Consider the following 144,179-nt stretch of genomic DNA (forward strand, 5'->3'; position numbering starts at 1 on the left):
GGAAGAACTTCCTGACTGTGAGAGCCGTTCAGCAGTGGAACTCTCTGCCCCGGAGTGTGGTGGAGGCTCCTTCTTTGGAAGCTTTTAAACAGAGGCTGGATGGCCATCTGTCAGGGGTGATTTGAATGCAATATTCCTGCTTCTTGGCAGAATGGGGTTGGACTGGATGGCCCACGAGATCTCTTCCAACTCTTTGATTCTATGATTCTAACCTATTGCAATCTGGCAGCACTCAAGTTGGGTACGCAAAAGGAAATGAATAGGACTGGAAGGAGAGAGTATTCTTGAGTTTTCCTCTCCCTTTGCTTCTCCTTCAGAAGGATCTCCACGGGCGGCCGGAGCGGCCCACTTACATTATTCATATGGACGCCAGCCTAAGAGATATGGTTACATCCCAGCCTCGCCGTCAGGGACTATACTTTGACTTCTTAACTCCCGGCTGAAAGCACAGTGAGGAGAGGAACCTGGAATCCACCGGTTGAAACATCACGGATCCTGAAGGAAAGCGGGACGGGATCAAACGAGGAGAACCTGTTGTCGGACCCTGCCTTGGGGGAGGACCTCTTTGGAGAAGGCTTTTCGGTCAGTAGCGGATCAACAGAAGAGGGAAAAGTCAAGGAGACGTCACCAAACCTGCTGAGAAGGTAAATAAGAGAAGAACTCTTTGGAAAAGATTATTTCGGTGATAGCAGAGCAAGAGAAGAGGGAGAAATCAAGGAAATTTCACCAAAAACAGAAGGACTCCTTGGAGAGGAATAGCAGACCAAGAGAAGAGGGAAAAGTCAATGAGACTTCTCAAAACGACTGAGAATTTGGAGAAGAATAGCAGATCAATAGAAAAGGAAAGAGTCAAGGAAACATCACTGGACCGATTGAAAAGATAAAATAAGGACTCTTTAGGAAAGATTATTTTGGTAAGAGCAGACCAACAGAAAAGGGTAAAGTCGAGGAGACTTCACCGAATTGAATTAGAAGGTAAATAAAAGAAGGATTTGTTGTGGTCCTGAAGCTTGTGGCCAGCACAAAGGCAATTGAAGTAGTTGCAATTACCTTGTGTCTGCTATGTTGGTTTTCGAGTTTGGAAGGAACGGCATGAGGGTTTCACCCTGAAAGAAATCATTACAGGAGGGATTCTGCTCCTTCTCCTCCTCCTCATCCCTCCTTGCCAACCTCTGAACTTTGTGGCAAAGTGGCGGAGACGAAGCAAATAATGCGATTCCTGCTGCACCAAGAAAACGGTTAAGAAAGGGAAAGAGGAAGACGCCGGGGCGAAGAAGTGGAAGGTCCTCAGTGACTCGGAGGACGTGTCGGAGGCCAACATGAGCAAAAGCAATGCAGAAGAGAGCGAGATGGGCAGCGAGTTGGTGGAGGAAGAGGAAGGGGAGAGCGAGGAAGACCCAAAGAGGAAAGGGAGGGACAGGAGAGGGGCGGCCAAAGCAGGGAAGAAGGGGGCGGCCAAAGTGGAGGAGAAGCCGGTGAAAGCGGCACCTGAGAAGAAGAAAGGGGCCAAGAAGGACAATGCCAAAGCCCAGCTGAAAGGGGCCACCAAGGCCATGGCCATGGCCAAAAAGGAGGGTCCGGCGAAGCCTGCGAAGAAGCGAAGCCTGAAGAGCACCTCCAAGATGGTCATGGGCTTCAAAGGGCCCGGACAGAAGAAGACGCCCAAGAAGTCCCATTTCAAGAACGCCTCCCGCTTCTTCTGGGGCCTGAAGAAGCACAGCACCAAGCGGAAGAAGACCAAGAACAAAAACACGGGGGTGATGAAGTCCACCTCCAACCTCATGATGCGCTTCAAGGAGTTGGGAAAGAAGAAGAAGAAGAAAGAGGAGCCGGCACCTGGAGCGACCAAGAAGCCCTCGTTCATGCTGATCCGGTTGGGTGGCCGAAAAACGGAAGAACAAGCGGGAGGGTTTTTCAGGAGCATCTTCCGGAAGAGAGGCAAGCCCAAGGAGAAGTTCAAGCTCCGGGCCCAGATCGTCAGCAAAGTGGCCTCCGCCACCAACTGGTTGGCCCGGAGGTTCATGTCCGACCATTGCACTTGCGCACACAACTCAAGGGTGACCGACGAATCCTGGTTGAATCGGATTGGGGCCAAGAAGCTCCCCTTCCCTTCTGGGGATGAAGTTCTGAAGCACCGAGCAAATATGAAGAAGATTCCTGGAAGAGACACTCTCTACGGCCAAAACCAGGAAGAATTTGGTTACTGGGACAAACTGGATTCTGGCGTGCCGGCTGATAACTACGGTGACTACCGAGAGGAGAGCAGTTATGACCCACTGTCCTCCTCCCGCCGTGGTTACCTTGAAAGAAACGGGCCATATCGGAGCAGGACTATTATAGAAGACCCAGTGGACTACTATGACCAAGACCAGTATGACTACCACAAGTATAAAAACCAACAGCAATATGCCCCCTCGGCCAGTTATTCGCCCTACGAACCCTACGATGGCTTCGGAAATGAGTACGAAGGGGTCGAAGGGCCACAAGGGCCCACTTACGAAGAGACGGGTCAGGTGGAGTATCCCAACGAGGACGTCTACTCTCAGCACGAAGTCAGCTACAGCGAACAGGAGTGGCCCTCTGAGACGCAGGCTTCCTACAACCCTTATGCTTATCCGTTGGATGACATTGCAGAGACAGACGAGACTGAAGGCAACGAGGGAGGCCTAGCGGGTTACCGCTTCCCTTCTTTTCACTCTTCTCCTCCTGGACAACAAGGTGGGATAGATGATTTGACCTCTCAGCTGTCTTTGAACAGGGGGTTCCGGCTTTTTCCGAGGCCCCAAGTGAAGCTGTTCGGCGTAGACAAACTTGACGTCACGCTCCCACCTTCCCCACACTTTCCCTTTAGTCCTTGGGATCTTGAGGAGGAGGAGGAGGAGGAAGAAGTGGAGGAGGAGGAGTCTGAGCCTTTAGTTTCTCCCTTTGCCCAGTTTGACAATCAGAATCTGGACCCCCCTAGGTCTGCGGGGACCTTTTCGAAGATGTTGCCTAGCTGCTTTGTCACCAAACTGCAAAGGCCTCTCTATAGAAACCCAACTGGGAGAAATTTCGGCAGCAGAATGAATCCAAGCAACCCTGATATCTCCCCAAGGGAGTATGGAAGCCCCCTTGGCCAGTTTCTACAAAAGACCCTCTCCCAACCAAAGCCCATCCTGAAGCACCGCAGGAGTGGAGGACCAACCAGGCCTCCTACGCCTCCTCCAATGCAAAGAGGTCCTTCACTGTTCAGTGAAAGATGGCTGACAAGGCCTGCTTCTCCTCAACCACCCCCAATGAGACACTTTGAAATGCCGAGTTCAGACCCTTCTCCAAAACCCACGAGGCGGTACGGGGCTCTTCCGCCATCTCATCCCTCGGTTCGGTTACGAGATGCTCTTCACGAAGAACTGCACAATACGCTCCCGTTCCTGGGATTGCCCTCCTCCAAGAAGGGCCACCAAGGCGTTGGCACCTCATTGTGGAAATCCAACCCCATGTCTGCCATCAACAAAAGCTCCCCTCAACTTTCACAGAGACAGAACTCATCCACGTCTCTGAGATCATTGGGCTCCAACTGGCGAAATCAACCCATGAAGAAGAACCCAACAGGAGGTCCTGCCATGCAGTCATCTTCTTCACCTCAAATGACGGCATGCAACACACTCGCAAATAAACGCAACCCATCGTCCTCAAGCTTAGCCTCCGTCCAGACCCTAAAGACGGGTATTCCTTTCAGCCGCTCTTTGTTCTATGCTCCCTATAAGCCTGGCTCAGCCGAGGATGAGGACTTTCCAGGAAGGTATGGCCCATCATCTCATCCAGCCCCAAATCCCTTTCGGCCCCCGAGAAAGATGAACAATTTCCCTGTTGACCCCATGGGAAGGTTCCCACAAGCTTGGAACAGACAGAACGAGCCCCCCACCAAAGCGGTGAAGCCATTAATGCGGGACCAGTATATGAGGCAATTTGTCCCACAGTCCCCCATTTTATCCGCCCGGGACTCCCCTCACATGCCGAGCAGGCAAGGCAGCCGGAGGGTCACCATCCGCGAATCGCCAATAGATCCATCTCCATATGCTCAGCCTTACGAAGAGGCTGAAGGGTCAGCGGAGACACCATACTGGCCGCAGGAACAATGGGATTACCCTCCAGGAAATGGACTAAGAGGCCGGCGGAATTCCTTGCCCAAGAGAGGGTCTTCCGCAAGTCTAAGAAGTGTTTCCAATTTCCCTCAACAACCACCAAGTCCGGCCCCTAGTGCCCGCAAGGCCTTCCTTCAACGGATTGGCCAGCCTCTCGCCGGGATGGCGCAACCCGCTTCCTACATGGATCTGGAAGATGTCAATCCATACCAGGCTCAGTTTGGTCACTCCCCTGGACCTTCTCCAGCGCTTTCTAGAAGGTCTTTCCCCGAGGAACCGTTTGCAGAGACAGTGGGAAAAGGGGACTACGCTCTGTCACTTACTCCGAAGATGACCCGCAAATATTCCTCTGGGAATATGTCCTACGGTGCTCCTGCTGGTAATTTAGGCAGCCCGGCATCCCAGCGGAGATACTCATTTAAAGGGTCACGAGGTGGTCCATCCATGGCCTATTATTCCCCGCCTTTCCAAGATAGATATGAACAGCCTCCAAGACCGGTTCCTCCCCATTTTCCAGATGAGTTTCTAGAACACGGAATGGAGGATGGCTTGGGGAGGTACGCAGTGGTGACCCCACAGATCCACCGGATGGGTTCTTCCTTCAGGAGGTCCTCCGGCCGGCAAAACCAACCCTGGTCTGACTACCACACTGTCCACGTTCATGAGATGCCTAACGAATGGGCAACGGGGAAGCTCTACCAGCGCCCTCCGACCGGAAGCTCCAAGCGGAAGGGCTCTCGCCGAGGTGGAAGCAGCCTCTTCTGGTACTTGACACGGGGGTCGTCGGTGCACAAGCAAGACTATGGTGGAACCAACAGTAATTGGCAGTGCAAGGTAATTTTGGGTGACCTTGTGGCTTCTGTGGGTGCATTTTTACTGTGCACTTCATGCATTTTGACACCGCGTCAACTTCCACGGCTCAAGACTATGGAATCCTGGGAGTTTGGTGAAGCACCAGGACTATTCGTTGGAGATGGCTCAAGACCTTGTAAAACTGCAACTCCCAGGATCCCAGAGAATTGAGCTAAAGTAGGGTCAAAGTGCATCAAGTCTACAGTGCTGATGCTTCCAGTGTCCGCAACAGTGAGGAGCTTGTTTTGCATTTGAGTATCAGCTGTCCAAGGTGCTGAACCTTGAATAACTCAACCCTATTGAGAATGCCCTCACCTATCTACATCAGAGCTTCAGAGGATTATGGGTGTAGCAGTCCAGAAAAGGAGCCATTCCTCAGTGGTATTACTCAAGGAACAAGTTAGTTTATGTACTGTACTCTTTGGAGAGGGGGATTCTGGGTGTTGCAGTCCAGGAAAAGAACTTTTTCTCTGCTGTTTAGAGAATGCAATCGCTGTTAGTTTGATACTCATGTTAGCCAGGGTGGATGCTGGGATGCATAGTCCAGAAGAAGCTCTGACATTCATAGAACGTGTTTGCTTTGGAGGTTAGTTTTTTGGGTGTGTTGTCGAAGGCTTTCATGGCTGGAATCACTGGGTTGCTGTGTATTTTTTTTAGCTGTGTGGCCATGTTCCAGAAGCATTTTCTCCTGACGTTTCACCCACATCTATCACTGGGTTGCTGTGTATTTTTTCGGACTGTGTGGCCATGTTCCAGAAGCATTCTCTCCTGACGTTTCACCCACATCTATCACTGGGTTGCTGTGTATTTTTTCGGGCTGTGTGTCCATGTTCCAGAAGCATTCTCTCCTGATGTTTCACCCACATCTATGACAGGCATCCTCAGAGGTTGAGGGGTCTGGTGCAAACTAGGCAAGTGGGGTGTATATATCTGTGGAATAATGTTCAAGGTGGGGAAAAGAACTCTTGTCTGCTTGAAGCCAGCTAACACCTCCCAACAAAGGATTCCTCCAGGCAGCAAGCAGCCAGTCTTTGAAGCTGAAAGGTCATTCAATACTAATCAAGGCAGCCGACTGCAACATTCACAAGTCAGGATTATATATCTGTGGAAGGTCCAGTGTGGGATATATAAACCTCCCTTATTTAGTTTCCAACAGACCTCACAACCTCTGAGGATGCCTGCCATAGACATGGGCAAAACATCAGGAGAGAATGCTTCTGGAACATGACCATACAGCCCAAAAAAAAAAATCAACCCAGTTGCTTGGGTGTTGCAGTACAAAAAGAGGTGGCCTTTTGATAGTGGGATTCTGGGATTTGTAGTTGAGAAAAGGAACCTTTCCAGCTCACATACTCAGAGGCTGTAAGAGAGGGAATACAAGGAGCAGCGTGAGGATGGGAGGCACAAAGGCCCGGGATGCTAATGTTGGGATTTGATCCCTGACATGGAGCCGGGCCCAGAACAAGAGCAGAGGGTTAATTAGAGCCAAGCCGACTCCTGTTGCACGCACAGGGATGGGCCCAGCGGATCTGCATCCCTTTTATTTTTACTTTTACGATGAGTATTTGCTTACCGTTCTTTAGGCCCTTGTGTGACCGCAAGAGATGTGAGCAAAGCTCATCCCATTTCGCTTGGGGCTTTCTGATGGGGAATCTGCACTATTCGGCTCAAAAATAACACTCACTTGGGGTGATTCCACCATAAATATAGCAGAGGGCTAGAAGCAAAGTGCATAACCAGCTGAAACTTACACGGGGTGATTCAGGATGAGCTACCATTCAACAGGATGGCACAATATTGCAGAGTCACAACTTTAGGTTCAAAATATTTACTGTAAATATTTAAAAACTGTAAATAAATAATGAAGTAAAAATAAATCCATTATAGATAGGAGCTAACTAGCTTACTAAGCTCATCTTCTAAAGAAGATAAAAGGAAATAATATCAAAAGTATCCATGCAGCTACATTTTGCCTGGAAAAAGGCAAAATGTGTCCTCAGTAGAAAGAAGACAAAAGCAGAAGAGAGAGGTCAAAATGGAGAATTGGATAGAAAAGGTTTTGGGGATAACTAGCTTACTAAGCTCATATTCTAAGAAAAGTAAAAGGGAAAAGAGTAAAAATATCCATGCAGTTACATTTTGCCTGGAGAAAGGCAAAATGCAGCCTCAGTAGAAGGAAGACAAAGGCAGAAGAGAGAGGCCAAGATGAAGAATTGGATAGAAAAGGTTTTGGGGATAACTAGCTTACTAAGCTCATATTCTAAGAAAAGTAAAAGGGTAGAGAGTAAAAATATCCATGCAGTTACATTTTGCCTGGAGAAAGGCAAAATGCTTCCTCACTGGAAGGAGACAAAAGCAGAAGAGAAAGGCCAAAATGGATAATTGGATAGAAAAGGTTTTGGGAATTACTAGTTTGCTAAGCTCATATTCTAAGAAAGGGAAAAGGGTAAAGAGTAAAAATATCCATGCAGTTACATTTTGCCTGGAGAAAGGCAAAATGCGTCCTCACTGGAAGGAAGACAAAAGCAGAAGAGAAAGGCCAAAATGGAGTATTGAATAGAAAAGGTTTTGGGGATAATTAACTTACTAAGCTCATATTATAAGAAAGGTAAAAAGGGTAAAGAGTAGAAATATCAATGCCTGGAGAAAGGCAAAATGCGTCCTCAGTAGAAGAAAGACAAAAGCAGAAGAGAGAGAGGCCAAAATGGAGAATTGGATAGAAAAGGTTTTGGGGATAACTAGCTTACTAAGCTCATATTCTAAGAAAGGGAAAAGGCTAAAGAGTAAAAATATCCATGCAGTTACATTTTGCCTGGAGAAAGGCAAAATGCATCCTCAATGGAAGGAAGACAAAAGCAGAAGAGAGGCCAAAATGGAGAATGAACACATGGCCAAACCCAGGGCAATAAAAATACCGTTAAAGAGGAAGATACCTCATCAACAACATCTTCAAAGGGGGAGGAGATAGTGGCAAGCAAGAAGAGATAAGAATGCATAGGAATGAGAAGGGAGGAATGCCTCACTCTAATCCTATTCCTGGTCTAACTACTCACTGAGATCTAAAGACTTGATGACACAAGAGACTTTTGCTGTCAGGGAATGAACCCCAACACTTTCCCCCACAAGGTCCGGCCTCTGAGCATGTGTTGACTTTCTCTTTCGTCCCTTTGCAAAACACAGATGCACTCCGTCCACAACTTGCAGTCTGGGGCCCAGCAAGGAGATGACGGCGTGGAAGACATGACTCAACTGGAGTAAGTGGACGACGCATTTGGGAAGCATAACAATGTCTCACTATTAGAAAAATGGGGAACATCCCAGAGCCTAAGAGGCAACTTTCTCCCAGATTGGAACCAGAAGGATATGTGTGTGTGTGTGTGTGTGTGTGTGTACATGCATGTATATTTATATGTGTGTATGTGTATGGCAAATATGGGCAAACTTGGGCCCTCCAGGTATTTTGGACTTCAACTCCCACAATTCCTAACAGCCTCAGGCCCCTTCCTTTTCTCCCTCAGCCACTTAAGCAATTGGCCACCTTGATTAGCATTGAACGGCCTTGCAGATTCAAAGCCTGGCTGCTTCCTGCAAACACTCAAAAAACGAGTGAATTCCAGACAGGAAACAATCAGGGTGAGGGGGGGGGGAGGAAGGGGCCCGAGGCTGTTAGGAATTGTGGGAGTTGGAGTCCAAAACACCTGGAGGGCCCAAGTTTGCCCATACCTGTTCTAGAGCAATTATGACAGGTAGAAAGTGCCCTTTAAGACCTTGGATATCAACATGTGAACACCACCCATTCGTCGCATTTTCGCTATGTTTGTTTGGATCCAGGATATGCCTTACGAAGTTGATCCGAAATCCCGACCAGTACTCACTTTCTGTTTACTTTTCGTTGGTCCAAATGCTCTTCGTTGAGCCCAAATTGGCCCCAATTGGGAACACAGTGGCCAAAGTGCCAGCTTTGAATGTCGTGGTGCCTTTTTGAGTTTAGGAAAGGTCTCCTGGAAGCCCTCAAAACAACCCTGTCCTGTCTCCAAAAGGAGCTGTCAATACTCTTTCCTCTGCAACTGAAAACTGTGTTTGGGAATGGCGTTCTTGACTTTTCAAGGTGGCACTCTTACCCCCGGGATGGGGGTTCTGTTTGGGAAGTTTTTCCCAATTCTATCATTGGTGGAGTTCAGAATGCTCTTTGATTGCAGGTGAACTATAAATCCCAGCAACTACAACTCCCAAATGTCAAGGTCTGTTTTCCCCAAACTCCACCAGTGTTCACATTTGTGCATATTGAGTATCCGTGCCAATTTTGGTCCAGATCCATCACTGTTTGAGTCCATAGTGCTCTCTGGATGTAGGTGAACTACAACTCCAAAACTCAAGGTCAGTGCCCACCAAACCTTTCCAGTATTTTCTGTTGGTCGTGGGAGTTCTGTGTGCCAAGTTTGGTTCAATTCCATTGTTGGTGGAGTTCAGAATGCTCTTTGGTTGTAGGTGAACTATAAATCTCAGCAGCTACAATTCCCAAAATGACGAAATCAACCCCCAACGCCCAACCCCACCAGTATGCAAATTTGGACGTATCAGGTATTTTTGCCAAATTTGGTCCAGTGAATGGAAATACATCCTGCATATTAGATATTTACATTACGATTTGTAACAGTAGCAAAATAACAGTTATGAAGTAGCAACGAAAATAATGAAGTAGTAACGAAAATAATTTTATGTTTGGGGGTCACCACAATATGAGGAGCTCTGTTAAGGAGTCACTGTATTAGGAAGGTTGAGAAACACTGGTATAAACAAATAGAAGAAGAATAAGAATAAGTAGAAGTAGAAGTAGAAGTAGTAGAAGTAGAAGTAGTAGAAGAAGTAGTAGAAGAAGTAGACGACGAAGCAGTAGAAGAAGAAGTAGAAGAAGAAGAAGAAGTAGAAGTAGTAATAGAAGTAGTAATAGAAGTAGTAATAGAAGTAGTAATAGAAGCAGTAGTAGAAGCAGTAGTAGAAGCAGTAGAAGCAGAGATAGAGGTAGAGGTAGATGAAGTGGAAGTGGAAGTGGAAGTGGAAGTGGAAGTAGTAGAAGTAGTAGAAGTAGTAGAAATAGAAGTAGTAGAAGTAGTAGAAGTAGAAGAAGTAGTAGAAGAAGTAGTAGAAGAAGTAGTAGAAGAAGTAGACGAAGAAGTAGTAGTAGAAGAAGTAGTAGTAGAAGAAGTAGTAGTAGAAGAAGTAGTAGTAGAAGAAGTAGAAGCAGTAGAAGCAGTAGAAGCAGAGGTAGAGGTAGAGGTAGAGGAAGAGGAAGAGGAAGAGGAAGAGGAAGAGGGAGTGGGAGTGGGAGTGGGAGTGGGAGTGGGAGTGGGAGTGGGAGTAGGAGTAGGAGTAGGAGTAGGAGTAGGAGTAGAAGTAGGAGTAGAAGTAGAAGTAGAAGTAGAAGTAGAAGTAGAAGTAGAAGTCCAGGGTACCATCCAACTAGTGTTTAGTAAGCTCCTTTGCAATTCTCTTGCAGAGACAAGCAAGTGAACCCATGCATTTTTAGTTCCGTCAGTTGCTAATCAGTTCAGTAAATGCATCCTGCAGAGCAGGATTATTTGACTTTTCTTTGAGGTCTCACCATCCACTTGGAGGTGCAATTCTCTATGGCTGCACTCCAACAACATCTCAGGGAAGTTGCTTTCTGGGGGACTACAAGTCCCACAGTCCCCCCTCCAGGATTGTGGGTGTTGTCATCCCTTAGAAGCAGGCTTTGCCCAGCCTTTTTATTTCTCTCCGTTGCAGGGAACTCAAAGAAAGCATCGTTCTCCAGAACCTCAAGAAGAGATTTGAAAAGGGACTCATTTACGTAAGTGGCTTGAAGTATCATTCCACCCTTTGGCTCATTTCTCCCTCCTTAAAAACTCATGCTTCTCCCATTGTAGGATTGTGGGTTTAGCATAAAGCATCGCTCTACGCTAAGTTATACTATTCATCTCAATCCTATCTCGCAAGGTTGTTGTGATCATAAAGCAACAATAAACTGGGGAGAATCTTCTATATGGGTTACTGTGAGTTTTCCGGGCTGTCTGGCCATGTTCCAGAAGCATTCTCTTCTGATGTTTCACCTACATCTATGGCAGACATCCTCAGAGGTTGTGAGGTCTGTTGGAAACTAGTCAAGAGGGGTTTATTTATCTATGGAATCATGTCCAGGGTGGGAGAAACAATTCTTGTCTGCTTGAGGCAACTGTGAATGTTGCAAATAATTAGCATTGAATAGCCTTGCTGCCTCAAAGCCTGGCTGCTTCCTGCCTGGGGGGATCCTTTGTTGGGAGGTGTTAGCTGGCCCTGATGGTTTCTTATATATTTCCCTCTGCTCTTTGAATTTTAAAAAAATGAAATCATTGCGCCTTTATCTTATTTATATATCAAATGGAGAATGTATTGGGAATCTTACATGAGAACAACATGTTTTATACGTGGCCAAGACCGAAAAATAACATACAAAACAGCTATGTATTTAAACAGTGGGGGGAAAGGAAAGGTAGGAATTGTGGGAGTTGAAGTCCAAAACACCTGGAGGGCCCAAGTTTGCCTATGCCTGCGATAGATAGATAAGTACATACACCCACACACACACACATATATATGCACACACCCCCTACACACACACACACACAAATATATATATACACACACACACATACATTTACAAACTAAGAAGGAAAGAATGGGATTCAGAATGTCAATCCAGACGAGAATCTGCCCTTCTCTCCTTGCTCTGGTTGGTTTCCCGGTTGCTCTTTGCACATTTGGAGGTACATCCACATTGCAGAATTAATGCACTTTGATGCCACTTGCAGCCATCTAATCCAACCCCTGTGTATGCCAGAATATACAACTCTTTCAACACCCCGGTGGCGCAATGGGTTAAACTCTTGTGCCAGCAAGATGCTGACCGAAAGGTCGGCGGTTCGAATCCGGGGAGTGAGGGGAGCTCCCATATGTCAGCTCCAGCTTCTTATGTGTGAACATGGGAGAATCATAGAATCATAGAATCAAAGAGTTGGAAGAGACCTCATGGGCCATCCAGTCCAACCCCCTGCCAAAAAGCAGGAATGTTGCATTCAAATCACCCCTGACAGATGGCCATCCAGCTGTCAGGGGTGATTTGAATGCAACATTCCTGCCTCTCATATGAGAGAAGCCTCCGTCCTGGCCTTTAGAAAGAGAACAAAGACATGGTTATGGAGCCAAGCTTTTGACTAGTAAAGTAATGCAGTACAAGACGTAAATATGGAGTGTGTGTAATGTACTGTTTATGTATGCAAGGCATTGAATTTTGCCATTATTTTTTGCAATTATTAATACAAATTATTATTTTTCTCCCCTCAGGGGTGAGAAAAGTGGTATATAAATACTGTAAATAAATAAATACGATGGTAAAACATTTGGACATCCCCTGGGCAACGTCCTTGCAGATGGCCAATTCTCGCACACCAGAAGTGACTTGCAGTCTCAAGTCGCTCTTGACACACACACACAAACAAAATCACAATGCCTTTCTGGATGACATTGGACTGCAAAGCAAGCTAAGCAACTGCTGGGATTTGTAGTCCACCGATATCTGCAAAGCCGTGTGAATCGCTCCCCTGCTGCAGTGCAAGCATTCAAAATGTATATTGTTCCATTTGGATTTCTTTTCTTTCTCTTTCAGACTTACATCGGGAGCATCTTAGTCTCGATGAACCCTTACAAAATGTACAACATTTACGGGACCGAACAAGTGCTGCAATACGAAGGCAAAGCTCTTGGGGAGAACCCGCCGTAAGTCTCTCTTGCTTTGCAAACTCAACTTCGAGGCACGTCGTTTCCTTACAAAACAATCCGCATTTGTCCCCATTTTTAAATGGGGTGCTGATCCACCTCCATGTCAGCGGGGCAAAGGATCCACTCCCAGATTTCAAACTCTCTCTAAGGGGCTGAACCTTGGGTTTAACTCAATTCCGGGCGCTTTTAATGCACGTGAACCAAAACCCGGCATAGATTTGGGAGCGCCATATGATATAGGTAAAGCAGAAGCTGGTTTTTAGTACTATCAGGCCGCCCAAAATGTTGTTCAATGCGTATCGTTAAATTCTGGATGTGAAATTCTGGCTGGATTATCTATAACTGGGCCATATACTGAGCTAGTTTCCAATCTATTTGGTGCAACCCCATACAATTACACTGCAAAGTTTGCAAATTAATATTGGTGTATATTATGTCCCTTTGAATATCCCCCTTTATCAAGCCATTTATCAAAATGTTATGATGTACTTCTATTCTATATGGTTGCATTTTAATTATGATTTCATATGTGATTTTATAGGAGCTTTTATCTTGTGCCCCACAGCTAATACATACATACATACATACATACATACATACATACATACATAATGTGTTGTTGAAGGCTTTCATGGCCAGAATGACTGGGATGCTGTGAGTTTTTCCGGCTGTCTGGCCATGTTCCAGAAGCATTCTCTTCTGACATATCGCCCACATCTATGGCAGGCATCTGTTGGAGGCAAGTGTGAATGTTGCAACTGGCCACATTGAAGCTGCAAGGCCACATTAGAATTAAATGGCCTTGCAGCATCAAAACCTGGCTGCTTCCTGCCTGGGGGGAATCCTTTTTTAGGAGTTATAAGCTGGCCCTGATTGTTTCCTGTCTGGAATTCCCCTGTTTTTTTAGTGCTGCTATTTATTTACTCTCCTGATTTTACAGTTTATTTTAATACTGATAGCCAGATTTTGTTCTTTTTCGGGCTTTGAAGCTGCAAGGCCATTCAATGCTAATCAAGCTGGCCAATTGCAACATTCACACCTGCCTCCAACAGACAAGAGTTCTTTCTCCCACCCTGGACATTATTCCACAGATATGTGCGTGCGTGTGTGTGTGTGTGTGTGTATATATACACACACACACACACACACACACACCACTTGCCAAGTTTCCAACAGACCTCACAACCTCTGAGGATGCCTGCTGTAGATGTGGGCAAAATGTCAGGAGAGAATGCTTCTGGAACATGGCCATACAGCCCAGAAAACTCACAGTAAACCCAATAATAATAATTATAATAATATTTTCGTGTCAGGATCATCTTGAGAAACTGCAAGTAGCTTCTGGTGTAAGAGAACTGGCCATCTGCAAGGATGTTACCTAGAGGAGACATGGATGTTTTGATATTTTTCTATCCTTGTGGGAGGTTTGTGTCATGTCTCCGCATGGGGAGCTGGAGCTGACAGAGGGAGCTCAACCCGCTCCTCCTGGATTCGAACTGTTGGTCAGCAGTGCTGCCAGCACAAGGGTTTAACCCATTGCACCACTGGAGGCTCAATAATAATAATAATAATAATAATAGTTGTTGTTGTTTCTTTAGTTTCTGCTAAATATAAACAAATACAGTTAAAGTTAATACCTACCCACAAGTAATATTAATACAAACAAATGACTAAAATGTCATTCTTATAATTTCATATTTAATTTCCCATCTCAGTGTCTCACTCCATTTTTTACTTTCATCTAAATTAATCATAGCATATTTCAACACTTTCCCCCCGATATAATACCTTATTTCCCCCTTCACATTCTCATTTCCCCTCTAGCATAGAAAATCTATATTTGATTTTAATTTCTTCCAAAGATTTCTGTTATTAATGTATCTTTCAATATTTTCTTTAGTCACCTTTTTGCCATCACTAGTATCGCCTACAGCAAGCTGAGAGATGCCAAATTCAACCAGTGTATTATTATAAGGTGAGCCCTTTATTGTCATAGTAGCCTCCTGTTTTTACTCCCTGTTTGCAAGGAAAAGTAAAAGGTTTTCTAAAGCACAAACCAATTGTGTTTCTTCTAGCGGTGAGAGCGGCTCTGGGAAAACGGAAGCCACCAAGCTGATCCTTCGTTACCTGGCGGCAATTAATCAGAAACACACAGCAACACAACAGGTATGTTGTTCTCATGGAGAGCCCCATTTCTCATTTCTACCTCTGAGTAAGCCTTTCTATTGATATACCGCCGTCTTGTGGTTGCATCCGAGCACTGCATAGATGCATATTTATTCTTTTTTAGATCTCCTAGCTCTAAACAGGGTGGATTTTTTAATTGAACCCTCACTGGTATTTTAAGTTGGTTAATGAAGAGTATATATACTGAGTTTGGTCCAGATCCATCAAGCCATGCAGGAGATTTTGCAGAATAAACATACAAACATATATTAATCTCTCCCCTCGAGTTGGCCTTTCTAGCTATATGCTGCCCTCTTGTGATTGCATCTGAGTACTGCATGGACACATACATATATAATCAGTTTTGGGGGCCTAGCCCCAAATGAGGTGGATTTTTTACATTGAAATCCTGCCGGTATTTTAAGTTGGATTATGAAGGGTATGTATCCTAAGTTTACTCCAGATCCATCAAGCTATGCAGGAGATTTTGCAGAATAAACATACAAACATATATTAATCTCTCCCCTCGAGTTGGCCTTTCTAGCTATATGTTGCCCTCTTGTGATTGCATCAGAGTACTGCATGGACATATGCATATTGATTCGGTTTTGGGAGCCTAGCCTCAAATGAGGTGGATTTTTTACTTTTACAATTAAAAACATAGAGATTCAAAACATGCCAGATACAAAGTCAGACCTGCGTGAACATTGAAATAAAAGATGTCTTGACTGTGGGTAAAAGGAAGACTTCCCTTCTGAAACATTAACTTTCATTGTTTACTGTTTCTCAATCCTGGATGCTTCGGTTCCGGTGTCTCCCCAGATAGAGGTATGGAGTGATGGTTTTGTGATGCTGGGATTTCTGTGTGATTTCACCGAGTGGATCAAATTGCATGTCTTTCTGTTTCAGGTCATATATGGGGGACATAGGTGGACATTGTCCACTCTGCCCCATAATGACCTTTCCCTCCAGTCCCGAAGTTTGCACCATTGACCATTTTTGCAAACCCTCCCCATCTACAACTCTTCTATTTGCTGCTTTTTGAAGGCGCTCTTTAGGGCAGTGGTTCTCAACCTGAGGTCCCCAGATGTTTTTGGCCTACAATTCCCAGAAATCCTAACAGCTGGTAAACTGGCTGGGATTTCTGGGAGTTGTAGGCCAAAAACATCTGGGGACCTCAGGTTGAGAACCATTGCTTTAGGGAATGCTTTCCAAATAAGCTAGAGATGCATCTGCATTGTAGAATTAATACAGTTTGGCACTGCTTTAACTGCCATGGTTTAAAGCCGTGGAATCATGGGAGTTGTAGCTCTGCCAGGCTTTGTGCCTTCTCTGCCAAAGAGGGTTGGTGCCTCACCAAACTATAACTCCCAAGATCCCATAGCATTGACCTATGGTAGTGAAGAGACACAGGATGTTTATTCTGGGTTATGGTCTTTGGTGGAAACTACGGGTGCACCTATACCAGGCGTTGGCAAACTTCGTCCCTCCAGGTGTTTTGGACTACAACTCCCACAATTCCTAACAGCCGGTAGGCTGTTAGGAATTGTGGGAGTTGAAGTCCAAAACACCTGGAGGGACGAAGTTTGCCCAAGCCTGATCTATACTGTAGCTTTAAGGCAGTTTGATGACACATTAACTTAGTGCAGTTTGACACTCAATGCTGTGAAATCCTAGGAGTTGTAGTTTTACACAGTCTTCAGCCTTCTGTGTCAAAGAGATCATACTACAACTCCCAGGATGACTTTCGTTGCATCTATACTATGGACTGAATGCAGTTTGACACCACTTTAATTGCCAAGCGCATTGCTATGGAATCCTGGGAGTTGCAGTTTGCTTAAGCTCCAGCCCTCTTTGGCAAAAGAGTCTAAAGACCTTGCAAAATTACAACTCCCAGGATTCCATAACCTTGAGCCATGGCAGTTAAAGTGGTGTCAAACTGAATTCATTCTACAGTATAGATGCATTCTCAGAATTGATTTACAGTCTGTCCTCTCTGGTTTGCTTTCCTCGCTTTCCTCCTTTTCCCTCTGGAATGCCTTGATTTAGAAGGGACTGCTTCTCGCTTTTTCCGTGTCACGATGCATTCAAGGTATACATTTGTAATTTGTCAATTCTGAATCTCTTCCCATTCGCTCCGAGCCAGATCCTCGAAGCCACTCCTTTGCTGGAATCCTTCGGCAATGCCAAGACGGTGCGCAACGACAACTCCAGCCGGTTTGGGAAATTTGTGGAAATTTTTCTGGAGGAGTAAGTAACTCTCACTTGTTCCTTTCTCCCCTGCCTTTCAGCCTGCTTGCTTCAACGTGGAATATATATATATATATATATATATATATATATATATATATGAATTCCATTGAATAGAATTTAGTGTGCATATAATTGTTGTAGTTCAGCCAGCTCAAGATGGTTCTCCAGTTGGGAGAACAGAGGAGGTTTCGGAGCAAGGTGTTGTTTTGGAGTGTGGGAATGAAACTGCTTTGGAAGCCGACAAGCAGGGAGGGGGGGGGGATAACATTAGCTCATCTGAAGAAGTAGCTGGCTTAGAGATATTACGCTGTTTACATCCCGTATAGACTACTTCAATGTGCTCTACGTGGGGTTGCCTTTGAAGACTGTTCGGAAGCTGCAAATGGTCCAATGAGCAGCAACGAGGTTGCTAACAGGAGCGGCACTCAGGGAGCACACAACTCCTCTGCCACGCCAGCTCCACTGGCTGTCAGTTTGCTTCCAGGCACAATTCAAAGTACTGGCTTTAGCCTATAAAGCCCTAAATCAGTGGTTCTCAACCTGGGGTCCCCAGATGTTTCTGGCCTACAACTCCCAGAAATCCCAGCCAGTTTACCAGCTGTTAGGATTTCTGGGAGTTGAAGGCCAAAAACATCTGGGGACCCCAGGTTGAGAACCACTGCCCTAAATGGTTTCCGTCCAACTTACCTTTCTGAACGTATCTCTCCTTATGAGCCATCTAGGACTCTAAGATCTTCTGGGGAGGCCCTGCTCTCGCTCCTGCCTTCTTCGCAGATGCATCTGGCGGGGACAAGAGACAGAGCCTTCTCAGCGGTGGCCCCTCAACTGTGGAACGCCCTGCCTAGAGGAATAAGATTGGCTCCCTCCCTCCTGACTTTTTGAAAAAAGATGAAAATCTGGCTTTTTGAGCAGGCCTCCCCAAATATGGCATAGCTAAACGGAATTATGGAACTACTTGATAACGCAACGGAATAACAATTTGATACGGAGACGCCCACAATAATGTTTTAAGGCTTTGTATGGTTTGTATTGTTCTTATAGCATATGCTATTGTTTTAAACAGAATTTCTTGATTGTTTTTACTTGTTATAATTGTTGAGGCATCGAATTGTTGCCAATTTATGAACCGCTCCGAGTCGCCGAGTCTGGGCTGAGAGGGGTGGTATATAAACATAGCAAATAAATAAATAAGCTGTTCCTGCAGGAGAGGAAATTCAGGTGCAAGCAAAGCCATGGGAAGGAGAGACAGAAGTAGGTCAAAGGAATGTGTTCATGTTTTGAGGCCCTTAAATGAGAGCGAGAGCTATTAGGATTTCAGATAAAGCAACTTCGTTACTGGAGTGGGAAACTCCTGTCTTGTTCCTAGTTCATGCTTTATGTTCAAGGCCCAAGATTCCTAGTCAAGTTTTGCTTCTTGCTTTATGGATTTACTTATGGGTTCATGCTCTTGTTTTGTTCCTTGTTTTCTGGATTAAAGTTCAAGTTTTAACCCTTGTTTTTGGATTTACCTATTGCCTATGGGACTTGCTTTTCTGAGGTGCAACAATAATCTAGATTGCAATTCAAGCCAACCGACATTATGGCATTTGGGTGGTTTCCTGCAAATCAAAGGAGATGCTTCTCATCTTCTCCCATCACACATAAAATGGCACTTGCTAATTAATTAACGGCGTCCTTGCAGTCATGCCGGCCACGTGACCTTGGAGGTGTCTACGGACAACGCCGGCTCTTCAGCTTAGAAATGGAGATGAGCACCACACCCCAGAGTCTGACACGACTGGACTTAATGTCAGGGGAAAACCTTTACCTTTACTAATTAATGTAGTTTTAGGTATACAATAATAATAATATAATAATAATAATAATAATAATAATAATAATAATAATACTGTATTTGTACCCCGCTACCATCTCCCCAAGGGACTCGGTGCGGCTTATATGAGGCCAATGGATGTGTCTGCACTATTGAATTAACATAGTTTGATACCACTTTCACCGCCCCAGCTCCAAGCTATGGCATCCTGGGTGTTGGTAAGGTCTTGAGACTTCTCTTCCCAAGAATGGAAACTACAACTTCTAGGATGCTATAGCGATGAACAATGTAGGTTGAAGTGGTATCAAACTGCATTCATTCTTCAGTGTAGATGTACCTCTTTGCCAGATCGAGACCATTCCTCGTTGATGTTTTATGGAGGGTCCACTTCTAAAGCTTGGAAAGATGTCTCCTAAGGTTAACTCTTAGCAGGAAGACTTTAAAGCAGGCATGGGCGAACTTTGGCCCTCCAGGTGTTTTGGACTCCAACTCCCACAATTCCTAACAGCCGGTAGGCTGTTAGGAATTGTGGGAGTTGAAGTCCAAAACACCTGGAGGGCCAAAGTTCGCTCATGCCTGCTTTCAAGCAATGTTATGCTGGGAGTTTTAGTTGCTTTTAATCCCTTGGAGACTTTTCAGTCTTACGGCAATGTCCAGAAAGGGTTTTCCACGCCCCGCTTAAATCCCGCATTTACCTCCCAAATTCCCTGAATGCTGGAAAGCAATGCAAGGAGAGCCAACCCAAATTTGTTTGTCTCCCCAGCAACGGGTCCATCTGCGGTGCCATCACTTCCCAGTACCTTCTGGAGAAATCGAGGGTCGTCTTTCAGGTGAGGCGGGCACTTCGCTTGCATTTCCCTAACCATCTTTTCGTTGCGTGTCCTCGAATTGTTCCTGACATTACAGAGACTCTGTTTTCTTGTCATTTGCACTTGGAGAGGGTTTTCCTTTGCTTCCCTTGAGGCTGAGAGAGCATGACCCACCCAAGGTCTCCATTACGTTTCCATGGCAGAGCAAGATCCAAACCCTGGCTTCCCGAGTCTCTTTCAGGCAATGAGTCTGATTAAAATAATAGCAACCAATACACTATGTAGCACAATTTTTGTTCCTGGATATCTAAGGGGCAAATATGTGGGACATGGGACCCCAATTCCCCATCATGTGGGCTATTAATTTGGCGATGCCTTTCCAACCCCAGATTTGGTGCCGATGATCCTCTCTCTTCTCTTGCCTCATTTCTTAGGCCAAAAACGAACGCAACTACCATATCTTTTATGAGATGCTGGCTGGACTTCCTGCCCAGCAGAAGAGGAAATTTGGCCTCCAGGAGGCAGAAACCTACTACTATCTCAACCAGGTAGGGAGCAATGGCCACGAAGTCAAGGTGCCGTTGGGCAAGTGGAGCAAATCTCCTTAAACATATATATATATATACAAATATATAACAAGTATATATACCTGATGTTTTTTATTTGGGGGGGGGGGGTCCTGGCCCCAAAATGAGCTGGATTATAATTACTTTTAATTATAATTAGAGGGTGTATTGTTGAAGGCTTTCATGGCCTGAATACTGGGTTGTTGTAGAATTTTTCGGGCTACATGGCCATGGTCTAGAGGCATTCTCTCCTGATGTTTCGCCTGCATCTATGGCAAGCATCCTCAGTGGTAGTGAGCCATGCTTGCCATAGATGCAAGCAAAAGGGGAAGGTAACAGCGCTCTACGAAGTCATGCTGGCCACATGACCTCGGAGGTGTCTACGGACAATGCTGGCTCTTCAGCTTAGAAATGGAGATGAGCACCATCCCCCAGAATCGGACACCACTGGACTTAATGTCAGGGGAAAACCTTTACCTTTACCTATGTCTATGTATACCCCTGCCCTCCTCTTTGATCTCTTTCCCAGGGAGGAAACTGTGAGATTCCTGGCAAAATGGACCTGGAGGACTTCCACCGCCTCCTTGATGCCTTGGAGATCCTGAACTTCACTCCTCAAGACCAGGAGAGCATCTTCCGGATCCTGTCCTCCATCCTTCACCTGGGGAACGTCTACTTTGAAAAATACGAGGTGAGCGCAGACTCTGGGGGAAAGTTCATCTTTCCAGAGTCAACCTGGAGCCTATGATTCGCAGGGATTCTGGGATTTGTAGTCCAAAGAGGAATTTCATTGTGTAAATGTGCTGCAGGATTTCCTGCAAAGACAAAATTATGCCGCTTAATAAACTTTTTCCATGTTTTTGTTGTAGGAAATGACATTTCTAACCCAGGAACATGAATCGTATTACATAATGTAATGCCACTCTTGAATTTGTTGCTTTGCAGACGGACTTCCAGGAAGTGGCCTCGGTTGTTAGTGCGAGGGAGATCCGTGTTGTGGCCGAACTCTTGCAAATCTCTCCCGAAGGATTGCAACGGTCCATCACCTACAAAGTGACGGTAAGAGGAGGAGGAGTAGACCGCGGGATCCAGCCAATGGGATGCTTTTTTGTGTCAGGAGCAACTTGAAAAACTGCAAGTCACTTCTGGTGTGAGAGAATTGGCCATCTGCAAGGACGTTGCCCAGGGGACACCCAGATGTTTGAAGCTTTACCATCCTTGTGTGAGGCTTCCCTCATGTCCCCAAAAGGGAAGCTGGAGCTGACAGAGGGAGCTCATCCGCACTCTCCCTAGATTCGAACCTCCAACCTGTCAGTCTTCAGTCCTGCCGGCACAAGGGTTTAACCCATTACACCACCAGAGACATTTACATCTTTGAATATTAAAGAACGAGAGATTTGGAGAGGCAAGAAAAACTGTTTCTTCATAGCTGACCTGTGGAACTCTCCACTACAAGACGGAGGCTGCTAACTTTAAAACATTTCTTTTTTCCTTCCCTTTGCTTTCTCCATAGGAGACCATGAGGGAGAAGATTTTCACTCCGCTCACTGTCGAGAGTGCGGTCGATGCCAGGTAAAAAAGGGGACGATGGGAGTTGGGGTCCTTGGGCAACTTGGGCAACTTGGGAAACATAGGTTTCTCATGTGTCAAGGAGACTTGTGCCTTGAGATAAATGGCATCAACCTGTTCTGAATGTTCATGATTTTTTCTGCATTTTGAGATATTTTGCGCAGAAAATTCACTTGCAACAAAAACAATTGGTTCCTGGCACAAAGTGATCTGTATTGTCGAAGGCTTTCATGGCTGGAATCACTGGGTTGTTGTAGGTTTTTTCAGGCTACATAGCCATTTTCTAGAGGCATTTTCTCCTGACGTTTCGCCTGCATCTATGGCAAGCATCCTCAGAGGTTGTGAGGTCTGTTGGAACTAGGAAAAAGGGTTTATATATCTGTGGAATGACCAGGGTGGCACACAAAGAACTCTTGTCTGTTGGAGCTAGGTGTGAATGTTTCAACTGACCACCTTGGAACTAGGAAAATGGGTTTATATATCTGTGGAATGACCAGGGTTGGGCAAAGAACTCTTGTCTGTTGTAGCTAGGTGTGAATGTTTAAACTGACCACCTTGGAACTAGGAAAATGGGTTTATATATCTGTGGAATGACCAGGGTTGGGCAAAGAACTCTTGTCTGTTGTAGCTAGGTGTGAATGTTTCAGCTGACCACCTTGGAACTAGGAAAATGGGTTTATATATCTGTGGAATGACCAGGGTTGGGCAAAGAACTCTTGTCTGTTGGAGCTAGGTGTGAATGTTTAAACTGACCACCTTGGAACTAGGAAAATGGGTTTATATATCTGTGGAATGACCAGGGCGGGGCAAAGAACTCTTGTCTGTTGGAGCTAGGTGTGAATGTTTCAACTGACCACCTTGATTATCCTTTGATGGCCTGGCAGTGCCTGGGGCAATCTTTTGTTGAGAGGTGATTAGCTGTCCCTGATTGTTTCCCCTCTGTTGTTTTGCTGTTGTAATTTTAGAGTTTTTTAAATACTGGTAGCCAGAACAAAATCAGGTACATCTAATCAGCTCTCAACAAAAGATTACCCCAGGCACTGCCAGGCCATCAAAGGCTAATCAAGGTGGTCAGTTGAAACATTCACACCTAGCTCCAACAGACAAGAGTTCTTAGCCCCACCCTGGTCATTCCACAGATATATAAACCCCTTTTCCTAGTTCCAATAGACCTCACCACCTCTGAGGATGCTTGCCATAGATGCAGGCGAAACGTCAGTAGAAAATGCCTCTAGAACGTGGCTATATAGCCTGAAAAAACCTACAACAACCCACAAAGTGATATGTTCTCTATGCAAAACATACAGTACTCTTCAATGCCGAAAGTGTGCTTTGTGTACTGAGTTTGACTCGTTCCACAATGTGAGTTTTTGTGCAGAATCACCCAACATGCTAAACATTGATATGAACTTGTTGGGGATTTTCGTGATATTTTGACATTCCGGGACTTTTTGAGCAGGAAAATTCACTTTCATCCCCTTCTCCAAATTGGTCCCCAGCACAAAATACTATGTTTTCTATGCAAAATGTGCAGTGCTCTTTGATGCCGACACTGTGTTTTGTGCACAAAGTTCAACTTGTTACACAATGACATTTTTCGTTCAGAATTGACCAAAATGCAAAAAAAGTACAATAATGCAATATGATCCTTAGCGGTTTGAGCTGTGTTTTGTGCACCAAGTTCAACTTTTTACACAATGACATTTTTCGTGGGGAAGTGACCAAAATGCGAAAAATTGTGCGATAATTCAACATGATCCCTACTGATTTGGAGACAAATCGTTGGGAACAGATTCCTTCTTGCTGTTTGGAATGAGCTAAGAAAAGAGTTTCGCTTTGTAATTGTGGTGTTTTTGTGGGTTTTCCTCCCTTCCCAGAGACGCCATTGCGAAGATTTTGTATTCGCTCCTCTTCAACTGGCTGACGGACCGCATCAATAAGCTCATCTTCCCTCGGCAAGAAACCCTCTCCATCTCAGTTTTGGATATCTATGGATTTGAGGTGCGATCTTGATCCAGGGTGCATCTACATTGGAGCATAAATGCAGTTTGATACCACTTGTATTGCCATAATTTGATACTATGGGATCCTGGGATATGAAGTTTGGGAAGCTCTTGAGCCTTCTAAGACCAAGAGTACGGAGAGTTTGCAAGACTACAATTCCCAAGTTTCCATCCCATTGAGCTCTTCGTTTGCTACTCCATGTTTCTTTCCTTATTTTTGAACAGGATCTCGGTTTCAACAGCTTTGAGCAACTCTGCATCAACTACGCCAATGAATACCTCCAGTTCTTCTTCAACAGGATTGTCTTCAAGGAGGAGCAAGTAAGAACCAGATCTGTCCTGACCCCTCCAAAATGGGAAGGTCTTGGATTTTAGTTGAATCTACTTACACTTGTTTGTGGATTTTGCTTTGTTTATGTCCTCATTTTGTTTTGGTGTTGGTGCCATTTTTTCTCCGCAGCTAGGAAATTTCTACAAACCTCTCTCCTGCATCCCGAATTTCAACAGATACTGTTACTCGGTCAGTCAATGCCTTTCATGGAGGGAATCACTGGGTTGCTGTGAATTTTCCAGGCTGTCTGGCCACGTTCCAGAGCTTCTCTCCTGATGTTTATTTATTGATTGATTTATTTACCACATTTGTATACTGCCTTTCTCAGCCAGAAGCATCTCAAGGTGGTTCACAGTCGGCAGCGATTTGATGCCATAACAATTATATAAATACAGCTAAAAAAATTACAAAAACAATTAAAACATTTAAAATGTTGTATAAAAACAATATAGCCTGTAAAAACAAAATCTTCGGCATCTCTTTACTAAAATCTTTGTTCAATTGCAACATCGGTCGTTCCATATATTCATTTTCATCTAATTATGCTCCATTATTAAAAGCTTGCTAAGCTATAACATGGAGGACAACAGAGTTAAGACAGTAATGTTATCCTGGGCCAAGGACCTGGGCAGACCAATAGAATTGGACAAATGGGAATACCTATGGAACAAAGAATTCAAATTTACTTTATCGGGTTCAATCAGGGAGAATCAATACAAAATGTTTTATAGGTGTTATATCACTCCAGCAACATTGGCTAAAATGGACAAATCACAACAAGGTATTTGCTGGAGGTGCAGGAAACAGAAAGGGACATTTCTCCACATGTGGTGGGCCTGTGTGATCATACAGGAATTTTGGGATAAGGTAATTAAGGAGACAAATAAAATGTTACATAACAAGATTTTTAAAAGCCCAGGACTGTGTCTGCTAGGTCTACAGAGAGAAAACAATAATCAAAAGGAGCAAGAAATATATCAATATAGCTTTGCAGCGGCAAGATTGACCATAGTCAAAGATTGGAAAGGGGAAAAAGGTCTAACCAAAAAGGATTGGAGGGAAAGAATGCAAGAATATATGCTAATGGCCAGACTAACTTATAACAGGAGGAATAAGAGTAATGAGGACTTTCTAGAAAAATGGAAGTTGGCCGTGGCATATCTGAATAAAGAGTCAGTAATATAGAGGAGCTCCATTAGGAATTTAGGTTTACCATGAATAAGGATAGATAAATAGGCTTAAAGGTTTCATAGTGTTTCAGTGTGGGAAGCCATGGTGAAGGGTGCACAGGTGTGGGGATGAGGGTTTATTTTGTTTAGGATAGGGGTTTTGGGATGATTGTAAGGTCTGTGGTATGTGCATAAAATGCCATGTGCTGTTTTCCTGAATGTTATGGAAAAAATTTAATACAAAGCTCTGACTGAAAGCAGTGGAAAACAGGTAGAAATAGCAAGTCTATGTGTATTAAGATATGTAAATGATAATAATTTGTACTCAATGACAAAATTAACTGATTGATTGAATAAGGTAGATAGGCATGTACACGTCAAAAATATTGGTACCTGATTTTATCTGCCATGTTTTGCTTTTCTGTTATGTTTTAAACAGTTTTAACCACACAAAAAAATTTAAATTTAAAAAAAAGCTTGCTCGAAGAGCCAGGTCTTAACCTTTTTTGCAGAATGTCAGAAGGGAGGGAGTCAATGTTACATCCCTGGAAAGGGCGTTCCGATAGCCAAGGGGCCACCACTGAGAAGGCCCTGTCTCTTGTCCCCTCCAAACACATCTGCGAGGAAGGCGGGATTCAGAGCAGGGCCTCCCCAGACAATCTTAAGGTCCTAGATCAGTGATGGACAAGCTTCTGCGGTTGGTGTGTCAAAATTCGCCAAAAACCTGAGCATTACTTGGGTGGGGTGTCACTTCAAGAAAAAAAATGGCAATATTTATCGTTTAAATAAGAAAAATGTATAATCCATGCTGAGTTATAGAGTGAACAATGCTCAAATGTGCAGATGTTAAATTTGTAGAGCCTTTTACAAATTTAAGGATGGAATTAGTTTGGCTCTTATAAGGTGTACTTCTCTGTGTCTGCGTGTCATCAAAAATAGCCATGCGTGTCAGTGCTGACACGAGTGTCATAGGTTCACCATCACAGTCCTAGATGGTTCATAAGGAGAGATACATTCAGATAAGTAAGCTGGACCGGAACCGTTTAGGGCAGTGGTTCTCAATCTTCCAAGTACCGCGACCCCTTGAGAGAGTTCCTCATGTGGTGGTGACCCCCAACCATAACATTATTTTCGTTGCTACTTCATAACTGGAATTTTGCTCCTGTTATGAATCGTAATGTAAACATCTGACATGCAGGATGTATTTACATTCGCTGGACAAAATTTGCCACAAATATCCGATTCACCCAAATTTGAATACTGGTGGGGTTGGCTGGGATTGATTTTATCACTTGGGAGTTGTAGTTGCTGGGATTTATAGTTCACCTCCTACAATCAAAGACCATTCTGAACTCGACCAATGATGGAATTGAACCAATCTTGGCATACAGAACTCCCATGAACAACAGAAAATGCTGGAATGGTTTGATGGGCATTGGCCTTGAGTTTGGGAGTTGTAGTTCACCTCCATCCAGAGAGCACTGTGGACGCAAGCAAGGGTGGATCTGGACCAAACTCGGCACAAATACTCAATATAACCAAACGTGAACACTGGTGGAGTTTGAGGAAAATAAACCTTGACATTTGGGAGTTGTAGTCGCTGGGATTTGTAGTTCACCTACAATCAAAGAGCATTCTGAACCCCACCAATGATAGAATTGGGCCAAACTTTCCACAAAGAACCCCCATGACCAACAGAATAAATAAAAATGGTGTGTTTTCTAATGGTCTTTGGTGACCCCTCTGAGATCTCTTCGTGACCCCCTCCCCCAGGGGTCCCGACCCCCAGGTTGAGAAACACTGGTTTAGGGCTTCGCCCACATCTGTAGCAGGCATCCTCAGAGGTTGTGAGGTCTACAAATCAGTCTGAGGAGCAGCTTAGGGGGATACATATAATTAGCTTGTAGAATAGAAGGTTGGGAGGGGAACATGATAAATATTGGAAAGGAGGTCCCAAGGTTGTTTTCTGCTGCTCCGGTGACTGGAACCCACTGGAGCCATGGATTCAAATTACAGGGAGGAAAGATTCCGCCTAAACGTTAGGAAGAAGGGTGGTTTGAAAGTGCAATCTGCTACTGCCATGGAGTCTCCTTCTCCAGAGGTTTTTAAGCCGAATCTGGATGGGCTTGGATTGTGCCTTCCTGCCTGGCAGAAAGGGGTTGGACTGGATAGCCTTAGGGGATCCCTTTCAGTGCTAAGATTCCATGATCCAATCCCCTTGTGTTTTGCCGGCAGGAGGAATATATCCGTGAGCACCTGGAGTGGAGAGAGATCCTCTTCAACGACAACCAGCCCTGCATCGATCTCATCGCTCAGAAGCCGTATGGGATTTTGAAGATCCTGGACGACCAAAGCAGTTTCCCTCAGGTGACTCTTCTGGGCAGGCAGCTTGTTTGCACACTTCGTCCCTATCTACACTGCTACTAAAATCCATGCAGTGTGGACTCATATAATCCAGTTCAAGGCAGATAATGTGGATTATCTGTTTTGATAATCTGGATTATATGGCAGTGTAGAAGGAGCCTTATATCAGTGCAATTTGCTGGCCAACTTGCTTCTCATCATTCAATTAACTGACTTCAGACACAGTTGTTTACTATGCTGTTTTATGTTGTTGATTTTGTTATTTTATATTTTGTTATTGTGTGTTTATTATGTTGTATTATTTAGGGCTTGGCCTCATGTTAGCTGCCCCAAGTCCCCTTTGGGGAGATGGTGGTGGGTTATAAATAAAGTGTATTATTATTATTATTATTATTATTATTATTATTATTATTATTATTATTTCTGCTTCAGAGTGGTCCCTGACCAAAATGGTCCCTGGTCAAAAATAGGTTGGGAACCTTTTTGTTGATTGTAAATTGCATTGACTGCATTATTGAATTTTTCTCCCATGTCCAATTCTTGTATTAATGTCTTAAAGAAATCCCAATTCAAATTATCAAACGCTTTTTCAGCGTCTATTGATAAAACCACTGCATTAGAAGTAATTTCTGAGAGCTGTCCAACAGTGGACCTTTCTGCCTCGGAGTCCGGTGGTAACTCCTTCCTTGGAGGCTTTTCAACAGAGACTGGATGGTCATCTGTTGGGCGTGCTTTGATTGTGCTTTTCCTGCATGGCAGGGGGGTTGGACTAGATGGCCCATGTGGTCTCTTCCAACTCTGTTATTCTCCGAGTCTATGACCTGGGTCTTCTTTCCTTTCTCCCTCCTTCCAGGCAACGGACCACACTTTTCTCCAGAAGTGTCACTACCACCATGGCTCCAACATACTCTATTCCAAGCCAAAGATGCCCCTTCCAGAGTTCTCCATCCGGCACTATGCAGGAAAGGTCACCTACCAGGTGAGGACCTGGGTATTTGGGGAGGGATAGACCTCACGGAGGAGGCCTGAGGTCTGTCGCTTTGTAGAAAGTCAGATGGCATTGGCCCCTACTTTGACTTGGAAGTCAAGGAGGAGATGCTGAGAAGGTACCCTTGGATTATTTGATATTGGCAGAACATATGGGACACATCACAGTATGGATGAGGCATTGGCCAACTTTGGCCCTCCAGGTGTTTTGGACTTCAACTCTCACAATTCCTAACAGCCGTTAGGAACCGTTAGGCTGTTAGGAATTGTGGGAGTTGAAGTCCAAAACACCTGGAGGGCCAAAGTTGGCCCATACTTGCTATAGGACCTTGTTTTACCCATTCAATAAATGGCCATTGTTTAGGTATTTTTCATGGTCTTCTATAAGATATTCCTGATCCTTCCTGTTTACTATCAAGACTCAATTGTCACTTTTGGCAGAAGCCATTCATTTCAATAGGGTTACTATCATCCATGGTAAGTTCAAGAAGTTATTCCCAATGGATGTGAGGTTTTTACTGTCTATGTCCGTTTCCGTCCTTCTGATTGACTGGATCTGAGTGTTCAAAACCAATTAATACAATACAATATAGCAATTACTAGGTTGCCCCTAGATTATTTTTGTGGGGTACAACATGGCTTCCATCCTGAAAACATAATTGAATTACACATTGTCAGGTTGAGAAGCTGCAATTCCCCATCCGACCTGTAACGGGGTGGCGCTAGAGAGCAACCTTAGTCAGGTGACTCCTTTTGGTTTGCGGCAGTATGTGGAGTTACTATATTGTATTTTTTTGGTACATAACATAGGTCTGGCCTTTCTCACCCCTTCCTTCTCGGCAGGTCCATAAATTCCTGGACAAAAACTATGACCAGGTTCGCCAAGACGTCCTGGACCTTTTCGTCAACAGCAAAACCAAAGTAGGTCCACGCTTTGTTGGATTTCCAAACTACAGTGTCCTAGGATCCTGGTGCATTGAGCCGTGGCAGATAAGAATGACCTCAAACTGTATTCAATCTACAGTGTAGATACAGACAGTCCCCAAGTTACAAACATCTGACTTACAAATGACCCATAGTTAAGAACGGGGGTGAGACAACAGGAAGTGAGAGAAATCTGCTCCATGGAAGGGAAATTCGTTCCTGAAAAGGTTATCATGAGTAAACGGTATCTTCGCTAAAGTTGTATCACCAATCCTTGTTTCCGCAACAAGCCACATTTTTCAAAATCAATGATCACAGGAACAGAAAGTGGGGTGAAATCTTCTGAACAGAGTCACAGGCAGCAAAACAAATGTCAGAGGGATGTCATCTCTTCCCTATGCTATCCAAAGCTTGCATGGATAGATAGATAGATGGATGGGTGGGTGGGTGGGTGGGTGGGTGGGTGGATAGATAGATAGATAGATAGATAGATAGATAGATAGGCCGGGCTTTAGCACAGCAGGTTAATCACCAAGCTGAAACAAATCTTCCCAACCACAAGTTCGAAGCCTGGGTCAGGGTGAGCTCAAGCCCAGCTTCTGGCTATCTAGCAATTTGTAAACAAATGTGAGTAGATAAATAGAAACCGCATTTAAAGCAAGGAGGTATTTAGGCATGGTGTTTTATTGCCAACCGGAAGGTTGACAGTTCGAAGCCCTGGTCAAGGTGAGCTCCTGACCTTTAGCTTAGCTTCTTCCTACCTAGCAATTTGAAAACAAATGTGAGAAGATAAATAGGGACTGCATTGAAGTGAGGAGGTATTTAGGCATGGTGCGATCAGAAAAAGGAGGAAGCTTACAAACAAAGAAAGCTCTTTGGCAGGGAAATAGAGCAACAGCACCCCCCGGTGGCCAGAACTGAGCACAGCCTCCAAAGATGCCAAAAGATATAATCCTATCTGTTGTCTGTCTAGGAACCCCCAGTGGTGCAGTGGGTTAAACCACTGAGCTGCTGAACTTGCTTACCGAAAGGTTGCAGGTTCGAATCCATGGAGAGTCATGAGCTCCCACTGTTAGCCCCAGCTTCTGCCAACCTAGCAGTTCGAAAACATGCAAATGTGAGTAGATCAATAGGTACCACTCCAGTCGGAAGGGAACAGTGCTACATACAGTCATGCTGGCCACATGACCTTGGATTTGTCTATAGATAACGCCGGCTCTTTGGCTTAGAAATGGAGATGAGCACCAACCCACACGCACACATACATGGCTAGAGTTATACTTAAAAATGTCCCCTTTCCAACTTACATACAACTTCAACCTACAGAATATACCTTGTTTGTAACTTGGGGACTGCCTATATACACCTTTCCCCTGTTTTAAGTCACTCTTCGCTTCCAAGCAAAGCTACACAGGGTTAATCTAGGTCAAGCTTTCTTAAACTGTGGGTCGCAACCCCATTTGGGGTCATCAAATTGAATGTGGGGGATCACAAAACATTTGCATTGCTTGCCATCTTGTGGCTTTGGAGGATATGGCCTAAACAAGCTTCTCCTTTGGCTAGACCAGTGGCTCTCAAGCTGTGAGTCCCCAGAGGTTTTGGCCTTCAACTCCCAGAAAACAGCTGGTAAACTGGCTGGGATTTCTGGGAATTGTAGGCCAAAGCACCTGGGAACCCAAAGGTTGAGAACCACTGGGCTAGACTTTGAGGACATTTTCTCACCTTCCTCCTTGCTCAGCATCTGGTAAACTAGTTCCTATCTTGCAGGGCAGTTTTGTGTTAGAAGAGAGAAGAGAGATGTGAGTGTCTGGACTCCATGGGTGGGGTATCTGGCTTTCCTTTAACCTGTACTTTGCCCCTCCTTGGCTTAGATGGTGGCCAACCTGTTCTTCAGCCATGCTCAAGTGGTGGCTCAACAAAAGACCATAATGGGAAGGAACAGCACCGGAAGAAGGAAATACAAGCCCCAGACGGTGGCGGCCAAGTTCCAGCAATCGCTTTTGGACCTGGTTGATAAAATGGAGAGGTGTGTGTCCATGTTGGGATGGAAAGAATATTTGCAAAGTGTGGGGTCCAACTACATCATTTTGACAGTGTTTCTGACGAGGTGGGATAGGTGCGTGATTTATAGTTTTCTTTCCAATCTGTCATGATGCCAGGGCACTGCTGTTACTCAGGCAGAGGTGAATCAAACAATCACCCAGTTGTTTTAATAGTCCAAAACATAAAGATAGCACTCAGCCACAGAATATAAAACAAAACTGACAGCAAACACTGTTGCAGGTTCAAGATAACACCGTTGTTCCGTCTCCCAGGAGACTGGTTTGCATTGCTCTTTTAGTTGCTTGGAGTGGCTGCCCCTTGCCTTTCTCCCAGGAGCTGCTGCAGCCTTGCAAAGCCTGGAGTTTAACAGCCAAAGGCGGGAAAAGCCAGTCTGCAAACTCTTTGCAATGATTGGCCTAGGGAGCAGCTCTTTGAGCCCGCCCCTTCTCCCGGGGAAAGACTTCCATTTTGGAGTCCTCCCTACCTGTTCAGTTTTGAAGAAGGAATCTGATGTGCTGGTGGCCAGACAGGTAGTTCCGACAAACCACTGTAAAAACAATTGAGTTATAGACATTGAGAACAATTGAGAAATTAAGATGGACAAAGAAGTTTATTGAGAAGAATTGAGCTATAGTTAGATAGATTATAAGAGAGTTATAGAGTATAAAGAAAAATAGATATTGAGCTTAGAGAATTGAGTTTTATTGAGTCTTACAAAGAGAGAGACTGCATTGCCTCATCTCCAAGGCTAATCTGGAGCTTAGATAGATAGGGAAAGATTTGTTCTTTCTAAAAGACAACAACTCTGGATTAGGGTGAAGGATCCCTGGACCCCTTTGCCACTTGGGGAAAGGCTGACTCAGTAACTGGTGGAGAAGAGAAAGAAGAAATATCTATTTGGTTTATCAGTTGACTGTTCTGTTTACAACTTTGAGAAATAAATATCCTTTTTTGATGTTCAGAACTTGTAATAGACTCAGTTGCTGAGAATCTCAATCTTCTCAAGAAAACACCAGCAGTTAGCTCAGACATAGGGAACAGCACATCATAGTTTTGTTTTTTAAAGCGTGTAACGGCACAACCGTAGCCAAAAGGTCCAGTACAGTAGTCAAATGCCAATAATTCAATGAGCAACGTCCAGGGATCAAGAGTCTATTCCGTAGTCAAAAGCCAGTCCAGAGATTCAAAGTTCCAGGGTTCCAAGAGAACAGGGGACAGGTCAGGAGACCGAAAATCCACAAACCTGGGGGAAACCAGCAGCATCTACCACCAAAATAAGACAATTACTTTTCTCCCAAAGCTAGCTCCTTATATCCAAAAACATCCAGCTGCAACCTATCTCTTGCATACCTCCACCTTTAATTGCTTTCACCCATGAACTCTTACTTACAGATTACTCAACCCTTTAGAACAGTGGTTCTCAACCTGTGGGTCCCCAGATGTGTTGGTCTTCAACTCCCAGAAATCCTAACAGCTGGTAAACTGGCTGGGATTTATGGGAGTTGTAGGCCAAAACACCTAGGGACCCACAGGTTGAGAACCACTGCTTTAGAACTAAGACTTACATTAACCCTTCCATCACCAACTACTAGTTCTACCACCACCAACCACCATCAACTGCAGAACATGATACATGACACAATCACACCCTCCCTAGATACGATGGTCTATATACAAAATATACACACTGATCAGAATCTCCTGATTCCCTATCAGTCAGTGGCATATACAACAATATACTCACAACGAGCAACAGGTAAGAGACGTACGGCACAATGGCAAGACAAGAAGAATCTTGGCAAGAGAGAAAAAAAACACACTTCCTGCCCTCTTTTATGCCCACTGCTTGCTCGTTATTGGCCAGGGACAAAAGTGAATGGTGCAACCTTCATCATGAATGTCACATGTTCATGACTCAGCTTTTTCCAGTCTATCTCCTAAGTTACACAACACCACCTCCTTAATCATGCAGCAGGTGTGTGACCACATGTCCATTAGAATTGCATTTTTACACCAATTTAAAGTAATGGGGTTGCAGTCAATGCATTCCTGTCTAACACTCCATTATCTATCTAATAGTCTCCAGTTCTCTCAAGTCCCAGTTTGGGGAGGAAGGTGAGGATTCTTTAATCCCAATAAATCAACAATTTTTCTCATTTCTCCGCAGGTGTAACCCTTTCTTCGTCCGCTGCCTCAAGCCCAACGATAAAAAGGTACTGCCTTTTCACACAATTGTCTTGGCAATAACAATTCTAAATGGGGTTTGCAGCATTTGAAGTAAGCTGAGGATGAAGGAAGGCGAGGGAAGAGAATCTAGGCGTTTTTAAAGCATCTGGGGAAAGTGGGAAGGCAGAGGAGTATTTGGTTTCCGTCCCTGAAATGGTGGAAGGTGTACCAAATTGCCACCTACTGAACAGCTCTCCTTTGGTGTTTGTTTCTTATCCAGGAGCCAGGGCTTTTTGAGTCGGACGTCGTCAGCAGCCAATTGCGGCACTCGGGCATCCTGGAGACCATCCGGATCCGGAAATTGGGATTTCCAGTGCGCATTCCTTTCCAGATCTTCATTGAGAGGTATAACAATGATTCTGGAGCAGGAAAAGAAGAAGGTTGGAGGGGTCTGCATTTAAATGACAATGTGTGACCAGGCTAAGTCTGTCGTTAAGCCCAGCTTTGCCCAAACTAAATCCAATGTTAAGACTAATTTTAGCTCAAATCTAACTTTGAGCTAAATCTAATACTATCCAACTTTTTCTGACTTAAGTCCAATATTAAGCTCATATTTTCTGAACCAGATCCAATGTTAAACCCAACTTTGAGCTAAATCCAATAATAATCTCAACTTCGAGCTAAATCCAATGTTTAGACCAACTTTGTCTAAACTAAAGCTAACTTTGAGCTAAATCTAATGCTATCCAACTTCGTCTAAGTTAAGTCCAATATTAAGCTCATATTTTTCTGAACTAAATCCAATTTTAAGCCCAATGTTGAGGTAAATCCAATATTAATCTCAACTTTGAACTAAATCCAATGTCAAGACCAACTTTGCCTGAACTAAATCTAACTTTGAGCCAAATCTAATGCCATCCAGCTTTGCCTGAATTAAGTCCAATATTAAGCTCATCTTTGTCTGAACTAAGCCCAACTTTAAGCCCAACGTTGAGGTAAATTCAATATTAAGCTCAACTTTGACGTAAATCCAATGTTAAGACCAACTTTGCCTGAACTAAATCCAACTTTGAGCTAAATCTAATACTATCCAACTTTGTCTGACTTAAGTCCGATATTAAGCTCATATTTTTGAACTAAACCCAACATTAAGTCCAACGTTGAGGTACATCCAATATTAATCTCAACTTCGAGCTGAAGCCAATGTTAAGACTAACTTTGTCTAAACTGAAGCTAACTTTGAGCTAAATCTAATGCTACCCAACTTTGTCTGAGTTAAGTCCAATATTCAGCTCATCTTTTTGTGAACTAACCCCAACATTGAGTCCAACTTTGAGCTAAATCCAATATTAATCTCAACTTTGAGCTAAATCTCATGTTAAGGCCAACTTTGAGCTAAGTCCAATATTAAGACCAAATTTGTCTTAGCTAAATTCAATATTAAGCTCAGCTTTGCCCAAGTTAAATCCAATATTAAGCTCATCTTTTTCTGAACTAAATCCAACGTTAAGCCCAACTTTGAGCTAAATCCAATATTAAGCTCAACTTTGAGCTAAATCTAATGTCAAGACCAACTTTGAGATAAGTCCAATATTAAGACCAACTTTGAGCTAAGTTCAATATTAAGCTCAGCTTTGCCCAAGCTAAATCCAATATTAAGCTCAGCTTTTCCCAAGCTAAGTCCAAAGTTAAGCCCAGCTTTGCCTGAGGTAAGGATTCTAGCATTTCTGGGTCCTTCTACAGAAGTCTATGGCCAACGTCCAGCCAAAGCTTACCATAAAATGAAGATGGAGGTCCAAACTCAGACTGCCTCATGTCAGGAGACCCCCTCTGTGTCCCTCCAGGTATCGCTGTCTTGTGGACATCAAGTCCGGCATGGTCGCCGACGGGTGGAACTGTGTTGGGGTCCTGAAGAAGCTGTGTGCTGTCACCCCAGATATGTACAGCATCGGGACCACCAAGGTAGGACAGACCCATCTTCCTGGGGTTGTGGGGGCCATTCCTGGGGCTTCTGGCTGTAATGGCGGATTTCATGGGTTCTTCACCTTCCTGTTGTATATTCAGTAGTCCTCCTGCTCCTCTCATCTCGTCTCAGTCCATCCAGACCCCAAGAGCCTCAGAAGAGAACCTTCTCACCACCTTCCCTACTCTCTTTCCTCTCTTCTACCCCTTCCTTCCTTCTTCTCCCCTTTCTTTTTTTGTTCTTCTCTTCATCTGCCCTTCTCTTTTTTTCTCCTCTTTCTTTACCTTTTTATCTTCTTTTACTCTTTTTCATCTGCCTTCCCTTCTTTCTCCTCATCTTCCTTCTTCTCTGCTTCCCTCCCTTTCTCCTCTTCCTTGTCTTCCTTCACCTTATTTTCTCCTTCCCTTCCTCCTCCTTTCTTCTTGTTATTGTTCTCCATCTTTTCTCCTCCACAACCTTTGTATCTTCTCCTATTTCTCCTCCTTCTAGTTCTCCTTCACTTTTTATTTTCTTAATTTTCCCTTCCTCTTCCACCACCTTCTTCCTCTTTTCCTTCTTCTTCTCTTCCTCATCCTTCCTTCTCCTTCCCCTTTTTTGTATTCTTCTCCTTTCTTCCTCCTCTTCTTTTCCTCAATATACACGTTTGTCTCCTCCTTCTCGCTTTTCTCCTTCTTCTCCTCCCCCTCACCTTGTTGTCTACTTCTTTCTCCTCTTCTTCGTTCTCTTCTTTTTTCTCCTCCTCCTCCTCTTTCTCCTCCTTTTCTTCTTCTTTCTCCTCCTCTTCTTCTTCTCCCCTTTCACCTTTCATCCTTCTCCTCCTCTTCTCTTTTTCTTCTCCTTCAATGTCAAAAAAGCCAATGGGATCTAGTATCTAGATCCTGTATTCCACACTGTGTCCAAATCTGGGCACCACCATTTAAGGGAGATGTTGACTCTATGCTGGAATGTGTCCAGAGGAGGGTGACTCAGAAGATCAAGGATCTAGAGAACAAGCCCTATGAGGAGCGGTTTCAAGAGCTGGGCATGTTTAGCCTGAAGAAGAGAAGGCTGAGAGGAGACATGATGAGGGCCATGGATCAAGATGGGAGGGGAAGTCATAGGAAGGAGGGAATAGGCTTCCTTTCTGCTGCCCTGGAGACTAGGATGCAATGGAACAATGGCTTCAAACTACAGGAAAGAAAGGAGATTCCACCTGAACTTCAGGAAGAACTTCCTGAGTGTGAGAGCTGTTCAGCAGTGGAACTCTCTGCCCCGGAGTGTGGTGGAGGCTCCTTCTTTAGAGGCTTTTAAGCAGAGGCTGGATGGCCATCCGTCAAGGGGTTTATTTATTTATTTATCGTGTCATCAGCAACCATACTATTGTATTACAATTCTAACAGAACAAAACAAAAACACAGATTAAAAAGAAAAAGGAAAAAAAACACACAAATTTTGCAAAGTTGGTAGTTGGTTAAATGTCCTTTGACCAGTATCTGGCCACTTGGAGTGCCTCTGGTGTTGCCGCAAGAAGGTCCTCCATTGTGCATGTGGCAGGGCTCAGGTTGCATTGCAGCAGGTGGTCAGTGGTTTGTTCTTCTCCGCACTCGCATGCCGAGGATTCCACTTTGTGGCCCCATTTCTTAAGGTTGGCTCTGCATCTCGTGGTGCCAGAGCGCAGTCTGTTCAGCGCCTTCCAACTCGCCCAGTCTTCTGTGTGCCCAGGGGGGAGTCTCTCATCTGGTATCACCCATGGATTGAGGTGCTGGGTTTGGGCCTGCCACTTTTGGACTCTCGCTTGCTGGGGTGTTCCAGCGAGTGTCTCTGTAGATCTAAGAAAACTATGTCTTGATTTAAGTCGTTGACATGCTGGCTGATACCCAAACAGGGGATGAGCTGGAGATGTCTCTGCCTTGGTCCTTTCACTATTGGCTGCTACTTCCCGGTGGATGTCAGGTGGTGCAATACCGGCTAAACAGTGTAATTTCTCCAGTGGTGTGGGGCGCAGACACCCCGTGATAATGTGGCATGTCTCATTAAGAGCCACATCCACTGTTTTAGTGTGGTGAGATGTGTTCCACACTGGGCATGCATACTCAGCAGCAGAGTAGCATAGCGCAAGGGCAGATGTCTTCACTGTGTCTGGTTGTGATTCCCAGGTTGTGCCAGTCAGCTTTCGTATGATGTTGTTTCTAGCACCCACTTTTTGCTTGATGTTCAGGCAGTGCTTCTTGTAGGTCAGAGCACGGTCCAAAGTGACTCCCAGGTATTTGGGTGTGTTGCAATGCTCCAGTGGGATTCAAGGGGTGCTTTAAATGCAATAGTCCTGCTTCTGGGCAGAATGGGGTTGGACTGGATGGCCAACAAGGTCTCTTCCAACTCTAGGATTCTATGATTCTCCTCCTACTTTCTCCTTTTCCACATTCAAGAGTTGGCCGTTGCGTACAGGTCTTCTGTGGACCAAGGTAGTTGGAGGGATGTCCTTGTTCCTTCTCCCCTTCTATTCCATCCAGCTCTTCATGAAGGAGTGTGTCTACCAGGAGCTGGAGGTCAAGCGTGAGCGCATCGTCCAAATGGCCGTCGTGACGCTGCAGCGCTACATCCGGGGCTTCCTGATCAAGAAGCGCTTCTACACCCTTCGACATAGGATTATCATGCTTCAGACCCGGGCCCGGGGCTACCTGGTCAGGTGCTGAGATGACTCTTGTTCAACACCTATTATTATGAAAAATGGGTGGTGGGACAGGGTGAGACTCGGTTATCCCCACTCACCATCCCATCATCCCCGCCAACGCCATAGCAATACCCCATGTAGCAAATGCAGCATTAGCTAGAGCTTGGGAGAGTTACTATGTGGACCACAGCTCCTTCCTCCCCGCATGAAAGTTACTTTCTGGAATACAGAGCTCATCATCCATTGACAGCACAGTCATTGCTTGGGGTGGGACTCCAGCTCCCATCGTTCCCAAGGAGGACAGGGTCTGTAGTTGCCATTGTTGTGCTGAAACCGGGAATGTAGTTCCCCACTTCATCCCCATAGTTGAGAGAAAGTTATTTTGGAGGAGGAGGACAAATCCCATCATTCCTTGCCATCGCACTCATCAGTTAAGGCTGAGACTCCAACATCCATCATCCCCCAGGGTTTGTAATTGCAATCATTGTGCTGAGAAAAGGAGTTTTGACTCTGGTTGGACTACAGTTCCTACTTTTGGGGTGGAGTATTACAAATCCCATCCTCCCTTGTCATCACAGTCATCGGTTAAGGCTAGGACTCCAACACTCATTATCCCCCAGGGTTTGTAATTGCAATCATTGTGCTGAGAAAAGGAGTCTTGACTCTGGTTGGACCAAAGTTCCTATTTTTGGGGGGAGAATTATAAATCCCATCATCCCTTGCCATCACAGTCATCAGTTAAGGCTGGGACTCCAACACCCATCATCCCCCAGGGTTTGTAATTGCAATCATTGTGCTGAGAAAAGGAGTCTTGCCTCTGGTTGGACTACAGTTCCTACCTTTGGGGGGAGGATTCCAAATCCCATCATCCTTTTCCATCACAGTTATCAGTTAAGGCTGGGACTCCAACACCCATCATCCCCCAGGGTTTGTAATTGCAATCATTGTGCTGAGAAAAGGAGTTTTGGCTCTGGTTGGACTACAGTTCCTACTTTTGGGGGGAGGATTACAAATCCCATCATCCCTTGCCATCACAGTCATCAGTTAAGGCTGGGACTCCAAAACCCATCACCTCCCAGGGTTTGTAATCTCAGTCATTATGCTGAGAAAAGGAGTCTTGACTCTGTTTGGACTATGGTTCCTATCCTCCCTTACCACCAGGGATGATGGGAGTTGCAGTCCAAATGACTTTAGATGTCCATCGCTGGCCAGTCTCAAAAGCCGAGTGTCATTTTTCTTTTCTTTTTGGTCTCTTGTGCCGTCCTTGGTCTGCTTTGGTGGGTTATGGTCTCTTGTTCTGGTTTCTCGCCCTTGGGTAGGAGAAAGTGTTGTTGAGGCTTGGGGTGACCTTTCCCACCTCCGTCCCGCCCTGCAGGCAAAGGTTTCGGAGGCTGCGCCGGACGCTCCTCAGGGTCAGGTGCCTGGTGCACATCTACGTCAACCGCCGGAGGTACCTCAAGGTGAGTCTGGCCGCTGGGGAGGCGGGGTGTCGTGGGACAAAGGGTGGACCATGGAAGGGACCCCAAGGGGCATCTAGTCCGGCCCCCTCCTGCCAGGAAAGAAGACACCATCCAATCCTTCTTGACAGATGGCCACTCATTCTCAGAATCATAGATTTAGAAGGGACCCTCAAAGGCTACTCAGTCCAATCCCTTTTGCCACGTAGGAAGGCACAGTCCCAGCCCTCCTGACAGATGGCCATTCGGTCTCAGAATCATTTGGAAGGGACCCAGTCCAACTCCTTTTGCCAGTTAGGAAGACACAATTTGATCCCTCTTGACAGCTGACCATTCAGCCTCAGAATCATAGATTTGGAAGAGAACCCCAAAGGCCATCCAGTCCAACCCCTTTTGCCAGGTAGTAAGGCACCATCTGATCCCTCTTGACAGATGGCCATTCAATCTCAGAATCATAGATTTGGAAGGGACCCATTCCAACCTCTTTTTTGCCAGGTAGGAAGGCACAATCCTGTCCCTCCTGACAGATTGCCATTCAGTCTAATAGAGTTATAAGGGGCCTCCAAGGGCCATCCAGTCCAACCCCTTTTGCCAGGTAGGAAGGCACAATCCTATCCCTCCTGAGAGAAGACTATTCAATCTCATAGAGTTGAAAGGGACCCCCAAGGGCACTTCAGTCCATCCCCTTTTGCCAGGTAGGAAGGCACCATCTGATCCCTCTTGACAAATGGCCATTCAGTCTCATAAAAATAGTTGAAAGGGACTCCCAAGAAAGGATAGCCACTCAGTCTCAAAATCATTGGAAGGGACCCCCAAAGGCCATCCAGTCCAACCCCTTTTGCCAGGTGGAAGGAACAATCCAATCCCTCCTGACAGATGGTCATTCAGTCTCAGAATCATAGATTTTGAAAGGACCCAGTGCAATCCCCTTTGCCAGGTAGGAAGGCACAATCCGATCCCTCCTGCAGATAGCTATTCAGTCTCATATAGAGTTGTAAGGGACCCCCCAAGGGCCATCCAGTCCAACCCCTTTCACCAGGTAGGAAGGCACCATCCAATCCCTCCTGACAGATGGCCATTCAGTCTCATAGAGTTGTAAGGGACTCCAATGGCCATCCAGTCCAACCCCTTTCACCAGGTAGGAAGGCACCATCCAATCCCTCTTGACAGATGGCTAGTCAGTCTCATAGAATCATATAGTTGAAAGGGACTCCCCATCTAGTCCAGCCCTCTCCTGCTAGGAAGGAAGGCACAATCCAATCCCTCTCAACAGATGGCCATTCCAGCTCAGTTGGAAGGGATTCCCAAAGGCACAATCCAATCCCTCCTGACATATGGCCATTCAGTCTCATAGAGTTGTAAGGGACCTCCAAGGGCCATCAGTCCAACCCCTTTTGCCAGGTAAGAAGACACAATCCTATCTCTCCTGGCAGGCAGGAAGGCACAAGCAAAGCCCTCCTGACAGGTGACCATCCAGACTCTGCTTAAAAACCTCCAAAGAATGAAACTCCACCAGATTCCCAGGTGGCACTCTTCTTCCTAATGTTTAGAGATTGAGTCTCTTTTCCTTCCATTTGACTCTGTTGTTCCATGGAGTCCTATTAGTCTCCAAAGTAGTAGAAGACAAGCTTGCTCCTTCCACCTCAATGGGACATCCTTCCAAATATTGAAACAGAGCACTCATCTCCCCTCCTCTCCGCCTCCTCTTCTCCAAGCTAACCATCCCCAGTTCCTTCAGCCAATCTTCAGAGAGATTCATAGTGTCAGACCTTGGTTGTCCTTCTATGGACCCCTTCTATCTTGTCCATGTCTTCTTTGAATTGTGGGACGCAGAGCTGGACATGAGGTCATTCCAGGTAAAGTCTGACCAAAGTCAAATTGAGTCTCAATCCCAGCCTTGGAAGAAGGAGGAGCGGGAAGAATCTCAGAGTGAGAGCAGTGCCTTCAGAAATCCATGCAAAGACGAAACCCAGTTAAGGCAGACCCATGCATTCAGTCGCTGGATAGTGAGTTGATCCATTAGTAGAGTATTAATAGGGTGTGTTTGCTTTGCACTCGTGTGGCATATTCTGTGCCGATGACTCAGGACTGGCACTTTATGACATCACCTGCCACCTGTGGCCTCACCCCAAAGATCTCGCAGTGACATCATTCAGGGGGGTTCATGCTGACGTCTCAGATTTGGCCCCCTGAAATCCTTACATTGTAGAATGAATGCACTTTGGCACCTCTTGAGCTCCCATGACTCCGTACAATGGAATGCTGGGCTTTGTAGTTTGGCAAAGGTCCTCCCTCCAACATCTTTGTGTCCAAAGAGTGCTGGTGCCTCGCCAAACTACAAATCCCACTTCAAACTTAAACAGAGGCATCATTAGACAGTCTCAATGGAGTGGCCATAGCATTTCCGCCTGCAAAACGGAGAGTGCAAACTAAAAGCTTTGGATGATGGGATCTATGGAGAATGATTGAGAATGAAAGGTAAAAATCAGCTTTATTGGAAGGCAAAAGAGTCCTGTGTGCTCCCTCCCTGCTTTTCTGCCATTCTTCTGGATGGCACACACTAAGGATGGGCCATTGTCTGGATCCTCTTTGAGCTCACAAAAGCCATTTGTCTGGCTCAAAGAATGGGCCCATAACCTGCCTTACCTGTCTGGTAGGTGAGGCGAAGCATCCTGCCGTGTCCGCGCCACCCCTTTGGCTTCGGGAAGGCTGCCTCCACACGCCAAGAATCCCATTTGGGGAACTTCTTCGTGGTAGTGTTTCCCTCACGGCCTCGCCGGACAGAGCTCCCTTGACTTGTTGGTTTGAGAAGAGCCTCAATTGGAAAAGATGGCGGAAAGACCAAGGGATGGGACGGAAAGGTCATGTTGGGACACCCTGCCATGACCCTCTATTACCAAATGGCCCCAAAGCCTCTAGAGTACCTTGGATCCAATCAAACACTGCAAGCAAGAAGATCGTTCAACAGGTTTATTTGATCAAATCACCCTGCCGGGTGAACAGAGGAAAGTGCCACACAAAACTGCAACGCAGCTCAGCATTCCTGCGCTGCTTTTCCTTAGCAGCCGATCCTCACTCCTGTGTCTCCCCCTCCTGTGTCTGCTTGTTCCTTTTTGAACTTTCCCCTTGTCTGAACTCTCTGCCTTGGCTGGTAATTTTCCACTACTATCTCAGCCCTAGTCCCTTCAGTATGGATAGAAGAGAAGCAAAGGGAAATATTTTGCACTCTGGAATCCAAATGGTGCGAAAATCCCTAAATTTCCAGATCTTCCCCATGCCTGACTCCGAAGAAGTCAAGCAAATTTGTGGACAAATCCATCCAGATCCTTGAAGAAATGCACCCTATCCATGGACAAAATCAGCCACATCCATGGATGCATGGATACATCCATCAGAGCCATCATCCTCATGGACAAATCCACCAGATCCATGGACAAATATGGGCGGCAGCATCAGATCCATAGACAAATGCACCATATCCATGGACAAATCAGCCATATTCGTAGATAAATCCATCCGATCTATGGGCAAATCCACCATATCCATGGACAAATATATTAATGGACAAACCACCAATATCCATGGACAAATGCACCAGATCCATGGATAAAACCATCATACCCATGGAGAGATCCAAATATCCCCATCTTCCTCCTCTTTGGATCCTTTTCCCACAGAAAATCCCTTGCATATGTCTTATCACCCTCCCATACTCTTTGGCAACTCCTGTGTCCTTTGTTCCTGACAATAAAAACATTTTTTTAATATAAAGACTTGCTTTCATGCAGGGATGTGTCCAAAGGTCTGGGAGGGGAAGACAAGAGGATGCATCCACACTGTGGAATTAATGCAGTTTGGCCCCACTTGGACTGCCATGTCTCCTAGGAATTGGTAGTTTGGTGAGGCACCAGCACTCTTTGGCTTGAGACTTTGTGAAACTATAACTCTCACAATTCCATAGCATTGAGCCAAGGCAGTTAAAGCAGTGTCAATCTGCATTGATTCGACATTGTGGACGCACCCAGAGATATGGAACGGATTTGGAGGGAAAATGGAGGCCATGGAGGGTGGATGTTGGAGGGAGAAGTGGTGTCCAGAGCTTGGGAATGTTACTTTGGTGGACTGTATCTCCCAGAATTACCTAACCAGCATGTGGCTATGTCAGAAGGAAGATTGTGGAAGCTCTATAGTCAGCATTATAGCAACGTGGGTATCTCCAAAATAAGAATTCTTTCCCTCCATGACATTGCTTGAGTGCTCCAATTTCTAGCATTGCAAACATCACTTTAGAAATGGAGTTCCAGTGCCCTGAACAAAGGGAATTAAAGTGACCTCAGGTGCATCTATACTGTAGAATTAATGCAGTTTGGCACCCCTTTATCTGCCATTGGATCTTGGGAGTTGTAGTGTGTACTCTTGGGCAGAGAAGGCTCAAGACCTTGTCAAATGACAACTCCCAGGACCCCATAGCATTGTGCCAGGACAGTTAAAGAGGAGTCAAACTGAATTAGTTCCACAGTGTAGATGCACCCTCAATGAATGGGACAAATTTTCCATGAAATGTCCAAGTGGGTTATTTAAGAGGAGTCAATCAAGCTTTACTTTTTGGAATTTTTTGCACCCAATTACTTTCAAACCCTGATTGGCAGGATCCTTGGATATAGAACCCGTGGATACTGAGAACCAGCTAGAATAATCCTAGAACACTTTTGGCAGCCGCAGATAGAGTAGATGCATTGGAACGATGCAATTTGTGTAAGTAAGTCATTTGAAACATCTGCAGATTAGAAATAATTGAAACAGGCGTTGAGCAGTTAAAGGGATATCAAACTGCATTCATTCTACAGTCTCCAGATGGTGGATTCCAGGAGTGCATCTACACTGTAGAATGAATGCAGTTTGACCCCACTTGAACTGCTGTGGCCCATAGGAGTTGTAGTTTCACAAGGTCTGGCGCCTTCTCTGGCCGAGGGTTCCAAACTACAACTCTCAGGACCCCATAGTGGTGCCAAACTGCATTCATTCCCCAATGTAGAGAAGGGTTCGACTCACTGAGTGAAGTCACACACTCTCAACTTCAGAGGAAGGCAGAGGCAGATCTCTTTGGAATAATCCCTTGCCAAGTGCAACCTTACAATGGGATCAATGGAAAGGCCCAGCCAAGCAACACGAGCTGAAGGCAAGGGTTAAAGAGTGACTCATGCGGCACCAAAAAGCAAACACCAGCAACTGGAGCCTCTGCCGGGCTTTCTGCTTGGCACAAAACATCCAGGGGACTGGTGGCAACCATGAAGAGCGTCCGTTTCCAAGTGGATGCTGCAGATGAGGTTTGCAAGGGATATCTTGAGGGTATATAGAGGATAACCCAGACCTACTGGGAGGAGGGCTTTGCTATCCCTAGTAGGGAGTTGGGTAGGTGGTGGTTCATTGGCTTCCAAGGCTTTCCTGACCCTGGGCTGTGTCTGCTGGGAGTTGTCATCCTTCCAAAAAGGGTGATGTGAGGCTCTCTTGAGGGTGCATTGTTGGTTTATGATGGCCCCAGGAATTCATAGGCTTTGGCCCCTTCCTTCCTTCCTTCCTTCCTTCCTTCCTTCCTTCCTTCCTTCCTTTCTCCCACTCATTTTCTTTCTTCCTTCCCCTCTTCCCTCTGCTTCCCCTTCCGCTTTATTCCCCCTTCCTTTCCTTCTTCCTTCCTTTTCCTTCCCTCCCCTTTTTTCTCCTTTCATCCATCCCTCCCTCCTTCCTTCCCCTTTTCCTTTAATCTCCTTTCTCCCACCCTTCCCCTTCCTTCCCATCCATCCCCTTCCTTCCTTCCCATTTCCCTTCTGTTTCCCCTTCCCTTCTTCCTTCATTCCTTTCCCTTCTTTCCTTCCCCTTCTTTCTCCCCTTCCACTTTCTTCCTTTCTCCCCTCCTCCTCCTTCCCTCCTTCCTTCCTTTCTCCCTTCCTTCTCCCCTTCCTTCCTTCCTCTTCCCTCTTCCTTTCCCCTTCTTTCTCCCACCCTTCCCCTTCCCTCCTTGCTTCCTTCCTTCCTCCCTTCTTTCCCCTTCCTTCCTTCTTTCCCTTTTTTCTCCCATCCTTCCCCTTCTCTACCTCCTTGTTTCCTTCCTTTCTCCCACCCTTCCTTTTCCTTCCTTCCTTCCTTCCTTCCTTCCTTCCCTCCCTCCCTCCCTCCCTCCCTCCCTCCCTCCCTCCTTCCTTCCTTCCTTCCTTCCTTCCTTCCTTTTTTCCTTTCCCTTCCTTCTCTCCCCTTCCCTCCTCTCACCCTTCCCCTTCCTTCTGTCCCTCCTTCCCCTTCCCTTCCTTCTTTTCCCTTTCTCTCACCCATCTCCTTCCCCCCTTTCTCCTTCGTTTCATTCCCCTCTTCCCTCCCTTCCTTTTCCCCACCCTTCCCCTTCCTTCCTCCTCCCTTCTCTCTGCTTACTTCCATCCCCTTTTCTTCTTTCCTTTCTCCTTCTCCTTCCCCTTTCCTTTCACTCCATTCCCTTCCTTTTTATTCCTTCCTTCCTTCCAGATAGAGCCTAGGGCACGTGATATTCATTGGGTGGTCTTTATGAATTTGGAAGAGGTTCATCTTTTGGGACTGCCACTCCCAGAATCCCTACCACCTTTCCCCATCCCAACCATTGGGTTTCCTTGAACAATGAGTCTGCAGAGGTGGCTCTGACCATTTCTTCCTCTGAAATGCAACCTATGACACCTGATATTGGTCAGTGGTCTCCCATCCAGGTACTGACCAGGGCTGGCCCTGCTTAGCATCTCAGATCCAACAGAACCTGGTGCCTTCAGACCATTCTATCTCGGGTGTTCTTGTTATGTGCCTTCAAGTTTACTTCTGGCAAACCTATAGGTGATGGCATCCTTTGGATGCTGAGAGAATGTGACTCACCCAATGGGTTTCCATGGCTGCTCAACCTACACCGGGTCTACAGGTTATTAAATTAAAAAAATGTTGTTGTTGTTATTCAGATAGACTGTATCTCCCCATATGGGCAGTCCCACCACCATCACAAACATAGTTTTATTTAATTTTCTTTTGATCATAATGTTGTCTTTCAAGATATCTGCTTACATTGGTTTAATGCTGCTAATGGTTTAATTCCATTTTACCATTTAGCCTGTGTAGGGCTTAAGTTGTGTGGTAACAGCAACAACAACACAACAACAATATCAACCATCAAATTGTACAAATCAGGGTTTGGTTATGATTTTAGCAATATGATGATGATGATGATGATGATGATGATGATGATGATGATGATGCCCACCACCAAATTGTCCAGGGCAAAGGTTAGAATTAGGGTTCGGGTACGATTTTAGCTGTATGATGATATTATGATGATAATGTTATGATTATGATGGTGATGGTGATGGTGATGATGAATTATGTTTACCACCAAATTGTCTGGATCAAGGGTCAAGGTCCGGGTTTGCATATTGTTTTAGCTTCATCATCATTATCATCATCATCACCATCATCATCATCTGCAAGGAAGCAGACAAAACAATGGCTCACATCCTCAGCTGCTGCAAGAAGATCACGCAGACGGACTACAAGCAGAGGCATAACACCGTTGCTCAGATGATTAATTGGAACTTGTGCCACAAATACCATCTGCCTGTGGCAAAGAACTGGTGGGATCACAAGCCTGAAAAAAATTATGGAAAATCAATACATCAAACCACTCTGGGACTTCCAATTTCAGAGTTTTGGAGCACAATACTCCTGATCCCATGATCGTGGGAAAAAAGTATGGATCATCGATGTTGCAATCCCAGGCAACAGCAGGATTAATGAGAAGCAACTGGTAAAGCTGCCACGATATGAGGATTTAAAGATCAAACTGCAAAGACTCTGGCACAAGCCAGTCAAGGTGGTCCCAATGGTGATTGGCACACTGGATGCAGTGCGTAAAGACCTTGGCCTGCACTTAAAAACAATCACGCTGACAAAAGGCCACCCTGCTTGGATTTGCACACATTATTCGCTGATACATCACACAGTCCTAGATGCTCGGGAAGTGTCCAATGTGTGATCCAATTCAAAAGCCAGCATAGTGATCTTGTTTCCTGTGTACCAGTCTTGTTGTGTATATAATAATAATAATAATAATAATAATAATAATAATAATAATGTCCACCAGCAAATTGCCCAGGGCAAGGATTACGGTTCAGGTTTGGGTATGATTTTAGCTGTATGGTGATGATGATATGATGATGATTATGATGATTATGATGAAGAATTACATTTACCACCAAATTGTCTGGAGCAAGGATCAAGGTTCGGGTTTGGATATTGTTTACCATAATAGCAACAACAATAATGTCCACCACCAAATTGTCCAGGGCAAGGGTTCAGGTATGTTTTTAGCTGTATGTTGGTGGTGGTGATGGTGGTGATGATATTATGATGATGATGATGATGATGATGATGATGATGAATTATGTTTACCACCAAATTGTCAGGAGCAGGGATCAAGGTTCGGGTTTGGATATTGTTTTAGCATAATAACAACAGCAATAACAACAACAACAATAATGTCCACTACCAAATTGTCCAGGACATGATTTTAGCTGTATGGTGATGGTGATGGTGGTGATGATGATGATGATGATGATGATGATGATATGATTATGATGAAGATGAATTACGTTTACCACCAAATTGTTAGGAGCAAGGAGCAAGGTTTGGGTTTGTATATTGTATTGTCGAAGGCTTTCATGGCCGGAATCACTGGGTTGTTGTAGGTTTTTCCGGGCTATATGGCCATGTTTGCCTCCAGAACAAATTGCCTCCAGAACATGGCCATATAGCCCGGAAAAACCTACAACAACCCAGGTTTGTATATTGTTTTAGCATAACAACAACAATGACCACCACCAAATTGTCCAGGGCAAGGGTTTGGGTTTGGGCATGGTTTTAGCTATATAATAATAACAACAACAACAACAACAACAACAACAACAACAACAACAATAAAACCCATCCTTGCTTCTCTAACTCTGGGAATCTGCTTTCAGAGGAAGGAAGAGGAGCGCCGGAAAGCCGAAGAGGAGAAGAAGAAGATGGAGCAGGTAACGCTTTTGTCTCGCACACAAATAAAGGGAGGCTTTGGCACAGCGACAGCGGGTGTTGCCCGGCTGAAGCAGATGCCAAACATAGCCTGGCATTTTCAGCTTAAGCAAATAAACATGAACATACATATTCAGGTCTCAGGAGGCAAATTCGGTTCTGAAAGCAGGTGCTCGCAACTGAACTAATTGTACACTGCACAGTTTCTGGGCACCGAAAGGAGCAAGGAAGCTGGCAGAAGGGAAACCAGTGGTTCTCAACCTTCCTAATGCCGCGACCCCTTACTACAGTTCCTCATGTTGTGGTGACCCCCAAGCATAATATTATTTTCGTTGCTACTTCATAACTGTAATTTTGCTACTGTTATGAATCGTAATGTAAATATCCGATATGCAGGATGTATTTTCCTTCACAGGACCAAATTTGGTACAAACACCCGATGCACCCAAATTTGAATACTGGTGGAGTTGGGGGGAATTGATATTGTCATTTGGGAGTTGTCGTTGCTGCGATTTATAGTTCACATTAAATCAAAGAGCATTCTGAACTCCACCAACATTGGAATTGAACCAAACTTGGCACCCAGAACACCCATGACCAACAGAAAATACTGGGAGGGTTTGGTGGGCATTGACCTTGAGTTTGGGGGTTGTAGTTCACCTACATCCAGAGAGCACTGTGGACTCAAACAATGATGGATCTGGACCAAACTTGGCACGAATACTCAATATACCCAAATGTGAACCCTGGTGAAGTTTGGGGAAAACAGACCTTGACATTTGTGGTTTCTGGGATTTATAGTTCACCTACAATCAGAGAGAATTCTGAACTCCACCAATGATGGAATTAAACCAAACTTCCCACACAGAACCTCCATGAACAACAGAAAATACTGTGTTTTCGATGGTCTTTGGGGACCCCTCTGACACCCCCTCATGACCCCCCCCCCCAGGGGTCCCGACCCAGGTTGAGAAACGCTGATCTACACAATAGAATTAATGCATTTTGAACCCAGTTTAACTCAATAATATGAAATCCTGGGAGCTGGCCTTGGAGTTCTGTCTCTCATCAAATCTGGATCAATTTGGCAAACACAGGGCACTGGATCCCTGCCTGGATGTGGTCTTTTGCAGAGCCCTCCAACCCAGGATGCATTTACGGATAGGAAAGTACCTTATTGCGACCCGTAGGCAACCCTCTCGCAGTTTCCTTGTCAAGAGTTGTCAGAGTTTCCTTGTCCAAGACGATTTGCCTTTCTCTTCCTCTGAGGTTGAGAGAGTGGAACTTGCCATGGGTTGAGAGCCACAATGCGAGGTTCAATCCACTGCGCCAAGCTTTATGAATTCCTTCCTTTTCTGTTTCCTACCTACTTTTCTTACTCCCTTTCTTCTCTTACCTTGTCTGTTTTCTACCTACCTACCTGGTCTAGAGTGTAGGACGGGGGTCGAGTAACCAACCATTGTGGTCATATCCAACCCACGGTCCTTAGTTTGGGGACCACTGATTGGAACTCCAGCTCCCAGCATCCTTAACCTCTCGGACACGTTGGTTGGGGCTTTTGGGGAAGGATATTGCCACCTAACTATTGTTTTCATCTTGTGTTTATCTCTTTCTGGCTTTCCGTTCAGGAGCTCAGCAAGCGCGAGGTGATGAGGGTTGCCAACCTGGAAATCCCTGCTGAATTGGTTGGGTTACTGAATACTGTGGCAGGTATATGGCTTTAATTATCACTTGGGGGGTTTTCTTCCCCACTTTGGGTCAAATGATCTGGATTGGACCCCAACCCTTGCAGGATCCTCCACTCAGTGCCTGAGATCCAATGAATCCATCCCATTTGGGGAGGCTTTTGTAGGATCTGGATTTGCTGATTTCACAAGGGGAACCCTGTGGGGTTGCATATATTCTAAAGCAGAGCTTTCCAAACTTCTCATGTTGGAGACATGCATACTTTTGCAACACACAAATTCAGTTTTACTGACAAACCAACTGGCTAAACCAACCCTTAGAGGACTTTGATGCAATATTTATTATATTATATTATATTTCACTGTGTAACACAATTTTTGTTCCTGGGTTGTCAATATCATTTCCTAATTGGATCTATCATAAAAACATGGGAAAAGTTTATTAAACTGCAAAAACTTTGTTTGTGCGGAGGGAGACCCTGTGGCACATTTTGCTTGAATAGGACCAGCACTTCACTTCTGTTGGGAATGAACCTCTCTGGAGGGATTTAAATGCAGACTGGATGGCCATCTTCTGGGAGGGCTTTAACTGTGTCTTCCCTAATGGCCGAATTGGTTGGGCTAGATGCCCTTTATGGATCCCTTCCAGTTCTAGTGAGGTAGAGACTGCCTGGGGTCCAGTGGAGTCTCCAAGGTTTTTGAACGGAGGCTGGATGGCCATCTGTTGCATGGGCTTTAATTGTGTCTTTCTGCCAGACAGCCTTTGTTTGTGGGGAACCTTTTTCATGCGACACGCCTGTGGATTACAGGCGACACATTCCTGTGTCCCGATGCACAGTTTGGAAAGCTCTCTGCTTCAAATGTCAATTTTGTGCCTTATTCCTATTTAATAAATGTGGACTTAAGGGGATCAAAATGAAGGTCAGGATGAGATTCTGACTCATCCAACATGCAGTGTCCAATTGGTGCATCTACGCTGCAGAATTAATGTTGTTTGAGATTACTTGAGGTGCCACGGCTCCATGGGAGTTGCAGTTTGGCAAGCCCTTGAGTCTTCCCTATCCATGAGTGCCAACTCCCAGGGCTCCTTCTGTCTCCTCTCGTAGTTCACAAGCAGGTGAACGAGGACTGCGTCGCCTCCGTCCCTCGTCCCAAACTGCAGGAGGAGTCCCAGCTCACTTTGCCCCTCGACATCAACAACTACCCCATGGCCAAATACGTGCGGATCCACTTCAAGGTAAGTGAAACTCAAAGTGCAAGGCTACCATTGACTCAGCATGGCAGAGAAGAGAGGGCCTTCTCAGGAGGTGTTCAACCGTGTCTTCTTACCTGTTTGAAGGGGGTTGGACTGGACAACTCTTGGTGACTCTTCCAACTCTTGGATACTATCATTCTATACTCTTCCAAGTTAGCAAAGGATAGATAAACTACACTGGAGACCCAATGCTATCAGCTGTTCAAGTGCCTGGCCTTGTCTCTGCTTTTGCAAAAGAACAAATTCTTGAAACACTGAGGTTCACTCTTGCGCTGTCTCTTGATCCTTCCCAGGAACCCTTCTTTGGGATGCTCACCAGGACACTGGCATCTCCTCTCACTCTCCTGGACGAGAGCCTGGCACCTGAAGCCATCAGCATCTTCAAGCTGGTAAAGAATGGCTGGGATGATGGTTTGGCACTCCCTTTTCATATGCAGAGCCTGCCTTAAGAGGATTAAGGAGGGAGCGTGTCTGAGTGTGAATGCGCTCGTGATAAAGTATGTGCACTTGTGTGTGGGAGAGGAAGGAACAGAGAAAATGTCAAAGTGTGAATGAGTTGTTTGGGGGTTTTTTTTTGTTGTGTCAGGAGCGACTTGAGAAACTGCAAGTTGCTTCTGGTGTGAGAGAATTGGCCATCTGCAAGGACATTGCCCAGGGGACGCCCGGATGTTTTGATGTTTTACCATCCTTTGTGGGAGGCTTCTCTCATGTCCCCACAATTGGGAGCTGGAGCTGACAGAGGGAGCTCATCCACGCTCTCCCCAGATTCGAACCTACGACCTGTCGGTCTTCAGTCCTGCCGGCACAAGGATTTAACCCACTGTGCCACCGGGGGCTCCTGAATGAGTGTGAAAAGTGTAAGAGAAACAAGAAATGCCTGAGTGTGAAAAGATATTTTTGTATAAGAGAAACAGAAAATGGCTGAGTGAGACCGAGTGTCAAAAAGTGCAAGAGAAACAGAGAAACTGACTGAGTGTGAATGAGTGTAAAAAGCTACTCATATGCATTGTCAAGAAATAGAAAGAAAATGTCTGAGTGTGAATGAGTGTGAAAAGATACTCGTATGCATTGTCAAGAAATAGAAAGAAAATGTCTGAGTGTGAATGCGTGTGAAACGGTACCCATATGTATTGTCAAGGAATAGAAAGAAAATGTCTGAATGTGAATGAGTGTGAAAAAGTGTGTGTATAAATGAAACAGAAAAATTACTGAGTGTGAAAATATACTTGTGCATTGAGAGAGAAATTGCAGAGTGTGAATTAGTGTGAATATGTGTAAGAGAAGCAGAGAGAAAATGGCTGTGTGAATGAGTGTAAAAGTGTTTGTATGTGTAATAAAAACAGGACAATGACTGAGCGTGAAAAGGTACTTGCGTATGTATGAGAGAAATAGAGATTAAATGGCTGAGATTGAATGAGTGCGAAAAGGCATTTGTGTGTGTAAAAGAATGTGCAAAACTGAGAGAATGTGGAGGAATGAAGATGATGGTACATCCTGTATTATGCTTTGCTTATATGCATGAATGCACATGCATGTGAAAAAAGCATGCAAATATGTGAATAGGGGAGAGAAAGCAATTCGTAATGGCATGTCTTGTGAGATGTTTTCCACATGTCCTTCATGTAAGTCTGACAACGGAAGACATGTGAGATTATGATGGTTGCAATAGCACATGGAGTGTTCACGGAAGGCTACCACTATGTGCTTCCTCCCTCTCAGGTCCTTCGCTTCATGGGCGACCCCCAACTCCATGGCATGCAGGAGAACCTGTTTGGGAACTATGTGGTGCAGAAGTGCCTCTCAATGCCCGGCCTCCGGGATGAGATCCTCTCCCAGATCACCAACCAAGTCTGGCGCAACACCAACGTTCACAATGAAGAGCGGGGATGGCTCCTCCTGGCAGCCTGCCTCAGCGCCTTTGCACCATCCTCCAACATGGAGAAGTTCCTGCTCAAGTGAGTGATGCCCCCAAGCCACCCTCACCCCATGGAGGCAAAGTCTGCAACACAAAGGTTGGGAATGTTAATTGGGATTGGGTATTTCATAACTTGCTACTGTCTATGTAGCAGAAATACCATGAAACCCTGGTACTGAATTGAAAAGATGTGCATCTGGCACCAGCAACGTTGTTCTGATCTGCTTTGGCCACTTCTGGTGACCATTGGGCAATTCACATTCTCAATGAGGACTTGTGATGTCCATTGAATGCTTGTAATGTGCATTGAGCACTTGTAATATTGGACACATGTGTATTGGATGCTTGTGATGTGGACTAAGAATGTGTGATGTGCAGTGGACACTTGTAATGTGCATTGAGTACTTGTGATATTGCATAATTGTGCATTGGACACTTGAGATATACATTGGATGCTTCTGGTGCATCTTGAGCACTTGTGATGTGCATTGAATGCTTGTAATGTGTACTGAGCACTTCTAATACTGGACACATGTGCATTGGATGCTTGTGATGTACACTAAGCACTTGTGATGTGCAATGGACACTTGTGATGTGCATTGAGTACTTGTGATATTAGATACCTGTGCATTGGGATGTACACTGAGCATTTGCAAGGTGCATTGAATGCTTGTAATGTGCATTGAGCACTTGTAATATTGGACACATGTGTATTGGATGCCTGTGATGTGCACTAAGAACATGTGATGTGCAGTGGACAGTCGTGATGTGCACTGGACACTTGTGCTGTGCATTGAGTACTTGTGATAGTGTATAATTGTGCATTGGACATGAGATACACACTGGATGCTTCTGATGCACCTTGAGCACTTGTGATGTGCATTGAATGCTTCTATGGTGCCTTGAGCACTTGTAATATTAGACACATGCATTGGATGCCTTTGATGTGTACTAAGCACTTGTGATGTGCAGTGGATACTTGTGATCTATATTGAGTGCTTGTGATGTTGGATACCTCTGCATTGGGATGTGTGCAGAGCACTTGCAAGGTGCATTGAATGCTTGTAATGTGCACTAAGCACTTGAGATGTGCATTGAACCTTTGTAATGTGCATTGAGCCCTTGTGATATTGGACACCTGTGCATTGGCTGCTTGCGATGTGCCTTGGATATTTGTGATGTGCACTGAGCCCTTAAGATGTGCACTGGACACTTAATGATATACACTGAACACTTGTGATATAGAGCGGTTGCTTGTGATGTGCACTGAGCACTTCTGGTGCACATTCCAAAACACAACTGACACAATAAACAATTACAGTCTAATCTCCCACCTTTGGATGGTCCCAAATGCCAACTTCTTGGGACTGTCTCCAATTGGGGGGCTTTCACCTTCTCCCCTCTTTCCTGACTTCCAGGTTTGTCTCTGACTACGCCTTTGATGGTTACAAGTCCGTTTGCCAGCACAAGCTTATGCAGGGCATGGAGAAGGCCCAGGCCGGGGGCGACACTGCTCGGTCCTTCCCCCCGACTCTCCTCGAATGGACGGCTAGCCGGGACAAGGTCAATATGGCCCTGGACATTTACTGCTTCAACGGTGAGAGGCTGGTGAGGCAGAAGCATCACATAGTATCATGTCTAGAGAAGAAGGGACACTAGGCTTCACTACATCCTGCTGTATGTCTCTGTGGTCAAGTAGTGGTGGAAACACACTACCTTGATCATGAGGAGGAGGATGGGTCTGGTGATGATGATGGTTTGCCTTCACAGGAGATCACTTCTCTTGCCCCATCCACTCTTGGATCACCGGAGAAGCCCTTGCTGAGAACATCCTGAGATACAGGTAGGAGCATTTTGATTGCCCCAATGTGCCAAGGTCAGGTACCTCGCCTTCTGTGGAATCATGGGAGTTGTATTTTGGTTATGCACCAACATTCTTTGATAGTGAAGGCTCAAGATTTTGTAAATTACCATTCCCAAAGCATTGAGCCATGGCAGTTCCAAACTGCATTCATTCCATAGTATAGACGTACTCTACAGGATCCTGGATCAGAAAGGTCTAGTACGGCTCTTCTTATGTTCCTCCCATCTTTCAGTGTGTTTCCTTTGGAGATCGGGGCTTTCCTTTGGAGATCCTCTTTTGCCCATCCTAAATCAGTATGGGGTTCCCCATGAATGTCACTAAGCGGTTGTGACATTGGGAAAAGATGCCCAGGGTTGCTTCTTCATACCCTCATCTTTTTATTCGAGGTTCTCGGGTGACTCACGAGTGATGTTTCTTGGCAGGGGACTCACGGAGGGATGGAAAGGCTGGTCGGTGACCATGAAGGATGGCAACCAGTGGGCAGAATTGGCTGGCCATGACTATGTCCTAGACCTGGTGTCTGATCTGGAGCTGATTCGGGGCTTTCCAAAGCAGAAGTCCTACTTCATGATTGCCTCAGACGATCTAGAGAAGAATCCAGTTGGCAAAGCGTAAGTATTAGAGGAGTCCTCTTGGTCCTTTGAGGACTATACTGGCCATAACTATGTTCTGAACTTGGTTTCTGACCTTGAGCTGATCCGAAATAGAAGTCCCACTTCATGATTCCTTCAGGTGGTCTAGAGAAGACCCTTTTTTTCCATTCTGACATGGCTTCCCAGACTCTCAACCCAAAACGTAGACCATTATGCCATGCTTGTTCACCCTTTCCTTCCTATCGCTCTCTCTCACTTCCCTCTCAATCCTTCTTTGCTCCTCCATTTTCTCCATAGAACATTCAGACATGGTTTGGATTCAAGCGAAGAAGTCCCCCCACCTCCGCTGATAAAGGCCCCCACCATTGCGCCGACTCACCTGCCAGATTCAGAAGGATATTACAGCCATGGTAAGATGGAAAGGGCTTGACCCTTCCTTTTATTTGGCATCCATAGGTTTGACATACTTAATATTGCATTGAGTCAATTGGTCATTGTTATAAGTGTCCCTTCCTTATTTGAGAAGTTAGGGACCAGAGCCAGAAATTGTGGTACCCAACATCACCTTTCCATTTTCATTCAGTTGCATTGTAAACCAGTTGAATTTGAATTTTACTAAATGAGATGAACTTGAACTTCAACCTGATGTCAATCTGACCTGGAAGCACCCCACCATAAAATACACAATCTTTGGGGCTAATCCACTTTCCTTTGCCTTTCCAACTCTGGAAGTAGATTCAGACACTGTCAGTGAAGCCCGGAGCCAGAAGGGTTTGGATCATTACCTGGACAGCCTTTTCGACCCCGTCCTCTCCTACGGAAATGGGGTAAGCGCAAGAGCCTCTCTTCCCATTCAAAATAGTGGTTATAACAAGGCATGGAGGCCCATCCCTCATTTCCCCTAAATCTCTCTCCCTTCCTCGTGTTGTTTGGTTTGAGAATTTATAAAGAATGGTTAAACATCTCTACTCCGTGATGTCCAACCATTCACCATTCATGAAGTTGCTCCTAAAGCATTTCTATTTAAACGCTTCCTAAGAAGGTTAAATTGTTCCTTTTGCTTGGTTCTTCTTGATCTAGGAACTGGAAAGGTCATCCGTAGTTTCCCATCGAATGAAAGGCGGTGGACAGATTGGACAGGGCAATGGAGACCAGGGCAGTGGTGATGGTGAACCCCATGGGGGACCCCAAACCTTGGGTGAGGAAAGACCAGACTCATTTGTCCCCTCCCTCCCTCCCTCCCTCCCTCCCTTCCTTCTTTCCTTCCTTCTTTCCTTCCTTTCCTCCCTCCCTCCTTGTTTCCCTGCTTCTTTCCTTCCTTCTCAATCTCCTTCTTTACCTCTCTCTCTTCCCTCCTTTCTCCCTTCCTTCTTTCCTTCTTCTCAATCTCTCCTTCTTTCCCTTTCTTCCTACCACTTTTGTTCCAATCTCTGCTTCTTTTCACATCTTCCTTCAATTCTTCCTTCCTTATTATCAATTTCCTCTCTTCCCTCCTCACTTCTCTCATTTTCCTTCTCCCTCCCTTCTTTCCTTCATTTCAATCTCTCCCTTCTTTGCTCTCTCCCTTCCCTTCTTCATTCCTTCTTCTCAATTTTTCCTTCCTTTCTCTCTCTCCCTTCCTTTCTACCTCCTTTTGTCTCAGTTTCTCCTTCCTTCCTTCCTTCCTTCCTTCCTTCCTTCCTTCCTTCCTTCCTTCCTTCTCTCTCCCCCTTCTCTCTCTTGTTTTCTTCCTCCTTCCCTCCCTTCTTTTCTTTATCTTGACCTCTCACTTCTTCATTCCTTCTTCTTAATTTTTCCTTCCTTCCTTCCTTCCTTCCTTCCTTCCTTCTCTCTCACCTTTCCTTTCCCTCCTCCTTTGCTTCTTTTCAACATCTCCCTTCTCCCCTGTCTTCCTTCCCTTCTTTTTTTCTTCTTCTCAATCTCTCCCTCCTGTCCTCTCTACCTTCCCCCCTTCAACTCAGTCTCTCCTTCCTTCCTTCCTTCCTTCCTTCCTTCCTTGATCCCTCCCTCCTCCTCTCCCTTCCTCCCTTCTTTCCTCTTGCCCTCTCTCCCATCCCTCTTTCAACTCAATTTCCCCTTCTTTCCTTCCTTCCTTCCTTCCTTCCTTCCTTCCTTCCTTCCTTCTCTCCCTTCATTCTCTCCCTTCATTCTCTCTCTCCTTTCCCTCCTCCTTTGCTTCTTCTCAATCTCTCCCTTCTCCCCTGTCTTCCTTCCCTTCTTTTTTCTTTCTTCTCAATCTCTCCCTCCTGCCCTCTCTACCTTCCCTCCTTCAACTCAATCTTTCCATCCTTCCTTCCTGCCTCTCTTCCACCCTTCTTTCCTCCTGCCCTCTCTCCCATCCTTCCTTCAGCTCAATTTCTCCTTCCTTCAATCTTTCTCCCTCTTAACTCTTAAAGCAATGCTTCCCTTCCCTTCCAGGTGCGGAGGAGGCTGCTGTGCTGTTAATGAAGCAGGCTTACCGCCAGCAGGAGTCTGTTTTGGTGAGTGAGTGTTGCAGGAATCACACTCTAGGCTGGCCCGATTTCAAATCCTTGGGCTTGCAAGCACTATCCTAAGCTGTGCCTAAAAGCACAGGAGCCCAGCCTGACGACAAACACGGCCCCCTAACCTCTGCCCTCTCTTTCTCACTTAGGCTCGCCACATGTCACAGCAGCTCAGTGCCCTCCGTCAGAGACAGCAGCATGCAGCAGTGGCCCCAGTGGGGCGCAAGTCCTCTCCACAGTCCACCCCAGCATCGCCCCGCCATAGAAGCCCTCCCAGGGTGCAGGTGGGACAGCCCTTCCAGGTGAGTCGAGGTCCCAAGGTGGAGAGCTAGGCTTTGAGCAGGGGTCAGACTAGATGACCTCCAAGTTCTTTCCAGCCATTCCATGGTTTGTAGTCTGGAGCAAGAGGCAAGTGATGGGAGGGACAAGACCCCAAATGATCAAGGACATCAAGACCAGGTATGGTCCTTGCAGAACGTCCCTCTCCATGCTTTCCCCATGGCTCCATAGTTGATTCCCTGCTAAATGATCCCCTGCTCAAATTTCCTATTGTTCCCTGTTCAAATATCTCCCCAAAAAGTCCTCATGGTTTCCTGATTGGCTTTCCCATGGCCCCCTACTCACATTTCCCATGGCTCCCTGATTCCCTTCTCTGAAGCCCCCATCACTCCCTGCTTGAATTTCCCAAATATTCCCTACTTAAAGCCCCCATAGGTTCCTCTTTGCTCTCTCGTTATACCAAGTCTTACGAGTCTTGTCCGTGCAAACAAAATGAAGTCAATTTCCTGGTAAATGTGCTTATGTCCCAAGGGCCAATTATGGGTCAGCGTCCCTGGGGTGTGCATTGCCCCAGATCGTGCCCTCCTATCCCCTTACCTTTCCCTGGGACGTGGTGTGCCATCGCTGGAAGCTTTGTGCCCTTCTCTGCCTGACCCCAACATGCCCGACATTAGATACCAGCTTTTGCGTCGCTCCCTGTATACATTTCACTCATCTTGGGCACTCACTACTATTGCTGGTGTCGGTTTGTGTCTGGCTTTAGTTGTGTTTTGTCAGACCACAATTCTGTCGCAATACAATGGTCCAAGAGAGAACGAAGCAGATTATTAGCAGGGTCTTGGATCACCCAGATCTCCAGTGGGTCTTTCAGAGGTCGGGAATGAAGTCCAGGCAGAGTCTAGATGAGCTTAGATCCATTTCTAGATTTTTGTCCTAAATCTGAGATTTGTGGTATTACTTAATTTCACCCTCCAACTTGGCAGAAGGAAGCTGAGAAAAGAATGGTTGAGAGAAGTGTGACGTCTCCCAGCCTCATGCAAGACAGAACCAGCCCTCAGAGTCCTGGTAAGGATTATTAGATTATTATTATTATTATTATTACCATTATTATTATTATTATTATTATTATCATTCCACTTTCCTCTCTTATATGAGACTCAAGAGCAGACCAGGCAGGGGTAGACAAAGCTGCCCAGCTATGCCATATGTGGATCTCTGGCCAAAAACATTAATGGGTTTAAGGATCTTCTGCCATGATTTCTTCTGAAACAATACTGGGAAGGTGATGCTATTTGGTGGGGCAGAGAAATCCATCATTCGGGGAGCCATAGTTCTCCTTCAGGTCCTCTCCTCAACGCCCTGATTGCTGCCAATACTGGCTTTGTTTAGGTGCCACCTTGTATTCAAACCTTTCGGACTTAGCTATTCTTTCCAAATAAGTACAGGTATATCATTTCAAAACTCCCGGAACAATACATAATAATCATATATGAAGATGACGATGGTGTATTCCTGCAAGATCATTAACATCCAAGATAATGATTGAGATTATGCTTATTCTCAATGTCAGGCTACCAGAACCAGCCCTCAGAGTCCTGATCATTAACATCCAAGACGGTGATGGAGATGATCTTTATCCTCAATGTCAGGATACATACATAATCATTAACTATGAAGTTGACGATGGCATATTGCTCCAAGAATATCAATGTCCATGATGATGATCATCATCATCCTTATCCTTAACATAAGGATATATACATAATCAACATCTATGAAGGTGACGATGGTGCATTCCTACAAGACTATCAACATCTATAATGACAACAACAACGATGATGATGATTATGATTATGATGAAGATGGCAATATTGCAATTCTTTCCAAATAAGTACACATATATGGTTTCAAAACTCCCAGAAAAACACATAATAGTCATATATGAAGATGATGTCGGTGTGTTCCTGCAAGATCATCAACATCCAAAGCAATGATGGAGATGATCTTTATCCTCAATGTCAGGATACATACATAATCATCAACTATGAAGTTGCCGATTGCATATTGCTCCAAGAGCATCAACATTCATAATGATGCTGATGCTGATGCTGATGCTGCTTATGATGATGATCATCATCAACAACAACAACAACAACATCCTTATCCTTAACATAAGGATACATACATAATCAACATCTATGAAGGTGATGATGGTCCATTCCTCTAATCATCATCATCATCATCAACAACAACATTATCCTTATCCCTAACATAAGGATACATACATAATCAACATCTATGAAGGTGATGATGGTCCATTCCTCTAAGACTATGAACATCCATAATGACGACAACAATGATGATGGTGGTGGTATTGCTATTCTTTCCAAATAAGTACAGCTATATGGTTTCAAAAATCCAAGAACAACACATAATAATCATATATGAAGATGATGTTGGTGTGTTCCTACAAGATCATCAACAGTCAAAACAATGATGGAGAGGTTCCTTATCCTTAATGTCGGGATACATACATTATCATCAACTATGAAGTTGATGATGGCGTATTGCTCCAAGAGCACCAACATCCATGATGACAGTGATGATGATGATGATGATGATGATGATGATGATGTTATCCTCAATGTAAGGATACATATATAACCCACATCTATGAAGATGATAGTGTTTTCTTCCAAAACCATCATCCCTAATGATAACAACAGTGACAATGATGATCCTCATCCTCAGCATAAGGTTCCATAAATAATCGTCAACCCTGAAGATGATGATGGTGTACCAAGAGCATCATCACCACCATCATTATTTTGAAATGATGCATGCAAGAACAACAGAAGGAAAGGTTTACCTCCTTATTGAGTTCTCTGATGCATTTATCTTTTGGAAGTCTTTTTTTGGGGTGAAGGAAACTGGCAAAGTCATTTAAGCAGACAGAGCAACTTTCTGTGATGATGATGATCCATAGCTTCAACATCATCACATATTTAAACCAAGTTTTAATTAATACACAACCCAACTAGTATAGAAGAGAAGGGGGGAAGTGGACTGTGTGTTAATTTTTAAAAATTGGTTTAATTATATGATTATGTTGAGGATAAAGGTCATCATCATGGATGTTGATGGTCTTCTAGCAATACATCATAGTCATCTTCATACATGATGATTATGTATTGTTCTGACACTACTTTACTACTGGAATCATATAGTTTGGTAAGGCACCAACACTCTTTGGCAGAGAAGGCTCAAGACCTTGAAAGCTACAACTCCCAGGACCCCATGAAAGTTAAAATGGTATCAAACTACATTAACTTTACAGTGTAGATGCACACTCACTCTCCCTTTCATGTCCACTCCATTCAGATCTTGCTTCCAGGCTGCGGGCTGGAGAACTGGTCCGCCATTCCAAGCTGAACTCGGAACACATCCCGGAGCCGACACAGAACATCCGCAACATCATTAAACAATACCAGCAACCGATGCGAGTCCCCGAACCCATCAGGTTGAGTCTGGAAATTCCTAATTTCCCAAATTCCTACATGTTCTTCCACCTTTAGACCCAAAATGTCCTTTGAAACCAAATGAGATGAGATGTTGGTTCCTAGAATAAGTTCTGGCTGGGTGGAGTCTGGGCATTTGAGTGTGCATAGGATATATGATAAATTTGGGAGATGCTTGTGAGTGGGATACACCTGATTGTCTTTTGCAGGAAGGAAGGAGGCAAAGTCTTTGTGAAGAAGATGGATCCTCACGAAGAAGCATTGAAGATCTTGAAAGGGCAGTTGGCCACCACGGAAGCTCCTGTGCGGCCTCCACCGGTAAAGTTGTTTGGATTGGAAGTCCTGTGCCTCAAATGGGTTGCCCCATTTCCTATCATAGGGATTATTTCCAGATCTGGGGGCAGACTTTGAGTATGTCTACACCATAGAATGAATGCAGTTGACCCCTCTTGAACTTCTGTGACTCAAAGCTATGGTTAGCTTGGGGAGGCATAACTCCGTTTGCCAGAGGAGGCTTAAAACATATCACCTTTAAAGTTCAGACTAAAACCCAGAGCAGATCCACTAATAAGGAAGAAACCGATGAATGCCACTTCTCGATGTACTTTTTAAGATTCCTGTTGAATGGGATCTCAATGTGCAAATATGAATCCATAACTCTCGGATTGGCTTCTTCGCAGACTCTTTGGGAAACTGTGCCAAAGGAGGTGGTGGCCATGGTGAAACCTGTGCCGACTGCCAAGGCGGTGGTGCCCCCCGCCATCCGCTCATCTCCTCCTGCCATCACCAGATCTTTCCAAGCAGCCCCGCCAGGTAACAAAACATACTGCTTTCCAGATTGGAGTCCTTCCATTTTCTCCAAAGGCGGAGTTTTATAGAGATGGGATCACAATTCCCCCAAATCCCCATCATCGGCATGCAAGATGAGGATTCTGGGTGCTGTTGTGCATGATGTCAGATCCTTTCTTATCTTTGTTAATACTAAAGGATTATCATAGGGTTATCTTCCAGAATAGTCACTGACCAATCACTTCTGATCTATGGCCATCCTAAGGAGAATCTATCCTAAGGTTATCCTCCAGACCAATCACTGACTGGTCCTTTTCTGACCTATGGCCATCCTAAGATGGACCTATCATGGATTCTTCTACAGACCAGTCACTGATAACTCCTTTCTGACCTAAGAAGAATCTATCCTAAAGTTATCCTCCAGACCAATCACTGACCATTCTTTCTGACCTATGGCCATCCTAAGATGGACCTATCATGGATTCTTCTCCAGACCGGACACTGATCCCTCCTTTCTGACCTATGGCCATCCTAAGATAGAACTATAATGGGTTCTTCTCCAGACCAGACACTGACCCCTTGTTTCTGACCTATGGCCATCCTAAGGTGAATCCGTCCTAAGGGTATCCTCCAGACCAATCACTGACCACTACCTTCTGACCTATGGCCATCCAAAGTAAATCTATCCTAAGGTTATCCTCCAGACCAATCACTGATGGGTCCTTTCCGACCTATGGCCATCCTAAGATGGACCTATCATGGATTCTTCTCCAGACCGGACACTGATTCCTCGTTTCTGACCTATGGCCATCCTAAGGCGAATCTATCCTAAGGGTATCCTCCAAACCATTTACTGACTACTCCCTTCTGACCTATGGCCATCCAAAGTAAATCTATCCTAAAGTTATCCTCCAGACCGATAACTGACGGGTCCTTTCTGACCTATAGCCATCCTAAGATGGAGCTGTCATGGGTTCTTCTCCAGACCAGTCACTGATCCCTCCTTTCTGATCTATGGCCATCCTAATGTAAATTTACCTTGGTGTTCTTCCACAGACTGGTCATTGAGCGGCCCCTCTTTCCCAGCCTTGACTTCGAGGGAATTACCGACTGAAGATGACCAAATCCAGACACGGCTTCACCGCCGGTGCAGCGAGGAATTCTACGCCTATCGCAGCGTCTCTTGGAAAATCTATCTCAGGAAAGAGGTACATTCCAGCAGATGGAAAATCCCTTGAGATTTCAGGCACTTCTTCCAATGGGAATACCTGAAGTGCCAAACTTTTCTTGAGATCCATTCTTGAGTTGGCCTTTTTGTTGTCTTTTGACTGCACCCTACATTTGGAAAACTCTTCTTTCGCTCTTTCCTTTCCATGCAGGTTTTTTATCCCAAGGAGAACATCAACAACCCTCTTCTGCTCGATCTTCTTTTCCGGCAGGTGAGTTTACCTGGAATTCCTCTACTATTTTCTTTATGTGGTACCACTTTCTCTGTAATGCATATTTTTCTTCTGGCAGATCTTCAGTGATACCCAATCAGAGGCCTGCTTGCGCATCACCCAGGATGAGAGGCTCCGCATGAAGACCCTCTTTGGTACATCCTCTTTACCAAAGAGGCAAAAAGGGGTTGGACTGAATGGCAAAAAAGGGTTGGACTGGATGACCTTTGGGGTTCCTTTCCACTCCTTAGTGGAATATGCCTTTATTTGGACGTTTATTGGAGTCTCCTCCTCCGAGAGATCTTTAATCAGTGGCTGAAAAGCCATCTGTCCGGAGGGATTAGATGGTGACTTCCTGCCTGAAAGAAGCAGGTCAGACTAGATGGCCTATGGGGATCCCTTCTAACTCTGGCTGTCTGTCGGGAGGGATTAGATGGTGTCTTCCTGTCTGGAAGAAGCAGGTCAGACTAGATGGCCTTTGGGGATCCCTTCTAACTCTGGCCATCTGAAGGGAGGGATTAGATGGTGTCTTCCTGCCTGGAAGAAGCAGATGGACTAGATGGCCTTTGGGGGTTCCTTCCAACTCTATGATTCTCTTTGCAGCGGAAAACAAGCTGGACTCCTTCAGTCCGGTGGCTGATGAAAGCGTCAAGAAGGAAATCATAAGCGTTGCCCGGGATGTTTGGGAAGTCTACTTCTCCCGTCTTTTCCCAGCCACAGTACGAAATGTTCCATATATATATATATATATATATATATATATATATATATATATAATTACTATATTTATTTATACCCTGATTATACACAGACATACCCTCTGTGACTTGGGCTTCTCTGCCATTGCCTTGCAGGGCAGCGTGGGCACCGGTGTCCAGATTCTGGCCGTCTCCGACACGGGGATCAAACTCCTGCGGCTGGTCAAAGGGACCAACTTGCTTGGAGAACAACTTCGGGTCTTGCGGGGCTACAGGTCAGTCCATTGAGTTTGTGTTTCCGATGTAGGGTTGCCAGATTCATGGATTCACCTTGCAGGAGAAGATATTCCACCTAAACATTAGGAAGAACTGGGTTGCTGTGAATTTTCTGGGCTGCATGGCCATGTTCTAGAAGCATTCTCTCCTGATGTTTCACCCACATCTATGGCAGATCCTCAGAGGTTGTGAGGTCTGTTGGAAACTAGGCAAGTGAGGTTTATATATCCGTGTAATAATGTCCAGGGTGGGAAAAAGAACTCTTGTCTGCTTGAGGCAAGTGTGACTGTTGCAATTGGCCACCTTGGTTAGCATTGAATGGCTTCAAAGCCTGGTTTGTTGCTGAACAGGGGAATCCTTTGTTGGGAGGTATTAGCTGGCCCTGATTGTTTCCTGTCTGGAATTCCCCTCTTTTCAGAGTGTTGTTCTTTATTTATTGTCTTGATTTTAGAGTTTTTAAATACTGGTAGCCAGATTTTGTTCATTTTCATGCTTTTCTCCTTTCTGTTGAAGTTGTCCACATGCTTGTGGATTTCAGTGGCTTCTCTGTGTAGACTGACATGCTCCAGCATTTCTGTGTTCTCAAATAATATGCAGTGTCCAAGTCGGTTCATCAAGTGGCTAACTTCTCTGGTAGGATCACTCTGCAGTGCCTTCATGTTCCTTGATTCGTGTCTGGGCAATGCTACTGCGTTTGGTGGTCCCTATACAGACCTGTCCACGTGGTAAATGGAGTTTGTAGCATTGGGCCAAGTATTTAAAAACTCTAAAATTAGGACAGTAAATAAAAAGCAGCGCTAAAAAACAGGGGAATTCCCAACATGGAACCATCAGGGCCAGCTAACACCTCCCAACAAAGGATTCCCCTAGGCAGCAACCAGTCAGGCTTTGAAGTTACAAGGCCATTCAATGATAATCAAGGTAGCTAATTGCAGCATTCACACCTGCCTCAAGCAGACAAGAGTTCTTTCTCCCACCCTGGACATTATTCTACAGATATATAAACCCCACTTGCCTAGTTTCCAACAGACCTCACAACCTCTGAGGATGCCTGCCATGGATGCGGTGAAACGTCAGGAGAGAATGCCTCTGGATCATGGCGGTACAGACCAGAAAACTGACAGCAATCCAGTGATTCTGGCCGTAAAAGCCTTCGACAACACATTAGGAAGAACTGCCAGATGATAAAACTGGCAGTAGAACATGCTTTCCTAGGAATCCAGTGGAGTCTCCTCCTCTTGAGATTTGTTAGGCTGAGGATGAATGGCCATCTGTCGGGAGTGCTTTGATTGTCTTTCTTCATGGCGGGATGGGGTTGGGCTGGATGGCCTTTGGGTCCCCTTCCAACTCTAGTTTTGGGTATACCATTGAGGGTTATTGACCTTTTTTCCCTTTCCTTCCCACCTCATCCTCCCACTTAACGCAATGTTGTTTTTTGACCCCAGCTATGGAGAAATCCTTTTCGTCTCCATCCCTTCCAAGAACATGTTGGAGTTCAACCTCAGCCACGAAAAGCTCATCCTCTTCTCCCCCAAAGCCTCCCAGGTCAAGGCCTTGGTTGACTATTTCATCATGGAGCTCAAGAAGGTAGGAGACAAGATGCTGGGAGTTGTAGTCATTGTTGGGTCATTGTTGGCCACCTTCTCAGCTATTTGGGGTGGTTTCTTAGATTAGGGGCCAGATTCCCCTTGAAACGATCTATCTATTGTTCTATAGTGCAAATTGAACCTCGACATGCCTTTGACTTCCTCCCCTTAGGATTCCCAGTATATGGTTGCTATCAAGAACCACATCAGCGACGACAACAATCTCTTGCGTTTCCACAAAGGAGACATCATTTGCCTTCGGCCCATGGAGGGCTTGGGCCCAGGTGAGAGCGAGCAAAGGAACTGAATGGGAATCCCTATGGTGTGTGGGGTAGGCTGGTTCCCGGGATTTGTAGTTCTTGGGCAGACTCTTATGAAACCACAACTCCCATGAGTCTGTAGCATTGGACTGTGGAACCAAGACCTTGGGAAACTACAACTCCCACAAGTTTCTATGTAGCATTGAACCATATGTAGCTTTGGACCATGATCCCTTCATGGACCATGGCAGCAACACTTTAGGAAACTGCAACTTCCTGGAGTATGTAGCATTGGACCATGGCACCAAGACCTTGGGAACCTACAACTCCCAGGGGTCTATATGTAGCATTGGACCATGGCACAAAGATGGTGAGAAACTGCAACTCCCAGGATTCTGAAGCATTAGGCCATAGCGTCAAAACTGTGGTGAACTACAACTCCTAGGAGTTTGTAGCATTGGGCCATGGCATCAAGGCTGTGGGAAACTACAACTCCCAGGTGTCTGTATGTAGCATTGACTCCTAACTCCCAGAAGTCTGTAGCATTGGGCCATGGCACCAAGACCATGGGAAATTACAATTCCCTGGAGTCTGTAGCATTGAACCATGGCACGAAGGCCATGGGAAACTACAACTCCCAGGCATCTGTATGTAGCATTGACTATGACTCCAAGGATTTTGTAGCATTGGGCCATGGCATCAAGGCCGTGGGGAACTACAACTCCCAGTAGTCTGTACCATTGGGCCATGGCACCAAGGCTGTGGGAAACCACAACTCCCAGCCATCTGTATGTAGCATTGGACCATATGTAGCATTTGATCATGGCACCAAGACCTTGGGAAACTACAACTCCCAGGACTTGGTATGTAGCATTGGACCATGACACCAAGACCTTGGGAAACTACAACTCCCAGGAGTCTGCAGCATTCAGCCATGGTGCCAAGACCTTGTGAAACTACAACTCACATGACGCCATAGCATTGAGTAGTTAATTTGGTATCAAACTTCATTCAGATGCACCCAGAATCTCCTTGCTGGGCAAACCAATGCAGGGATAACAAGGCTTTCAAATTCTCGGGTCCTGGATCCAAGGTTTCCCTTGCCCTTTGCTACAGGGCGGACACTGGCCAACTTTGGTCATCCAGGTGTTTTGGACTTCAACTCTCACAATTCCTAACAGCCTATCGGCTGTTAGGAATTGTGGGAGTTGAAGTCCAAAACACCTGGATGGCCAAAGTTGGCCCATGTCTGCTATAGGGCCTTGTTTTACCCATTTAGTGGCATTGCAACTATATCTGGGGATTGTGGTGTTCTTGATCCCTCTCCCCAATGCCCTGGTGGCTCTCCCGTCCCCACAGACCGCTACTTCGGCTGCGTGGTGAGGAAGAAAGTCCTGCTCCTGGAGGACGTCAAGAAGGGCACTCTGGATTTTGGTGGGTGCCCCTTCCACTGAGTGCCGTGGTTGATACCCCTCTTGCACACTCCCCACCCCTTTTATCTTGCGTGATGCAGTGCTTTTCTCTGCAAGGGTTAAACTAAGAGAGCATCTAGATCAGAGCTTTCCAAACTAGTGTGTCACTTGTAGTTCACAGGTGCGTCACCACGCAGTCATGTTGCAATTAAAAACCACCTAATCCTACAAATCAAATCGACATCTCCATCAAGACTAATAAAAGATATTACAAAATTGGACGATTACAATTTCACACCTAACTTTAAAAAAATAAATAAGGGACAAAACATATCAAGAGGAAAGGTATCAAATTAATTAAAATGTACAAGTTTAAAAGCCAGCCGAGCCAAAGTGTCACATCAATCCAACCCTCTTCGGCCAGGCAAGACGACACAGTCAAAGAACACCCAACAGATGGACATCCAACCGTCATCCCATTGTACAATGTATGATTGAGTCTTCCTTTCTGGAGATTTTGAAGCAAAACCATCTGGCCATCTATCAGGAGGGCTTTTATGGTGTCTTCCTGTATGGCAGAAGGGAGTTGGATTGGATGGTCCTTGGGGTCCCTTCCAACTCTATGAGTCTATCTATTTATTTATTTACGACTTTTATATGCTGCCCTTCTCATCCCAAAGGGGACTCAGAGAGGCTTATAAGATATATATACAAACAATATATTGTATTATTAGCATAGTACAATATCAGTATTATATATTACTGTATTGTAGCATACAAAGCTTATATTACATGTAATATAAAATATATAATTGTAATATTGCATTATTATTATTATTATTTGTAGTAGTAGTAATATTATATTGCATAATAATGGTGTAATGTAAAATAAACCACATGTAGTTCATATTTGATCAGTCCACACACTGCCTTGCCAGAGAAAGAAAATATGCCACTAAGGTGAACAGTAAAGAACAAGTAGTTTACTCTTCATAGTTCGGAACAACATATGTACAATGTGATCAGCTGTATCAACTCACATAATGTCCTTTTATGAGAGATTTAAAATTGTCTTTCTTTGTCCATGTAGATAAACTCCTTCAGCAGTTCATTAAGAGAGAGCACATCCCAAACTGTCTCTCTCTCCCTATTTCTCTCACTCTGCTGCTCCAAGAACCTGCATAGTTGAAGCCTGACCAAAAATGTGACAGTATCCAAAAGTCCCAGGCTTAGCCTGCTCTCCAGGCATAGCCTGACCAATCAGCTTCATGCATCTTATTTTACAGTTGACACACATATACTCACTGATTCCTTACATGCTCCAACAACAACAACAATGTAATTCTATCTTCCTATATGCCAGAAGGCGGTTGGACTGGTTGGCCCTTGGGGTCCCTTCCAACTCTATGAGTCATAATAATAATAATAATAATAATAATAATAATAATAATAATAATAATTCTATCTTCCTTTATGACAGAAGGGTGTTGGTCTGGATGTCCCTGGGCCCCCCTTCTAACCCTGGGATTCTATAATATCTCAGTCATATCTCTCTCAACTATAGCTGTCTGTCTGTCTATCTACCTATCTACACCTTTTCACTCAATCATATCATGTGAGGAATCCCATATAGCAGCTATGAAAGAATCAACTGTCGGACATAAGAAGTCTCAAGGAGCAATTTCCTTGTCCAAAAAGTAAAGATTATATGAAATTATTATATATATTTCTTATAAGAGGTTGGTTTAACCTCCGGCTTGCTAGTCAAACTCAATGACGGTGTCGTGAAATAATGCAGATCTAAAAATTGTGTCGCCAACAAGAAAAGCTTGGGAAAACTCTGGTCTAGATCATTAGCGGTTATAGTTAATCTCCATTCTGCTTTGGGCAAACCTCGTTTGGCATAACCCTAAGTCTGGTTCTGAGCAAAAATAATCAAAGAAGAATGTGGACAAGATGGAAGCCTTCTAGTTTCCAAGGTCTGGAAACTCGGAGGAGAATCCACCAGCCTCCAAGAAGGCCATCTATTTCACAGCTGAACATCCCTTAAAGTGAAGAGGTTCTTTCTAATGTTTAGGTGGAATAGGGTCTTTGGATGTTGTTTTTACGGTCAATGCATCTCTCCATCGGAATGTCTTCTGCACCATTTGTGGCTTGCCTTCCCATTAGATTGTGTCCCAATCCTCTTATTATTTTACTGACACAAAAACACAGTATGTCGCAGCAAACAAGAGATATATATGCTGGATTTTATATCACAAAATCATAAGTCAAAGACTTCCCAAGCGTTTAGGACTGTGTGATGTATTTTCGAAGGATGCATGCAGATCCAAGTAAGGTAGCCTTTTGCAGTTGACAGATCGTGATTTTGTCAATGTTTATTGTTGTTATTATGGTTACAGGATGGAAGTTTGGTGCCATCTATGGGAAATCTGGCTTTTTCCCTGCCGACTGCGTCCAGCCTGTGGCCGCTCCAGATTTCACCCATCTTCCGACTGAGAAGAAGGAAGAACCCAAGGACAAGCAAAGCAAAGTAGCCGCCTCCGCTTCGGTGGCTGTGGCCGTGGCATCAGCAGCCGTGGCACAGGAGCTTGACAAAAAAATTGAGGCAAGTCCATCAAGGAGGTCATTTTGTACCTTGAAGAAAGGAACTGTACGGTAACCATTGAGATTCGAATCCAGTTGACCCACCGTTGAGATTCTACACCAGCTAACCCATTATGCAACTATTAGGATTTTAATCCACTTGACACACCATGCAACCATTGAGATTCTAATCCAGTTGACCGACCTTGCAACCATTCAGTATGCCAATCCAATTGGTCCACCATTGAGATTTTAATCTCGTTGACCCATCATGAAACCATTGATATTCTAATCCAGTTGACCCACCATTAATTCAGTACATTACACTATGTAGCAAAATTTTAATTTTTTTCTGTTCCTGGTTTGAAAGTGTTATTTCCTGTTTAATTGTGTGGTACTTACTTGGAAAGTCGTTGTCCTACTCCAGAAACTTCATTTTTTTTTGGCTGCCACAAACTATGTTGAATTGGTTAAGACTCAATGAGGTTTTCATTGAAAAACTAGAGCAGGATGTCCCACAGAAACAAAGTTTTTGCAGTTTAATAAACTTTTTCCATGTTTTTTTGTAATAGGAATTAGGAAATGACATTTGTAACCCAGGAACAAACATTGTGTTATAAAGTGTTATAATCCACCTTGCAACCATTGATATTCCAATCCAATTGACCTGCCATGCAACCATTGATATTGTAATCCAGTTGACCCACCATGTATTCATGAATTATAATCCACCATGCAACCATTGAGATTTCAATCCAGTTGACCCACCATACCACCACTGTGATTCCAATCCAATTGACCTACTATGCAACCATTGATATTCCAATCCAATTTACCTACCATACCATCATTGTGATTCCAATCCAATTGCCCTACCATGCAACCACTGATATTCCAATTCAGTTGACCTACCATGCAACCATTGATATTCCAATCCAATTGACCTACCATGCAACCATTGATATTCCAATCCAGTTGAGCCAACATGAATTCAGTATTCATGAATTCATGAATTAAAATCTATCATACCACCATTGTGATTCCAGTCTAATTGACCTACCATGCAACCACTGATATTCCAATACAATTGACCTACCATGCAACTACTGATATTCTAATCCAGTTGACCCACCATGAATTCAGTACATTATAATCTACCATGCAACCACTGAGATTCCAGTCCAATTGACCCACCATACTACCATTGTGATTCTTATCCAGTTCCGATTAACCAACCAGGTTTCTGTAAAATGCTGAGATAATCACCCCGGGCCCCGATCTGGTATCCTTTCCAGGTGTCTCCATCCAGCAGTGAATATGCAGAAAGTGGGGAGGAAGTTGGAGGTGCCAAGCCTAGTGCCCCGCCCAGCGGCAGCCCTTTGACCATGCTGGAGTTTGCCAAGAAGTATTTCCGAGAAGGTCCCCGGGCAAAGATGTGAGTGCGTGGCGGGCGGATGGACAGACAGACAGACGCGGGGACCTGGAAAACCCCTTTCTAGGGCCTGTTGGCACCCGAGGAAGTCGTCTCCTCCTGGTCTCGGTGGTGTCTTCACTCCGTGCCCACCTCGGCCGGCCACTTAGGTAGAACACCCCCGCCATTGTTTGTGGGCACAACCCCATGCCCCCGGAGGACCCAGAGGTGAGTCGAGTGCCTGGGTCCGTGACGTGGCAAATTGGCTCTTTTGGAGAAAATAATAATAATAATAATAATAATAATAATAATAATAATACAATTACTTTCTTACCTGCCTCTTTTTGCAGGTTGACTTGATGACTCTCTCTCTAGGAATCTCTAGGTCTATCATTGCAGGGTTGCATTGGAGGACCTAGAGGTTCCTACAGAACTATTTCTCTAGGTTTGTAGGTCCTCCAGTGTGAGCCTATGGTCCAAATCTTGGGGAAGTTGGCCAAAGGGTCATGCTGGAGAACCTAGAAAGGCAGTCTTACTTTTAATTTTATGGATAAAAGCTCCATAAGTTGTGGGTTTTCAACTTTCAAGGGGTTCTGTGCCTCTAACACCTGCAAAAGTGGGCTTTTCCCAAATATATCTGCCCTTTCCTTTCAGTCTATATAAGTGAGTGGAGCAACATTATCAATCACTTCTATGGAGGGCAGAAATGGGAGCTTTTATCCATAAAATCCCACTAAGAGGAATATAATGTGTGTGCTGCAGAAATATTGCCTAATGATATGGCATTGGAGGAGATTGTATAGACAAACATTTGATCCAGTGTGGGATAGGAACAGGGCATAGAATAAGGAGAAGTATAACATCAAGGGGTTATGGCCAGAGACTCAGGTGGTTGCAATGCCACCAAATGGAAAGTTCATAGTTCAAATTCGTTTCAGGGACCCAGAGAAGCAGAAATCCAAAAGAAGCAGCGAGTCGAAGGGAGTGACAGAGTTGCTAAAATTCACCAAGGTAATGCTTTAGGCTTTCTAAAACTGGAACAATGTTCCTTTCGACTCAACGATTTAAAAGGTTGGGTTGCTGTACGTTTTTCAAGCTGTATGACCTTGTTCCAAAAGCATTCTCTCCTGACACTTCACCTGCATCTATGACAGGCATCCCCAGAAGTTGTGTGATCCAAAACCTGTGTGATCCAAAAAACTGATATGGGAAGTGCTCCTTCCTGGGTGTGCAAGCCACCTTACATACTGCTGCACTGGGTCCAAGTCTGTGACTTTCATGCAATTCTTTTTCTTCCTATCCTGGACAGAACCCCATCCAGGAATCACTCATTGAATTTACGGACAGCAGCCTGAACAAACTGGCTTCGGAAGCCTTCCAAGGTGAGAAAGAGCTTGGATCTGGGTCCGTTGCGCCTCCATTCTTTGGCAGTCGGCTTGCAGGAAAGAGCTGGCTACCTCTGTGTGCATCTACACTATAGAATGAAGGCAGTTTGACACTACTTTCATGGGTCATAGCTATGGAATCCTGGGAGTTGGAATTTGGTGAGGCACCAGCACTTTTTGGCAAAGAAAGCTCAGTCATTTGTAAAACAGCAACTCTCAGGATCCCATAGCACTGAGCCATGCAAGTGGTGTCAAACTGCATTCATTCTCCCATGTAGAATCAATGCACAAACATTCTCTTCTCTCATCCATCCTAAAGCAAAGGTTCCCTTGGTGATTCGGAATGTGTTTCTTTGCTTTCCTAGCTGTGATGAAGTTCATGGGAGACCTCCCGCTCAAAGGACAGACCGAGTTAGATGCAGTCTATGCACTTTTGAAGGTAAATCAAGGAAATCGAACACACCAAGAGTGCATTTACACTGTTGAATGAATCACTTTATATGCTTTGGCTAAATGCTGTGGAATACTGGGAGTTGTAGTTTAGCACTCTTTGGCAGAGAAGGATCAATACTATGTAGAATTACTTCTCTTGAGAGTCCATCACTTTGAACCATAGAACTGATGGCATAGAACTGCATTCATTCAATAGCGTAAATGCACCCTGAATCAACTGTTGAAGAGAACTTGGAAGTAAATCCCATTGAAGTCATTTTTTTCATTCCTGTTTTACATGAGGAGGCCTTTGGAGAGGGTAGGTGATCAAGAAGTGGGTTTTTCAAAGGCCGAAGTGGGACGTTTGTTAAAATTTCTATCCTTGCATACTTTCTCCCATGTCTTTCCCAGCTCTGTGGAGACCATGAGGTCCTCAGGGATGAAGTTTTTTGCCAGGTCATCAAACAGATTACGGACAACACCAGCTCCAAGGCGTACGTGAGTCCTGACAAATGAAAGTCTTGCAGTAGTTGAGGAAAATAAATGGTGTGGGAGGACTTGTTGGTTGTTTTTGTTGTTATTTTCCATATTGAGGTCCTTGATTCACGGTGATCATCTGAATGGGAGAACTTCAAAGCTCCTGGTCAACATCTTGAAACCCATGGCTTTTTTGGTGGAGACCTTCAACAACAACAATAACTCTTATTGTTATGTTTATTTATGCCCCACTTTTTCTCTCCACAAGGAGACTCAAAGCAATTCAAGGGCCCTGATCATCAACATCTTGCTTTCAATGGTCTCAATCATTAACATATTGCAAATTCATGGATTTCTTGATGGAGACCTTCAAAGGGCTCAATTGACATCTTGAAACTCATGGCTTTCCTGATGGAGACCTTCAAGAATTCTGATCATTTCATATTTGGCTTCCTTAATGGGAGCCTTCAAGAGTCCTGGTCACCAACGTCTTGAAACTCAAGGCTTTCCTGGTGGAGACCATCAAGAGCCTGATCATCAACATCTTGCAAACCCATAAATATCTTGATGGAGACCTTCAAGCATCTCATTCACCAACATTTTGAAACCCACGGATTTCTTGATGAAGACCTTCAAAGGTCCCAATAATAAACATTTTAAATTCATAGCTTTCTTGATGGAGACCTTAAAGAATCCTGGTCATTTCATACTTGGCTTCCTTGATAGAGTCCTTCAAGGGTCCTGGTCATGGCTTCCTTGATGGAGACCTTCAAGGATCACTAAGATCTTTAAACTCATGGCTTTCTTGATAGAGATATTTTGCTGGACTTTGATCATAAAATTATACTCCAGGATGGAGCGATTCCTAGAGATGTGTCCTTTTCAGGAATTTCCAGATCCTGCAGTGTAACTCTGTGGTCAATTCCGCTAGATATTGACCAGAGGATTATGAATTCCAGGACATAATTTTAAATAAATCCACAAGTCACATCCAGAAATATGGAGAACTGTGTCACATTATCTGAACTCTCCTCTTTGGGGGTTTTTTGTGCAGGGACAGTTGCCAGAAAGGATGGCGGCTTTTCTACATTCTCAGCGCCTACTACCGATGCTCTGAGGTACTCAAGCCTTACCTTCTATGGTTCCTTCAGGAGACCTACAATGACTCCACCATGCATTTCCAAGGTGAGACATCCTAACGTTCAATTAAAAAAACTGTGTTTTGTTGCCAGGGTCCAAACTGGAAAGGGCTCTTTAATCTCCACCTAGAGAGGAACCATAAAACCTAGAGCCCCAAAATCTAGTAGCCCTAGTATAATGGAACCCTAGTCTCATAGGATAGCATTGTTCTGGGATGGATCTCTTTCTCATTTCACTTCCTTTCTGATTTCTTTTTCATGATGTTCTCTAGGAATTGCCAAAGCCTGCGAGCAAAATCTGCATAAAACTTTCCAGTTTGGTGGCCGGAGTGAATTCCCCAGCAGCATAGAACTCAAAGCCGTGGTGGTGAGTCTGGTCTGGAAATCCATTGGAAGCTAGGGCTGTTTCATGCTATAGTTATAATTCTTTAACTGCAATGGCTGCCTCCTGTAGAATCCTGGGATTTGTAGATTGGCAAGACACTAGAGTTCTGAACACAATCTTTAGCCCATAATATACTGGGAATCTTACTTCCCTTTGTTATGGAAATTCCCCCCAAATAACAGGTATTTAAAAGACAAAATACAAACAAGTAGCTTACTCACACACAGCAGGAGGCCAAGTGTGGCTGAAGGAAACTTGAGCTTAAAAACAATGAGCAGCAGAGTCTACCTTAAAGTTTCAAAAAGTTTATTAAAAACATAAAGAACTACATTTCTAGATAGAAAAAACTAAATAAATCTAAGTAGAGATTTGGTTTAATCTCCATTTCCATCTAAGATATAGAAAAAGGAAAGACTCAGAGACTACATTCTGCATTCAGTCGTCACACTAAGACTTAGAGAGGACGCACTGAGAGGACACTGACCACAAAGTCTCGGTAACTTAACACAAAGGCATTTAACCTGAGAAATATCAGTCTGTATCATCAGTGACATGAGAAGAGGGACTAGAGCATGGGTTCTCAAACTAAAGCCCATGGGCCAGATGCAGCCCTACAAGGTCATTTACTCATCCCCTGGTCTAAACTTTAGACGTAGGGTCACTCTTAAGTCTGAAACAACTTCAAGTCACACAACAACAATCTGAATTAACTTGACTATCTGCAGAGGCGGCCCTAGGTAATTTTCAACGGTAAGCAAACAGTATTTTGGCTCCCCCCCCCCCCCCAACCAAACACTGATATATATTTTCTGTTCGTTGTGGGAGTTCTGTGTGCCATATTTGGTTAAATTCCATCATTGATGGAGTTCAGAATGCTCTTTGATTGTAGGTGAACTATACATCCCAGTAACTACAACTCGCATATGTCAAGGTCTATTTTCCCCCAAGAGCGCCTCAAGAGCGCCCCTGGGCAAAATCAACTATACTGCGAATGCTTACTTTGCGTAATGGGTTGAGCCCGCCCCTGACTATCTGATCAGCCAAAAGCAGACCTACCACTCCCACTGAAATATTGGTACATTTATGTTGGTTAAAATTGTTCAGCATTTTAAATACTGTATTGTTCATTCATGTTTTTTGCAGTACAAATAATATATCTGCTGTGTGCCTAGGAATTTGTCCATGTTTTTCTCAAAATATAGTCGCCCCCCCCCCTCCCCAACAATCTGAGGGACAGTGAACCGGCCCTCTGCTTTAAAAGTTTGAGGACCCCTGAACTAGAGAGTGAGAAAGACAGACAGAGACAACAGGCATTCACGGAGGATAATGGGAAGGTTTTCCCTAGCTTAATCCTGTTTGCTTCCTATTTATTTCCTTGATGAGGACTATAGACTTAGGTAGGATGTGGTTGAACTCCCAAAATCCTCAGTGTTGCATATTTCTCTGTTGAATTGAATTAATTTCAGCCCAGTCCAAACTTTGATCTTCTGTTCCCCTTCTTCCTTTGCAAAAGGCCGGACGTAGCTCCAAGCGACAGCTCTTCCTCTTGCCAGGAGGGATCGAGAGGCACCTCAAAATCAAAACTTGTTCGGTGAGCATTAAAAATGGGGAAAACCATGCCCACAAACAGAAAGAAACTACACTCAGAACTTGGGGACTGGACTATTGTGTTTTATGATATTGTTGAAAGGTGCGAAGAAAGATAAAAACAACACTATGTAACACAACTTTTGTTCCCGGGTTATAAATGTTGTTTCCTAATTGGTTCAATCATAAAAACATTAAACTGCAAAATCGTTGTTTTGGCAGGATATCCTGCAGCACATTTTGCTGTAGTTTTTCAATGGATATCTCATAGAGTCTCAACCAATTCAACATGGTTTGTGGCAGCCACAAAAACAAAGTTTCTGGAGTATAACTACCACTTTCAAAGTAAGGACCTCACAATTAAACAGAAAATAACATTTTCAAACCAGGAACAGAAAAAAAAAACATTTTTGTTGCATAGTGTAATCTTCCTGCTTTGAGGTAGCATTTAGTGCTTTCTCCAGATTTGCTGTGCTCAATAAGTCTAATGTATTTTTAGGCATTCAAGGATGTCAAATGCCATGGAAGCATTCAAGGTCGCCCCAAAGCTTTCAGATTCTATTAAGGAAAGGTATTATTCCAAGTTTTCTGTGGTTCAACAGTGAATCCCTTTGTTTCGTCCACTTTTCTAGGTTGCCCAGGATGTTATAGAAGAGCTGTGCTCTGAAATGGGTCTGTGCCGTCCCGAAGCCATTGATGAGTACATCATTTTTGCTGTCACCAACCGAAGTGAATCTTTCTATCTGTTATATTTTCTATCTATTTATTTATTGTGTTTGGATGCTGCCTTTCTCTAAGTTCTCTAGATTTCTAAGTTTTACTCTGAAAGACTCAATAGCTCCTTATAGGTTCAGACTAAAACCTGGAGCAGATTCACCACCATACTTTTTCAAGTCACAAATGGAGAATATGTGGATATGGAGAGTTGGACATAGGGTGAGGTTAGGCTCCCCATTTAGAAACAGATGTTGGAAACAGATGTTGCAACAATGTCCCAATGTGCCAAGTGTGCAGTGGACAAATCTAAGCTTATCCAAGTTTCTCCTCTGCAGATCAGAACGTGCGACCTTTGAACAAAAGGGAGTACATACTCGACGTGGCCACAGAGGTGGACAGCAACTCCATGTTCTGGTACCGGCGTGTCATCTGGGCCCAGCCCTTAAAATTTGACAACGAGCTCTACGTCACCATGCATTACAACCAGGTGAGGCTGTAAAGGAGCCCTCTGAGGTGCTGAATGCCCCTTGCAAAATCTGGACTAAAACTTGGGAGCATATTCAGCACCACCCCCTGGCATAAAAGTAAGGCCACTTTGATCCCATTCAAAAGGAAAGGAGAAATCCAAGATGCTGAAGGTACTTAGAAGACAGGCACCTTGTAGGCCTGGACTAAGACCTGGAGTTGATTCAACATCCCACTACCATGGAAGTGAGGCTACTTCAATCAATTCTGGGTTTTAGTCCAAACTATAATGAATGTCTTTAGAGGGCAGGCGGCTTGTGAATTCTAGATTAAGACCTGGAGCAGATTCACCATTTCACCGGCACAGAAGTAAGGCCACTTAGACCTGGTCTGGGATTTAATCCAAACTGGAAAGGAACTGGCCAAGGTTCTGCATGGGTTTAGAAGACTGCCACCTTGTGAAATCTGGACTAAGAGCAGATTCACCACCCCACTGGCAAGGAAGTGAGGCTACTTGGATCTGCTCTGGGTCTTAGTCTAAACTGTAAAAGAGCCATCAAAGGTGCTAAACTTGGCCAGAGTGGATTCACCACCCCATTGGCATGGGAGCCACCAGAGAATATTTTCTGGAGAAGAAGGGTCTGTCTTGTTATTAAGTGCAACCCCACGGTCCATGCAGGGTACATTCCTGAACTTACAATGGAAACAGGAAAACATAGGTAATCACAGATGTACAGCTTCTACAACGCCCCTCATCACCAGCCTAGCTTTGTCTCTCTCCCTGCCCAGGTCCTGCCAGATTATCTCAAGGGCCTTTTCAACACCATCCCACCGAGTGAGCAACAGTTCCAGCAAGTCTCCCGGCTGGCGGCCCTCCAGCATCGGGCCAAGGACCGCGTCTACTTGCCAACCCTGTATGTCCAAAGGCCAAACACAGGGGGTAATTCACCGCTGGGTCACCAGTGGCAATCAATGGGTGCATCTACTCCATAGAATAAATGCAGTTTGGCACCACTTTTGGAGCCTGCCTTGCCCACGGGTGCAGGGGCCACATGTAACTCCAGTGATTCCATGGCAGTTAAAGCAATGTTGTACTACATTAACCCTACAAAGTAGATACAGTGATGCTCCCTGTGTGACTTTTCTCCTTCCCCTTTCTTTCCCTGCTCCAAGACGAGAGGTCCAGGACTACATCCCACCCCAGTTCTTCCATCTGCAGAAAGCTCAAGCTTGGCTTGAAATGGTCACGCAGCACATCCAACAAGCGCAGGCCCTGAGCATGCACCAGGCTCGTGCACAGTTCCTAGGTAAGAAGTCATCTCGAAATCTTGCCAGTTACACTAACCAAGTGTGGACATTTGGGGACTGAACTTGCTTCTGTTGGAAAGAATGGGGAAGACAAATCCATATCCCAACAAGCAGACATCCAAGACCAGATATGTCCATTTTCTGCTTTAGAGTCATGTATTCCAGTAGTCTGAAAGACAGCTATGAGGACCTAGTATTCCGGTGGTTTTTTGTCTTTTTTTGTGTTCACACAGAACATATTCAGTACTTATTTAAAGTCCTCAAGCTCCTTCTCTTTAACTGTTGGAAAACAATGTTCAAATGAGTGTTCCAAAGCTTCAAAATTTCTCATTTTCTTACTTTGATTCTACGTTTTGTTTCTTATTATTTAATTTAATTTAATTATATTATTATTATTATTATTATTATTATTATTAATTATTCTCCTGGAACAGCCACAGAGCCCCTGGGAAGTGCAAGCGGGGTCCTTAGAGCTCTGCAGAGCACAAGTTGGGAACCACAGTCTACGTACATCCCATGTTCAGATTTATGGCATGACGTCAAAGCAGTCAGGACATTTAGTCCTTCTCAAAATGGTTGACCCCCCTCCTCCCAACCACTCTCTCGCACCCAGGGCTCTTGAGTGCCTTCCCGATGTTTGGCTCGTCCTTCTTCTACATCCAGAGCTGCAGCAACAACACTGTTGTCTCCCCTTGCATCCTTGCTGTTAACCAGAATGGGCTGAACTTCTTGGACAAGGAGACTCATGTAGGTCGGAAGTGTCCTAAAATGACCTGTAGCTCCTCCAAAAGGCTCTGTGGATGTGTGTTTGCCAATGGGGCATGGAAAGGACTTCCTTGAAAGAACGAAAGGTAGTGATTGATTTGCCTTTTCTTCCAGGAGCCCATTGTGACCTTCTCGTTGAAAGAGATCCAGTCAACTCGCACCCAGCGCCCTTCAGCTGGCTCTAGCTATCCATATGTCGAGATCATGTTGGGGGATCTGATGTCCCAAAGGATCACACAACTGCAGCTGGAGCAGGTAGGAAATGGCACCATGCCCCAAGAGCGGCATAGAGCTGCCATCAAAATTTCCCCTCCATCTAGTCTATTTGGGGTGGATCCAGGAACCCATTTGGGCAAAACTAACTTTTGAGTGGAGACAATTTGGTGAACGTCTTTGGATGAAGGAGGTGGGGTAACTCAACATTCCAAAGGTCTAAAGTGGGCAACCTTGGTGGCCACATTTTTGGCCCTAAGACCCTTTATTGACCATGTATAGCCCAAATGGATGTTTTCCTCCATTTCTACCTATTTCTATACACTTCAAAGAAATATTCCCATGGAACCCATCAAATGAGGCAGGATTTCCCATGGATGTTGCTCTTGGGACTCCCTCTCGACAGCATGTAGAAATGGGAAGATTTCGATGACGGGTATTGACTCCTCTTTGTGCTCATAAAAATGCTTAAAAACTGTACTTTCACTGTGTCTCCAAAAGGATGCCTGTTTTAAAAAGTGTCCTTGCAATGATTGGGCTCAGGGGGCAATCCAGTGTAATGGGGCTGAGTAAATTCTCCATCTTCTTTGAAGTCCATTATCTTACCTTTCATTTCATAAAACAACCAAGTATCCAATTGATCAATTTGTGCTTGAGCCAAAGTGGAGCCTGGCACCATCTGTTTACTGGAGGGCAAACAGAAGTATCATATAACCAGCAACTGAGTCATAAAACAACCAAGTATCCAAATAACAATTATAAAGAGGAAAAGGACTAAAATATGTTTAAGATTTGGTAGCCAATTGGTCCGCTAACTTAACCATTTGCTGGTTTGCCCTTTAACACTCACAAACTTCAATAATTTGGGATAATGAGTGGCCGAGAAAAGGTTTTAAGTCTAGAAAACCAGATCACTTAAGTCTTGGGGTGACATTGTGCTCATCTAAAGCAAAACTCCAATATGAATGGTATGTCTTAGATAGAAAATTTGAAAACTTTGTTATATTGGGCTAGCATTTTTATATGGTTGGGTCAAATAACCAAAGTGTGGGTCGGATTGCCAACATCTGAGTCAAAACTGTCCCCCGCACCCCCTATTTTACTATTTCAAAACACAACCACTAATTAAATAACAAATTACCAGATTCCTGGAAAACTGAGATAGAGATGATGCCAACAGTTATAAGGCCAATACTGAGTAATGACTGTAGAATTTTGGCAATTCTAGGAAAGAGTATTGATTTTTTAAGGTGGAATACTTTATTTGATTGGAATGATGTTGGCTGGGAATTTTTCTTGCTAGGTTACATTTTTTCTTTTTCTTTCAGCTGTCTTTGTGTTTGGTTGCAGCATGCATTTGTTGATGATACATATTTCGAATTTGTTGTAAATACCATAGCATTTAATTCTTCATTCTTTCTGTCCTCTTCTGTCCCTTTCTTCTGTCTCCTTCCACTGGCTCTGTGAAGCTTAACCTTCAGATGGTAGGTAGCTTGCAACTGGCATAATGATTCTGATAATATATCTATAGTTTTTTTTCAAGTGTTCAAATGACACCCTTTGTGTTGTTTTGTAAGCTTTTAAAAGGAGGCTGAATATTCTAATCTGTGAGTTTGAATTACAGGTGAGAAATGAATAGGTGAGTTTCTGATACCTAGAAAAATATAAAAGAATCTGATAACTTTCCTTTGGAAAACATTTTGTAGGGGTGCATCGACATTGTAGAATTAATGCAGTTTGGCACCACTTTAAATGTGGGATCCCGGGCGTTATGTATGTGTGATGTGGTGTGCTGTGTGCTGTACTGTTTCAGTATGTTTTTAACTGTGTGTTTTTTTTAATTCTGTTACTTAACTCTTTTTTTTTACACTTTTTGCAATTTTGCTAAACCTTATCATAAGATGCCTTGAAGAAATGTGGAGGCTAAACCCAACAAATCAAATCAAAATAACTGTATTTCAGTAATGTTGTGTCATAGGAATATTTGATACATTTCTATCCATAGATGATGGCAAAAAGTTTTAACTCAGTGGCCTGAACTGAATGCAATTTGTTCCAAATTTTGAGAGTGCTAAGAAACCCTCGCAGACTCTGAGATAAATGGGCCGCAATATTGACATCAGAGTGGAGTCTGCATGCAAAGTTGTGCATTGATTGTGTGCCCTTGCCTTGTTTGGCCGATTTGTGTTTCAATCAGGGACAAAAATGGAGTATGATGATGATGGTGATAAGGGCAATGTTGCACCATAGAATATGAAATGGAATGCATGAGCGGATGGGTTTCTGAGTGCGCAATGGCGCTGTTTCTACGATTTAAGATTATTTAAATTGTCAGATGTCAGTATTTAGGGAAAAGATAGATTTAAATATTTCACATCGCAATGTAGAATCTCAGCTTTGATGGAAATTGCAGTCCCAACAATATCCGGAAGGTCACACTATTGCACTTATCGTGATGGCGCTATCACAGTAGTTTCAAAGAAGTAACCTACTTGAAATGAATGAACACCATCCCTTTTCTTTCTTTCTTTCTTTCTTTCTCCCCGTCCCAGGGTCTGGAGCTATGCCGGGTAATCGCCACACACATGGAGAGCTTGCTGCACGCAAGGGAAAAGAGGCTTACACTCCCACCGAGTGAGATTACACTACTGTGATCAGATCGACTATGTCCCTCCTGAAGAACGTCCAACTCTGGGTGAAAAAATGGAGGCACACGGAAGCCACCTCCTGTTTCTCCTTTCCCTTCAATGAAACCGTATTTATCCCCTTAGAAATCCCAGGGTCTTCTCCAGTTCTCAGGAAGAAATGGAGGAATCCCAGGGCAAGAGTGCTGTCTTGGAAATGGGCCTCCTCTTCATTTGTTCAGCTTCATTATTATTTGAAAAGCATATTCTGCACAAATGTGGGGGTTGTTGACTTTAATCGCTGCCCCTTTATACCATAGTAATGTATAGCCAGGGGCCCCAACCATGGCAGTTTGCAGTTGCTCACAGTAACAGAAATCCATTTGATTTCAGGATGGACTTCTTTTGGTGGGTTCTCCTTCAATAGAGAAGTCAGATGGCCATCCCTTGGGGACCCTTTGATTGTGACCTCTTTTATCAACCAGGACTTGGAAGCAATTTCTTTGACTTTACGCATGAAACTATATCTATTCAATTGGTCCTAGAAAAATGCTGTTGATCCGTTTGGTTCCTAGTTATTCAAAATGTGAAGGAGTCAAAGAGCGAAAGTTTCCTCTGACTTCGGTTTGAAGGGGGAGAAGCAACTGACAGAGAAAACCAGTGAAATACTTTTTTTCTAGGAACAGAAGATGCAAAGGATCATCCATAAAAGCCAAATTTGGTCAGAGCTTTTTGCAAATCCAAGAAGAAATAGTGGATGCAGAAAAGATCGAAGGCTCAGATCACTATCTTAGCCTCTCTGCAGAATCTTGTCCATCATTTAAGTTGGTCAAGGATCCTTCCTTCCTTCCTTCGGCTTCATAAATCAATACAAAAGAAGAACTTTCTCAATTTAAGACAAAGTTTTTTAACTTCTCATAATACTTACCCCAAATGGACCAGGCTGCATTCTTCACCTGGACTAATCTATAAGAGAAGCTTCCTTTGGCCAGCAAGACAAACTAGATTCCAGATCCTCCAAACAACACAAGAACTGTTGTTTTCTCCTCCATCTGGAACTACGTTTCTCCTTTTCCTCCAACAGCTGGCACGCAGATGTTTCTGGAAGCTTCCAAGTGGAGCATAACAATGACTCCTCCACCGCCGTCCCTGAATTTCGGTTGTTTATATGCACAAGTCATTTGTAAAATTATTCACAAGCTTTTGTAACTCCTCGGGATCCTTTGTAGCATATCCTGGTTTTCTTTTATCATTGTCATTATTATTATTCTTATTTTTATATAAAAGCGACAAATCAATCTTCAAAACAACTGGCAACTGTGCCATTCAGGAGAGACCGATATGTAGCAATATAATTTTTGTACTAGTTTTACACTCCTGATAGCTTTTCTGGGATTTTCTTTGCTGGAAGGGGTGGGTGGGGTTGTCCTATGTATAACTATAGCTGGAAATTAAAGGTGTCTTTTTATTGTTACTTCTTTTAATTGAACTGTTTTAATAATTGTAAAAGACAATTTTCTTTTTAATGTTTGCCTTCTGTATGATTTAATTTTAGAACTTACTACCTGATATGCCCTCATTGCCTAGATTTGCATTTTCTTAGAGATACATTCTTTCCTTTCCCTTATTTTTCTCTCTTCCCTCTCTTTCTTGGTCCCTTTCTTTTCTCTTCCCTTCCCCTTTCCTTCCTTCCTTCTACTTTCTTTACCCCTTCCTTCTTTTGCCTTTTTTCTTTTTTTCTTCTCCTTTCTCCTTTCCCTCCTACACCTTCTCCCTCTCTCCTTTATTTCCTTCTACCCTTGCTTCCTTCATATACCTTCCCCTCTCTTCTTTCCTTCCTTCCTCTTTCCTTCTTTTTCTTTCCTCTCATCTTTCCCCCTTTTCTTTCTTTCTTCCTTTCCCCCCTTCTTTTCCCCTTTCTTTCCTTCCTCTGTTTCCCTCATAGGCCTTTTCCTTCTCTTCTTCCTGCCTTTCTTTCTTCTCTTGCTTTCCCTTATACACTTTTCCCATCTTTTTTCTTTCTTTTCTCTTCCTTCCTTTATTTTCTTTCTTCCCTTCCTTCATACCTTTCCCCTTTCTTTCTTTCACTTCTCTTTGCTTCTTTCATACCTTTTCATATTTTCTTTCTCTGTCTTCTCTTTTCCCTTCTCTTTTCTTCCTGTCCTCTGTTTTCCTCATAGGCATCCTCTCTCTCTTCTTCCTTCCTTCCATAGCTTTTCCCTCTTCCTTTCTTTCCTTGCCCTTCCATTATTTCCTTTCTTTTCCCTTCTTTCTTTCCCTTCCTTCATATATTTTCCCCTTTTCTTTCTTTTCCTTTTTTCCCTACTCCCCCAATTTATTTCCGCCTTTTTTTCCTCTGCCTTCCTCTTTTCCTTTCTTATTCACTTTCTCTGTTTCTTCCTGTTTTCCATTTCCCTCAAAGGCCTTCCTTGAGTCACCTGAGGGCTGAGAAAAGCGGTATATAAATAAAGTAAATAAATTCCTCTCCCTTCCCTCACTTGTTTTCCCCTCTTCTTTCTTTCCTTTCTCTTCCCCTTCCCTTCTTTCTTTCCTTCGTTCCTCTTCTTTCCTTTCCTCCCTTCATATCTTTTCCCCATTTCTTTCCTACTCTTTTTCTTTTGTTAGAGACCCTAAATTGGGTCTTTTCAGGTCCACGTCACGGGAGCACGGAAGGATGGAGACAGTCTCAATGAAAAATTTAAAAAAACCAAGGTTTTTATTTTAGTTTTTTCATGAAAACGACGGACAGCTGATAGCATGCACAGATGCTACCCTTCAAGTGACTGCCGTGCTCTTCCCTTGAAATCTGCAAACTTTATAGCCCATTTACAAACAACAAGCGTAGGGAAAACACCTTTTATGAATAATAATTCTGACCTTTTGATGGAAAGTACCCTCCTTGTACACGTGGCCTCTGCGTTTCAAAAACAACATTCTTAACCTTTTAACAAAAGCAAGTAACAGAAAACCGCAACTCCTTCATGTCTATATTTCCTGCACTCTGTTCCGTTACGAAGCTCAGCTTATTGCTCTTTTTAAGTCAGAGAAAGGGTATGTCTCTCTTTTGCTGTTTATTTCATTCAAAGCCCCTTACTTAGTATTTGCAAATTTTGCTCAAAGGCCCTTTCACTTTCTCTGTCTTCCTTCTCTTTTCCTGTCCTCCATTTCCCTCATAGGCCTTCTCCTCCTCTTCCCCTCATTTTCCCTCATACACCTTTCCCCTCTTTTCTTTTCCTTCACTCCTTTTTCTTCTTCACTTTCCTTCCCTTCTTTTTCTCTTTCTTTTCTTCCTGCCTCCCAGAGAAACGTTACCTAGCAACAGCCAATCAGCTTCACGCTCTTTGTTCCCCAGTGACATCACAGGCCCACTTCGCCTAGCAACAGCCAATCAGCTTTCTTCCTTTCCTTTTCTGGATTTTTAGGCCTTGAAGCATCGGTTTTTTGGCAGAGGCCCATCAATTCCTTTAAATTGGGCCATAAAGGCTCTGTGGGCCAAGTCTGGTCCACATCCATCAAACCACACAGGAGCTTTTGAGGCACAAACCAACATACCTACATAAGGTTTTAGGCACCTCGACTTCCTGCAGGCCCCAATGTTTTTTATAGATTTATCATGGGACTTTTAATTATTTATCAATAAATCATAAATGTTGTTGTTGTTCATTCGTTCAGTCGTCTCCGACTCTTGTGACCTCATGAACCAGCCCACGCCAGAGCTCCCTGTCGGCCGTCACCACCCCCAGCTCCTTCAAGGTCAGTCCAGTCACTTCAAGGATGCCATCTATCCATCTTGCCCTTGGTCGGCCCCTCTTCCTTTTGCCTTCCACTTTCCCCAGCATCATTGTCTTCTCTAGGCTTTGCTGTCTCCTCATGATGTGGCCAAAGTACTTCAACTTTGTCTCTAGTATCCTTCCCTCCAATGAGCAGTCGGGCTTTATTTCCTGGAGGATGGACTGGTTGGATCTTCTCGCAGTCCAAGGCACTCTCAGAACTTTCCTCCAACACCACAAGTTCAAAAGCATCGATCTTCCTTCGCTCAGCCTTCCCTAAGGTCCAGCTCTCACATCCGTAGGTGACTACAGGGAATACCATAGATCTTTGTTGCCAGTCTGATGTCTCTGCTCTTTACTATTTTATCGAGATTGGACATTGCTCTCCTCCCAAGAAGGAAGTGTCTTCTGATTTCCTGGCCACAGTCTGCATCTGCAGTCATCTTTGCACCTAGAAATACAAAGTCTGTCACGGCCTCCACGTTTTCTCCCTCTATTTCCCAGTTGTCAATCATTCCTGTTGCCATAATCTTGGTTTTTTTAATGTTTGGCTGCAACCCGGCTTTTGTGCTTTCTTCTTTCACCTTGATTAGAAGGCTCCTCAGCTTCTCCTCGCTTTCGGCCATCACTTCGCCTAGCAACAGCCAATCGGCTTTCTTCCTTTCCTTTTCTGGATTTTTAGGCCTTGAAGGGGTCAGTTTTGTGGCAGAGGCCCGTCAATTCCTTTAAATTGTGCCATAAAGGCTCTGTAGGCCAAGTCTGGTCCACATCCATCGAACCACACAGGAGCCTTTGAGGCACAAACCAACATATCTACATAAGCTTTCAGGCACCTCAACCTCCTGCAGGCCCTAATGTTTTTATAGATTTATCATGGGACTTTTAATTATTTATCAATAAATCACAAATAGGGGAAGAAATTCTCATGTATAAATCTCCTCAGGAAGGTTGGGCCCTTGAAATGCAACTTAGAACACCGCCTCGGGCGCTTATTCGCTACCCAAGCTGCCTATCTTTGAAAGCGAAACCGATTGAGAGCCAATCAGCGTGTACTATTTTCCATTTGCGCCCGCCTCAGGGAAAGTAACCAATCGACGCTGGCGAGGGGGAGGGGAGTGGAATAACGGCTGTTATTGAATTAAGCCCCGCCCTCTTCGGAACAAGCCCCGCCCTCTTCGGAACAAGCCCCGCCCTCTTCGGAACAAGCCCCGCTTCCAACGCGTAGGGGAGGGGGGGGTGGAATAACGGCTGTTATTGAATTAAGCCCCGCCCCTTTCTGAACAAGCCCCGCCCTCTTCTGAACAAGCCCCCTCCCTTCTGAACAAGCCCCGCCTCCAACGCGTAGGGGAGGGGGGGTGGAATAACGGCTGTCATTGAACTAAGCCCCGCCCTCTTTTGAACAAGCCCCGCCCCTTCCGAACAAGCCCCGCCTCCAACACGTCGTTACGAGAACAGGCCTGTTTGTACGCATGCGCAGTAAGCGTCCCGCAACGTTATATCACAAGTGAGGGGGAAAAGGCTTTACTTCCGGCTTCCTTTCGAAGGCCGCTTACATAATATCCAAAACCGGAAGTGGTCTCTTTTTTTTTCCCCTCCGTGCCGCTCTAGCCTCGCGGTCTCCATGGTGGAGGCGAGGGAGAAAAAAGGGAAGAGCTGGGGCGCGCGTGCGCAGAAGGGGCGAGGGAGGAGCCGAGGCAAGCGGCCTTTCCCTCCGCGCGTGCGCAGTGGGGCGAAGCTGGCGCTCTTGAGGCGACGGAGGAGATGCCGCTGCTGAAGTTGTTTCCAATGTCCGCCCGGCCGCTGGTGACGTAGCGAGGAGTTCGCGCGGCGGAAGGAGCCTCGGGGGCCACCGTAGCAACCGCCAAAGTCCCCCGCTTGTTTTCTTCCTTTCTCTTCGACGCCGCCGCCGCCATGGAAGGAGCCCTCGGGCCAGCGCGGAGCAGGAGGGAGCCGGGCTCGGGCGTCGCGTGCTGAGGGGTCGGCCTCCCCTTCCTTCCCTTCAGGCCTCTCTGGGAGGAAGTCTCCCCCTCCTCTCCCTGGTATTCACTCCTCACTTTCAATAGTTCCACCTCCAGTTCTGTTTTAGGGCTCACAATGACAACAACAACAATGTTTAGTGTTTATAATAATAGAAGTGGTATAGTATTTATAATAGTAATCATAGTAATGCTAAAGTGTTCATAATAATAATAATAATAAAAATAAAGTTTTAGTCATTGTAATCATAGTAATATTATAGTATTTATAATAGTAATTATAGTAATGTTAAAGTGTTCATAATAATAATAATGTTTTAGTGTTTATAAGTGTTCATAATAATAATAATGGAGTGGAATAGTATTTATAATAGTAATCATAGTAATGTTAAAGTGTTCATAATAATACTTTAGTGTTTATAATAATAATAATGGTATAGTATTTATAATAGTAATCACAGTAATGTTAAAGTGTTCATAATAATGATACTTTAGTGTTTATAATAATGGTAGTGGTATAGTATTTATAATAGTAATCATTAATGTTAAACTGTTAATAATAATAATAAAGTTTTAGTGTTTATAATAATAGTAATATATAGTATTTATAATAGTAATCGTAGTCATGTTAAAGTGTTCATAATAATAATAATAATGCTTTAGTGTTTATAATAATAGTAATGGTATAGTATGTATAATAGTAATCATAGTACTGCTAAAGTGTTCATAATAACAATAATAATAATGCTTTAGTGTTTATAATAATAGTAATGGTATGGTATTTATAATAGTAATCATAGTAATGTTAAAGTGTTCATAATAATAATGCTTTAGTATTTATAACAATAGTAATGTTATAGTGTTTATAATGGTAATCATTAATGTTAAAGTGTTCATAATAATAATAATAATAAAGTTTTATTCTTTGTAATCATAGTAATGTTAAAGTATTTATGATAGTAATCATAGTAATGTTATAGTATTTATAATAGTAACCATAGTAAAGTGTTCATAATAATAATAATAATAATAATAATGCTTTAGTATTTAAAATAATAGTAATGGTATAGCATTTATCATAGTAATCACAGTAATGCTAAAGTGTTCATAATAATAATAAAATTTTAGTCCTTGTAATTATAGTAATATTATAGTATTTGTAATAGTAATCATAGTAATACTATTGTATTTATAACAGTAATCGTAGTAAAGTGTTCATAATAATAATGCTTTAGTGTTTATAAAAATAGTAGTGGTATACCATTTATAATAGTAATCATTAATGTTAAAGTGTTCATAATAATAATAATAATAAAGTTTTAGTCTTTGTCATCATAGTAATGTTAAAGTGTTTATGATAGTAATCATAATAATGTTATAGTATTTATAATAGTAACCATAATAAAGTGTTCATTATAATAATAATAATGCTTTAGTATTTATAATAATAGTAATGGTATAGTATTTATAATAGTAATCATAGTAATTCTAAAGTGTTCATAATAATAATAATAAAGTTTTAGTGTTTATAATAATGGTAATATATAGAATTAATAATAGTAATCATAGTAATGTTAAAGTGTTCATAATAATAATGTTTCTAATAATGATAATGTTATACCATTTATAATAGTAATCATAGTAATGTTAAGGTGTTCATAATAATAATAAAGTTTTAGTCTTTGTAGTTATAGTAATATTATAATATTTATAATAGTAATCATAGTAAAGTGTTAATAATAATAATAATAATGCTTCAGTGTTTATAATATAGTAATGGTATAGTATTTATAATAGTAGTCAGTAATGTTAAAGTGTTAATAATAATAATAATAAAGTTTTAGTGTTTATAATAATGGTAATATATAGTATTAATAGTAATCATAGTAATGTTAAAATGTTCATAATAACAATAAAGTGTTAGTGTTTCTAATAATAGTAATGTTATACCATTTATAATAACAATCATAGTAATGTTAAAGTGTTCATAATAGTAATAATAATAATAATGCTTTAGTGTTTATAATAATAGTAGTTGTATAGTATTTATAATAGTAATCCTTAATGTTAAAGTGTTCATAATAATAATAATAATGCTTTATTGTTTATAATAATAGTAGTGATGTAGTATTTATAATAGTATTTTAATGTTAAAGTGTTCATAATAACAATAACAACGGTTTAGTGTTTATAATAGTAATAAATACAATAGTAATCATAGGTTAACCCCCAGGTTAATAACTAGGGCTGCATACAGGGAGCACACAACTGCCATGCTACGTCAGCTCCACTGGCTGCCTGTTTGCAACCGAGCTCAATTCAAAGTGCTGGCTTTGGCCTATAAAGCCCTAAATGGCCCCTGCCCAGTTTACCTGACTGAATGCATCTCCCTTTACAAACCACTGCGGAAACAGATCTTATGTGAGGCCCTGCTCTTGTTCCCGCCACTGTCACAGGTGCATTTGGCGGAGGCGAGAGACAGGGCCTTCTCAGTGATTGCCCCCCACCCCGGTTATGGAACTCCCTTTCTGTCAATATTAGATCAGCCCCCTCCCTCCTGTCCTTCAGAAGGATGGTGAAGACCTGGCTGTGGGACTAAGCCTTTGGGGCAGTGCAGTGAGGCAAAACGGTGTCCTGATATGGTTTTAAAGCCACTTTTAATATAAATATGATTTTAATGTTTGTATATATTTATGGTTTTATGTCTCGGCATTGAATGTTTGCCGTATATATGGTGTGCTCCGCCCTGAGTTCCCTTCGGGGTGAGAAGGGCAGAATATAAATGTTTTAAATAAATAATGTTAAAATGTTCATCATAATAGTAATGCTGTAGTGTTTATAATAATAGTAATGTTACAGTATTTATAATAGTAATCATTAATGTTAAAGTGTTCATAATAATAATGCTTTAGTGTTTATAATAATAGTAATGTTATACCATTTATAATAGTAATCATAGTAATGTCAAAGTGTTCATAATAACAATAAAGTTTTAGTGTTTATAATAATAGTAATGTTATTGTATTTATACTAGTAACCATAGTAATGTTAAAGGGTTCATAATAATAATAAAGTTTAATGTTTATAATAACGGTAATGTTATAGTATTTATAATAGTAATTATAGTAATGTTAAAATGTTCATAATTATAATCATAATGGTTTAGTGTTTATAATAATAGTAATGTTATAGTGTTTATAGTAATCATAATAATGTTAAAGTATTCATAATAATAAAGATTTAGTGTTTATAATAATGGTAATGTTATAGTATTTATAATAGTAATCATAGTAATGTTAAAGTGTTCATAGTAATAATAAAGTTTTAGTGTTTATAATAATAGTATTGTTATAGTAATTGTAATAGTAATTATAGTAATGTTAAAGTGTTTATAATAATAATAATGTTTAGGGGTTTATAATAATGGTATAGTATTTATAATAGAAATATTAAAGGGTTCATAATAATGTTTTAGTGTTCATAATAGTATTGTTATAATATAAATAATAATGTTTTAGTGTTTATAATAACACAACTAATGTTATAGTAGTAGTATTATAATGCTACTATATTATTAGTATTATAATAATAAAACCCCTGTTGTTTTATAATATAATACTAACGAGTAGTGAGTTAAACCGCTGAACTTGCTGACTAAAAGGTTGCTGGTTCGAATCTGGGGAGCTGGGTGAGCTCCCGCTGTTAGCCCCAGCTTCTGCCAACCTAGCAGTAGTCTCATTTTTCCTCCCCAAAAAAATCCTTCTTGCTACTTTTCTATAAAGAAAAAAAGAGGGGCATATTCTATCCCCAACCATTATCAATACCACAAATATTATATGTATGTTGCTTTCATGGGCCCCTTGGTGGTTCAGCAGGTTAAACCACTGAGCTGCTGAACTTGCTGACCGAAAGGTTGCTAGTTCGAATCTGGGAGGGGGGGTGAGCTCCCGCTGGTAAACTGGCTCAGATTTTTGGGAGTTGTAGGCCAAAACACCTGGGGACCCACAGGTTCCAGCCCTAAATGGTTCCAGCCCAGCTTACTGGTCCGAACATATCTCACTCTATAATTCACCTCAGAGTTTGAGATCTGGGGAGGTCCTGCTCTCGGTCCCACCACCTTTGCAGGCGTGATTGGTGGGGATGAGAGGGCCCTCTCAGTGGTGGCCCCTCGGCTATTGGACTCCCTCCCCAGTGAAATCAGAGCAACCCCCTCCCTCCTGACCTTCAGGAAGAATGTAAAAACTTGATTACAGGACCAAGCTTTTGGCAAGCAAGTTAGTGCAGTATGAGTATATGGAATTGTTGTTGTTGTTGTTATTTCTTTCAGGCTACAAGCCAGTAGGTTCAAGGCAAGGACTAGGAGGGCAGAGAGGGGTTTACTTTCCCTCACCTATCTCCAAAAATAAACCATATCTTCCTTTGGCAATTAGGTTTGGAGGCAAAGGAAAAGGATGGGAAGAGCGGAGAGGGGTCTAATTTCCCTCATAATTTTCTCCTGCTGACTTCCTACCTCCAAATAAATAAATGGGTTCCTTTCCACTACAAATCAGTAGGTTTGGAAACCTAGGAATGGGAGTCCAAAGAATGGTCTCCTGTTCCTATCCCGAGCCCCTATTGATTTGTATTCTAAAGAAAAGCAACCAGTTTATTTCTTTGGAGATGGCTGTGGCTTGTGCATTTTTCATCACCAAACTTGTTCCACTAGATTGCTATAAGTTTTCCAGGCTGTATGGCCATGTTCCAGAAGCATTTTCTCCTGATGTTTCACCCACATCTATGGCAGGCATCCCCAGAGGTTTTGACAACCTCCCAGGATGTCTACCATAGATGTGGGTGAAATATCAAGAGAGAATGCTTCTGGAATTTGGCCATACAGTCTGGAAAACTCACAGCAATCCAGTGATTCTGGCCATGAAATCATTTGACAACACATTTTCCACTAGAGTTTTTTGTCATGGTTTTATCTTTTTCCAGTGTTTCTCCCTGTTAATATTAATCCTGAAATATTTCTCCCCATTAGATGAGATCTGCTGGATTCGTGTCATACACATGCAGGAAATAAGATTGAGTTCTCTCACAGATGTAGAAGGATCAAGTTGAGCTGTCTGTTGCCTAAAATGAAGCAAGACAATTAATATTATTCTTGTGGTCTCCCAAACATCGTATTTGCTTGCTCCTACTCCAAGGACAAGAGGATATCTCTAAAGGGTGGAACATTTTACCTATCTGGAAGAGTGCCTGGTTTGTTTTGCTTCGTTGTTGGCTTTCTTCCGTTCCTTGTTTTCCTCTGGGAGATTGTTCATCTTGGATAGACAATGCCGTGAACGAGAGCTCCGTTTTCCGCTCGCCTTACAAACTGTGCACCGAGGAGTTCGGGCACTGCCGCTGTAACAGGCAACTGGGGAATCTGCCATGGCTGGGAGCAGTTACACAGACCTACGAGAAAAACTCAAGTCAATGATGCCTTACCGGGACGGATACAAGAGCAGCGGCCTCCGGGATCCTGAAGAGCCCTCTTATGGATCTGCTGACCGCAAGCGCAAGTACCACGAGGATTCCGAGTCGGAGCCCAGCGACTATGAGGAACGCCAGCGAGAGGAGGAGGAGGCCCAGAAGGTCAAGAGCGGCATTCGTCAGCTCCGCCTCTTCAGCCCCGAGGAGTGCGCCAAGATTGAAGCGCGCATCGACGAGGTGGTCTCTAGGGCCGAGAAGGGCCTGTACAAAGAGCACACGGTGGACCGGGCCCCTTTGCGCAACAAGTACTTCTTTGGGGAGGGCTACACGTACGGGTCCCAGTTGCAGAGGCGAGGCCCTGGCCAGGAGCGGCTGTACCCGCGGGGGGAGGTGGACACCATCCCGGAGTGGGTGCATGACCTCGTCATCCGCAAGTTGGTGGAGCACCGGGTGATCCCCGAGGGGTTTGTGAACAGTGCGGTCATCAACGACTACCAACCGGGGGGCTGCATAGTCTCCCATGTGGACCCTATCCACATCTTTGAGCGGCCTATTGTGTCGGTATCGTTCTTCAGTGACTCGGCGCTCTGCTTTGGCTGCAAGTTCCAGTTCAAGCCGATCAGGGTCTCCGAACCGGTCTTTTTCCTTCCTGTGAGAAGAGGAAGCGTAACTGTGCTCAGGTAAGGAGGCAACACATGAGAAGAACTTGTCCATCTCAGCCCCAGGTCAAATGGCTTTACAAGGAAATGTGGGAGAAACATGCTCATTGCATGATGACATGGGGATGGCATACCTTCTCCTATGATCCCTATTCATCCTTTCTAACCATGTTAGGTCTGGGATACAGCTTGAGTTGGAAGGAGAGTGGATTTGCAAGCCCTTCTTGAAAGCAACAGGCATTGGTTACTATTTTTTATGTATTGAAATATTTACAGATCCCTCTAGTAATGCATAATATCACTCGCAATGCCCACTGACTGGAGGAATGGGTTTCAAACTGAAACCTAGAGATCCTTAGGGTGAATTTAGAAATAATAATGATAATGATAAATCTTTATATCCTGATATCCCACTTTTCTCCCTAAATGGGACCCACCACATTTTAAAAACAATACAGTTCCAGATCCAGCATACATATAACAATAAGTTATTAAAACATATATACATTTATTTTGTCGTGTCAGGAGCGACTTGAGAAACTACAAGTCGCTTCTGGTGTGAGAGAATTGGCCATCTGCAAGGATGTTGCCCAGGGGACGCCCGGATGATTTTTGATGTTTTTATCATCCTTGTGGGAGGCTTCCGTCATATCCCCGCATGTGGAGCTGGAGCTGATAGAGGGAGCTCATCTGCCTCTCCCCGGATTCGAACCTACAACCTGTCAGTCTTCAGTCCTGCCGGCACAGGGGTTTAACCCACTGTGCCACCGGGGGCTCCATATATACAATAAGACATAAATAAAAACATTTATCAAATACAATACAGTTGTTACAGGAACCTCATCAGTACAGGTGGTAAACATAACATGACACAGTGAATGTTAACCTTCCTGTCATTCCAAAACTAAGTCTTTTCATTAAAAGCTTGTGAGAACAGTTTGTTAGCTGCTTTTTAAAAGATGTCAGGGAGGGAGCTGTTTTTACCTCCTTGGGGAGGGAGTTCCAAAGGGTAGGAGCGGCCACCAAGAAGGTCCTCTCACTCGTTGCCACCAACCGCGTTTGCGATGTATTTAGTGTTTCAGCAATGAGAATATCCATAGTCTCTGAATTTCTATAATTCATCTTCACAGTTACAAGCTACAAGAAAGGGGATTTATTCTAAGGCAGTGCACCTCAGAGTGTTAGTCCAAGATCTGGTGTTGGTCCATAAGCCACTGGTTGTCAGTTGGTGGCAAGTTTCCAGGAAAGTAAGAAATGTTTGTATCCAAAGATACAAAAGGAGCCCCCAGTGGTGCAGTGGGTTAAAGCCCTGTGCCGGCAGGACTGAAGACCAACAGGTTGCAGGTTCAAATCCGGGGAGAGGCGGATGAGCTCCCTCTATCAGCTCCAGCTCCTCATGCGGGGACATGAGGAAAGCCTCCCACAAGGATGATAAAAACATCAAATCATCCTGGCGTCCCCTGGGCAACGTCCTTGCAGACCGCCAATTCTCTCACACTAGAAGCGACTTGCAGTTTCTCAGGTCGCTCCTGACATGACAAAAAATGATACCTGTCCCTACCTCCTACATCAGATAACTTACATCATACTATTTATTTATTGTGTCAAAAGCAAATTGAGAATAGTGTTATCTATATAAATAAAAATATAATGTTCATTTGTGGGATTAACATAACTCAAAAACCGCTGGACCAATTGACACCAAATTTGGAGACAATACACCTAATAACCCAGTGAGTGACCATAACTCATAAAAGCACTGAAAGACACCGCGGAAGGGACTTAAAAAGCAAAAAAAAAAAAAAACCATTACAATGCATGCACAAAACCACATATACACAAATATATACACACACACAAAACACATATACACAGACGGCCACAGCAACGCGTGGCAGGGGACAGCTAGTAATGTATAAAAAAACACAAACAAAGTTAAAAACTTGGCATTCTGCTAAATTTCTTTTGACCAGAAGCTGGTCACTTCGAGTGCCTCTGATGTCACAGTACTATTCTGAGGCAAATCCCTAGTTTGGGCACATCCTAGCTGATACAGCTTGTATTACTTGTGAAACTTGGAATGTGAGCTACAGGGCCTTCTGTATGTGATGCGAGAAGGTTTCTGTAAGAACAGGAAGTTTCAGGGAGTATTTATAAGAGGCGGGGAGGTAATAGGAAGCTGCACTATTGACCCCAGCCAACAGGAAGAGCCTGAACTGATAAAAGACTCCGGTTAAGGCACTCGGAGGAAAAGGTCAAAGATGAACTTGCTACCTTGACTGAGAATAATCTTTGACCCCTGGGAACACCAACCTTGAGCTAGAATTAAATCTGGCCTGTAGAAAATTAATTGTGTCTTCATAAATTGGTTTGATTACGAGATATTCATGCCGTATGTGAGTGCTTTTCAAGTCCCCTATCAAATTATGGTGACCCCATGTATTCTATAGCATTTTCGTAGGGAATTGAATACTCAGAGGTGGTTTGGCCAGTTCCCGCCTCTGAAAAAACACCAGAAACAGTACCTGGAATTATTTGGCAATCCACCCATTCAGGTATTAACCAGGCCTGACCAACAATATTTTGGAAATAAATGTTTTGTGGTTTGTAATAACAGTTCTCTTTAGAGCAGGGATTTTTAAACTTTTTAAATAGAGGGTCAGGTCACAGACCCTCAAACTGTTGGAGGGCTAGATTATAATTTGGGAAAAAAGCACTGCACATATCTTATTTGTAGTACAAAAACACTTAAAAACAATACAATAATTAAAATGAAAAACAATTCTAACAAATATAAACTTATTAGCATTCCATTGGGAAGTGTGGGCCTGCTTTTTGCTGATGAGATAGGGTTGTTGTTGGTGGTGGTGGTGTGCTTTCAAGTCATTTCAGACTTAAGTTGACCCCTGGGCCTTAGTTTGAGGACCCCTGCTTTAGAGCATGTTAAGCTGGTGAAACTTTGAGAGATGAAAATGCAGTAAGGAGTTGATTCATGCTTTTTCTGTAGGATGACTAAGGTGTTGAGCTACTCAGAAATATGTACCACTGGATTTACTGTATGCCTCATCACTTCTTGGCCAAAATCAAATTTCGTGTGTTTCCCTGCTTCCAGGCTTTGTTTCCTTACCCCGACAACCTCAAATGCAATTACTTAGCAAGTAGCAATATTGATCAGGAAGTTGGTTTTGTGAAGCAGCATTTTGCTGGGTGCTCAGTGTGAAAGAGCGCCAAACATTGGCTCAGGCTAAGCGTGTGATGAAACTGTATTTATAGTTTCCTAAGCCAAAGCCAGCTCCCTGCCGGGATGAGTCAAACATGGTGAAGCGTTGTCATGGCAAAGGGAGGGCAACTGGGCTTTTTTTTTTGTCTGAGGAGTAAGTACTTCCGCCCAGTTTGAAAAGCCGTTTGTGGGGGAAACGTGATGCCCCTGCTCCCTTTTTGTAAGGCGATCTTTTGCGCAGGAGTGAGCCGGGAAGGAAAGTATTCCTCCCACACTAAGCACGCACAGCCCCGCACAGTAATCCAGGTGCAAAGCAACACCGAGTGTTGTCGCTAAACTTCCTTGGACCCATTAACTACAGAAGCCTGCTTTTGTGGGAAGAAATGTTGTCTGTGCCTAGGTGGATTCATGCTGGCTGTGGGTAATTTCCCACTCTCAGTGGACCTAATACAGGCACTCCCTGAGTTACAAACATCCGACTTACAAATAACTCATAATTAAGAACAGGGTGAGACAACAGGAAGTGAGAGAAACCTATCACTCGGAAGGGAAATCCCTTCCTGGAAGAGCTATGGGGGAAAGAGGTCTGCACTAAAGCTGTATCACCAACACGTGTTTCCACAAGCCAGATTTTTCAAGATCCAACGATCACAGGGACAGAAAGTGAGGTGAAATCTTCTGAACAGATACAGTCAGCAAAGCAAACTCCACAGGAGTGATAACCCCTGTGCTATCCAAAGCTGAAAAGACACATATTTTGGCTGGAGTTACATGTCAAAATGTACTTATTAGAAACTTACTGTCTATTGGAGTCCAAACCAACCCAAATATAAACCTAATTTTACCACAAAAAACTGGGAAAACGTAGTGACTCAAGTATAAGCCAAGGGTGGGAAATGGAGCAACTACTGGTAAATTTAAAAATAAGAATTGATACCAATAAAATTACATTAATTGAGGCATCAGTAGGTTAAATGTTTTTGAATATTTACATCGAATTGTAATTTAATATAAGACTGTCCAACTCTGATTAAACCATTCTTCTAGCCTTTTTCAATGTAAATGTGCTTACATATCCTTCCAGTAATAATAGAGTAAAATAATAAATGTAATAACAACAATAATAGAGTAAAATAATAAATATAATAGAGTAAAATAATAAATATAATAGAGTAAAATAATAAATGTAATAATAAAAACAGTAAAATAATAAATGTAATAACAATAATAGAGTAAAATAATAAATAGAATAAAATAATATATAGAGTAAAATAATAAATGTAATAAAATTATAATAGAGTAAAATAATGAAAATATAATAATAACAGTAATAATAGAGTCAAATGATAAATATAATAATAGAGTAAAATAATAAATGTAATAATAAAACAGTAAAATAATAAATGGAATAACAATAATAAAATAATAAATGGAATAATAATATATAGAGTAAAATAATAAATGGAATAATAACATAAATAGAGAAAAATAAATGGAATAATAAATAGAGTAAAATAATAAATGGAATAAAATGTAATAAAAATAAAGTAAAATAATAAATAACTTTGACTCAAGTATAAGCCAAGGGGTACATAGAAGCTATTTTGTTCGTAACTTGGGGACTGCCTGTATATAACATGCCATGGATTTGCATGTAGCTGGTGTTCTGACAACTTGTAAAACATGTTGAGCCTAAGGCTTGGTGCAACTTGTGCTGTCCATAGCAGTGCTGTGTCATATAGTTGACTTGTTCTGTGGCGTGACTTATATATCAGCAGGATTAGCACCCTGTGGAGGGTGCCTCCCACCCCTGCTGCTTTCGTGGGCTTTGCGTGCCCTCTCAATCACAGGCCATCTCTCCATGCCTGCCTGCTGGGCACAACTAACATCCTAAAATGGTGATGGAGAGAAAGAACCAGCACACAAGCCAGTCTCCAATCATTTGTTTTTATTTATATGAAGGCATTTACGTGTGACCTCTTCACACAGATGAAAACTTTAAAAATACTTTATGTTCCTTAAAAATAATTTAAACTTAAATAAAACAGTAGAGAAATTTCAAGAAACATAGTTTTTTGTGGGACATTTTTTCATGTCAGGAGCAGTTTGAGAAACTGTAAGTTGCTGCTGGTGTGAGAGAATTGGCCATCTGCAAGGACGTTGCCCAGGGGACACCCGGATGTTTTGATGTTTTACCATCCTGTGGGAGGCTTTTCTCATGTCCCCGCATGGGAAGCTAGATCTGAGACAGGAGTTCACACTGCTCCCCGGATTCGAATCACCAACCTGTCGGTCAGCAGTCCTGCCGGCACATTGTGCCACAGGGAGTTCCAAGAACCAGATTTGTTTTGGAGCAACAACATTGTAGCTGGCTGCCAGAGGCTCAGAAGAAGTGGAAATGGGTAACTTCCTTTGGCAGGGAGTTCCACAGTTGACGCAATGTATGTTGGGAAACTCCAGTTGACAGCCCTTTAAAGAGGCCTGTAGGACAACCCCATCCAACAGCGGCCAGTTGTGAGTCAGTTTGTAAAGAAAAGGTCAGGCATGCAATATGAAAGAGTACTTTTATATGATGGTAAAGAACTAAGGTGGTTTAGTGGTTTGTTGGGCCAGGACTCTGGGAGACCAGTGTTGAAATCCTCGCTCATCCATGGACACACTGGGTGACCATAAGCAAGTTGCACACACTCAACTTCAGAAACTCCTTCTGAATGCAGTTTGTCAAGAAAATTCCTTTGACAGAGTCACTTTAGGGTTGCCATACAACCCTAAGAAAGTGAGTGAACTCCACCTTTGTTGCAGAGTTCTCAAGTTGAACTAAAGGAGAGGAAAAGCAAGCTGATACGCCCAAAATTTGAATACTGGTGGGTTTGGGGGTGATTGATTTTGTCATTTGGTAATGCTGAAGTTGCTGGGATTTATAGTTCACTTTAAATCAAAGAGCCTTCTGAACTCCATCAATGATGGAATTGAATCAAACATGGCACACAGAATTCCCATGACCATACTGGGAAGGTCTGGTGGACATTGACCTTGAGTTTTTTGGAGTTGTAGTTCACCTACATCCAGAGAACACTGTGGACTCAAGCAATGATGGCTCTGGATCAAACTTGGCACAAATACTCAATATACCCAAATGGGAACACTGGTAGAGTTTGGAGAAAATAGACCTTGCCATTTGGGAGTTGTAGTTGCTGGGATTTATAGTTCATTACAATCAAAGAACATTCTGAACTCCACCAATGATGGAATTGGCTTAAACTTCAGAATCCCCATGACCATCAGAAAATACTGTGGTTTCTGATGGTCTGTGGCGACCCCTCTGACACCCCTTCACGACCCCCTCAGGTGTCCTGACCCCCTCAGGTGTCCCAACCCCCAGGTTGAGAAAGACTGCCCTAGAGATTCCTTGTCTCGTCTAGGAAGAGGAGAACCTCCTCGTGGAATTACTTTAGGCCACAGGTTGGCCCAAAGTACCTTGACATTTGTGTTCCTGGCAAGCTGGTTTCCAAGGAGAGACGACAGCACTTCAAATGCGGAGGTTATTTCAGTCAGAGTGCAGCAGATATTAAGCTCTTAAGCATTAACTCAAAAGGGCAGTTCGCCAGGGAGGGTTGGCCGATTCGTGGGAGTGAGTGGCCCAGGGCTACCAGGTGCTTCCAGAGTGGGTCGGGCCCATACTCCCCACCCAGGAGTGGGTCTGCTGGCCCCCTAGTTGGGTGTGCGTAAGCAGTTCTAATTGCAGCTGCTGTTGAAAGAGGTGGGGAGGCAGGAGGGAGATAGGAGCAGCATGTTAGTTATGGCAACATGATTCCTCATATGTCTGGGTCAGTGGTTTCGCGTGGCAGGCCTGCACTCTGCAGTTTCTTTCATAGTTCTTCTCCCTCTCTTCTTTCTTCCTTTCCTTCTTCTCTTGCTTTTGCTCATACACTTTTCCTTTCTTTATTTCTGTTCTCTTCCTTCTCTCCTCTCCCCTTCCTCCATCCCCTTTTTCTTCTCATTCACTTTCTTTCTCTTTCTTCCCTCCCTTCATGCTTCTTTCTTCCTCATTCTTTTCTTTACCCTGCCTTTCTGTTCTTTCTTATTTTCTTTACTTCTCATGTTGTTGTTCATTCGTTCAGTCGTTTCCAACTCTTCGTGACCTCCTGGATCAGCCCACACCAGAGCTCCCTGTCGGCCGTCACCACCCCCAGCTCCTTCAAGGTCAATCCAGTCACTTCAAGGATGCCATCCATCCATCATGCCCTTGGTCGGCCCCTCTTCCTTTTTCCTTCCATTTTCCCCAGCATCATTGTCTTCTCTAAGCATTCCTTTCTTCTCATGATGTGGCCAGAGTACTTCATCTGGGCCTCTACTATCTTTCCCTCCAATGAGCAGTCGGAATTATTTCCTGAAATATGGACTGGTTGGATCTTCTCGCAGTCCAAGGTACTCTCAGAACTTTCCTCCAGCACCACAGTTCAGAAGCGCCTCTCTTCCTTCGCTCAGTCTTCCCTATGGTCCAGCACTCACATCCATTGGTGACTGTGAGGAATACCATTGCTTTAACTATGCGGATCTTTGTTGCCAGTGTGATGTCTCTACTCTTCACTATTTTAGCAAGATTGGACCTTGCTCTCCTCCCAAGAAGTAAGCATCTCTTGATTTCCTGGCTGCAGTCTGCGTCTGCAGTAATCTTTGCACCTAGAAATACAAAGTCTGTCACTGCCTCCACGTTTTCTCCCTCTATTTCATACCTTCCCCCTTTTCTTTCTTCCCTCCTCCTTTCTTTCTCCCTCCCTTCTGTCATACCTTGCCCCTTTTCTTTCTTTTTCTCCCTTCTTCTCTTTCTTCTGTACTTGTGTTTTGATTACAGTAGTTCTGTCATCACTTCTTCCTGGCCCATTTAGCGCAGCTTCCTAATTCAGCCCCCTGATTCTTCCACATATGACTGCTGCACTGTTCTTGCTGATGTTTGCTCTGCGCGTGACCTGGATTGCATATCCGAAGTTTGCGTATCTCAGCAGGGAAGAGGCCCTCAGTGATGCTACAGGTGTCCTGAAGAAATGCGGGGAATGAAAAGCAGAGTCTCTTGAATGCTCCTCTCTCTGCCACTTCTTTGATAAAACCCAAAATCACTTGAAGATCTGAAGAAGGTTGAGAGAATGCTATCCTCTGGAACCAGTGTCTGTTCTCAGAACACTATGGATCTGTAAGAGATGTTCAAAGTTAGCAATTCTCAGAATATCTCTGTACAGTATGTTAAGTATGAAAACGACATAACGTAAAGGTTTCCCCTGACATTAAGTACAGTGGTGTTCGACTCTGGGAGGTGGTGCTCATCTCCATTTCTAAGCCGAAGAGCCAGAGTTGTCTGTAGACACCTCCAAGTTCATGTGGCCAGTGTGACTGCATGGAGCTCCGTTACTTTCCCGCAGAAGCAGTACCTATTGATCTATTCACATTTGCATGTTTTCAAACTGCTAGGTTGGCAGAAGCAGGAGCTCACCCCACCCCTTGGATTTGAACCACCAACCTTTTGTTCAGCAGCTCAGCAGTTTAACCCGCTGGGCCACCATGGGGCCCATGAAAGCAGTATGCATATAGTTTTGTGGTGTTGATAATGGTTGAGAATAGAATATACCCCTCTTTTTTCTTCAAAAAAAGGATGTTGAGTGTGTCACGGGGGCTCTGTGTGCCAAATTTGGTCTTCATCAGTCATTGGCGAGGGTCTCAGTGGTCTCAGGAAGTGAGTGAAGTGACTGCAAGTGCCATCATCCATCGCCAAATTCTTCCAAACCACACCAGGATGTAGAGTGGGTCATGGGGGCTCTCAGTGTGAATTGTGGTCCTGATCCATCATTGTTGGCAGTTGTATTGGTCTTAGGAAGGGAGTGCAGGTATTGCAAGTCCCATCGTCCATGGTTCATCCTCCTCCAAACCGCACCAAGATGTAGAGTGCGTCATGGAGACTCAGTGTGCCAAGTTTGGTCTTTTTCAGTAATTGGATGAGGGTTGTAGTGGTCTCGGGAATTGAGCAAAGGTACTACAAGTCCCATGGTCCATCCCCGGCCAAACCACACCAGGACCAGAAAAGCAGCAAGGAGAATTTTTTTGGGGAGGAGAAATGAGAATACACTGCATCTTACTAAAACTGTCTCCTATTTTAGCCAAAGTCAGTCTATGGTGTAATATTTGAGAGTTAAGAATCATATTGTAGCTGTAGATGCAGCCTGTTAAAGGGAGGTGGCGGCTTCAGTAGGCAAAATATAAGGTATCGGTTTATTACCAAGTTAGACTGGTTCATGGCTGTGGCAGTCAATTCTGAGATATAACAAGGAAGCTGTGGTTGGATCTACTCTCCCATATAAGGCAGTTTGAGCTGCATTATGTGGTCAGTGTAGATTCATATAATACAGGTCAGTACAGTTCAAACTGCATTATATTGCTGTGTAGATCCATCCTAAGAAACCTTCCTCAGTCCTAACAAGAGCTGAGTTTCTCAGGATGTTCCTGCAAAACGCCACCATAGTTAGGCTCAACCTGAGAGAGAAGGTACCGTTGTGTGAGTGGGCTTATTAACAAAAGACCCTCCCCATAAATGTACAGCAGAGCAACTTATTATCCGCAGCGTGACCCAGCACCAGTAGCCCAAAGTGGTAAAAAAAACAACAACATACAGACCATTGTTATCTCTTCCATAGAAGACTTTTCTTTATAGCATAATAATAGGGTTACATTAAGAAGTTTTTATACTTCCTTTGTTGCTCCCGTGCTGGGTCTCTTTTTTATGCAGATAAACAGCTTCGCTCTCACAGAGCCTCTTCTCACACCAAATTTACACAGTAGCTTTACACACAACAGCCTTCACACTGGAGTTTCACACAGTAGCTTTGCACATGAAGCCTTCAACCTGGGGCTTCCTCTCACCAAAGCTTCTCACACCAGGCCTTCTCATACTCGATCTTCTCACAGACTAAGGCCTACCTCAAACTGGTTTTTTTTGTCGTGTCAGCAGCAACTTGAGAAACTGCAAGTCATTTCTGGTGTGAGAGAATTGGCCGTCTGCAAGGACGTTGCCCAGAGGACGCCCGGATGCTTTGATGTTTTATCACCCTTGTGGGAGGCTTCTCTCATGTCCCCACATGAGGAACTGGAGCTGATAGAGGGGGCTCATCTGCGCTCTCCCCGTATTTGAACCTGCGACCTATCGGTCTTCAGTCCTGCCGGCACAAGGGTTTAACCCACTGTGCCACCGGGGGGGCTCAACCTCAAACTGTGAGGCCTTCTCACAGATTGAGACCTTTCTCCCACTGAGATTTACCTCAAACTGATGACTAGTAAGCTACAGGCACACATGCTTATATTGGACTGTAGCTTTTGCTGAGTCATTGCATTCATTTAACCCTTCCAGTGCTTGACTCACATTTTTGTAATTAAAAATGCCTAGTTAATTTTTAATGTTTCTGACAGGTACAAGAATTTAAATAAAATGGTCAGCTCTTTGTATGTGACTGTCTGGATCCAAAGATCCTCTTCTGGAGCCCAGAGGTATCCCTGCCTCCTGAAGTATAGCGGGGCCCTTCCACACAGTCCTATATCCCAGAATATCAAGTTAGAAAATCCCACAATATAATACTGGGATATAGGGCCCCCAGTTAGCTATGGATTCCCTGGTGGCGCAGTGGGTTAAACCCTTGTGCGGCAGGACTGAAGACAGATAGGTTGCAGGTTTGAATCCAGGGAGAGCGCAAATGAGCTCCCTCTATCAGCTCCAGCTCTTCATGCTGGGACATGAGAGAAGCCTTCCACAAGGATGATAAAACATCAAAATACCCGGGTGTCCCCTGGGCAATGTCCTTGCAGATGGCCAGTTCTCTCACACCAGAAGCGACTTGTAGTTTCTCAAGTCGCTCCTGACATGACAAAAAGTTAGGTATGGAAAGTAAGATCTTTCCTACTGTGGCCCCACTAATGGCATGCTTTCTTCTTGAAAGCTTTCAGGGTCCCTCCTTGGAGGCTAGTTTGGACTTACACAGGCCTGTTTATTTACCTTTTAAACTGCTGCAATTTCCAGTTAATTCTGAACTGCTTCACCTCCATTAAGTGGTTTTATGATGCTTTTATCTTCCTTAAACAAAACCCACTTTTTCTATTATGCATTAGCTGTTTAATCTTTTCGAATTTATCACAGAGTGTTGTGTAAATAACTGAGATTAATAGCACACCAAAGACCGAGGCTTTAACTTGGCAGTCTCCAGTGTGGGACAAGGATGGATTTGCCAGGTTTTCTGGCCCTAGTCTTCCAGATATGCTTTCCAGACATTGAACTTCCTATTCAGGGGGACTGTCAGCTTTTGCCAAACTGCAGGCAAAGCACCGCTGACTTAAGCTCCATGCGGCCAAACCATTTCCAGACCTCGAGCCGGTTTTGAGTCTTAGAAAGTGCAGTTTTGCCTGAAATCCTTCTTGTTCTTTCTTATCCCACACAGTGGCTACGCAGCGGATGAAATTACACACTGCATTCGGCCGCAGGATATCAAGGAGAGGAGAGCCGTCATCATCCTTAGGAAGTAAGTGTTGTGTTCCCTTTGAGGAGGGTGAAGCTGGTGTGCTATATCTGTGTCCCTTAAAATAACCACCAACCCCTTTCCTATTTAGTGGCAGGCCCTTCTGTCTTCCTCCCTATGACGTTACTTTTGGTTGATTCTCTGCTGATGTTTTCCCCCTTTTTGGTATTTTTGGAGCAACTTTGGGTGCTTTTGGCCAGTTTGGGAGTAAAAAAACAACAACCCCAAAGCTTGGGCACAGAGACTGCATATACACACAGAGGCAGTAAGTTGTGATGCCATGTGCAACTGCTTTATCTCCAGGGTGCATTTACACTTTTTAAACACTTTCTGCCTCTCATGTTGCCAGAGCGCAGCCTGTTCAGCGCCTTCCAGGTCACCCAGTCTTCTGTGTGCCCAGGAGGGAGTTTTTCATCAGGTCTCAGCCACTGATAAAGGTACTGGGGTTTAACCTGCCACTTTTGGACTCTCGCTTGATGAGGTGTTCCTGCAAGTATCTCTGTAGATCTTAGAAAGCTGTTTCTTGATTTAAGATGTTGGCATGCTGGTTGATATCCAAACAGAGGATGGGCTGGAGATGTCACTGCCTTGGTCCTTTCATTATTGGCTACTTACTTACTTACTTAGGCGATCCCTCGTTTTCCGAGGATGATTGTCTTCCAGTGTTCTTGTGGGTCCGTATGTGGCTGTGGAGCCCTATTCCTGCTCTGCATCTTCTTCCGCAGTGAGGGCATTGGTTTCCAGGTGGAAGGCGGTCTTGGTCGGGGTTGGCTTGACATGCCTTCCTCTTGGCATGCTTCTCCCTTTCGCCCTCCATTCGTGCCTCTTCAAATTCTGCAGCACTGCTGGTCACAGATGACCTCCGGCTGGAGCGGTCAAGGGCCAGGGCTTCCCAGTTCTCAGTGTCTATTGGCTACTACTTCCTGATGGTTGTACCAGCTAAAAAGTATAATGTCTTCAGCGGTGTGGGACACAGACATCCTATGATAATGCGGCATGTCTCATTAAGAGCCACATCCACTGTTTTAACGTAGTATGATGTATTCCACACTGGGCGTGCATATTCAGCAGCAGAGTAGCAAAGCACAAGGGCAGGTGTCTTCACTGTATCTGGTTGTGATCCTTAGGTTGTACTAATCAGCTTTCGTATGATATTATTTCTAGCACCCACTTTTGCTTGATATTCAAACAGTACTTTTCATAAGTCAGAGCACAGTCCAGAGTGACTCCCAGATATTTTGATATGCTGCAAGGCTCCAGTGGGATTCCTTCCCGGGTAATCCTCAGAGCTTGAGATGCATGTCTGTTCTTAAGATGAAAAACACATGTCTGTGTTTTAGATGGATTAGGAATCAGCTGGTTTCCCCTGTAGTAAGGGAGAGCTTCTGTTCAACCAATTTAAAGCTCTCTGTTTGAGTGGTGATGGCACGATCGTCAGCATAGATGAAACTCTCTATCCCTTCTGGCAGTGACTGGTCATTTGTGTAAATGTTAAACAGGGCAATGAAAACATGGCAGTATTTATGGGCCCTTTTCGCATGATCTAAGCCCCTGAATTGGCTCGCAGTATTTAAAGGTGAGCAGGTGGAACCATCAAGAGAGAAGTTTGGATATTCTTAGCCAGTTAAAGAGGATTCAGCCATTTCGTACTGTTTGAGATGTTTCTTAAAACAGTTTTAATTGGAGCATTTTTTTGGGGGGGAAACCGCATTAAGAAGCCTGGCTGCAATTTCTGAAATAAACATCTTGGACTTGAAAGGGCTTCAAAGGTGCACTGTTATCACTCACTAACAGCTCCCTGCACTTTACTGAATTCTTCGGCATTTGGTTTTATAACGGAGAGCTTTTCTCTTATAAAAAAACATTTTAGCTAGTGATGTGGCAGGAATTATTAAAAACGAGAGCCAGATTTTCCCAGTGTAGGATTCAGGCCAATTCTTCCGCATTCTCGGCTTCATGGTGTTGCGAAATACTTGCTTAGTCAGAGGGCCAGCGTGCCAGTCCTGTTTTCAAACTTGGACGCTGTTCTTTTGTTGTTATGGAAAGATTCCCTAGAAAAGAAAATATATCAAATGTTTGCTCTTGCTTGAGTCATACGGGGAGAGGGGGGCATGTGGCATCCCTGTCCTGTTCAATCTAAAATGCCGACAAGAAAAAGAGACGCGCACTATTGAAGAGCTTTTGTAATCTTATAACAGGGCTTTTCTATGCCAGTGAAAGTAGGTTTCCCACAAGCGGGAACCGTGAAATAAGGGTTTGAAGGAGGTCCTTCAGGTTTTTATGGCCATTCTCACCTTTGTGAGGGATGTACCTGACTCCTGCTCTCAAGACAAAATGCTAGTCTGACTCCTCCTCTTTTCTGCATGATCTGGCCAACTTCAAGATTGTCTCCATGTCTGTAACACCAGAAATGAACCCTGGCTTGATCCAGCATTCTCTCAACCATAGGAGTTTAGTGTCTAGATCAATGGTTCTCAACCTTCCACATTCTGTGACCCTTTCATCATGTTGTGGTGACCAGCAACCATAAAATTATTTTTGTTGCTATTTCACAACTGTAATTTTGCTACTCTTACAAGTCTTAATGTAAATATCTGATATGCAGGACGTATTTTCATTCAGTGGACGAAATTTCAAACAAATACCCGATATGCCCAAATTTGAATACTATGGGAGGTATTGATTTGTCATTTGGGAGTTGTAGTTGCTAGGATTTATACAATCAAGGAGCATTCTGAACTCTGCAAATGATAGAATTGAACCATCTTGGTTCTCATGACCAACAGTATGACCAACAGAAAATACTAGAAGGATTTGGTAGCCATTGAGCTTTAGTTTTGGGAGTTGTAGTTCACCTACATCCAGAGAGTACTGTGGACTCAAACATGATAGATCTGAACCAAACTTGGCACAAATACTCAGTATGCACAAATGTGATCACTGGTGGATTTTGGAGAAAATAGACCTTGACATTTGGAACTTGTTAGTTACTGGGATTTATAGTTCACGGCAATCAAAGAGCATTCTGAATTGGGCCCAACTTCCCACACAGAACCTCCCTGACCAACAGAAAATACTGTGTTTTCTGGTCTTTGGTGACCCCTCTGAAACCCGCCTCCTGACCCCCAGGTTGAGAAACGCTGGTCTAGATGGAGGGAAGTCACAGTCTCTATCCATTCTGCCTTGGTCACCTAGAATAATCTTTTGTCCATTTCTGGGCACCAGAATTCATGTATCATATTGACAAGGAAGAATGTGTCAGGAGAAGGATGGGCTAAATACCAAATGTTTGGAAGCCTAGCCTTCTGAGAAACTGTTGAAGGAGCTGGGATTATTTAGCCTGGAAAAAAGAAGGCTGAAAGAAAGGAGCATGAGAAACATGCTTAAACATTTGAAAGGATGTCCCAGTGAGAAGAAGGGGACAAACTTGTCTTCTGTTCTGGCAGCACTGTGGAGCCATGGATTCAAATTGCAAGAGAAGAGGTTCCACCTAAATATTAGGAAGAACTTCCTGACAGTAAGAGCTGTTCAGCATTGGAATATGCCGTTGCCTGGTAGTTCAGTGGAGCCTCCTTTTCTGGAGGTTTTTAAGCAGAAGCTGGATGGCTCTCTGTCGGGAAGGCTTTGATTGTTTCTCTGCCTGGTAGAATGGGGTTAGAATGAATAACCCTTGGGGGTTGCTTACATTTAACATGTTCTTAATACCTGCAGGACCCGACTGGATGCCCCGCGGTTGGAGATGCGAACCCTGATGCCAGGCTATGCCTCTGACCGTCTCTCGGGAAGCAACCGGGACCCCATCCTGAAGCCAAAAAGGTCCCATCGCAAAGCGGATCCAGACGCTGCCCACCGGTAAGGAAACCCTTCCCAAAGGAGGGATTAGGATGGAGGAGGCTCCTTTTTGAAGGAGAGGGAGCTATGCGTGCGTAGCTCTACAAATGTGGAGTGAGTTAGCTTTCCCTCTGGTTTTAATGATTTGTTTCTTTGGTGATGTGAAAATCACTGGAAAGCACACTTTATAGCTCCAGGGTCTAGGTTTTTTTTTAAATCTGTATGCTGAGGTCCAAATTCTGAAATTGATAAATTGTGCAAGGCTGGTAATTGCTTCCAGTTATAGAAGGAAGTTTGGGGAGTTGAATCCGTGGCAGGAGAGACAGAAATGTGGGAGTGACTCCCATCGCTTTACCTGCAGGAGGCCTGAATCTCTGATTCTGCAAGGGCTGGGAGCCAACTAACTAGCGCTCCAGTTCCCCCATGGTCTGAATGGCCTAGATCACCAAAATACCTCTGTTTTTCTTCAGAATCCTCTCCAAACGGTGACCAGAAATGACGTCACCTTTCAGTCTGTTGCCATTTTGAGTTTAAATGTTTTGAAAAGGAGGTATTTGGAGATGGTATTAAACCTGTCTCTGATCCCAGGCTCCTGGCATGTTTTGTAATGATGATGGGAACTGTCCTGTTGGCGAATGAAATGTTAGATCCCTTCTGTAATCACATATTGATAATGTTCCTTATTAGACATTTATAATGGGTTTCTTGTACCCAAAGAGTAGATTTAAGTAGAGTAGTCAGTTAATAATAAGTTGCTGTTAATTGCCAGTCTAAGCTTTGCTCAGTAACTAGGCACCTGGAGAAGAAAGGGATGGAACATCACCACCACCATCATTAAGATTATTTTATGTATAATAATAATAATAATAATAATTTATTTATACCCTGCCACCATCTCTCCAAGGGACTCGGTGTGGCTTACATGAGGCCAAGCCCACAGTACATCAATAACAAAAGCAATAACAAAAACAATCAATACAATACAATTAACATAAATCACATAAACAATAACATGCCTCTGGGATGTGATCCCAGAGGCATGCTGGGAGCAGTAGTTCCCTGGCTCCTAAAGCTGTCAGAATGCCTCTGGGAGCACATCCCAGCGCTTCTCGGAGTCGGCGTCCGGAGGCCCAAGGAAGTGTCTTTGGATGACTCCCAGCAGCGCTGGGCAGCAGCGTGCCCTGACTCCTACTGCTCCCAGCATGCTTCTGGGAGCACATCCAAGGCATGCTGTCACCCAGCGCTGCTAGGAGTCGGCATCCAGAAGCACTTCCTTGGGCCTAGGCAAGCCTTTGGAGGAGGTAAGTGGCGAGGGCGGAGGAGGTCCTTGAATGGAGAGCGGCGGGGACAGCAAGGAAAGCCCAGCGGGCCATCTCCCCCAGCCATTCTCCGTGGCAATGTGACCTGCTACTCCTCCTCCCCTTGCCCTCTCTCCCTCCTCAAGCCGTGCCACTAAGGGCGATTTTATTTTTTTCTTTAACTTATTTTAGTTTATACCCGCGTACTAGACGACCCCCAACTTTTCATGTGATTTTCCAGATTGTTTTGTTAATCTTATGGTTATGTTGTTTTTACTTTGTATGTTCTGTGATTTTTACCTGGGAACTGCTCTGAGTCCCCTCAGAGAGATAGAGATAGATATAAATAAAGTTTTTTTGGCATTACTACCTCTGAGGATGCTTGCCATAGATGCAGGTGAAACGTCAGGAGAAAATGCCTCTAGAACATGGCCATATAGCCCGGAAAAACCTACAACAACCCAAAGTTTTTTTATTATTATTATTATAAAAAGTCGTCTAGTATGCCGGAATATACGGTGTATATTAACAAACAAAGAATGGAAGGTTGCTATTTCCAACAGATTGTGTAAAAACTAAAGACCACCAACCACTATGTAAAGATATATATAGATATAAATATATAATTCTCTCTCTGTGTCCATGAATTCACTGTCCATGGATTCAATGGCCCTTTGAAGACAATCATAATGAAGCCGGTGTGGCCTTCGATGAAAATGAGTTTGACTCCCTGCACTAAATGGACAAGAGAAAGAGTCCCAAACACCAGTTCAATGCTTGTGCACCAAATGCTTGAATACCTAGCCTATATATTGTGTGTCCTTTGTGTCACCTACATTTCTGACAATAGTAGTCTGTGGTGGCGCAGTGGGTTAAACCTTTGTGCCGGTAGGACTGCTGACCAACAGGAGAGAGCGGGTTGAGCTCCCTCTATCAGTTCCTGCTCCCCATGCCGGGGACATGAGAGAAGTCTCCCACAAGGATGGTAAAATACCAAAAATCCCAATGTCCTTGCAGACGGCCAATTGTCTCACACCAGTAGCGACTTGCAGTTTCTCTAGTCACTCCTGACACACACACAAAAAAGTCTGTGGTACCTGTGTTGTGCTTTCCCATGAGGTTTCTCAGATTGTGGACTTATTTCGAAGGCAGGTTAGGTCTGCAGCTGACCCCACCTAACCCAGATGTGTGTGCATCTCTTTTTCTCTCCTCCACCTGCTTTTCCAGGCCTCGCATTTTAGAAATGGATAAAGAGGAGAACCGGCGCTCCGTCCTTTTGCCCAAGCACAGGAGGCGGAGCCATTTCAGCTCCGAGAACTATTGGCGGAAGTCTCACGGGGAGGACTTTGAGGAAGAGGAGGAGGAGGAGGAAGAGGACGGCAGCCCCGCTCGCAAAGTCAAAATGAGGCGGCATTGAGGGAGTCCTGTCCTTTCCTTTTCCCCATCACCTTCCCTGCATCCAGGATCACAGCTGCTGAGACCGGCCTTCGGACCGTGGAGTTGCACGACTTTTCTCTTCCCCGTCTCTCTTTCTAATCCTCCATCTTTCACCTTCCTCTCTTTCTAGCCTCCTTGTCAGGCCGAGGAATACCCAGCAGGCATCTGGCTTGAACAATAATAATAATAATCCATCAGGGCATCCTACCAACCGGGATGTGTTCGATGCCACCTGCCTTGCCATTCTTTTTTCTTTTGAAGGAAAAGCTGTGTTGTTGTTCTGAGAGGCGTGTATATGTAGAAAAATGCCAAAAAAAAAATGACCAGAAGGGTTGCGGATGTCCTTTTGCGCTCTCATGCCGCCGCTTCTTTTGAAACAACGCAATCCCCACGCGCCTGTTCTGAGTTATTCAGCGTCCGATCCCACGCGAGGCACTCTGGCAGCCGCCATCCTAACACCAAAGGGCTCCCTGGTTTCCGAAGTCCGTGTGCGGATTGTTTTTATCTCCCTCACCACCACCATTACCACCACCATCCTTTACTATTATTATTATTTTTCTCTTGCTGTTGTTCGGAAGACGTCACCCTCCCGCAACTGGAAAACGAAACCGCAAAAGCTTCGCGAAAACACTTCTGTCACGGCACCGGATGACAAAGCGTCGGTCGGACGTGTTGCACTTTAGCGTCAGGGTTCTCCCCCTTTTCCCCGTGTGCGTGCGTGTATGGCGTGTGTGTGTGAGTTCCGTCAAATGCCATATAACCCTCCCCCCCCCCTTTCCTTTTATTTGCTTGAGCTCGCAAGCATCTTGTGTTTGTTTCTGCGCTGCTAATGGAAGGATACCGAGAGGTGTTTCTCTTTTCTGTGAAGGATTTGTGGCAGTCCCGTCCCCGGAGCTGCTGCTCAGGATCTCAGCCAAGGGGTCGATAGGAGCAAATCTTGAAGGGAGGGAGGGAGGGAGAGAGGGAAGAAGGAAAATCCCCGCGTTCTGGCGTCCCTTTTGCTCTAACTGCATTTATCAGAAGGGGCATCGTGTCCCCAACAGGTTCTCCGTAGGCTCAGGCTGTGTGCAAAAACAATCTTTCGTTTTGGTTGGTTTGCTCAGGAGAGACATCCCAGTGTGTTGAACCCCTTCCCTCGTGTGTCAAGTTGGCTCTGTTCTGTTCAAACGCACACAGATCCCTGTCATTTTAGGGGGTGGAAACCCCCCACCCCAAAAAAGGCTTTCTCCAACCTCACTACACCTTTTGATGCTTGAATATGGATCCTTTTCCTTTCTTTTTGTTGTCTGTCCCAGAAAGGGAGACGGACTGGGGAAACACCTGCCTTTGCCATTTATGTTGAGCAGAGAGTTGTGTATCTTAGCAAAACAGTTGTGTGTACCTCTGCCTTCAGTGTTTTTAAGGTGGATCAGTTCCTGGGGAGTCAGGCTCAGGGAAGGCCAAGTCATGGAGCAGGATCCACGAGCTAATCATGGTTCAGTTTGGCTAGGAAAAGGAATCATTGGACACCTCCATTCCTACCAGACTGACCTCTTGTTTTAGTCATGCAGTGCAAGCTCTTTCACCATGCTTAGTGCTTTTGTTCTCCTGCTTGAGCACCACAAAGCTGCGAGTTGGGATTTTGTCCACGTGGTTTTGTTTTTAAATACATCTTCTCCTCTTTATGCCCTTGCTCTGCCCCAAACAGAAGGAGTTGCCAGACTTTCAGAGGCAACTTGAAATGAGTTCAAATACTTTAAGCATAAACCCAGGTTGGCCTTGTAGTCTTTGCCCTTTCCACCTCACTCTCCACACTTTGCGTTGAAACAAAACTTGTTGAAACCACAGATCCCAGGATGGCTCCATTCCATGCTTTCTAGGGAGCAGAGTCATCCCGATTGCATTATTCTGGAATATATAGTTTCATAGATGATGCGCTTTGAATCCTGTGCCCAAACTACAAATCCCAGGTGTCTGCTGGATGTGTCCCATCAGTTGTGGCTTGGCAAGGAGAATACGATCGCCCCTGATTGCATTATTTTGGAAATAAAATATATTCCGTGATTTTAGGCCAAGGAAGGAGAGTGGGATCGCTCTCAATTACATTATCGTGGGATCTGTAGTTTCACTGTGTACTTCCAGTCCTCAGATGGACAGCCCAAGTTGTGAGGAATTACAGCCCCATTTGCCTTTTTTTAACAGCGAGATGGCCATATGCCATAAGCATTGAATTCTGATGAAATAAGAGTGTTGTGTGCTTTTTTCAGCTTCCTACTTTTAACCCCAGAGAATGAACGCCATGATTGATCATAACAAGGTTGCATTTACAAAAATAATATTAATTTGTTTTTACCACCTGCCTCTTTGGGCAACGTTAAAATGTCAGCAGAACACAGAAAGGCCCATTAGAAAACAGTTCGGTCTCTGTCCTGGCCTGCTGGCCCAGCACATTTCAGGCTGCTCTGGATTTTGGTTTTGTGCCAAAGGGGCACGGAATTAACTCCTGCAAAATCCAGATTGCAGACTATTTGTGACAAAAACACTTTCAAGGCCTCTCAATCCCATGAGAGAGGATCCATTCCACATCCCGGTCTTTAGTTTGTTTTAAAAGTCTTAGGTAGGCTTACAAAATGCATATTCTTCTTCCTCTAATGAATTCTCCAAATTGCTCCTAGGTTTCTCTCCTTTCCTCCCATGCTCATCCTTTCATATACAATCGAAAGCAGGCCCTATGACTTTGTGCAGCCGTGCTCCATATTGCCGGCATGCCTCTAGTTTTTGTAAACATTGATCTCAAAATCTTTTGGTTAAGGCAACAATGTCCAGCTGGCTGTTTTGCACAATACCTGTGTGGTTCCCAATTTTTCCGTCCTCTGCATGTTTTAGATTCTAGGAATCGAAGTGCGAAATTTGAGGAGGACCAAAGTTTTGGAACTGCCACGCTATGTAATGACGGTATTATAACACCCTCTAACTGCCATATCTCACATCCTGTGGGATCTTTGAGATGTGTAGCTTTGGGCTCCAATGCCACTCCACACTACATATCCCAAGACTCCACATTGTCATGAGTTAACTTGGAATGTCGCAGCACTTCGTGAAAGCTCTCTTTGCTTACAGGCATCATGTTTCTCCATACAACATCTGAGTGAGGTGGTTTTTCCCCTTGTCTAAAGCAGCTTGGTTTTTGTCTTGCCGCAAATTTGTTTTAATTTTATCTCCTTGATCGCTGGCAAAATGTCAAAAGAAACTCTGGGGAAAATTACACCATTTTCGGCCTTGATTTGAGCCTTGCTCCTCTTGGAAAATGTCCGCTCCGTCTTTCTAAAAAGTGATAAAAGAAAGGCATTCGGCAGGTGTCTCCCCCCAAGTCTCATTTTCTTGCAAAGTGGGGCAGCAAAACAACAGAATTGCGCATTTGCTCTTTGCCTTTCAGCGTCCGAACCCAAGGCAACAGCCTTTGGGTTGCAAACTATTCACCTTTTGCTTCTATGACTCCCCAAAAAAATGTTGGAAAGAGAACCCGAGGCTGGAGAAAAAACAATCCTTAACTTTAGAAAAGATCCGGTAAGGCTTTGGATCCATTTCCAGCTCATTTGGGTTTGTTTGAAATGCCAAGTGCTGTCAAACTTGATTCTGAAGGTTTCTATCAAGATCTGTATACATATGCATATATGTATTTCTCAATGTAATCAGTCCAATCTGCTCCGAATCGCACCTGGGTTTCTCCCCTTGGCACCACCGGCCTTCCTCCCAAGCACACACTGACAAATTACAAGGAAGAAAAAAAAGGAGAAGTTCTGGCTGACTCTTTTTTGTGTATTTTTTTTAAATAAATAAAGATCTAATTTTTTGTTACAAATGAAAAAAAAGAATAAGTGGCAATATTTTTTTTCTGTAATTTTTCATAGGAAAAAAAAAGCAAAACAAAAAGTGTGATTTGTAAACCGATTGTACAGTTCCGAAGTTTGAGATACACGAAATAAATAACCCTAACTGCGTGGCACGCTGTAAATGGGAGGGAGGGCAGGGAGAGATTATTTTCCATACCGTACAGATGTCTTTGGGGAGAAAATCTTTTAATTTGGGTTGATTTAGAAAGAACTCTAGGGGGAAAAAATCTCAATTTTTTTTCTCCCACTTTTTTCTTGTATAGAATGCTGCATTTAACTAAATAAAAGCCGAAAGCATCACTTGACAGACTTGGTTGTTTGGGTGTGTGTTGTTTGGAGAACAGTTTGAACTTTTCGTGTTTTGTTTTCCATATAAAGGGATTAACGAAGCTGGTATGTTCTTAACAGAAAGTTTGGAGGCAAGAAGTAACATAGGAGGAATAAAAGGTAAAGGTTTCCTCGTTGACATTAAGTCTAGTCGTGTCCAACTCTGGAGGGTGGTGCTCATCTTCATTTCTAAGCCAGAGAGCTGGCGTTGTCCTTAGACTCCTTCAAGTTCATATGGCCGGCATGAATACAAAAATATAGTAATATATAATGCTAATATTGTGCTGTGCTAATAATATAATATATTGTATATGCATATAATATTGATAATATAATGTAATACAATGTAATGGTCATAATAATGCAATATAATAATTGTATTTTATTTATTACATATAATATTACTAATATTACAGTATAGTTTTATAGTACAATATTGTAATATATAATACTAATATTGTGCTATGCTAATAATTATATATTGCATATACATATAATATTGATCATAATATTGGAATACAATATAATACTAATAATGCAATAGAATAATTATATTTTATATTACATGTAATATTACTAATAATAATGCAGTGTAGTGGTATAGTACAATATAGTAATATATAATACTAATATTGTGCTATGCTAACAATTATATATTGTATGTACATATAATATTGATCATAATATTGTGATACAATATAATACTAATAATGCAATAGAATAATTATATTTTATATTACATGTAATTTTACTAATAATAATGCAGTATAGGGGTATAGTACAATATATTAATATATAATACTAATATTGTGCTATGCTAATAATATAATATATTGTATGTACATATAATAAATATTGATCATAATATTGTAATACAATATAATACTAATACAATATCATTATATATTTTATATTACATGTAATTTTACTAATAATGCAGTATAGTGGTATAGTACAATATAGTAATATATAATACTAATATTGTGCTATGCTAATAATTATATATTGTATGTACATATATTGATCATAATGTAATACAATATAATACTAATAATGCAATAGAATAATTCTATATTTTATATTACATGTAATATTACTAATAATAATGCAGTGTAGTGGTATAGTACAATATATTAATATATAATACTAATATTGTGCTATGCTAATAATATAATATATTGTATGTACATATAACTTGTAACCTGCTCTGAGTCCCCTTCAGGGTGAGAAGGGCGGATAAATAGAGCACCGCTACCTTCCCGCAGAAGTGATACCTATTGATCTACTCACATTTGCATGTTTTCAAACTGCTATGTTGGCAGAAGCTGGGACTAACAACAGGAGCTCACACCATCCCGCAGATTCGAACCACTAACCTTCTGGTCAGCAAGTTCTGCAGTTTAGCGGTTTAACCGGCTACGCCACTGCGGACCCAGTATAGAAGGAATAGGGATAGCTTTCTCCACCAGAAGCAGAGCAGCAGTTCAATGTCTTTCAGCCAAGCTTTGGCTTTGAGCCTATGAAATGGAACACCCAGGTCAGGTAAGCCTTTCATGGGGAGATCATTTAAAGCAGTGTTTCTCAACCTTCCTAATGCCACAACCCCTTGATATAGTTGCTCATGTTATACTGACCCTCAACCATAAAATTATTTTCGTTGCTACTTCATCACTGTAATTTTGCTGCTGTTATGAATCGTAATGTAAATATCTGATATGCAGGATTATTTTATTATTTTATCATTATTATTTTTATTCACTGAACCAAATTTGGCACAAACAACAGATATGCCCAAATTTGAATACTGGTGAGATTTGGGAGGGGTTGATTTTGTCATTTGGGAGTTGAAGTTGCTGGGATCAGGGCCAGCTAACACCTCCCAAAAAAGGATCCTCAGGCAGCATCTAATGGCAAGGCCATTAGATGCTGATCAAGCTGGCCAATTACAACGTTCACACTTGCCTCAAACAGACAGAGTTCTTTCTCCCACCCTGGACATTCTATAGATATGTAAACCTCACTTGCCTAGTTTCCAACAGATTCCTGAACCTCTGAGGATGCCTGCCATAGATGTGGGAGAAACATCAGGAGAGAATGCTTCTGGAACATGGCATTTGTGTTGTTCATTCGTTCAGTCGTCTCCGACTCTTCGTGACCTCATGGACCAGCCCACACCAGAGCTCCCTGTCAGCCGTCACCACCCCCAGCTCCTTCAAGGTCAGTCCAGTCACTTCAAGGATGCCGTCCATCCATCTTGCCCTTGGTCGGCTCCTCTTCCTTTTGCCTTCCACTTTCCCCAGCATAATTGTCTTCTCTAGGCTTTGCTGTCTCCTCATGATGTGGCCAAAGTACTTCAACTTTGTCTCTAGTCTCCTTCCCTCCAGTGAGCAGTCGGGCTTTATTTCCTGGAGGATGGACTGGTTAGATCTTCTCGCAGTCCAAGGCACTCTCAGCACTTTCCTCCAACACCACAACTCAAAAGCATCTCTCTTCCTTCGCTCAGCCTTCCCTAAGGTCCAGCTCTCACATCCGTAGGTGACTACAGGGAATACCATGGCTTTGACTATACGGATCTTTGTTGCCAGTCTGATGTCTCTGCTCTTTACTATTTTATCGAGATTGGACATTGCTCTCCTCCCAAGAAGGAAGTGTCTCCTGATTTCCTGGCCACAGTCTGCATCTGCAGTCATCTTTGCACCTAGAAATACAAAGTCTGTCACGGCCTCCACATTTTCTCCCTCTATTTTCCAGTTGTCAATCATTCTTGTTGCCATAATCTTGGTTTTTTTGACGTTTAGCTGCAACCCATGGCGTTACAGCCTGGAAAACTCACAACAACCCAGTGATTCTGGCCATGAAATGCTTTGAACATATTAGGAAGACCTTCCTAAGAGCACCTGGACATTGAAATATTCTCCACTGCAGTCTCCTCTGAAGGTTTTTAAACAGGTTGGATGGCCTTCTGTCGGGAGTGCTTTGATTATGTCTCCTTTTTGGCAGCATGGGGTAGGATTAGATGGTCCTGGGGTTCTCTTCCAATTAAGGATTCTATGCTCACTGGAACAGAAAACTTGACATTTCACACTGCTGCACATGGCACACCGATGTGCCTTTTGTGTCAAGCTCCTTTGCAATACAGGTGTTGCACAGTGGTGCAGTTCCAAACCCTGCAGGTTTCCAAAGACGTCAGGCCCCCACAGGGTTCAGGTGCCATATTTCCTAATTTTCCAAGTCACAAAAAGAATCTCCTGGGGAGAAGCAACAAAAGATGGGGCTCAGGTTACTTGAAAAACTTTGCTTTGCTTTTGCATTACCTTCTCGACCCACAAGATGGTGCAGAGTGCCACGTTAGGGAGATAGAGAGAAGCAAGTGGAGAAAGTTAGGAAATGTGGAAGTTTCATATTGAAAAAAAGACATTTGGGAAGGTTTACCTAATATAATGACAGAACGGCTCTTTTCCCTTCAAGGCTTGGTCTCCCCAGGTAAGTTTGACAAATTTTACATTCTAAAATCTTGCAAAGTCATACCAGTAAGATGGGAAAAAAATAATAATGCCATTTAATTAAACAAGTTGGTTAATTTGCACTGAATATGTGATGATGGCAAAACCTTGATAGCAATATCATAGCATGGAGGCGTTCTGGTGCCTTGAACACACCAGATGCAAGTCCGTGACAGAATAGACACATTATTATTATTATTATTATTATTATTATTCTGACACAAAACACAGTATGTTACAGCAAATGAGATCTCTATGCTGGATTTCGTATCACAAAATCACAAGTCGAACACTTCCCAAGTGTCTAGGACTGTGTGATGTATATTATTATTATTATTATTATTATTATTAGTATCTACGACTGTGTGATGCATTTTCAAATGATGCGCACAGATCCAAGTAAGGTGGCCTTTTGCAGTTGACAGATCGTGATTTTGTCGATGTTTATTGTTTCCAAATGCCGACTGAGATCTTTTGGTACGGCACCCAGTGCGCCAATGACTTGGGGCCACCTGGACTGGTTGATGCCATCAGAGCCTTTGCAGTTCGATTTTGAGGTCTTGATAGCGGCTGAGATTTTCCTGTTGTTTTCCCTCAATGTGGCTGTCACCCGATATGGTGACATCAATAATCCAGACTTTTTTCTTTTCCACAATTGTGATGTCTGGTGTATTGTGTTCCAAAACTTTGTCAGTCTGGATTCGAAAGTCCCACAGTATGTTCATTTTCCATGACCTTTGCAGGTTTATGATCCCACCAATTCTTTGCCACTGGCAGGTGGTACTTGTGGCATAAGTTCCAGTGAATCATCTGGGCCACAGAGTTGTGCCTCTGTTTGTAGTCCGTCTGTGCAATTTTCTTGCAAGAGCTGAGGATATGGTCCATGGTTTCATCAGCTTCCTAACACAGTATGCATTTTGGGTCATCAGCTGATTTTTCGATCCTGGCCTTAAAGGCATTTGTTCTGATGGCTTGCCCCTGGGCTGCAAGAATCAGGCCTTCAGTCTCCTTCTTCAGGAGTCTATAACCAGGTCTTCTCCTTGTCAACTTTTCCTTCAATTTTGTCAAGGAACTGCCCATGCAATGCTTTGTTGTGCTAGCTGTCAGCTCTGGTTTGGAGTGCAGTTTTCTTGCACTGACTCTTTGTCTGCTGTGCTTTGAGAAGATTCCAATTTCTGACTTCAATTAAAGCAGGTTCTTGACATATTCTGCCAGGGCGTGTTTTTCTTCTTAATTATTATAATGGAGTCCCCAGTGGCACAGTGGGTTAAACCCTTGTTTAGGCAGGTCGCAGGTTCCAATCTGGGGAGAGCGCGGATGAGCTCCCTCTTGTCAGCTCCAGCTCCTCATGCGGGGACATGAGAGAAGCCTCCCACAAGGATGATAAAAACATCAAATCATCCGGGCGTCCCCTGGGCAACATCCTTGCAGACGGCCAATTCTCTCACACCAGAAGTGACTTGCAGTTTCTCAAGTCACTCCTGACACGAAAAATTATTATTATTATTATTATTATTATTATTATTATATTTGAAACACAACAAGGTTAGTACACAGCAAACAAGGACGCTATGCTGACTTTTGTATTGGATCACATGTCGGACACTTCCAAAGTGTCTAGGACTGTGTGACATATCAGCAAATAATGCGTGCAGATCCCAGTAGGGTGGCCTTTTGCAGCCGACAGATGGTAATTTTGTCAGTGCCGATTGTTTTTAAGTACAGACCAAGGTCTTTAAGCACTGCATCCAGTGTGCCAATCACCACTGGGACCACCTTGACTGGTTTGTGCCAGAGTCTTTGCAGTTGCTGTTCTTCTTCTTCTTAATTTTATTATTATTATTTATATTCCACCCTTTTCTCTCTTAAAAGAGACTCAAAGCTGCCTTTTTATTATTTCTGATTTTTATTTATCCCGCCTTTTTCCCAATATAAGATGCTAACAGCAAACAATACACAATACAAAAGTGTTTTAATACACCTAAAGCAGATTTACCAAAATATTGATTAAAAATCTTGTGTCATGAGACATAAAATATTAAAAAATACCTTTAAAACAACACACAAATCGTCTTTCCTTGGCACCAGAATTTCATAGAATCATAGAATCAAAGAGTTGGAAGAGACCTCATGGGCCATCCAGTCCAACCCCCTGCCAAGAAGCAGGAATATTGCATTCAAATCACCCCTGACAGATGGCCATCCAGCCCCTGTTTGACGGTAAAATTCTTTGCATTCTTAACTTCCCCTTTTCCCCTGCGGATTTGCAATTTTAAGGATGCGGGTCCTATGATTGATGGTGACCTTGTGAATTTATAGGGCTTCCTTAGGCCTGGAAGACTCCATTAAGCATCGATGATTCACTGCTAAATGTCCCTCAGGAGACATTAAAAAGAAGGTTCAATTCTTAACCTTTGGTCCATCTGCTCTCCCAAGAGCAGTCAATGGAGCCGAGGAAGGTTGAATGGCAACTCCCTTGGGCCCAGGTCAAAGGCCAAGTGCCTTTAAATTAACTGTCCCTTGCTATTAGAGAGGACGGGTGTCCATTCTCATGAAAGGAAGAAAGCCTTTGAGGGGAATGAGAGGAGGACCATTTGGAACAGAACCATCAGATCCATGGGTTTTAGCTATTCTTTCAATGAACCTGCCGACTTCTAGCAGTCCCGTATATTTCGTGTATATTCAAAGCTGGTTGTGCCAATTCCTTCTTCTGAAATATGGCTTACGGCACCTGGAGTTAGTTGGCAATCTCCCACCCAGAATGGACCCCACCCAGAATGGATCCAAGATCAGACAAGATCCAATGGCTTTTGGAGTATTTACACCCCGTGTATGTTTGCATGTATCTTCAGGTGCATTTCCTGTAGACCAGTGTTTCCCAACCCGGGGGTTGGGACCCCTGAGGGGGTCGCGAGGGGGTGTCAGAGGGGTCGCCAAAGACCATAAGAAAACACAGTATTTTCTGATGGTCATGGGGATTCCATGTGGGAAGTTTGAGCCAATTCTATGGTTGGTGGAGTTCAGAATGTTCTTTGATTGTAATGAACTATAAATCCCAGCAACTACAACTCCCAAATGTCAAGATCTATTTTCCCCGGACTCCACCAGTGTTCACATTTGGGCATATTGTGTATTCATGCCAAGTTTGGTCCAGATCCACCATTGCATGAGTCCACAGTGCTCTCTGGATATAGGTGAACTACAACTCCCAAACTCAAGGTCAATGCCCATCAAACCCTTCCAATGTTTTCCATTGGTCATGGGAGCCAAGTTTGGTTTAAATCCATCGCTGGTGGAGTTCGGAATGCTCTTTGATTATAAGTGAACTATAAATCCCATCAACTACAACTCCCAACCCCACTAGCATTCACATTTGGGTGTATTGGGTATTTGTGCCCATTTTGGTCCAGTGAATGAAAATGCATCCTGCATATCAGATATTTACATTATGATTTATAACAGTAGTAAAATGGCTGTTATGAAGTAGCAATGAAAACAATATTATGGTTGGGGGTCACCACAACATGGGGGACTGTATTAAGGGGTCACGCCATTAGGAAGGTTGAGAACCACTGCCGTAGACCAATGGTTCTCAACCTTCCTAATGCTGTGACCCCTTAATGTTGTTTATTCGTTTAGTCGCTTCCAACTCTTTGTGACCTCATGGACCAGCCCAAGCCAGAGACCCCTGAATACAGTTCCTCACGTTGTGGTGACCCCCAACTATAACACTATTTTCGTTGCTACTTCATAAGTCTCATTATGCTACTGTTACGAATCGTAATGTAAATATTTGATACGTAGGATGTATTTTCATTCACTGGACCAAATTTGGCACAAATACCCAGTACGCCCCAATTTGAATACTGATGGGGTTCCAGGGGGGATTGATTTTGTCATTTGAGAGTTGTAGTTGCTGGGTGTTATAGTTCACCTACAATCAAAGAGCATTCTGAACTCCAACGATGGAATTGAACCAAATTTGGCACACAGAATTTCCATGACCAACAGAAAATACTGGAAGGGTTTGGTGAGCATTGACCTTGAGTTTTGGAGTTGTAGTTCACCTACACCAGAGAGCACTGTGGACTCAATGGATCAGGGGCAAACTTGGCACGAATACTCAATATGCCCAAATGTGAACACTGGTGACATTTGGGGAAAATAGACCTTGACATTTGGGAGTTGTAGTTGCTGGAATTTTTAGTTCACCTACAATCAAAGAGCATTCTGAACTCCACTCCAATGATGGAATTGAACCAAACTGGGCAGAAATCCCATGACCAACAAAAAATACTGGAAGGGTTTGGTGGGCATTGACCTTGGGTTTTGGAGTTGTAGTTCACCTACACCAGAGAGCACTGTGGACTCAATGGATCTGGGCCAAACTTGGCACGAATACGCAATATGCCCAAATGTGAACACTGGTGAAGTTTGGGGAAAATAGACCTTGACATTTGGGAGTTGTAGTTGCTGGGATTTATAGTTCACTTGAACCCACAATGGATCTGTACCAAACTTGGCACACTACCTACATGGCCAACATTGAAATGCTATGGGGTTGGGAGGGCTGTTTTTGAATTCTGGGAGTTGTAGTTCGTCGACACCGAAAAGGAAGAGGACAGGCAGAGAGATCTTCACCCTTCATTGTCGAAAGGCTTCCTAAAATCATCAGAAATATGTGTTTTCTGATGGTCTTTTGTGATCCCTCTGAAACCCTCCTCACGACCCACTCAAGAGTCCCAACTCTCAGGTTGAGAAATGCTGCCATAGAGCTTTCTTAGGTAAGGGATATCCAAGAGATGCTTCTGCTTTTGAAGCAGAATATTCCAGAATGTTCCTTGGCAGTCTCCCATTTCATATCTCGCTTTGCTTTTCAGAGGAGATGGGATCTGATGCCTTTAGGGGATTCAGGGTTTCAACCCTGTCCTCCCTCTCCGACTAATCAATAAGACTAGTCAATACAACTTGCCATTTTATGCTCTGAATAATAACTTGCTCAGTAGATGGAGGCAGGAATGGACTGGAATCTGACACTCAAGTTGTCACGTCAAGCGGAGCAAGAGATGGATGGATGGATGGATGGATGGATGGATGGATGGATGGATGGATAGATAGATAGATAGATAGATAGATAGATAGATAGATAGATAGATGATGGATGGAGGAGCTCCTGGTGTTTTATTTTGCAACTGCAAGTCGCTTCTGGTGTGAGAGAATTGGCCATCTGCAAGGACGTTGCCCAGGGGACGCCCAGATGATTTGATGTTTTTATCATCCTTGTGGGAGACTTCTCTCATGTCCCCGCACGAGGAGCTGGAGCTGATAGAGGGAGCTCATCTGCCTCTCCCCGGATTTGAACCTGCGACCTGTCGGTTTTCAGTCCTGCTGGCACAGGGGTTTAACCCACTACGCAGTGGGTTAAACCTCTGAGCTGCTGAGCTTGTTGACTGAATGGTTGCAGGTTTGAATCCAGGGAGAGGCATGAGCTCCCTCTGTTAGCCCCAGCTTCTGCCAACCTAGCAGTTTGAAAACATGCAAATGTGAGTAGATCAATAGGTGCCTCTCCAGCAGGAAGGTAGCGGCACTCCATTCAGTCATGCCGGCCACATGACCTTGGAGGTGTCTACGGACAACGCTGACTCTTTGCCTTAGAAATGGGGATGAGCAACAACCCCAGAGTTGGCCACAACTGGACTTAATGTCAGGGGAAAACCTTTACCTTATATATATATGGAGACTCCGCCATAGACATCAGAAGAGCTGCAAGGCCAACAACAAGCCACAAGAGTCAAGACAAAGATCCACCCAGAGGAAATGTGCTCTTACCAGACATCAAGGGAACCACTGACTTCATAGGGAAGGTGATGAAGAAACACAACCTACAAACTATCTGCAGACCCAGCAAGAAAATCCAACAAATGCTCCGTTCAGCAAAAGACAAGAGGGGTCATCTCACTTCTGCAGGAGTCTACAATATGCCATGCAGCTGTGGACAAGTCTACAGAGGGACCACCAAACGCAGCAGCATTGCCCAGGCACAAATCAAGGAACAGGAAAGGCACTGCAGACTAACTCAACCAGAGAAATCAGCCATAGCAGAGCACCTGATGAACCAGCCTGGACACAGCATATTATTTGAGAACACAGAAATGCTGGACCACTCTCACAACCACCATGTCAGACTACACAGAGAAGCCACTGAAATCCACAAGCATGTGGACAGTTTCAACAGAAAGGAGAAAACCATGATAATGAACAAAATCTGGCTACCAGTATTTAAAAAAACTCTAAAATCAGGACAATAAATAAAGAGCAGCACTCAAAATGCAGAGGAATTCCAGACAAGAATTAATCAGGGCCAGCTAACACCTCATAACAAAGGATTCCCTCAGTCAGCAACCGGACAGGCTTTGAAGCTGCAAGGCTATTCAGTGCTAATCAAGGTGGCCAATGAGGAGAGTTCTTTCTCCCACCCTGGACACTCCAAAGATATATAAATTCATCTTGCCTAGTTTCCAACAGACCTCACAACCTCTGAGGATGCCTGCCATAGATGTGGGTAAAACGTCAGGAGAGAATGCTTCTGGAACATGGCTGTACAGCCCGAAAAACTCACAGCAAAGATATATTGTTTTTAAAAGATAATAGGGAGTTATCATGGTTTGTGTGGGGCAGGTCTGTGCCAAGCCAAAACCATATTCTCCCATGCAGTTTTCAAGGGAATTGTTTAGTCTAGTCTGTGATTATTGGTATCTTCTCTGAGTGTTGGACTCTGGGAATCCTGCAAAAAGGCAATGACCTTGGGTGGGGAAAAAAACAACAACCTGTCACTTGGCCTTAGAGGAAAGCAGTGGTAAACCTCTAAAGAAATATTGCCCCCAAAATGTCTGATTTCTACAGTGTGGTTTCTGCTTTGGACGAAGATCAAGGTTGGATCCCCACTCTGCCCACTTTTGGGGCAAGTCCCTCTCTCAGCCAAAGGGAAAGGCCAAGAAATCGTGCCAAGAAAACCCTAGGGAAGGATTCCCCTAAGTTGACATGACCAAATAATGAAGTCAGAGTGATGGTTTCAGTGCTGGAACAGAACAAGTGGGAGACCAGAGTTTGGATCCATGTTCGGCAGGACTGAAGACAGACAGGTCGCAGGTTCGAATCCGGGGAGAGGAGGATGAGCTCCCTCTATCAGCTCCAGCTCTTCATGCGGGTTCATGAGAGAAGCCTCCCACAAGGATGATAAAAACATCAAAATCATCCAGGCGTCTCCTGGGCAACGTCCTTGCAGATGGCCAATTCTCTCACACCAGAAGCAACTTGCAGTTTCTCAAGTCGCTCCTGACACGACAAAAAAAAAGTCATTTCAATCTTATGACAACCCGAGGACGAACGAGAGTCGCGGGCAAACCTCTTTTGTGTAAATCTTGTCAAGACCAACTTGAAGGTATGTAGCACTTGAAGGTATGTAGCAACAACAGCGTTTCCTGGTGGAAGGTGGTCCCAGTCAGCTTTGGCTTGACGCACCTTCCTCTTGGCACGTTTCTCCCTTTTGCCCTCAATTCTTGCCTCTTTGAATTCTGCAGCAGTGCTGGTCACAGCTGACCTCCAGTTAGAGCGCTCAAAGGCCAAGGCTTCCCAGCCCTCAGTGTCTATGCCATAGTTTTTAAGGTTGGCTTTAAGCCCATCATTCAATCTCTTTTCCTGTCCACCAACATAACATTTTCCGTTCTTGAGTTGGGAGTATAGGAACTGCTTTTGGAGACGGTGAACGTGGTCAGACAACATGGCCAGTCCAGCGGAGTTGATAGCATAGGAGCATTGCTTCAGTGCTGGTGGCCTTTGCTTCTGGCACACTGACATTTGTCTGCCTGTCTTTGCAAGGGAATTGCAGGATTTTTCAGAGGCACTGCTGATGGAATCCTTCCAGGAGTTGAGTGTGACATCTGTAGACAGTCCATGTTTTGCAGGCATATAGCAGGGTTGGGAGGACAATCTATATAAATAAAAATGTAATGTTCATTTGTGGGATTAACAGAATTCAGAAACAGCTGGGCAAATTGACCCCAAATTTGTCCACAAGACACCTACTAACCCAAGGAGTGACCATCACTCAAAAAATTGATTTTGTCATTTGGGAGTTGTAGTTGCTGGGATTTATAGTTCACCTACAATCAAAGAGCATTCTGAACTCCACCAGTGATGGAATTGAACTAAACGTGGCACACAGGACTCCCATGACCAACAGAAAACACTAGAAGGGTTTGGTGGGCATTGACCTTGACTTTGGAATTGTAGTTCACCTATATCCAGAGAGCACTGTGGATTCAAACAATGATGGATCTGGACCAAACTTAGCAGGAATACTCAATATGCCCAAATATGAACACAGAAGGAGTTTGGGAAAAATAAACCTTGACATTTGGGAGTTGTAGTTGCTGGGATTTATAGTTCACCTACAAACAGAGAGCATTCTGAACCCCATGATTTACCCACAAGCATAGAGAAATTACATATATTAGAAACCAACGCTTTCTCATTATTTTATTTTATAGGTCACCAGACTGGGCACAGCAACACGAGGCAGGGGACAGCTAGTGACTCTCCCTAAGGATATCCTGATCTTCAAAGCCTCTCTGCTTCATTTGGAAAAATGCTGCACTCGCAGAGCTCAGGCCGTGTTGTATTTCAGTGTCGATGTTGACTTTTGTGGAGAGGTGGCTGCCAAGGGAGCGGAAATGGTCAACTTTAAGCTGTATTTCTGGCATTGGAGAGGGATTGCCTGGTGCATCCTGGAAGAGCACTTTGGTTTTCTCAGTGTTCAGTGAGAGGCCAAGCTTCTCGTATGTTTCTGCAAATGGAGTGGGTTGAAGAATTGCTGCTGTCTATGACTTGTCCCAAATGAAAAGGAGAACCTGGCTTCAAACTACAGGAAAGGAGCTTCCACCTGAACATTAGGAAGAACTTTCTGACTGTGAGAGCTGTTCAGCAGTGGAACACTCTACCTGAAGTGTGGTGGAGGCTCCTTCTATGTTGTTCATTCGTTCAGTTGTCTCCGACTCTTTGTGACCTCACGGACCAGCCCACACCAGAGCTCCCTGTCGGCCGTCACCACCCCCAGCTCCTTCAAGGTCAGTCCAGTCACTTCAAGGATGCCATCCATCCATCTTGCCCATGGTCAGCCCCTCTTCCTTTTGCCTTCCACTCTCCCCAGCATAATTTTCTTCTCTAGGCTTTGCTGTCTCCTCATGATGTGGCCAAAGTACTTCAGCTTTGTCTCTAGTATCCTTCCCTCCAGTGAGCAGCCGGGCTTCCTTTCCTGGAGGATGGACTGGTTGGATCTTCTCGCAGTCCAAGGCACTCTCAGCACTTTCCTCCAGCACCACAGTTCAAAAGCATCTCTCTTCCTTCGCTCAGCCTTCCCTAAGGTTCATCTCTCACATCCATAGGTGACTACAGGGAAGACCAAGGCTTTGACTAGGCAATGGATCTTTGTTGCCAGTGTGATGTCTCTACTCTTTACGATTTTATCGAGACTGGACATTGCTCTCCTCCCAAGAAGGAAGCGTCTTCTGAGGCTCCTTCTATAGAAGCTTTCAAACAGAGACTGGATAGCCATCTGTTTGGGGTGCTTTGAATGTGATTGTCCTGCTTCTTGGCAGGGGATTGGACTGGATGGCCCATGAGGTCTCTTCCAAGCCTATGATTCTATGAAAAGCAGTATTGCCTTTGGAACCGCCTTCCACTGTTTGCCGAGGCATTAATTACAAATCTTATAAGGGGAGAACTACACAAGTTCAGAGATTGGTAGACCCAAGGTTTCAAACACAAGCAGGTGAGATCATGTCGGAGGAGTGCTTTCACCCTGCATGGCTACACTATAGAGGGTTGAACTGGATGGCCTTTGGGGGTCCTTTCCATCCCTGCGATTCCATGATTTTTGGGCCTTCTGTGCCGTCCTTCCAGCTGCCAGACTTTTCTGCAGCCTTGTTCCTCTCCATCCCCCCTTTTCCTCCCTCCCCAGTTGTCAAGCTTCATCCGTCAGAGCCTGGGGCCCCCGGCTGCGTTTCTTGAATGAGGCTCAGCTCCAGCCATTGAAGGCGAAGGAGAAACGCAAAGGCAGACAGTGGGACAGCTGCTGCAGCCTATGCCTGTCTGTATGCGGGGCTCCAGCCTCTCCTCCACCTTGGCCTCTTTTCTTCTCCGCTTGGAGAGGCCTCCCTCTCTTCCCATCCCCAATTAACGCAGGGAAAAGGGGCCGAAGGGCTTGGCAACCAAGCAAGGCTGCCTCGGCCAACCGCCTGCAAGGACTCCACCTTCGAGTTCACTCTTCGGCCAGTTTATGGTTTTCATCTTCTCCCTTTTCTCCCAACGTCAGGCATCTTCGCGACTGCTAAGCATTTATTTATTTGTCGTATCAGGAGCGCACCAAACAGTTGTATTGTATTTTTAAAAAACCCCACAAAGTTTGCAAACCTGGCAACCCACAACCAACAGAAAATACTGGAAGCGTCTGATGGTCAATTGACCTTGAGTTTGGGAGTTGTAGTTCACCTACATCCAGACTTACTTCGCCGATCCCTCATTGTCCGAGTAGGATTGTCTTCCAAGATGGGTGTCCTGGCTGTGGGTCCGTAGGTGACTGTGGAGCCCTATTCTTGATCTGCATGTTTTCCTGCAGTGAGGGCATTGGTTTCCAGACGGAAGGAGGTCCCGGTTGGGGCTGGCTTGACGAGCCTTCGTCTTGGCACGTTTCTCTCTTTCGCCCTCCATTTGTGCTTCAGCACTGTTGGTCACAGCTGACCTCCAGCTGGAGCGCTCAAGGGCCAGGACTTCCCAGTTCTCAGCGTCTATGCCATAGTTTTTAATGTTGGCTTTGAGCCCATCTTTAAATTTCTTTTTCTGCCCATCAACATTCCAATTTGGAATAGAGCAACTGCTTTGGGAGACGGTGGTCGGGCATCCGGACAACATGGCTGGTCCAGTGGAGTTGATGGCGGAGAACCATTGCTTCAGTGCTGGTGATCTTTGCTTCTTCCAGCACTCTGACATTTGTCCACTTGTCTTCCCAAGAGATTTGCAGGATTTTTCAGAGGCAGCACTGATTGAATCGTTCCAGGAGTTGCATGTGACATCTGTAGACTGTCCATGTCTCGTAGGCATATAACAGGGTTGGGAGGACAGTAGCTTTATAAACAAGCATCTTGGTATCCCTACGGATGTCCCGGTCCTCAAACACTCTGTGCTTCGTTCGGAAAAATGCTGCACTTGCAGAGCTCAGGCGGTGTTGAATTTCAGTGTCAATGTTGACTTTTGTGGCGAGGAACTTTTGTGGCTGCCAAGGGAGCGGAAATGGTCAACATTTTCTAATGTTACACCATTCAGCTGTATTTCTGGCATTGGAGAGGGATTGACTGGTGACTGCTGTAAGAGCACTTTGTTGTAACCTAGAACATGGCCATATAGCCCGAAAAAACCTACAAAAACCCAAACCCTTCTAGTGTTTTCTGTTGGTCATGGGAGTCCTGTGTGCCACGTTTGGTTCAATTCCATCATTGGTGGAGTTCAGAGTGTTCTTTGATTGTAGATGAACTATAAATCCCAGCAACTACAACTCCCAAATGACAACATCCATTTTTTTGAGTGATGGTCACGTCTTGGGTTAGTAGGTGTTTGCGGTCAAATTTTACAGCAATTCATCCAGTAGTTTTTGGGTTATGTTAATCTCACAAACGAACATTACATTTTTATTTATATAGATTTTGATCCCTCCTTTGTCCCAATATGGGGACTCGAGGGAAATACGTAAGAGAGTTCCACTGTTGAACAGCTCTTCTTACAGTCAAGAAGTTCTTCCTAATGTTCAATGGAATCTATTTTCTCGTCATTCGAACCCATGGCTCCAATGGGTCCTAGTCTCATCAAAGTAGATGTCTCCAGCAACACCATCTCCATGGAAATGGCTTCAAGGGGACCGATCTCTCCCAGCGTGAATCGGGGACACAGGGGGGCTAGGAGGCATCCGCCGCAACGGGGACAGAGAGACGATTGTCACCCGACCGGCCCCAGCTGCAGCCTCACAAAAATAGCTCTCTCTCTCCCGATGTATTTCCTTTTGCACGTGCGGCAGAGGCAGAAATGCTGTGCCGATGGGGACAGAATCAGGTCTCTGGGTTGCACCCACAGCGCCAATGGGGCCGAGCTCCCTTTTGCCTTTATATTTAGGGCAGAGGGGAGCTGGCCTAGATAACTATTGATCCGTCACACAGGCCAGCAATATGCCACAAAGCTTGGAAGAGGAAAGTAAAGAGGGGAAATCATATATGTTGAGCATCCCTTATCCAGAATGGTTAATAACACTATTTAATTATTTGTTTGTTTGTTTATTTACAGTATTTATTTTCCGCCCTTCTCACCCCGCAGGAGACTCAGGGCGGATTACAATTCACATATACATGGCAAACAATCAATACAATTATTTATTTATTTGTTTGCTATATTTGTATACCGCTTTTCTCAGCCCTCGGGCGACTCAAAACGGTTAACAATAGCAAAATTATGATGATGATGATGATGATGATGATTATCCTGAAAATGCAATCGTATTACATATTGTCAGGTTGAGAAGCTGCAATTCCCCATCCGACCTGTAATGGGGTGGCGCTAGAGAGCAGCCTTAGTCAGGTGACCCCTATTATTATTATTATTATTATTATTATTATTATTATTATTGTCGAAAGCTTTCATGGCTGGAATCACTGGGTTGTTGTAGGTTTTTTCGGGCTATATGGCCATGTTCTAGAGGAGAGAATGCCTCTAGAACATGGCCATATAGCCCGAAAAAACCTACAACAACCCTTTATTATTATTATTATTATTATAAACAATAATTATAAATCAATTAGACATACAACATCTATAGACAGCCACACAGAGGCTATTTAACATTCCAGCTTTCCGGCTTCATGAGAGTACGCTCATTTCCGGCCACAGGGGGAGCTGCCACTTCACCGTCCACTTGTGACACCAAGTCCTTGATGGAGTACTTCCTCATTCTTACGCATGCTGCTGGAAGGTTTTATGTTGTCGTAAATTAGTTAAATTAGCCTCCCCGCATAAAGCGGTACCTAAATTTCCTACTGGACAGATGCAACTGTCTTTCGGGATGCATAGGTCAACAGCAAGCTAGACTATTAATGGTCAGGAACTCACTCCGACCTGGGTTGGCTTCGAACTCATGATGGTCAGTGTAGTGATTTAATGCAGCTGGCTACTAACAGCCCTTTCATAATACCTTTCAATCTCTACCTTTCCAACCATTATTGTCCTTTCTAGTGAGTCCTGTAAAAGGTAAAAGTTTTCCCCTTGACATTAAGTCCAGTCGTGTCCAACTGGGTGTTTGTGCTCATCTCCATTTATAAGCCGAAGAGCCGGCGTTGTCCATAGACACCTCCAAGGCCATGTGGTCGGCATGACTGCATGGAACACAGTTATCTTCCCACTGGAGCGGTACCTATTGATCTACTCACATTTGCATGTTTTCGAAGTGCTAGGTTGGCAGAAGCTGGGGCTAAAAGTGGGAGTTCACGCCGCTCCCCAGATTTGAATCTGCGATCTTTCGGTCAGCAAATTCAGCAGCTCAGCGGTTTAACCCGCTGTGCTACCGGGGGCTCAAATTGGAACACCTTCTGTCTAATCATCTTGCCTTCTAGAGAGATTTTGGGTTTGATTTGTTCTCTTATTATCGCTTTAGCTTATCTTCTTATGATGCGTCCAAACTATGACAGCCTCACTTTTGTCATCTTGGCTTCTAGGAAGAATTCAGGCTTCTTTCAGACTCATTTGGTTGTCATCTTGACAGTCAACCACATCTCTAGCGCAATGTTTCAATTGCTCAGGTTTTCAACTGCAAAGATATGGGAAATACCATATCTGACTTTGGTGTTGTCCAAGTATGATGGCCTTCCAAGTGCAGTGTCTTGGCGGTGGATACGTAAGTGACTGTGAAGCCCTATTCTTGACCTGCATGTCTTTCCACAGTTGAGGACATCTGTTTCCAGGTGGAAGCGGTCTTGCTCAGGGTTGGCTCGATGCACCTGTTTCTCCCTTTCACCCTCCATTCGCACCTCTTCTAATTCCACAGCACTGCTGGTCACAGCTGACCTCTAGCTAGAGTGCTCAAGGGCCAGGGCTTCCCAGTTCTCAGTGTCGTGCCACAGTTTTTAAGGTTGGTTTTAAGCCTCGATTCCTGTCCACCAACATTACATTTCCCATTCTTGAATTGGGAGTAGAGAAACTGCTTTGGGAGACGCTGATCGGGCTTTCGGACAATTCGGGCAGTCCAGCAGAGTTGATGGTGTAGGAGCATTGCTTCAGTGCTGATGGTCTTTGCTTCTTCCAGCACACTGACATTTGTCCCCCTGTCTTCCCAAGAGATTTGCAAGATTTTTTGGAGGCAACGCTGGTGGGATCATTCCAGGAATTGAGTGTGATGTCTGTAGACAGTCGCGTTTCGCAGGCATATAGCAGGGTTGGGAGGACAATGGCTTTATAAAAAAGCACCCTGATCTCCCTAAGGATATTCCAATCTTCAAACACTCTCTGCTTAATTCGTAAGAATGCTGCACTCACAGAGCTCAGGCGGTCATCAACCGATTCCTCTGCAATGCCAGAAATAAAGCTTAATGGTGTAGCATTAGAAAATGTTGATCATTTCCACTCCCTTGGTAGCCGCCTCTCCACAAAAGTCAACATTGACACTGAATATTCAAAATATGATGATATGATGCATCACAACTTTGGTATTCAATGATATATCAGAAATGTGGGCCATCCCGACTTTGGTATTTGATGATATATCAGAAATGTGATGGTATGGACCATATTTGATAATATAGTCAAAAAATGGATTATTCTCTATTAACCCATTGCGTCACCATAATACTGACTTCAGTATGAGCTTATATATTAGAAACTAGCCGTCCCCTGCCACGCATTGCCCATGCCTGGTCTATATCATAATATTTCAGATATAAAATTGAATAATGAAGTGAGAATAATCCTGTGTGGGAGGTTTGGCCCAATTCTATCGTTGGTGGGATTCAGAATGCTCTGTGATTGTAGGTGAACTATAAATCTCAGCAACTACAACTCCCAAATGTCAAGACTCTATTTTCCCCAAACTCCACCAGTGTTCACATTTGGACATATTGAGTATTCGTGTAGAGTTTGGTCCAGATCCATCATTGTTTGAGTCCACAGTGATCTCGGGATGTAGGTGAACTGCAACTCCAAAACCCTGCCCACCCTGACACTGCCCACCAAACCCTTCCAGTATTTTCTGTTGGTCATGGGAGTTCTGTGTGCCAAGTTTGGTTCAATTCCATCATTGGTGGGCTTCATAATGCTCTTTGATTGTAGGTGAACTATAAATCCCAGCAACTACAACTCCCAAATGACAAAATCATTTTTTTGAGTGAAGGACATACATTGGGTTGTTAGGTGTCTTGTGTCCAAATTTGGTGTCAATCCATCCAGTGGATTTTGAGTTCTGTTAATCCCACAAACTAACATTACATTTTTATTGACTCTTCTAAAGCCTTTGACTGTGTGGATCATAATAAATTGTGGCAAGTTCTTGGTGGGATGGGCATCCCAAGCCACCTTGTCTCTCTCCTGAGGAATCTGTACAAGGACCAAGTATCAACAGTCAGAACTGACCACGGAACAACAGACTGGTTCCAGATTGGGAAAGGCGTACGGCAAGGCTGCATACTCTCGCCCAACCTTTTTAACGTGTATGCAGAACACATCATGTGATGTGCGGGGCTTGAGGAATGCAAAGCTGGGGTGAAAATTGCTGGAAGAAACATTAACAACCTCAGATATGCAGATGACACCACTCTGATGGCCGAAAGCGAGGAGGAGCTGAGGAGCCTTCTAATCAAGGTGAAAGAAGAAAGCGCAAAAGCCGGGTTGCAGGTAAACGTCAAAAAAACCAAGATTATGGCAACAAGAATGATTGACAACTGGAAAATAGAGGGAGAAAACGTGGAGGCCGTGACAGACTTTGTATTTCTAGGTGCAAAGATGACTGCAGATGCAGACTGTGGCCAGGAAATCAGAAGACGCTTTCTTCTTGGGAGGAGGGCAATGTCCAGTCTCGATAAAATAGTAAAGAGTAGAGACATCAGACTGGCAACAGAGATCTGCCTCGTCAAAGCCATGGTATTCCCTGTAGTCACCTACGGATGTGAGAGCTGGACCTTAGGGAAGGCTGAGTGAAGGAAGATCGATGCTTTTGAGCTGTGGTGTTGGAGGAAAGTTCTGAGAGTGCCTTGGACTGCGAGAAGATCCAACCAGTCCATCCTCCAGGAAATAAAGCCCGGCTGCTCATTGGAGGGAAGGAGACTAGAGACAAAGTTGAAGTACTTTGGCCACATCATGAGGAGACAGGAAAGCCTAGAGAAGACAATTATGCTGGGGAAAGTGGAAGGCAAAAGGAAGAGGGGCCGACCAAGGGCAAGATGGATGGATGGCATCCTTGAAGTGACTGGACTGACCTTGAAGGAGCTGGGGGTGGTGACGGCCGACAGGGAGCTCTGGCGTGGGCTGGTCCATGAGGTTACGAAGAGTCGGAGACGACTGAACAAATGAACAAGATATTGATTAACTTCGGTATCTGAAGATGTATCAGGAATATGGATTAATTTCTGAAACATGGATCATCCTGACTTTACTATTCAATGATATTTCATTGCATTCTCAATTTTCCGTCGGCAGGAAGCCCTGGGCCAAGGCAACTTTCAGGGGCGTACCTTCAAGAGCAAATACCTGGATGCGCCACCCCAATAAATGCCCCAATGCTCCATTGGCCTGACTCAGGGTCGTGTGTTTACTCTGCTCCGTCCAGTCCAGCTCTTGGCGGGACTTCTGTTTATCCTGGTTTCCTTCCCCCAACAAAGCTCACCTCTCCCCGCTTTTGCTTTTTCGTTGTCCTGGGAGCCAGCTGCCGGCTGTGATTCACTCTCTTGAGTCAGCAATCAGTGGGGTATAAACACACAGAGACGCCAAAGAAGCCCTGGAAAATAAAGCACAAAAGGCCTGGGCTTGGATGTGTCATCTGGCGCGCAAAGGGAAGGGCTTTTGTCATGTGCCTCAGGCCGAGAGGGAAAGGAAAAAGGAGTAGATACACCAAAATAGTTAATAATCATATAGGGGTCTTGTTAGATGATAAGTTGAGCACGAGCCAATAGTGTCACGCAGCGGCTAAAGAAGCCAATGCGATTCTCAGCTGCCTCTGTCATATTATATCTATCTATCCTTTTCTCGCATCCTTTTGCGGTTGAAAGGCAGCCCTCCCTTTGGGAGCCAAAGCCTGAACAAGTTGTTGCCGAACTGGTTGCCCCATCGATGCTATGAATCATCTCTTCCCGTCGTTATCCGCTTGGTTAATTGCAACCAGCCTTTGCTTTGGACATGACTTGGAAAGATATTTATATACATAGTATTTATATACCTAGTACATACATGTGTGTGCACAAAATGTGTAAGGTTGTGGGTGAACTACAACTCACAGCGCTCTTCCAGCAGAAATCAGCCAATCCCTCTGCAATGCCAGAAATACAGCCCTAATGGTATAACATTAGAAAATGTACCTTGGCAGCCACCTCTCCACAAAAGTCAACACTGACACTGAAATACAACACCGCCTGAGCTCTGCAAGTGCAGCATTTTTCCAAATGAAGCACAGAGTGTTTGAAGATTGGGACAATCAAAGGGGGACCAAGGGGCTTGTTTATAAAGCCACTAGCTGTACCCGACACACATTGCTGTGGCCAACCTTCCCTACCTCTTTCTCTCCCTCCTTCCTTCCTTCCTTCCTTCCTTCCTTCCTTCCTTCCTTCCCTCCCTCCCTCCCTCCCTCCCTCTTTCCTTCCCGCTTTTTCTTTCCCTTCCTCTTTCCCTTCTTTTTTCCTTCTCTACCTGTTTCTTTCCTCCCTTCCTTTGCTCTTTGGTTCTATCCTTCCTTGTCTCTTTCTTTCCTTCCTCCCTTCCCTCCCTCTTTCATTCCTTCTCACCTTCCTTCCCTCTCTTTCCTTCCTTCTTTCACTTTTTTATTTCCTTCTCTCCTTCCTTTTCTACCTTTCTTGCTTTCCTTCCTTCTCTCCTTCACTCCTTCATTCCCTCTTTTTCTTCCTTCCTTCTTTCCTTCTTTCCTTCTTTCCTTCCCTCCCTCCCTCCCTCCCTCCCTCCCTCCCTCCCTCCCTCCCTCCCTCCCTCCCTCCTTCCTTCCTTCCTTCCTTCCTTCCTTCCTTCCTTCCTTCCTTCCTTCCCCCTTTCTGTGTTTTGTGTATGTATATATGCATATAGGTAAAGGTAGTCCCCTGACATTAAGTCCAGTCATGTCTGACTCTGGGGTGTGGTGCTCATCTCCATTTCTAAGCCGAAGAGCCAGCATTGTCCGTAGACACCTCCAAGGTCATGTGGCCGGCATGACTGCATGAAGCGCCGTTACCTTCCCGCCGGAGCGGTACCTATTGATCTACTCACATTTGCATGTTTTCGAACTGCTAGGTTGGCAGAAGCTAGGGCTGACAGCGGAAGCTCACGCCGCTCCCCAGAATCGAACCTGCGACCTTTTGATCAACAAGCTCAGCAGCTCAGTGCTTTAACCCACTGCGCCACCGGGGGCTCCTTATATATGGATATATGTGTGTATATATTCGTATATATGTGTTTACATGTGTGTTTGCGTATATATATATGTGGTTTTGCGCATGCATTGTAATATATATTTTTTGCATCTGTCATATACATATGTGTGTGTGTGTGTGTGTGAATGGCTGGATGGCCCTTTGTCAAGAGGGCTTTGATTATGTTTTCTTGCCCTGGTGAAGGGAATTGGACTGGATGACCTTAAAGCAGCATTTCCCAACCTAAGAAGTCAAGACCCCGGGGGAGTTACCAGGGGGTGTCAGAATGGTCACCAAAGACCACCAGAAAACACAGAGTTTTCTTTTGGTCATGGGGGTTCTGTGTGGGATGTTTGGCCCAATTCCATCGTTGGGGTTCAGAATACTCCTTGATTATAGGTGAACTATAAATCCCAGTAACTACAACTCCCAAATGTCAAGGTCTATTTGTCCCAAACTCCATCTGTGTTTATATTTGGGCATATTGAGTATTTGTGCCAAGTTTGGTCCAGATCCATCATTGTTTGAGTCCATAGTGTTCTCTGGATGGAGGTGAACTACAATTCCAAAATTGAAGGTCAATGCCCACCAAACTCTTTCAGTATTTTCTGTTGGTCATGGGAGTTCTGTGTGCCAAGTTTGGTTCAATTCCATTGTTGGTGGAGTTCAGAATACTCTTTGATTGTAGGTGAACTATACATCTTAGTAACTACAACTCCCAAATGTCAAGGTATATTTTTCCCAAACTCCACCTGTGTTCACATTTCAGCATATTGAGTATTCCTGTCAAGTTTGGTCCAGAGCCATCATTGTTTGAGTCCACAGTGTTGAGCCATAGCAGCTGAAGTGGAACCAAACTGAATTAATTCTACGGTGCAGGCGCACCCTTTAAATGGTTTAAAGGGAATGTCTACTCAAACACCGTGGAATGTGAGTATTTTTCCTGGCACCAATCCGGTGAGACATCTCTATATACTCATTATAATCGGTGTAATAAACCCCGTCCCACCGATTTGCCAAAACACATCCCAGGAAGCACCTCTTTTGTGACTTATGGCGGCTCCTTATCTGATGGGAGTTTCAACATCAAGCCAGACACGAAGAACCAGATTCTGCTTTGGCCGCCACATCCGCAAACCAACCTCCCACTGAAGCCATTGACATGTATTAGAAAACCCATTTGCTGGTGGGATGAAAGGGGAGGAAAACAGGATGCAAAGAAAGCCGGCAACTGGTTGTCCCTTTGGCCCTCACACTGCCCACCACCCAAGTAAAAGCTTTCATATGGGGACAATTCCATCCTAGATTTTATGTGTGTCCTCCACCACAGGCATCCCAGTCTTTCTGACTCTCTCCATTGGTGTGTAATTTGCATGACCCTGCCCACTACATCTCCCTTGACCCTTTCCTATTTTTTTCTATGGCACACAGAAAACAGAGCAACATTGATCACCAACTGAACATACTAGAGAGGCTTGGGGAGAATTCACCATGATTTATAGGAGTTGTAGGTCCTGGGATGTATAGTTTACCTTCAATCTAAAAGTACTCTGAATTCCACAAACAATGGATCTGGAACTAACTTAGCACACTGAACCCCCATGACCAGCAAAAATACTGCAGGTGTTTGGAGGGATTTATAGGAGTTGTAGTTCACCTACATCCAGAGCGCACCATGAACCCAAACAATTTTTTTTTGGTCGTGTCAGGATTGACTTGGAAAACTGCAAGTCGCTTCTGGTGTGAGAGAATTGGCCATCTGCAAGGATGTTGCCCAGGGGACACCCAGATGTTTTGATGTTTTTGCCATCCTTGTGGGAGGCTTCTCACATGTCCCTACATGGAGAGCTGGAGCTGATAGAGGGAGCTCATCCGCCTCTCCCCGGATTCGAACCTGCGACCTGTCGGTCTTCAGTCCTGCCGGCACAGGGGTTTAACCCACTGCGCCACTGGGGGCTCCAACCCAAACAATGATGGATCTGGACCAAACTTGGCATGCATACCCAATATGCCCAAATTTGAATACTGGTGGGAGTTGAGGGGAATTGGCCTGGACATTTTGGAGTTGTAGCTACTGGGATTTATAGTTCACTTGCAATCAAAGAGCACTCTGAACTCCACCAAAAATGGAATTGGCCCAAACTTGGCACACAGAGCAGCCATGACCAGCAAAAATACTGGAGGTCTTTGGGGGGAATTCACTTTGATTTGGAGGAGTTGTAGTTCGCCTACATCTAATGAGCACTGTGAACACAAACATTGATGGATCTGGGTCAAACTTGGTACATATACCTGATATGCCGAAATTTGATTAATGGAGTGGTTGGGGGGGGGGGGGGGAGAGAGAGAAGTGACCTGCATTTTTGGAAGTTGTAGTTCAGCCACAAACAGAGAAACTGTCACTTCCACCGATGATGGACCTGGACCAAACTTGGCACACAGAACCCCCATGACTACTGGAGGGGTGTGAGGAGAATGACTCGCCATAGTGGGAGTTGTAGTTTAACCTACAGCCAGAGAGCACACTGAACTCCACCGATGATGAATCTAGAGCAAACTTGCCCAACAAAACAAACTTTAAGTCCTGATGGAGTTTCTTAGGCGATCCCTCGTAGCTTGAGGATAGAATCATAGAATCAAAGAGTTGGAAGAGACCTCATGGGCCATCCAGTCCAACCCCATTCTGCCAAGAAGCAGGAATATTGCATTCAAACCACCTCTGACAGATGGCCATCCAGCCTCTGTTTAAAAGCTTCCAAAGAAGGAGCCTCCACCACACTCCGGGGCAAAGAGTTCCACTGCTGAACGGCTCTCACAGTCAGGAAGTTCTTCCTCATGTTCAGATGGAATCTCCTCTCTTGTAGTTTGAAGCCATTGTTCCATTGCGTCCTAGTCTCCAGAGAAGCAGAAAACAAGCTTGCTCCCTCCTCCTCCCTGTGGCTTCCTCTCACATATTTATACATGGCTATCATA

General features: G+C 44.1%; 2 protein-coding genes across 2 annotated transcripts; both read left to right on the forward strand.

Annotated features, from left to right (window-relative positions):
• The first annotated feature begins 1,319 nt into the window (after positions 1–1,319).
• On the forward strand, positions 1,320–85,757 carry LOC137097955 (unconventional myosin-XV-like). Its single transcript, XM_067473444.1, has 62 exons — positions 1,320–4,958; positions 8,157–8,230; positions 10,743–10,806; positions 12,658–12,767; positions 14,671–14,745; positions 14,846–14,936; positions 15,656–15,657; positions 17,079–17,186; positions 19,766–19,832; positions 20,246–20,359; positions 20,907–21,068; positions 21,323–21,436; positions 21,891–21,949; positions 23,824–23,947; positions 24,175–24,270; positions 27,685–27,816; positions 28,667–28,792; positions 29,644–29,721; positions 31,596–31,750; positions 33,935–33,980; positions 34,214–34,338; positions 35,778–35,895; positions 38,386–38,561; positions 39,922–40,006; positions 50,704–50,785; positions 51,843–51,997; positions 52,309–52,404; positions 53,735–53,970; positions 55,349–55,527; positions 55,701–55,773; positions 56,217–56,405; positions 56,685–56,797; positions 57,123–57,214; positions 57,468–57,585; positions 58,806–58,867; positions 59,020–59,172; positions 59,681–59,894; positions 62,531–62,674; positions 64,513–64,664; positions 64,836–64,895; positions 64,975–65,050; positions 65,499–65,614; positions 65,750–65,868; positions 67,315–67,456; positions 67,628–67,739; positions 69,075–69,149; positions 71,530–71,752; positions 73,026–73,132; positions 74,047–74,135; positions 74,434–74,506; positions 74,875–74,948; positions 75,353–75,435; positions 76,473–76,603; positions 76,830–76,924; positions 78,456–78,533; positions 79,162–79,258; positions 79,582–79,733; positions 80,501–80,625; positions 80,885–81,018; positions 81,633–81,766; positions 81,899–82,039; positions 84,550–85,757. Exons 1-62 carry the CDS (start codon positions 1,320–1,322, stop codon positions 84,649–84,651), a joined length of 10,536 nt encoding a protein of 3,511 aa, XP_067329545.1. The 3' UTR covers positions 84,652–85,757.
• A 4,332-nt stretch (positions 85,758–90,089) lies between these two features.
• Positions 90,090–118,996, forward strand: LOC137097883 (RNA demethylase ALKBH5-like). The gene is made up of 5 exons (XM_067473232.1): positions 90,090–90,430; positions 95,388–96,501; positions 108,172–108,252; positions 111,961–112,101; positions 114,606–118,996. Exons 2-5 carry the CDS (start codon positions 95,780–95,782, stop codon positions 114,793–114,795), a joined length of 1,134 nt encoding a protein of 377 aa, XP_067329333.1. The 5' UTR covers positions 90,090–90,430; positions 95,388–95,779; the 3' UTR covers positions 114,796–118,996.
• The last annotated feature ends 25,183 nt before the right edge of the window (positions 118,997–144,179 follow it).

The sequence above is a fragment of the Anolis sagrei genome, chromosome X, assembly GCF_037176765.1.
Source record: "Anolis sagrei isolate rAnoSag1 chromosome X, rAnoSag1.mat, whole genome shotgun sequence".
NCBI lineage: Eukaryota > Metazoa > Chordata > Lepidosauria > Squamata > Dactyloidae > Anolis > Anolis sagrei.

Excerpts from the sequence above, each read along its gene's own strand:
- LOC137097883 (XM_067473232.1), top strand. The coding sequence starts at position 95,780 with ATGGCTGGGAGCAGTTACACAGACCTACGAGAAAAACTCAAGTCAATG. Across the intron at positions 96,502-108,171 it reads GGAAGCGTAACTGTGCTCAG|TGGCTACGCAGCGGATGAAA; the intron begins GTAAGGAGGCAA and ends TATCCCACACAG. Across the intron at positions 112,102-114,605 it reads GATCCAGACGCTGCCCACCG|GCCTCGCATTTTAGAAATGG; the intron begins GTAAGGAAACCC and ends CTGCTTTTCCAG.
- LOC137097955 (XM_067473444.1), top strand. The coding sequence starts at position 1,320 with ATGAGCAAAAGCAATGCAGAAGAGAGCGAGATGGGCAGCGAGTTGGTG. Across the intron at positions 8,231-10,742 it reads GAAGACATGACTCAACTGGA|GGAACTCAAAGAAAGCATCG; the intron begins GTAAGTGGACGA and ends TCTCCGTTGCAG. Across the intron at positions 51,998-52,308 it reads ACGTGCGGATCCACTTCAAG|GAACCCTTCTTTGGGATGCT; the intron begins GTAAGTGAAACT and ends GATCCTTCCCAG.